Here is a 107,832-nt window from a genome sequence, read left to right on the forward strand (position 1 = left end):
TCACAAAAATACCGGTACTTTAAATACAATAGAATTTATTTAAGATAATAACATCAATGTTAATTAATGACTACTATCCTAACAAGAACCACTATATCAAAGATAAAACCACAAACACCTATCACGAATTTATAACACACATGCAATACCTGTGTGTAGGTCTATTTGTGTGTGTGTGTGTGTGTGTGTGTGTGTGTGTGTGTGTGTGTGTGTGTGTGTGTGTGTGTGTGTGTGTGTGTGTGTGTGTGTGTGTGTGTGTGTGTGTATGTGTGTTTGTGTGAGAGAGGAGGGGGAGTCAAGATGGCGTACGAAGTCACGGGGATGATGTCGTATTACTGAATTCAAGATGGCGGACTAACCGCGTGGTGTCGTGTTACTGAATTCAAGATGGCGGTCTAACCGCGTGGTGTCGTGTTACTGAATTCAAGATGGCGGTCTAACCACGTGATTTGACGTAGGATCGAATTCAAGATGGCGATATAAACTCGTGGTTTGACCAACAGGAAATGGAGAACAAAGGGATGCTTTGGTCTATCTCGTGGTTCAAAGCACCGAATGGCGTCGAGATGCGATCGCACTATCTAAGTCCCCGAACGGGTATAACACGTGAATTATGTGGATGCAGGTCGGAACGTGTGTACAGGCGGGTTTAGGAGAAAAGAGAGAGAGAAAAGGAAACATGCAAGGAATGATCAGAGGAGATCTCAAACACCGCCAGAGCCAGTTTTGCGGGGACTATACCACTCGGTACCCAAGCGGACGAACTGGGATCCGTCCAGCTGTGTACCGATCTTTTAATGGGTTACAATCTCCGCAAAATAGGTCTAACGGTAAACAGTACGGCAACGTGGCCGGAAATGCAAACGCGTCATGACGCGCTGACACGGGAACAATGCGGACACAGTGGTCCTGCGCGAGCGGCGCGTTCCGAGAAGACAAGTGAATTTGTGTTCGTGGCCTCTACAGCTGATTCGCGCGGTGGCAGCGGGGATTGAGCTGGGCCGGATAGGAGAGAATTCGTCTCGTTCTCCTTGGCGAATGTTTCTTGCCCTTCGTGGCGAATGTTTCTTGCCCTTCTGCAGGGATGAACAGCTGAGGAGCAGCTGTTGTTGTGGATCTGGGAAAAGTCTGGGGAACTCGGCCTGCGAGTGAAAGACTTTTGTCTCTTCAAAATAAAAAATAAGCTTTCAAAATAAAAACACGGTAACAGGAAGTTCACAAAAAAAAGAGAAGAATGAACTTAAGGCAAAAATCAAAATACAAACGTTTGGATGAGTGCTCCCTCTGGGTGGCTGGATCGTCTGGAGTAACCGGGAGAGGTTTCTGGTCTAATCTTCAGCGCACGGGAATAAGCAATGATTTGAAGGGGGGCTCTGTATTTATTACGTGAGAAGTGTCCGGCCTCCCTCCAGGGGGGGCCGTGGGGTCTGTTGGCTCTCAGCCAATGGAAGGTCCGAGTTTAAACCCGGGCGGCGGTTAAAAAAACATGGAGGCCCCAAGGGAATTCTGGGGGTTTTGCCTCATGGCGGATACAAAACTCTAGGCAGGCTTCTCAAACCCCATGTAGGCCTCATCATTATCCTTTGTCTGGGCCCGATCCCCAACATCAGTGTAGTTTATATTGATAAATTAAAACGGTGAAGTTAAACCAGTGAAGGTAAACCAGTGTAGTTAAACCAGTGAAGTTAAATCAGTGTAGTTTGTATTGTTAAATTAAAACGGTGAAGTTAAACCAGTGGAGGTAAACCAGTGTAGTTAAATTAGTGAAGTTAAAACAGTGAAGTTTAACCAGTGAAGTTAAACCAGTGAAGTTAAATTTGTTAAATTAAAGAGTGAAGTTAAACCAGTGAACATTAAAGTTAAACCAGTGACGTTTAAGAAGTGAAGTTAAAACAGTGAAGTTAAAGCAGTAAAGTTAAAGCAGTAAAGTTAAACCAGTGAATTTAAAACAGTGAAGTTAAACCAGTGAAGTTATAAAAGTAAAGTTAAAACTGTGAAGTTAAATCGGTGTAGTTGAAATAGGTCAATTAAAACAGTGAAGTTAAAACTGTGAACATTAAAGTTAAACCAGTGGAGTTTAAGAAGTGAAGTTAAAACAGTGAAGTTAAAGCAGTAAAGTTAAACCAGTGTAGTTTATATTGTTAAATTAAATGGTGAAGTTAAACCAGTGAAGGTAAACCAGTGCAGTTAAACCAGTGAAGTTAACACAGTGAAGTTAAAACAGTGAAGTTAAAGCAGTAAAGTTAAAACAGTGAAGTTAAAGCAGTAAAGTTAAAACAGTGAAGTTAAAACAATTAAGTTAAATCAGTGTTGTTTAAATAGTTATATTAAAACGGTGAAGTTAAAACAGTGAAGTTAAAAGTATTAAACCAGTGATGTTCAACCAGTGAAGTTAAATCAGTTAAATTAAAAGAGTGAAGTTAAACCAGTGAAATTTAAAGTTAAACCAGTGAAGTTAAAACAGTGAAGTTAAACCAGTGAAGGTAAACCAGTGTAGTTAAACCAGTGAAGTTAAACCAGTGACGTTTAAGGAGTGAAGTTAAAACAGTGAAGTTAAAGCAGTAAAGTTAAACAAGTGAATTTAAAACAGTGAAGTTAAACCAGTGAAGTTATAAAAGTAAAGTTAAAACTGTGAAGTTAAATCAGTGTAGTTGAAATAGGTAAATTAAAACAGTGAAGTTAAAACTGTGAACATTAAAGTTAAACCAGTGATGTTTAAGAAGTGAAGTTAAAGCAGTAAAGTTAAACCAGTGTAGTTTATATTGTTAAATTAAAATGGTGAAGTTAAACCAGTGAAGGTAAACCAGTGCAGTTAAACCAGTGAAGTTAAAACAGTGAAGTTAAAACAATTAAGTTAAATCAGTGTTGTTTAAATAGTTATATTAAAACGGTGAAGTTAAAACAGTGAAGTTAAAAGTATTAAACCAGTGATGTTCAACCAGTGAAGTTAAATCAGTTAAATTAAAAGAGTGAAGTTAAACCAGTGAAATTTAAAGTTAAACCAGTGAAGGTAAACCAGTGTAGTTAAACCAGTGAAGTTAAACCAGTTAAGTTTAACCAGTGAAGTTAAACCAGTGAAGTTAAATTAGTTAAATTAAAGAGTGAAGTTAAACCAGTGAACATTAAAGTTAAACCAGTGAAGTTAAATTTGTTAAATTAAAGAGTGAAGTTAAACCAGTGACGTTTAAGAAGTGAAGTTAAAACAGTGAAGTTAAAGCAGTAAAGTTAAACAAGTGAATTTAAAACTGTGAAGTTAAATCAGTGTAGTTGAAATAGGTAAATTAAAACAGTGAAGTTAAAACTGTGAACATTAAAGTTAAACCAGTGAAGTTTAAGAAGTGAAGTTAAAACAGTGAAGTTAAAGCAGTAAAGTTAAACCAGTGTAGTTTATACTATTAACTTAAAACGGTGAAGTTAAACCAGTGAAGGTAAACCAGTGAAGTTAACACAGTGAAGTTAAACCAGGGAAGTTAAACCACTGAAATTAAACCACTGAAGTTAAAACAATTAAATTAAAACAGTGTTGTTTAAATAGTTAAGTTAAACCAGTGAAGTTAAAACAGTGAAGTTCAAACAGTGAAGTTAAAGCAGTAAAGTTAAAACGGTGTAGTTAAACCAGTGAAGTTAACACAGTGAAGTTAAACCAGTGAAGTTAACACAGTGAAGTTAAATCAGTGTAGTTTATATTGTTAAATTAAAACGGTGAAGTTAAACCAGTGAAGTTTAACCAGTGAAGTTAAATTAGTTAAATTAAAGAGTGAAGTTAAACCAGTGAACATTAAAGTTAAACCAATGACGTTTAAGAAGTGAAGTTAAAACAGTGAAGTTAAAACAGTGAAGTTAAAGCAGTAAAGTTAAAACAGTGAAGTTAAAACAATTAAGTTAAATCAGTGTTGTTTAAATAGTTATATTAAAACGGTGAAGTTAAAACAGTGAAGTTAAAAGTATTAAACCAGTGATGTTCAACCAGTGAAGTTAAATCAGTTAAATTAAAAGAGTGAAGTTAAACCAGTGAAATTTAAAGTTAAACCAGTTAAGTTAAACCAGTGAAGTTAAAACAGTGAAGTTAAATTAGTGAAGTTAAACCAGTGAAGGTAAACCAGTGAAGTTAAACCAGTGAAGTTAAATTAGTTAAATTAAAGAGTGAAGTTAAACCAGTGAACATTAAAGTTAAACCAGTGAAGTTAAATTTGTTAAATTAAAGAGTGAAGTTAAACCAGTGAAGTTAAAACAGTGAAGTTAAAACAATTAAGTTAAATCAGTGTTGTTTAAATAGTTATATTAAAACGGTGAAGTTAAAACAGTGAAGTTAAAAGTATTAAACCAGTGATGTTCAACCAGTGAAGTTAAATCAGTTAAATTAAAAGAGTGAAGTTAAACCAGTGAAATTTAAAGTTAAACCAGTGAAGGTAAACCAGTGTAGTTAAACCAGTGAAGTTAAACCAGTTAAGTTTAACCAGTGAAGTTAAACCAGTGAAGTTAAATTAGTTAAATTAAAGAGTGAAGTTAAACCAGTGAACATTAAAGTTAAACCAGTGAAGTTAAATTTGTTAAATTAAAGAGTGAAGTTAAACCAGTGACGTTTAAGAAGTGAAGTTAAAACAGTGAAGTTAAAGCAGTAAAGTTAAACAAGTGAATTTAAAACTGTGAAGTTAAATCAGTGTAGTTGAAATAGGTAAATTAAAACAGTGAAGTTAAAACTGTGAACATTAAAGTTAAACCAGTGAAGTTTAAGAAGTGAAGTTAAAACAGTGAAGTTAAAGCAGTAAAGTTAAACCAGTGTAGTTTATACTATTAACTTAAAACGGTGAAGTTAAACCAGTGAAGGTAAACCAGTGAAGTTAACACAGTGAAGTTAAACCAGGGAAGTTAAACCACTGAAATTAAACCACTGAAGTTAAAACAATTAAATTAAAACAGTGTTGTTTAAATAGTTAAGTTAAACCAGTGAAGTTAAAACAGTGAAGTTCAAACAGTGAAGTTAAAGCAGTAAAGTTAAAACGGTGTAGTTAAACCAGTGAAGTTAACACAGTGAAGTTAAACCAGTGAAGTTAACACAGTGAAGTTAAATCAGTGTAGTTTATATTGTTAAATTAAAACGGTGAAGTTAAACCAGTGAAGTTTAACCAGTGAAGTTAAATTAGTTAAATTAAAGAGTGAAGTTAAACCAGTGAACATTAAAGTTAAACCAATGACGTTTAAGAAGTGAAGTTAAAACAGTGAAGTTAAAACAGTGAAGTTAAAGCAGTAAAGTTAAAACAGTGAAGTTAAAACAATTAAGTTAAATCAGTGTTGTTTAAATAGTTATATTAAAACGGTGAAGTTAAAACAGTGAAGTTAAAAGTATTAAACCAGTGATGTTCAACCAGTGAAGTTAAATCAGTTAAATTAAAAGAGTGAAGTTAAACCAGTGAAATTTAAAGTTAAACCAGTTAAGTTAAACCAGTGAAGTTAAAACAGTGAAGTTAAATTAGTGAAGTTAAACCAGTGAAGGTAAACCAGTGAAGTTAAACCAGTGAAGTTAAATTAGTTAAATTAAAGAGTGAAGTTAAACCAGTGAACATTAAAGTTAAACCAGTGAAGTTAAATTTGTTAAATTAAAGAGTGAAGTTAAACCAGTGACGTTTAAGAAGTGAAGTTAAAACAGTGAAGTTAAAGCAGTAAAGTTAAACAAGTGAATTTAAAACTGTGAAGTTAAATCAGTGTAGTTGAAATAGGTAAATTAAAACAGTGAAGTTAAAACTGTGAACATTAAAGTTAAACCAGTGAAGTTTAAGAAGTGAAGTTAAAACAGTGAAGTTAAAGCAGTAAAGTTAAACCAGTGTAGTTTATACTGTTAAATTAAAACGGTGAAGTTAAACCAGTGAAGGTAAACCAGTGAAGTTAACACAGTGAAGTTAAACCAGGGAAGTTAAACCACTGAAATTAAACCACTGAAGTTAAAACAATTAAATTAAAACAGTGTTGTTTAAATAGTTAAATTAAACCAGTGAAGTTAAAACAGTGAAGTTCAAACAGTGAAGTTAAAGCAGTAAAGTTAAAACAGTGAATTTAAAACAGTGAAGTTAAAACTGTTGAGTTAAATCAGTGTAGTTTATACTGTTAAATTAAAACGGTGTAGTTAAACCAGTGAAGTTAACACAGTGAAGTTAAACCAGTGAAGTTAAACCAGTGAAGTTAAATCAGTGTAGTTTATATTGTTAAATTAAAACGGTGAAGTTAAACCAGTGAAGTTTAACCAGTGAAGTTAAACCAGTGAAGTTAAATTAGTTAAATTAAAGAGTGAAGTTAAACCAGTGAACATTAAAGTTAAACCAGTGACGTTTAAGAAGTGAAGTTAAAACAGTGAAGTTAAAGCAGTAAAGTTAAACCAGTGAATTTAAAACAGTGAAGTTAAACCAGTGAAGTTAAAAAAGTAAAGTTAAAACTGTGAAGTTAAATCAGTGTAGTTAAAATAGGTAAATTAAAACAGTGAAATTAAAACTGTGAACATTAAAGTTAAACCAGTGAAGTTTAAGAAGTGAAGTTAAAACAGTGAAGTTAAAGCAGTAAAGTTAAACCAGTGAAGTTAAACCACTGAAAATAAAACAGTGAAATTGAATCAGAGAAGATAAAACATTGAAGTTAAAACAGTGAAGTTAAAACTGTGAAGTTAAAACTATTTAAAGAGTGAAATTAAACCAGTGTAGTTTAAATAGTGTTACGCCCAGCCTAGGAGCTACCAGAGCATAACATAAATGGCTTCCCTCTTTCCCCACACAAGTGTAACCAGTGCCACGCAGATTTTGCAGTCCAAACAAACGTGATTTATTTTTATAAATCCATTAGTAAACAAAACATCAGGAAGAGCACAGCCAAAATAACAAACAAAACAATCTATAATAGCAAACTAATTTCCCTACTTCAAAAGGAGACGAAAAGAAAATACAGGGATCTTACCTGCCTACCTAACCAAAAACAGGAGAAAAAGGGTACCAAAAACAGGCCATCCTCCAATCCCCTGCCGGACCTGAAACACAGACACAGGAAAACACAGAGCAGGGGAAACATAACCACCCCGAGGCAGGGAGGGAGAACAACACAAGACACAAACATATACATACACACAATATGACTCAGAGTCCTAATACCCCCCCACTTAAGATCAAACACTTCTTCTCCCAAGAAATGTTTGATACTTAAACCCCTACACGAGACAACACATCAGCTACGATATTATCAGTTCCTTTTATGTGGCGGATCTCAATATAAAAATCTGGCAACAACAACGACCAAGGCATAAGACGCTGATTGTTATTGCGCATACGGGACAGAAACACAAGGGGATTATGGTCTGAATATACATTAACTGGTGCTGAGCTCGAACCAACATAGATTTCAAAATGCTGTAGAGCCAAAAGCAATGTGAAGGCTTCCTTCTCAATTGTGCTATAATTCAACTGATGTTTATTGAATTTCTTTGAAAAGTAGCACACAAGGTGATCAAAGCCATGATCGTCCTCCTGTAACAGAACAGCACCTGCTCCACAAGCACTGGTATCTACCTCCATCTTAAAGGGACGAGCAAACTCAGGTGCAGCCAGCACAGGCTTGGCAGAATCAAAAAAGATGTTTACAGAAACCACGATAATAAGCACACATTCTCAAAAACCGACGGAGTTGCCCCGCGTTTCTGGCACAGGAAAATCCAGAATGGCCTGGACTTATGCTGACAGGGGGCGCACCTGTCCTTGCCCTACTTGCTTTCCTAGGTAACGTGACCACAGCTTTACCAAACTCACATTTTGCCAGATTCAAAGTCAAGGACGCACCCTCTAAACGACTGAAGATATCCCTCGCGGTTTCTAAATGTTCAGACCAAATGGAGGAATAAGCCACAATGTCGTCCAAGTACGCTTCACAGTTTTTGACAGCTGACAGAACTGTATTCATCAGCCTTTGGAAGGTGGCAGGAGCATTTCTTAACCCAAAGGGCATGACGTTATATTATAGAAAATGGTCAGGGGTGACAAAAGCTGATGCACGATGTGACAGGGGCACCTGCCAGTATCCCTACAGTAGGTCTAACTTAGTGACATACTTGGCTGACCCTACACAATCCACACAATCATTCATACGTGGGAGAGGAAATTTAGTCTGGCGTAGTAATGGCATTCAATTTGCGGTAATCATTACAGAACCGAGGAGTTTGATCAGATTTCGGGACTTAAAGTGATGGTGAGCTCCACGGGCTGGAGCTTGGCACAGCAAAACTTTTGTCAAGGAGATATTCCACCTCCTTCTGCATAACGGACCGCTTCACTGGATTCACACGATACGTGTGTTGCTTAATGGGCTTGTGGTCACCAACATCTAAGTCATGCTGCAAAACTGTAGTTTGTGTGGGCTTATCACCAAAGAGAGGTGTGTGACGACGGATGAGATGACAAATTCACTCACTTTTCGCCAGCTCAGACAAATACGACATATGACACTCTAGTCTTTCCAAAATTTTGAATTTTCTAAGCGCACACCTGGATCTGAAAAAGGCTGCCCACGCAACCCGTCCTCCCGTAAGACGGGGACACCACAGTCGCCACAGGAGAAACACGTGACACTGGAATCACAGACAACACATTGGAGTCATCACGGGCAAGATATAGTTTCAACGTATTGACATGACACACTCGGGATCTCTGAGCTACACGTCAGCTTTCCCCTCTCCTTCTGCAGTGAATGGGCCAACAAACAGCCCCTTCACCCCCAGCTTCTCAATCAAGAGCTGTTTCAGCTCCTCTTCATTTGTATTTGTCGGCACTTGCACATCAAACACATTGGCCACGAGAACTAAATCTACTTTCCTACATGTATCCAACTGTTTTAATGTGGGGTTTGTAAAGAAACTGTCCAAATCAAAATCCATAATGCTACCCAAGAAGAAATTCTGTCAATCAAAAATATGAAAAAAAAAACAACAACAAAATCAATGCCGAAAATACCTACACAGTAAATTTATCAGAATAAATCTTACTCAAATTTAACAACATTTTTACTCTAAAAAAGACAACATTTGGTCCTAGTCTAAACAGAGTAAAAGTTGCTCTTACTCCAGGGTTAATTTTTCAGAGTTGACTCTTTTTAGTGTTTATATTTAACTCTACACTGTATATGATGATAGTTTACTTAATGTAGTTTAAAAAGAAAACAACTCTCCTGCCATTTCACTCAACCTGGAGGTTTATTTCACTCAATATAGAATTGAAATGAACTAAATATGGAGTTTTACTTTACTCAATATAGAATATTGTGCATTATGTGTACAAGTTACTATAACAACTATAACATTGTGATGGCCGCACCAGCAACCACACACTGAAACTCAGTAACTTGGTGGTAACCTTGCTTTAATTTTCTTAGTTTGTTTCTCTTTGCACACGCACCCACATCACAGATAAATAACTGGACACATAGATTTTGGTTTCATACAGCATACTTGATTTATTTATTTATATCTTTTTTTCTTTGATAATTAATCAAGTTTTCTTTGAGTTATCAGTTCCTGTGGGTTGCTGCTGGAGTGGTCTGGCCAGCCATCAAATGGAGGCCCAGCTGCAGCAGACAACCTTAAATGGCTTTAAACACTAATTGGACTGCACCATGTCTCTCGTAATCATGGGGAGGGACAGTGTCCTTATTTAGATTTTTAGATGTTAATCTTTGACTACTGTTTGATATTTATGTTTAATTATTTTTCCTTAGTTTATATTATATGGCCATATACTGGTGTGTTATGTTGTGGCTGTAGTTTGTTTTCAATGTTAGTATGTTTAAGTCTATCCCCCTTTTGTGTTTTGAGTGGCTTGATCAGCATGTTCCCCTGTGTCAGTTGAGGTGCAGTTTTTTTGGTGCTGTTAACTTGTCTTTACTTGTTACCGGAGGCTAGTTTGGTTAGTTGACCTTTTACCGGCCCAAATTTGTGAAGTTTATCTTTTTGCATTTTTGTTAATGAAAACAAAATTTAAATACAATTATTTCAAAGAAACTATCTGTGGCTCTCTGATCTTCCTGCTCTGTCCCTGACATATGGTGGCAGTGGTGGGATCAGCCGGTAGAGAGCACAGACATTTTTTTTCTATCTCGTTACCCCCAGCTCCAGCTTGTGAACAATGCAACGTGGAGGACGGATTGGAAGAGGAAATCGTGTGGTGCCTAGTGAACCACAGACTGGTCAAGACGAGCAAGTCTATGGCACAGACACTGGAGCCTCTGGAGGGGTCACAGACTCTGAGATTGAAGATGTCAGAGAACCAACTCTGGCAGACCTGGCAGGTGTTTTTCGTGCCCACATGGACCAGCAAGAGGTCCGTGATGCTCGACTGAAGGAGGAGTCTGCACGCCAGGAGCAGCGGTTTAAGGCACTACAACATCAGTTCCAACTCCTGCAGATGGAAGTACAGGTTCGTATTCCCCCGGCCCCAGAGCTCATTCCATCTGAGCCAGACACCCAAGGCCTGGAAATCAGAAGGATCAGAAGAATCTGATCCTCAGGCCCAAGCAGTCCTGTCACATGAGGGTCCTCCAGCCAGTCCCTCATCAGGTCGGTTTCGGTTAGAAAAAGAGCCCAGATTAGAAAAGCCTACAGACAGGGATTCCGCTCCGCAGAGGTTGAACCTGGCGAAACACCCAAGGAGCTGTATGTGAGACTGAAGGAGCTGTATGGGAAGTGGATCCAACCAGCTGGTAAAACTATTAAAGATGTTGGTGAAATTATTATCTTGGAGCAGTGTTTGGGTATGTTATCCCCTGAGCTTCAGGTATGGGTCAGGGAACGTAATCCTTCAACAGCTGCAGAGACTGTTTCACTGGCCGATGTGTTTGTGGCTGCCCGGCTCAAAAGGACAACCATGGAGCTACACCACCTGGAAGGCTACAAAAGACAGCCGCAGGCCCACATCCTCTCAATACCACCAGGGAGCAATACCAGATGTGGGTAAGGCTCCCATGAGGGAGAATCAGTCAGCAATTACAGCAACAAAGCAGGTTAGCAAAGTTCCTATTTGTTACCTATGCGGACAGGAAGGTCACATAAAACCCATGTGCCCAAATAACCCCCCCAAGCTCACTCAAATGTGTGTTTTACCTCGTAAAACGGACCTTAATCATAACAATGACCGATCCATGAAGTTTGCAACTGTCAAAATTAATGGGAAAGCACTAACAGCCCTAATTGATAGTTGCAGTGATCAGACCCTGGTGTGCAGGCAGTTTGTACCATCTAATGTTATCTGTACTCTTGAAAGCGTCCCATGGGGATGAGAAGCCTTATCCAACTGCTGACATTTATATTGAAGTTCAAGGACAACCCTACCTTTTAAACATTGGAGTTGCAGATTATCTCCCTTTCCCAGTGGTGCTGGGTAGTGACCTGCCAATCTTGTTTGATTTGCTACACCAACCTCAAAGTTGTAATGTTACAGTGACCAGAGGCCAAGCCAAGCTAGTAGATGAGCCCTCTGGAACCCTCAGTGCCCTGCCTTTTTATGATGCTGACCTAGACATCCAGCCTGAGAAGCCCAGAGAGTCACGCAAGCAAAGAAGGCAGGACAAATTTCAACTCACAGTTGTAACACCATCAGATCAGGTAGCTCCAGATTTGCCACCGGGTTTCAAGGAGCCTTCCAACATAGCCCATATGCAGCGAGATGACCCCAGCTTGGTCACAGTGTGGCAGAATACTAAGAACAGTCCTGGAGAGGAGTATTTCCTGCGAAAGGGTATCCTCTACCATCACCATGGACCAGCCAAGCAGCTAGTGATTCCTAAGCCAGCCCGGCTCGCATTAGAACACTTTTACTGGCCTGGTTTGAAGACAGATGTTGTCCAGCTTTGTAGGACTTGCCCTCAGTGCCAGAAGACATCTGGAAAACGACCCTTGAGAGCTCCGCTTCAGCCTTTCCCTATTATTGGTATTCCCCGTTGTGCATATGATACATTAAGCGTGACACCATGAAATGGTGTGCCTTTGGGCATTCAATAAATTTGGTTATCAGAAAAAATATTGAATATTAATGTTAAAAATATGAATATTAAATAATAACTTTAATTGATTAAAGTTACCTCGGGCACCACCCTTCAAAGGACGGGAAAAGATAGCCAATTTATTGATTAACTCTCATGAAAGTACTAACTACAAATTCGGAACTCTGATTAACAATTAAATTAATAACTATAACCAAAATTACCATATAGATAGTTAGCAAAGTTGAAGGATATAGAGCTTTTGACAGTGTAGCGGTTGGCAAAATTCACACTTATGCAACATTAATGAAGAAATTTGTTGAAGAAAAACATTTACTATGAAGATAATAAAAGTATAAAAACACAAACTACTAAAAGTGTACTTACTAAATACAGATGTGTATTTGAGTGTGCTTTCAAAATGGCAGCTGGCCACTATAAAGAAAACGGACCCCCTGGTGTTTACACCATGTGGCTGAGATCACATGTGTGTGTTAAGTTTGGGGAGATGTGTGTGTGTGTGTGTGTGTGTGTTGGTGCCAGGTTAGAGAAAGTAGCTAGTTGCATGCAAAGAAAGACTGTGAAGAGCATAACATAACTAACATTAACTTTCAAATGACTTATAACCAAAGTATCACAGCAACACAAATCAAACTTATAAACATCACACGAAATCAAATAAACAGTCTTTGCTTAGCCTAGTATAACTATTAAGCCCAGTTGTGTTACCCGTCCATGAAAAGGGAAAAACCGTTGATGTGCTGTTTGAAGTCCAGTGAAGTCGTCTTGCTGGTTTGTGGCTCCTGTTTTTGTGGTTCTGCTGTGTGATGCAGCTCTTGTGCTGAAGTTCTTAGGCAGGCTCTCGCGTCGCTGCCTTTGGAAGGTTTTAGCAGTCTGCTCCAGGCAGGCCTGCTTGAAGGTTGGTAGACATTGGGTAGGGAGGAAGTTTCCCTGGCTGGAGAGCTGGAAAGCTACACCTCTCCTCCATGGAGAGTTGAGTAGAAAGAGTTGAGTCGAAAGAAGTCGAAAGAGAGAAAAGACAGGGGGTACTGGGCTTATATTGGCCTGGTAACTTCATGGGTCATGGGGCCCAGAGTGACAAATAGTGGTTGTAAGTTGTGTCCAGGACGTGTTTTAACACCTCGGTGTGAAGTTGAAGCACCCTGGGAGACTGAGTTCTGGAGGCTCTGTTTTGTCTCCAGAACAAAGAAACATGTGGTCAGGGTTTGACTACACATGTAGGCCAAACTGTAGTTCATAAATACCAGGTCCCAACATCCCTTTGAACGTGTCGTGGATATTTATCTCAAGATTTTAAATAATGAGTTTCTCAGACCGGAGTTGTCTTAGAGCTTTAATTATTAGCTCTGCGGAGGGTTACACAGTCAGCAACATGGCTCAGAGTGCAACCACGAGTAGATAAAAGGAGGGTTTTATACAATGTGATAAACAGGAAACAAGACAGAAAGCAGACAGGAAATGTCTGCTGTCTGGCATCATTGCTACAGAAAAAGGAATAAAACCCAGCACACAGTTGCACAGATAAAGGTCCACAGGAGGTGACATTACCAAGTAAGCGCATGAACTTTGAGGTTGAATCAGCAAAGTGCAGAGAAAACAGACAAAACAGCAGTAAGACATTCATCACAGTTGTAAGACATTGATCAGTGGAATTTTCCATTACAAACGACTTGGTATGGATGTTGTTGGTCCACTTGAAAGGAGCAAGACTGGAAACCGCTTCATGCTGGTGATCACAGACTATGCTACCAAATATCCTGAGGTATTTCCCCTAAAATCTGTTAAAGCCACGACTGTGGCATTGTCCCTAGTTCTTCTCCAGAGTTGGTTTCCCCTGTGAGATTTGAACTGATCAGGGCACTCACTTCATGTCCACACTATTGAAACAGCTCTACCAACTGCTTGGTATCAAGAGTGTGCGAACAACCCCTTACCATCCACAGATGGATGGATTGATGGAGCGGTTCAACCAGACCTTTAAAAAAATGCTACGTAAGTTTGTCAATGACACAGGTTCGGATTGGGATCAATGGCTACCCTACCTCCTTTTTGCATACAGGGAAGTACCCCAGGCTTCTAATGGGTTTTCCCCATGCTATGATAAGACAGCACGGCAGACGACCTTTATCGCGGGTCAGAAGGTTCTAGTCATGTTGCCAACCAGTGACAGCAAGCTTCTGGCAAAATGGAAAGGACCATTTGAGGTAGAGAAACAACGTGGACCCTCCACCTACCAGGTTGCAGCCCCAGGGCAAACACAGTCCAGCAAGGTGCTCCATGTGAACCTCCTCAAGGAGTGGGGGCTGAAAAGCCAGAGAAGAAGGCAGAGGTCATGCTGATAAGGGCTGTGAAAGAGGAAGAAGATGTGGATGATCAATACCTCCCCTCGCCAGCCCTCACTGAACTTGATCTTAGCCATCAGTCAGCTGATCAACAAAACAAGGTGAAATCTTTATGTAATCCTCGTATATTTCAGAAAACCCAGGTCGCACGGACATGGTTGAACATGTAATTGTGTTAAAAGATGAAGCTCCAGTGAAACGTATGAGTTACAGGATTTCAGAGCGTCCCTGAAAAGGGAAGTGGAACTGATGCTGTCTCTGGAGATTATCGAGCACTCATAAAGTGAGTGGTGCCACCCAGTAGTTTTGGTCCCAAAGAAGGATGGCACATTAATGTTTTGTATTGATTTCAGATACCTTAATTCTGTGTCAAAGTTTGATTCATACCCAGCACAATGTATTGATGACATGATTGAGCACCTGGGCAAAGCAAAATGCCTGACTACCATTGACCTGTGCAAGGGCTACTGGTAAGTGCCTCTTTCTTCGACGTCCAGGGAGCGGACTGCCTTTCGGACTCCTTGGGGGCTTTTCCAGTTTACAGTCTTGCCTTTTGGGCTTCATGGTGCCCCTGCAACTTTTCAAAGGCTCATGGATCAGGTACTGAGTGTATGTGATGGCTATACCTGGGCCTACCTCGATGATATTGTCATCTACAGTGCTGGGAGGAGCATCTCCAGCATCTGAAAAAAAGTTCTGGAGTGCCTCCAAATAGCAGGCCTGACCATTAACCCTGCAAAGTGTGTTTTTGCCAAACCTAAGACTGAATATTTGGGTTTCATCATTGGGAATGGGGTGATCAAACCACAGGTCCACAAGATTCACACCCTCGAGTCCTGTCCCCTGCCTCAGACCAGGAAGCAGTTGAGATCCTTCCTGGGGATGGCCGGCTTTTATCACAGGTTCATTCCCAATTTTTCAGCCAGAGCTGCTCCACTCACAGATATGACTGGATCAAGGTATCCCAACCAGGTCCAGTGGACAGAGGAGGAAGAAGCAGCATTCCGGGACAATCAGCGGTCTGTGGGTAAGAACCCATTTCTCTACAGTCCTGATTTTGAGAAGCATTTTTTCCTTCAAACCGATGCTTCTGAGAGGGGCCTTGGAGCTGTCCTTCTGCAAGGACCACCAGAGGACCACCAGTTGCTTTCATCAGCTGCAAGCTGTTCCCAAGGGAGGTACGTTACTCTACATTGGAGAAAGAAGCCCTGGCGGTGAAGTGGGCCCTTGACTCATTCAAGTACTATCTCCTGGGGAGGGAGTTCACTCTGCAGACTGATCACAAGTCTCTCCAGTGGTTGCAGAGGATGAGGGATACCAACAGCCACATCACACGATGGTACCTGGCCATGCAACCCCTCCGCTTCAGAGTCCATCACATCCCTGGCAGAGTCAATATGACGGCAGACTACCTCTCTTGTTGTCACAGCGATATTTCTGAAGGGGGGGGAGTATGTGATGGCCGCACCAGCAACCACACACTGAAAAAAGATGAAAATTGCAATACATCAAAACTCTGATGTTTTATTTTTAAAGCAGATACTTTAGGAAAAATACAATTCTGGCCTCAAAGAAACATGTTTTGCCTCTGTTCTTTCTTTGGTAGTAGATGTAAATGTAGAAGCCAACATTGCAATCAAATACATCTGGATTTTAAAAAAATACCATTTTACTGTTTTTAATTCAAAGGAGTGGGACAATACATAAACATGAATCATCACAACTGTATGACATCTGTATATCAAATGCTTTGTAACAGAAAAGCTCTTTGACATCAACTACATGAGGTCCGTCTGATGTACACACAACTTTAAAGACATGAAAATGCTCATCATGACATATTGTTTGAAGTGCAAACGTAACCAACAGTAATCTCTCATCTTTAACAACAACAAGATGGATTTTGTGAAAAACTGGCACCTCACACTGGACTTTAAAGGGGACATATCATGAAAATTCCACTTTGTTAGTGCTTCTACACGTAGACATAATCTGGCATGTCTACCAACCCCAAAACTCTGGAAAAAAAACACTTGCGCGTTTTGTTATGGTTCCTCTAAGTCAGAAACGTCATGCTTGAGTGACTGGAATGAGCTTCCTGTGTATTGTGTCGTCACAATACACTGGAAGTCTCCCTACATGGCCTTGGCCCACCCCCCACCTCATCCCCCTATATCGTTTAAAATCATGGGGGGAGAGGAGGGAGGGGGGAGCTGGCTCATTAGCATTTAAAGGAACAGGCACTCAAAACAGGTCACTCTGTGGAGGGCTGTTTTAGACAGGGTAAAAAGGGTGCTGTTTTAAATGATCCTTGTGGTATTTTGACCAAAGTATGTTACAGACATTTCATTAAGACCCCAAGGAACCATATCAACTTGTGGTAAAATGGGCATACAATGTCCCCTTTAAGACAGACAACTAAGCCTGGACGATACATATTTACATGGGGTTTTACCCATCTAACATTTGAAACCTTGGTGTCAATTGGTACCTGAAGAGTCTCAGCTATCTCACAGCCCCTGTTAATCAAATTTAAAGATAACATTTTACCTGGACCAATCATCACTCTGTTGGGGTCAAATGTCTGTCAATAGCAAATACCAGTGTTGATCATTTGGACAAACTAAGTCTCCAAAGATAAGTGGTAGATTGCAAAGTAAACACCAGGATTGGATCGCATTTAAGTCATTTGAGTCCTCTCCCAACTTCAGGGCAGGTGGTTTGTTGTTTTGCTCCATGTAACCATATGTGGAGGTGAGGGGGCTGGGAGAGCACCATTCACCTGCACCACAGAGGATCAATCAGCACAGGTGAGAGCTGTTAGCTGAATGGTCCTCACGCCTAAAAGGCAGCGTGTGACCTGCCTCGAGACACTCCCGGACAGAGGACTGACAGGACTCAGTACTTGCACGGACTCTCAGCGACACTGAGCTGGAGCGCTCAGGGAAGTTTAAGTTTGCGGTTTGAATTTATGTTGTTGTTATTAATAAAGTATGCTTAAAAGCAACAGTGGTGTCTCTGGCTGTGTGTGGGAGAGCCCCATGGCATGGTCAACTGCCACACTGGCGCCCAACGTGGGGCTCCACGCAGCCAGAGACGCGGACCGGCAGGCGGAGTTGGCGCTGGTACGGATGGTGGAGGACCTGGCAGCCGCGTACCAGAAGGAGAGAGCGGAGACCAGACGGGAGCTGGAGGCGCTCCTGAGGCGGGTGGAGAGGGAGACGACGCTGATGGAGCGTCAGCTGGCCCGGTCGGGACCCGCTCCTGCTCCAGCCTGCCACACCGCGCTGAAGGAGACTGTGAGCTCGGCCCCGATTTCGCGTCCGCGTGCAGCGCTGGAGGTGACGGCGACCGGGGCTCCGATTCCGCGTCCCCGCACAGCTCCGGAGAACCCGGCGGCCGGTGTGTCGCCGCTTCCGCGCCCCCGCGCAGCGCTGGGGCTGGTGGAGGGCGCGGCTCTGGTGGAGGGTGCGTCGGCTGTGACGTCGACGGTTGCTCCGGTCTCCACGCCTGGTCCTGAGGGTCAATCAGCACAGGTGAGAGCTGTTAGCTGATTGGTCCTCACGCTTAAAAGGCAGCGTGTGAGCTGCCTCGAGACACTCCCGGACAGAGAGGACTGACAGGACTCAGTACTCGCACGGACTCTCAGCGACACTGAGCTACTGAGCTGGAGAGCTCAGGGAAGTTTAAGTTTGCGGTTTGAATTTATGTTATTAATAAAGTATGTTTAAAAAGCAACAGTGGTGTCTCTGGCTGTGTGTGGGAGAGCCCCATGGCATGGTCAACTGCCTGACCATAGTTAAAGCTCTTATATCTCCTGTCTATTTCCTTTGATGTTGTATACTTATCTATCAAATGCAGTATCAGCAGTTTAATTTTATACTGTGCCACTCCCTCCAAGATATCATGCAAAATATCGACAGAGAAATTTTCAAATGTATTGAAGTACTGCAGGGGATTTAGAATACAAGTGTGTTTAACAACCATCACATATGGAAGAGGAGGATTTGTTTCCATTTTTTGGCAGTGTTCTGCATGTAGTGCTTGAGTTCGCATAATGTTCGGTGAATCTTCATTAAATTGGGTCTGAAAGTCCTCTTTTTCAGCGAGACAAAAGCGGCAACAATATCTGGCACTGAATGATTCTACAAATCCAAATAAACAATGACGACCAAGGTTGTCTCCTGTTACTTGGACTATAGTTCCAAACACTGGCTGATCATATAAGGGGAACCCAATTCCGTCTATGTATTTTTATATCCTGCACAAGTGGATCAAGTATTTTTGAAAAGCCATACGTTTGGATGTCTTGGGCATGAAATAAAGCGACCAAATGAATATTAAGTAAACTTGAGTTGTACTTTGGAGAAAAATTACGCAAGGTGAAATAGATTGCTCCTAACTTAGGTTTTGATCCCAGAGGATTTGCAGTTTCTAAATCATCATAGAAAAGCTGAATTTTAAATGCATGCTTGTGTTTTGAAAACAGAGGATGGCACTTTAAAAGATCTCCATCACACAAATCATAAAGATTTTTTTTAAATTTTTTTTTTAGAATTAGTCTGCATCATCTCGTATATTAGGATGTATGTAAATAAACTAATGTTTTCAAAATTGGAATGTAAACAAATTTATCAGTAACAACAACCTGATCATATGCTCCAGTAGTCCGATTGCGCAGAGTCTCAAATCTTGTACCAAGAAGTACTTCCTCTGGGTCTACCCTTCCCTACTTCTTTGTAAAATACTGCCTTTTACTATTCAGAATTTAATTCACCAAAAGGATTTTCTGTTTTTCAAAACACTGATCAATATTATCAATGTCACTTTTGAAAGGCTCCTGTAAAGTTAGACAACTTTTCACAGATTCTTTTGCGCAATTATGGATATCAACAATCTCTTCAATGGAAATTATCAAAGAGTTAATGGTTGTTTCGCAAACACCTGCCACTTTAAGGTCAGCTATTGTTGCCGCGCAGAGGGGTATTGTTCTGAACCATGCCAAGCAAAGATTGGCATGATCCGCCAATCGGGAGGGAGAGGAAGGAATGACGGCAGGAGCTGTTGGTTGAAGACAGGCCACACTACCATCCGTGGGAGCCAATCCTGCACCGGAGGCCGCACAGCCTACTTAGATTAAACAGCAATACATATCTCAAGGCAGCCGTAACACCCCTCCCCTTAAAATACAAACCCAAAGGTATTGTGACCCAAATGCCAATAATAATTACAATCTGGACAGTAATCAGCCATGACATTCTTTGAGCCTCTTTTATGGCGGATTGTGAGGTTGTACTCCTGCACAATCAGCGCCCACCGCATGAGACGCTGGTTGTGATTATACATTCGGGACAGAAAAACGAGTGGGTTGTGATCAGTGAGAACGACAACTGGTGACGAACTAGAACCGATATTGACCTTGAAGTGTTGGAGTGCTAACAACAAAGCAAGGGTCTCTTTCTCAATAGTGGAGTAGGATAGCTAATGTTTAAGGAACTCGCGAGAGAAATAACAAACCGGATGATCAACCCGCTAACATCCTCCAGGATGGACAGGTTGGGAGCAGCAAGCACAGGAGCGTGGCTCAGGAGAGATTTCACACTCTCAAAGGCATGTTGACACTCAGGAGTCGACAAGAAATTAACTTTCGCACTGATTAATCTAGTCAGTGGGTGGACTACAGTTGAAAAGTTTCGACAAAAACTCCTGTAATAACCAGCCATGCCTAAGAACCTGTGCAGGGGTCTTCTAGTGGACGGGACATGAAACTCGGTTATACTGATTATTTTAGCCTCAACTGGGCGGACTTGGCCTTGGCCCACCTGTCTCCCCAAATAGGTGGCATTTCCGAACTCGCATTTCGCCAGGTTCAATGTTAGCTATGCATCAGCGAGACAAGTGAACACCTGGTCAAGGATCTGCATGTGTTCCTCCCATGTGACGGTATACACAATCAGATCATCTAAGTAAGCATTACAATTTGTCATACCTACTAGAACAATATTAATAAGTCGCTGGACTTGGCTGGCGCGTTTCAAGTGCCAAAAGCCATGACTGTGTATTGTAAATGATAGGGGGTGACCAAGGCAGAGACTCTGGAGGCGCGGCCTGTCAGTGGTACCTGCCAGTAACCTGCATTTACCTTACGATAATCTGTTATAAATCGGGGGGAACCGTCCGATTTAGTTTCTAAAAGACAGGTTTTTTCAGATCTCGCATGAAAATCGTAGAAATGTAACGTTTTTATCGTTGCTATGGTGGTTTCTATGGACTCTGCCATGCCGTAAACCACGTTGTAGCATGCTGTTTGAGTCATCCTCCATGCGTTATGTCGTTCAGTGAGCGTGAATGTTATTTACGTTAGTTGATATTACTAATTGATGATAGATTACACCTCTAATTCCACGGATCTAAGAATTCCCCGCAACTATATTCATACAGAGGTGGGCCCGATTGCACATGCGTGAGCGGATCTGTCGTCTGACTCATCTAACTCTCCGATCCATTTAACACAAAGCTACGTCATAAACATGGACCGCTTGGAAGATGACGATGTTATATTCCTTCTGACAGGTAAGTAGTTTATATATTTTTGTTGTTAAATATTGTAACGATCTGGGTTTACAGTCCGAGTGCTGAGACAGCGAATGTGGAGTCTGTCGATACAGACAATGGAGTGCTATTCATTTGCTAATGTTCTATTGTTTTTGCCGCAGGCTACGGCCCACGGTAGCCTGTGTTACCTGGGATGTGAATAAATGGTTGGTGAGACCAGTTGAAGACGCTTAGCTCATCATTGAGAGGCGCTGCAATATAAATATAAACATAAACAGATAATGTAATGGTAAAAGAAAACTAACAGAAAGCACGAACCAGCCCATAAAATAGTTTTACACGATACAGTGTAGGGCCTGCACGGTGAAAGGCCCTGAGAGCTTCCCTATTTTCGGAGTGGAATATAGTATAAATATATAATATAGTTTGATTTCGTTTTCTCAAATTAAGGATGGTTTTTGATTGAACTTTGATTTATGAATGCTTTAGATTAACAAGGGATGTATTTGTCTACCATTAGTCCACAATATCAGATCCATTTGGTTTAATTTGTAGTATGCAATATGACAATAATGTTTTCAAAACAAGATGTTAGAGCGTTGCGCTACATTTTGAGTAAAAATTGGTATCTTCTGTTCTTTAATCAAGGAAGATCCAAGTGAAGCTACAGGACTTTCAGCAACGTCAAAAACTGGGACCGAACAGTGTGTTTGGCTTGATGAGGACCAGGAAGGGCAACCTCTCCCAAAAAAAGAAGAACTGGAGAGAAACAGAAGCAGGGTTTAGGCCACTACCATTATCCACATACATCGAGGATGATGAGGGAGAGAAATTCTCCTACCATTAAAGAGGTACTTTTAAGTTACACACCACAAACGCCATTTTATATAATATACTAAATAGAAATTTTAATTAAATCCCCAAAGTACGCTGGGTGAAATATAAGTTAATATCACACTGAAAGAATACCTCCGCTGATTAACGTTGATGTTACTGGAATTTAGTACATACAATTATTTTTCCCTTGCTTCCTAGAATGGTGTTTTCTTTTACCAATCATGCTTCCCTGCTTTGATTGTTCAACTGGGAAAACAACTTATTCCACAGGAAGGCAAGTAATTTTGATTGGAATGAATCGAAATGTTTTTTGAAAAAAAAATGTATGCAGTAATGTCATTTAAGATTGCTTGTGTTACGGGTCCCAGGATTGGTACCACAGCAACAAAGTATGTCTGTAAATTACAGCATGAATGCAGCAGCAATGAAGACACGGAGCATTCAGTTCATCATCCAGACTGCATCTTATTAAAATTCAACAGCTGCATTTTAAAGTGCATAAAACATACATTCAATTATCCTCTCCTTTGTAATGGAATGTGTTCTCAGTGTTACTCACACTTCTGGTGTACATCTTATGTCTCCTTAATTCAAACAACATCTTAATACACATTATCACTCATATATAAGTGAACAGGGCTACTATAATCACAGTGCAGGTTACAGTGATACTTAACTGTAGTGACATCCGAAATGAATTCTGGACATGCACACTTAATCATAACACAGCTTTCACTCAGGAAGAAATACAAACATTTTCAATATAAACCTATTGAACATTAGCTTATAACTGGTCTTCATAAGGCACAATAAGAATACATGACTTTATTACAACATACGTGCGTTTCGGAGCTGAAACACACACTGTGTAAAGTAAACATACTATAGCGACCTGCCTGCAAGACTACGCGCAGGTAAAATAAACACCTATACTATTTATTTATTAGAAAAATATTTTTTAAAAAGACAAGTATAAACTATTGTCTTGACAATTAACTTTACATAATCAGGTCATTTACACTAATCAGCTTACTGTGTGCATGTTAACATATTTAATGCATATGGTATTTATAGCTCGCTGTGTCTCATTGCCCTTCTTCCTTGTCAAGTTTTGAATTCCATTCAATGCTAAAACTGTAAACAGTATATATACAGTATATTGTAATCTTACTATTATTTTTATTTGTTTAATTTAAAAGACTATCTTGCTGTTTCTTTAGCTTACTGTTAACTTTGTATTTTTCGAATGTAGTCACATTTGTTTTGTATGTACATTAAAAACCTTTCAAACCCAAACGCCTTGTGTGATTGTGTGAACTGCTGAAACCATTTGCTGATGGAATTGTTTGCTGAATTTTATATATAAATTATATGATTTATTTAGCCCTTGCCATATACAGTATGTCTATCATCTCTATACAGTTATACAAAATAAAAAAGTAAAAATTCAAGTAAGCAGTAAGCAGATTTGCGCTTGTCAACCGTGTTTTAATTCATTGCTATTACAGAGCACATGGAGATTAACAGTATGTATGACATTCACGCTCACTGAACGACATAACGCATTGAGGATGATTCAAACAGCACACTACGACGTGGTTTACGGCATGGCAGCGTCCACAGCAACCACCATAGCAATGATAAAAAGGTTACATTTCTACAATTTTCTGGCGAGATCTGAAAAAATATTCGGGACAACTAATAAAATATAGATCATAAGCATCAACTGGCTGAAGATTGTGGAAGCAAAGAGCACATTTCTTGCTAGAAATGGTGTCAGAATGTATTTTAATGCCCAAACTATGTTACAAAATTAAATTTTTATGGAATGTCCGCCATGTTTTCGTTTTCGCAGATGGGAATTTGAGAGTTACGTGACGTGGGCACAGGGCAATGGGCAGACAAAAATGTAGGCATCTCACAATTTGAGAGGCATAATTGTGAAATTACTACGTTTTGCCTTGCGGACCAACGTAGCTATTAGACGTTTTGAGATGAGACTGGGTTGTCCTGGGCCAGCATGGTCATTTTGTCCAAATTTTCCCTCATCTGGAGGACACAAGACACAACATTTACAGGCTCTTTGTCAACTTTGCCACCCTCCCACATTTCCTTCAGGGGGGTGAGGGGTCCTCTCACCTCAAGCAATTCAAATGGCGAAAAGCCTGTGGACGCGTGTGGAACTTCCCTATAAGCAAAAAGGAGATAGGGGAGCCACTGATCCCACTCTGAGCCAGTTTCATTGAAAAAATTTCGCAAACTCTGCTTCAATGTCTGATTAAACCTTTCTGTGAGTCTGTCAGTTTGTGGGTGATAGGTAGTGGTCCTCAGTCTCCTGATGCCTAGCAGTTGATACACAACCTTAAGCAGTTTTGACATAAAGTTTGAACCTTGATCTGTCAATATTTCCTGTGGAAAACCCATTATTGCAAAGAATTGAATCAGGCAAATGCAACAGTCTTGGCTTTGACTGACTTCAAAGGGAACACTTCTGGTTATTTTGTTGCATAATCTGTGATAACCAGCATGAATCGGTTACCTAATTTGCTCTTCTCCACCGGCCCCACGATGTCCATGCCTAGGCGGTCAAAAAATGGTGTGCAGGAACTTCTCTTGCTTACGCTGCCTGCGAGATTTGCGCTTTTTAGCTGGCTGTGCATTGATCTCAGCATTATAAAACGGTAAAGCACTCAGAGTTGGTTCCCCCTCACCTGGCTGCTTTGCCTGGGCACGGGTCAGAGCAATATTTCAGCTGTGGGATTGTAACGGGTCCATTAATACTGGCAGGTCATGACCTAGGATCAGAGAAAATGGTAAATTGTCAACGACACCAACATTCAACAGGTAGGTTTTTCCTTTCACCTTGATGAAGACATCCCACGGGGGGCTATGGTTTCTCATCTCCATGGACACAGATGATGGGAATGGTGTCTGAGGTGCAGATGGACTGTGATAAAACATACCTGCGTTGCACAAGGGTCTGGGTACTTCCCGTATCAATCAGTGCCTTGAGAGTCTGACCATTAACCTCCACAGATGTCTCTTTTAAAGGCTTCATATGTTCTGCTGACTCAAATTTGCCCCTGGGCACAAAGCACATATGAGAGAGTTTAACTGGGTTCTGGGGGCACATCGGCTTGATGTGACCATCTTGTCCACACAGATAACACATAGGGGTTCTACCAGAGGCTTTTGAAACATTTTGGGTTGATTTTTCCCTTGCTGTATACCTACCCGGACTTGCTGGTCTTGAGTCATGTTGGACTGAGACTGGATTCTGAACGTCCCTTTCCCATCCTTTGTATGCCCATGAGAGTTTTTTGCCCCGAGCAGCCACAAATGCATCAGCCAGGGAGGCAGCCTCCGCTGTGGTTTCAGGTTCACGCTCCTTAATCCAAACCTGGAGTTCTGGGGACAACATTCGAAAATACTGTTCAAGTACAATAATTTCATTAATTTCTTCAACATTTTTACCTTTACCACAAGTTGATATGGTTCCTTGGGGTCTTAATGAAATGTCTGTAACATACTTTGGTCAAAATACCACAAGGATCATTTAAAACAGCACCCTTTTTACCCTGTATAAAACAGCCCTCCACAGAGTGACCTGTTTTGAGTGCCTGTTCCTTTAAATGCTAATGAGCCAGCTCCCCCCTCCCTCCTCTCCCCCCATGATTTTAAACGATATAGGGGGATGAGGTGGGGGGTGGGCCAAGGTCATGTAGGGAGACTTCCAGTGCCTTGTTACGACACAAAACCCAGGAAGCTCAATCGAGTCGCTCAAGCATGACGTTTCTGACTTAGAGGAACCATAACAAAACGCGCGAGTGTTTTTTTCCCAGAGTTTTTGGGTTGGTAGACATGCCAAATACCCACATTAACGTGTAGAAGCACTAACAAAGTGGAATTTGCATGCTATGTCCCCTTTAAATCTGATAAGAACATTTTCAATATCATCTTCATCACTCAGCTTTTGCAGCTTTGGTTCTTTGAAATAATGAGAATGATCACGAAAAGAGCCATTTGGTTGTGGGTGGGGTGCAGCCTTCGAGGATGAGCCATCTATGTCCGCATAGAACCTCTCTGGTGGTGCAGACCTCGCTCTGAGGGGGTTGTGGGTTTGACCACAACTCAATTTAAGCTTTCAGTCACAGACTATCCCAGGTTTGTTTGTGTTTGACATAATTTTTGGTTACGGCCAACATACATCATAATAAAAAAAAAAAACAGACAAGTTTAGTTAGGTTTAGTTAGTGTTTATTGGTTTAGTTTTGAATTAATTAATCTGTTTCTTTGTTACTCACCTTTCCCACCAGGTGTTGCAGGATCAAAAGGAGGTAGTGGCTGAAATCGTCCTGTATTTATACCTTCAGTGACATCAGCAGTCTAAATATATCTTAATACTCTTTAGGAGTGTCACAAATTTTGTCTTTTCACACATATATTGATCTAATTATTTACAAAGGGTGCCTTTTTAGGAACTCTGGCCCCTGCCCCTCTGACATCCTCTGCATATCCCTGCTGTTGACCTTGTAGTGACACCAGACAAACCTTTACCAGCTTCTTTTGTATTGATTCATTAGCAGGCAAAGCTAGACTTGATTATTGTAATTCCTTATTATCAGGCTCCAGCAATAAGTCGTTAAAGACTCTGCAGCTTGTCCAAAATGCTGCAGCACGTGTCCTGACAAGAACCAGGAAAAGAGACCACATTTCTCCTGTATTAGCCTCACTACACTGGCTTCAGGTTAAATCTAGAATAGAGTTTAAAAGTCTACTCCTCACCTTCAAGGCCCTTAATAATATGGCACCATTATACCTTAAAGAGCTGATAGTACCTTATCAACCCACTAGAGCACTGCGCTCCCAGAATTCAGGTTTACTTGTCGTCCCTAAAGTCTCTAAAAGTAGAGTAGGAGTCAAAGCTTTCAGCTATCAAGCTCCTCTCCTGTGGAATCATCTCCCACTTTCAGTTCAGGAGGCAGACACCCTCTGTATGTTTAAGAGCAGGCTTAAAACCTTCCTTTACGATAAAGCGTATAGTTAGAGCCGGTCCAGGCTTGTCTTGGACAATAAGTCCCTATGCCTTATCGTTCACAGAACCAGGGCCGCGACTGCGGCCAGATCGTGGTTAATAAGGATGGATCGCGTATCAGAGATCGTGATCGTAATGGCGGATCCTGTATCGTGTTGGCATCTGATAGTGGTGCTGGACCACGATCGAGGTGGCAGCTGATGGTGGATCCTGATGGCAGCAGTGGAGAATGACTGTGGACTATAGTGGCATCCGATCGTGATGGTGGATCCTGATCGTGGTGGCTGCTGACCATGGACTATGATTACAACAAGACTGCTTGATATATAATATTTCTCCTCAGATACTCGACCATTACTGACAATAATCCATCAATTCATTTACCTTCCATTATGCTACAAAGTGTTTATTCTAATCAATGCTGCAAATACCTTTGCGTTTCTGATGTTCTCCTTTACACGTGGCATCTATTGCACTTCTGTCCGTCCTGGGAGAGGGATCCCTCACATGTGGCTCTCTCTGAGGTTTCTGCGTTCTTTTTACCTTGTTAAACGTTTTTTTTTCCTTCTTACTCTTGTTGAGGGTTAAGGGCAGAGGGTGTCACACCTTGTTAAAGCCCTATGAGACAAATTGTGATTTGTAAATATGGGCTATACAAATACAATTTGATTGATTGAAAGCTATATACAACCAAACATTAATGTTTTATTTATATTGAGTATCACCAAATCATAACAGAAGATATATCAGACCACTTTTCATGTATAGTTTATGTGATGGAGTGGAAGGTAAGAGAACACAGCACAATGCAGATTCAAGATGACAGTGTATGTCTCCATTTAGTTAGATAATCCCTCTCAGATATTGACTTTAAAAAACAATCTAACAGTGATGGAATATGACAGTTACACAACTGTTCCTGGTGTCTCTCTCTCTTCTCTCCCCACTTTTCCACCCACTTCTCTTCTCTCCTTCATTTTTCTCCACTTACCCCAACTGATCGAGACAGATGGCCATTGCATTGAGTCATTGAGCATTTATAAAATCATCAACATTTGGTACAGTAGAGAGAAAAACACTATAGAACATTTTGGTCTTGACTTCACATAAATTAAGTATGTGGACAAAAATAAAAATGTATAAATAGGTGAGGGTTTGTGTGTTTCCCACAGTCTCAACGTCCAGAGTTCAATCCCTATATTTACAAAGTCTGTTTAAGTCTCCACCACGAGCCCAAGACATTTCAGTTAAATCCAGTTGAAACAAGGAAACCGCAGATCTTCATAAACCAACAACTCAGGAAAATTTACAGAAAAAGAAGTGCTGTGTGTCAGTCAATACAACAGTGTTTCTACATACAATATGTAGAGGGCACTCACGGTACTGCCGATGGTCAAGACAGTCAGTCAGTCGGTATACGCCAAGGCCGGCAGTGGAAACACCATCGGGAATAAACAATCCACAGGATTATCTCCTGACTCCGATTTCCAAGACGAGGTGTCTGCTCCAGAGCGGTGCCAACACATTAGACACATTAGAACAGCTTTTGTAAAGGTTAAACAGATGGTCCTCTTAGACTCTCCTCTTAGACTCTCCTCTTAGACTCTCCGTTATTGAATGATTGTTGTTATGACTGTGGAAAACATGAATGAATTGTGGTTGTCATTACAGGTATAATGTGCAATATTTGCTAACTTTAAATATGATGATAATTTTGTGATAATTGAATGTGTTATAGTGTTAATTGTGACATGAAAGATAGGTTTTCCTAAATTAGTAACATAATGAGAGATCAACAGGCTGCACCTGCAGCTGTGGCAGCTTGTGGGGTTGGGCAGGTCTCAGTTTCCATGGACTTTTGGACCACAATTCCAGTCTCGGTTTGAAAATGGTTACAGCCCTAATATATGAGAGGCCTCATGAGAGATAATTCATACTTGGTCTCACACACAGTATTATAATCTCACACACGTACTAGTATACTCTTACACAATCACTACTGTACTCTGTTACATTTACCATCATACTCTCTTTTATTTACTTTCATACTCTCATATACACAACATGTAAGAGATATAAATAGTATATGTTGTGATGGGAGTTTTCTGGACGTTTTTCTGGAAGCTGATGAGAGGAGAACTCAGACAGCAGCTGATGTCTTATGCAGAAGAGTTTAATGTAGACTTGATGCATCAAGTCTAGCAGAAGAGTTTAATGTAGACTTGATGCATCAATGAGATGAGAAGGTGGAACAATATACAAATGCTAACAGGGTAACATTAGCAATTATCACCCCCAAGTCTAAAGATGTCCCACACAACATCCCAATTTATCTCCCTTAACTTTCGTCAGCCATTCCAACAGCACATCCACGAAAGGCTAGAATTGCTGTCACCTTCTATGTTACATGTAGGTGTTAGCATCCTATTGGACAGTTAAGCCTAAGGCATGCATACCTAAATTACATTGTCCTTACGTCTTGCCACTGGTTTAATAGACAAAGAGTTGGAGGTGATGCCTCTCTGTCTGGGGCATCTTAATTAGATATGAAAGTCCTTCAACGTAGACACTACAATGTACTGCTGGTTGGCCCTTTATCAATGTAAGTGATGCAAAAATTATGTTGTCATCCAGTCTCGTGGATTACTGCAAAAAAGGGTAGCAGCGGGGCTACATGAGAAAGAGACAACTTTAGAGAGATGCCATGTCATCAAGCACACGTTGGCTTGTAGAATAGGGGAACAGGACATTGTCCATGTATGTTTACCAAGAATTACCTCCTTTGTGGTTAGGGCACATGGTTAGTTTCCCTTACCATGTTTTAAACACACCTCATTTTATTAGTAGAAATACCATGGCTATCTCCCTGTCGTTTGAACAAAGTCATCCTTAAAAGTGTTGCTGCTTGATTTAAATGCTGCTTGTAGCTCCAATTTAGCTTGCAGTGCTCTGAGTGGGTGAATGAGAATTTGGGGAATGAGAATTTAAACTGTCTTCCTGTTTTCGATCATACTAACTTCCTTTTGTTATACTCTCTCACATAGTGGTGTGCGTGTGAGTATGTTGGTGCATGTTAGAGAGTAGTGTGTGTGAGAGAGTATGAGTGTGTACGTAAGAGAGTATAGTAGTGTGTGTGAGAGAGAGTGTTGTGTCAGAGTATTGTGATGGAAATCTGGAAATACAAGAGGCTGGAAACACCAAATTTGTATTTGTGTATGTAGGGGCTTTCTGCAGAAAGGATCAACACAGAGAGTCACAGGGATCTCAGAGTGAAGATGCAGGACAGTCAAATACAAGGATCTTATATAGGAGAACTAAGGCTGTCTCTCTGAACAAGTTCAGACTGGTTCTGTAGGTGCAGTTTGAGAGAGGAATCATAACACATAAATCTGATTTACATATGTTTCCTTTGGAGATAGAGCAGACATAAATTCAGTTCTTTGGAGAGTAAATAAGTGATAAAAAAGGTCATAAAGGTTTCAGGTCATAAAAGTATTTAGACATGTTATATAGGTTTCAGGTCACAAACAGTTCAGGTCATAAAAGTCTTTAGACAGGGCTGCAACAACTTACTTTTCAATTACAAAATAGGTTTCAACCACACTTAGTTAATTTTTCCACTACAGTATACTGGTGTGTGTGTGTGTGACCAAATATCAAATATGTCTCATAGGGCCTCTCATACTCATAAAGGTTGAAGACCTTTAAAATTATATAGAAACCCAACAGTTCCCACAAAGAGCAAGCACCTTGGCAATTGTGGAGAGACAAATCTCTTTGTGTGTGCACGTGTGTGTGTGTGTGTGTGTGTGTGTGTGTGTGTGTGTGTGTGTGTGTGTGTGTGTGTGTGTGTGTGTGTGTGTGTGTGTGTGTGTAATACAATGGTGCATTTATTTCATTTCTGGAAATCTTATCATTTTAGAAAACTAAGTTGTTTATCTCTCAAGCAAATGCAACTGTTGCATGTAAACTTTACCAACAGCATAGTGGATGAGGCTAAAAACGCCACCTGACAAATCCAGCTCTGACTAACCTGATGAGCTTAAAGTCTTACATTTCAAAGCCTGTGTGTGTGTAAGTGTGCTTGTAAGCCTGTGACCATCTGTGTGTGCTAAAGAAGAGAGTTTTATCCTCTCAACTCGTCACCACTGCCCTGGTAGGCAGTCAGTCCACTCAACAAGTTGCAGGTGTCTTCGCTGCACTGTTTGACCACTAAGGTTTGAGGAGAAGGCATAAAATGATCGAAGAAATATATGGATACAAACACATGAATGCTCTACCACCAACAGAAAGTTTTTGTTTGAGGATTCTAGAGGACCTTGTCTAACCAACTACAGAGAATACTTATGGACTTTTGGAGGGTTTTTTTGTGTCACATTTAAATTCAAAAATGGGCTGTTCTCCATCCAAAGGGAAGTTATTTTCAAAGCCAGAAGGACCTGGACTTCAAAAAGCTCTACTAGTTGAACCCTCAAAGGACAGTGTGAATTCTAGACCTGCAGAGGAGGTGAACTCATGTTTGAGGACCAAAGAGGAAGATAATGAACTTCCACTACCCACTGAAGAACATTCTACAAAAAATACAGCAGGGTGTCAGTTGGCCTCTGACACATCTGTCCAAAATATACTGGACACTAAAGAAGCAGAGGTGAATGTGACTCACCAAGAGGTAGAACAAAAAGACAAGAGCAAAGGGAAGAAAAATAAAGGTAATAGCAGAACTACTGAAAAGCAGAGGATGCCCTCTATTCTCCAGAAAAAGATGGATTTCCCCCCACCCATGGTGAGGGCTCACCAAGCAGCATATGCCTTCCTGAACCAAAATATCTCCAAATATGAGACCCTGTTAGGCCTGCTGGACCAGGCTGCCCAGACACAGTTGTCTCTCCAGCCCATGATATCTGCTGTGATGTTGCGATTTGAGGAGATCAACCAGGCACTAGAGGAGATGGCTGAGGAGGGGGAATTGATGTGGAAGGAACATGGGGACTACATGGCCATGCCTTCTGGGATGATGACCCCCCCTGTTATGTCAGTTAAACCTGGCACTGATGCAGCCAACTCTCCTGATCCACCTCCAAATCTATTACAACAACTGCTCCATCATTCAACCGAGAAAATTAGGCTTGTGGGGGGCTCAGTCCAGGCAATGGGTGATACCACACTGGACCAGGCAGTGGAATATTTTTCTTCTATTTCTAAACTGATGGTTGAGAAGCTCCAGGCCAAGCAGGACGCAGAACAAAGGTTGACTCATGTGTTGGCACAAGTAGAGGTAGCTGCCATGGGGAAGTCTCACCCTGAGGACTCCACACTGCACAGTGAGGACAGCGGCATTGGGGGAGAGAATGAGAGTCTGCTAGGGTTTGATAGGCACCACAGCTTCCATGGAAGTATATCTAGCCAAGTAGCCCGAAATAAAGATGGTGATAGGCTAAAAAGGAAGAGGTCAAACTCATCACCTTCAAATCTCAGTCAACCACTTCTCTACATGCATGCAAAAAACATGCAGGATAGACAGCCAGCAGTTACACAACCAATGACTGCTATCTCTTTAAACAAGTCTGAACACTCCACCATATGTGTCAACATAATGATGGAGCTACAAAAGAGCCAGAAAGACTTGGATCAGCGAATGAAAAAGATGGCTATAATTGAAGGAAAGAAAGTGTTGGTTGGGCCTCCCTATAATCTGTACAGAGCTGGACTGAGACGACATTCATTAAGCGCATCAGCGGGTGCAGAAAAGGGAAGAATAATTAAATCACCTTGTTGCTTACCAATGTTAGCACCCCAACCTCCGAAGCACCATTCTGTCAGAAGGCTAATAAATACCTTTAGCCAAGGGGCTGATGGGAAACCAGGGCAGAGCCTTGCAAATGTTCCATCTCATATCAGGAGGAACAGAAAACCTGGCATTGTTCTGTTAACTGACACAGTAAAGAGTAACGACAGGTGTTTAGTCATCAATGGCAACAATAACAACAACAGCTGGCCTGATGACAGGGATGATTTGGATGTGGACAACCTACCACCTCCGCCCCCAGAGGTTCTGCTGGACAACTCCTTCCAGAGTACTGAAAGCATACCAAGTAATGTGGAAGGGTTGCTGGCAGACTTGGTTCAGAGTCCCCCAATGATAAACCAAAAGACTGGAGTCTCCCAGCGCTTGAAGGCGTCTGTGCACAATGTGGAAGTACTGCCAAACCGAGACAATTTGAGGCACAAATTGACCAGTGTCTTGCCTGCCCATCCTGTCAAGAAGGATGCTATTATATCAGCTCAAGATGAAGAGCAGCAACCAGAAAATGATCTTGAAGCGGCAATGGAGAACGCTAACTGGTTCTATGAACAATCCTGCAAGATCAAACACCTGTTCAATGCAGCAGAATCTCCTGACAAGATAAATATTGTAGAACTGAGAAGTCAAGGACCTCCACCCCATCAAGCCACAATGGGCCAGAGGTGTGAAAGCAAAGAATATTGTGAGGGTGAGATTTTCTCTTGTAGCCTGCCTGTGACCGCACCACCTGTCTCTAGAGTCCGCCTACCACCATATTGTCCCTCTGTCCACCACAGATTTCCAAGCCCTCCTGTGTTTAGACCTCTAACCACCTCTAAGCCCTCTTCTCGCCCAAGTTCTCCAAGAACTGTGACACGTGCCAACGACAGCAACACTAAAAAGATCATTCCATCTGTATCCTTCAATGATGCTCGTTTGGTCTTCTGTCAAAGTGAGTCACAAAACTCTCAGACATGCTTGTCATTGGAAAGTTCTGTGCCTCCCATACCTTGGGGAGAGGTCTCCCGTGGCAGGATACCCACACGAGAGAAAGACAACTCTACCCGCCGCACCCAATCAGAGCAGAGGCCTAATTTGACTTCTCATTCAAATTTTTCCGAAGATGGTAGTTCAGCCCCTGCTCAGGAAAACGGGAGTGAGCCTGATTCTACAAAATATAGGTAATGCTGTGGTTATAGTTATTTCTCTTTTCAAAAAGTACCACCTATCCTTACTTTTTCTAAGTATGACTGAATATGTATTAATACAATCAATAAATCAATATTAATTGTTAAAAAAATACTTTTTAAGTCTTTATTTGAACAAAGAGAGAGTTATTAATGTGGTGTACATAATTTTAGGTCTTTTAGTGTCTAAATTGTTGTCCCAATTTACTCCGAATTGTTAATTGGAAACAAAATAAGGATCAGATAATTGTGGTACAGGCATTATTGGTATATTTGAATTACCTAGTAAGGTTAGTTTATCAATGGGGGGTCATTTACTTTAAATTCACACATGCTCCTGACTCAAAACAGATTACAGCATACAATTGGTTTATCTGTCTGATGCCCAATAACAAAAGTCATACTAAATTGCAACAGTAGCTTGTCTTTTTCTTCAAGATTAGACTAAATGCATCTTGTCATAGTATTTTTTTTTTTAAATCACCTGACTAATCTTTTCAACTTATGTTGAAACTATATTAAGCACCAACAGGGTAAGACAAGATATACATAGCTTTCCAGTAATGTTTTATTGTAAGCAAGCCCTGGCTACTAATATTGTCTGAAACTGAGAGTATCTAGCAGTTCTCCTCTGGAAAAGTGGATGCACTCACTGGCATGTAGGAAAAAAATGAAAACAAATTCTATTTATATACATCCACTTTTGTTCATACTTGGAACAAGGGAAGGATTTTTTTCATCATATATACTGTGCACTTAACTGGACAGCAGAGTAGACTTGGGACCTGAGGTGAGACATCTACTTGGACACACACAAGAACAAACAAAAGCAATAATTGTTTTTTTTCCAGTCATATGTTGATGCATTTATATGTAAGTCTAGTATGTCCTTATACCTCATGCATATAAATGTATATTCAATATACTTGTATGTTTAAAGACTAAAGTGAATAGGTAACAGGTAGAAAATAGTAAAAAGGTTGGCTAGTTAGAAGATCCAATAAAAATTACCAGGAACTGACCAACAGCACCTAACCCAAATAATGTGCAGCAGAAAAGAGAAAATAAAATAAATGTTTTAAGATGGGGTAGAGGCAATGCTGGATTACTCACTGTTTAAAGCAGGCAACTTCCCTGTACGAGACCCAAGAGTCCCTTGTTTACTATGTGGCATTTGTCAGCATAGAATGCACATTTTCTTTAACACCAAAGTTCAATATAAACTAAGGCATTACAACGTATTTCATTTCCATTAAGCTGGAAAATGAACTTTCAAGAGACAGATTTAAAAAAACAACAGCCAAAATCAGTGCAGAAGAAATCAAGAGTTTTGTTCCTTATCGTTGGTCAGGTTTCATCCTTACAGCATCTTTCATAGGACCCTCACTGTCTTACTGACTTCACAAAACAACTTGTTATGCAGACGTATTGTTGAAACAGCCCAAATTAAGATAAACCTGATGACATTAGTTCAAAATCATATTTTGGTGAGTATTTTCTCTGTATTTTCATGTTTTAGGGAGATGCCCTTCGTGAAAATCTGTTTTATTGTATTTTGTGCTTACTTGGTACGTATTTTTACATAAACCTAGATAAAGCTGTCTCTCCGTACAGAGGTCAAGAGTCTGCTTTATCTCAGGTTAATATTTCAATTTTAAAATCTAAGATTTATATTCTTGTAAATTTGTACTATTGGAGAGATAAAGTGTGACTTATCACTTTTTGTCAGTTCTTATTTAAGTGTTTACACTGCAGTTAAAGCTTTTTCAAACTGTTTTCCTTTTACTCAAATCTAGAGTGGTCAGTTTTATGTTACCTCCTGCCAATTGAGAAACCACGTGGCCTAATCCAGCTTAGATGAAACCTCCTACCCCACTCTCCTCCTCTAAAGTTAGATGAGCTCTTAAACCTGCTAGTCCACATAATCTAATAAACACTTAAAACTCCTTTTCCCCTCCTTTCTTGCTCACCTATAGGCTGATGACGGGAAATGATGCCCAGTTGGACCTAAGTGTGCTGTGACAACAGCCTAGAGCCCCGCTGTGATTGGCCAGGGTTTCTAAAGAGAAATATCATGTGGGAAGAGAATGGAGAAGGGGATTATGGATGAGCGGGGTAGTCAAATTTAGCCACTGTCTCCTTTCCTTCTTTTCATAATAAAATAGGTTTGTTCCAACTTTGGTTTAAGATTTTTACGATATTGTATTAATTAAAGCAGTATATAAGGGAAGGAGCATTATTCTTTGATTGATTAGCAGGATTTCTTTGTGTCCTTTTTTAGAAGCATATCTAGTCTATATTGAATGTTAGATCTCTACATTTGATTAGTTTGAAGTTAAAGATACACAAACAAATTCTGCTCTAGCATCCCATTGCAACCCCAAATGTATTTTTTAAATAACATACCTGTCATATGTACTTCTTCATATCTGTGTAATCACATTTTCTACTTTTATTTTGTTCTGATACGAGTGAATATCTGTCCAAAGCCAGTCTTATCATTTTCTTGTTCTTTTTATTTATTTATTGGGGGTGGGGTGGGGGGTTGATTCTGTTCTAACAAAATGATAAAACAGTAGCTGAGAACACTTCTAGTGATGGATTTCTAACAAAACGCAGGAATGGCTTACCTAACAGCTGAGGACTGAGAAAGCTGTTATCTGGTGAATATAAATCAGGAAATTAAGTTTCTAGACAGTAAAGCTACCTTTCTGGATAGCTCAGTTCTTGACACATTAGAGTCCTTGGTCAAAGTAGTAATTGTAATAAAGATGATTTAAAAATCGTTTTTTGGCTACTAAGTGAATGTGTGTGTGTGTGTGTTTGTGAATGTCAATTGTACTGTAAAGTGTTTAGAGTTTTTCTTGGATTTTACCAAATAGTTGTATAGATTATGTAATGTGTCTATATGTTGTGCTTAAGCAGGGGCAGATATTTATAGTATATAGTATGTATATATATATATATATACACTTTGCTGGTGCTGGCAATAGGGTCCTTGTGATGTGCTGGGCCCTTGTCACCTGGCTCTCTGACTGGATATGATCCTTCCACCCCTCCTGAACAGTCTGTCTCCTAGAGGAGAAATAATGTGTTTTCCATACTCATAACTACACAGTTCAATACAACAACAAGACTAATGTCTTTACTTTTCACAAGTCTAAATACGAGAGGGCTTTTACATCATCATTACTCAGAGACAAAAACGAACAAACTTACGTGAGAGTCTGTGCCTCTGTCTGACTGTCCCTTCCTGTCTGTGCCCAGCTCCTCTCTCTGAGTTGCCTTTGCCTGATGACACATTTGTGAAACATTTCCATAAGCACTTTATCACTTTCTTATATCAATTTGCATTTGATATTGATGGGGTTCTTTAACTTTGTTGTTGTTTTGGTGCAGTGAAAAAGGATTGTATATATTTTCTTACTGGAAGTAAAGTTTTTTACTGGAGTAGTAGAGAAGAAACATTATGAACATTATGAAGCCTTCCAGACACTGAACATATATAACAGCGTTTGTTGTAATTTGCACCATGGCAGCAATTTTATATGCAGTAAGAAAAGATAATGCACTTAGAACCTATGTGTTTTGGGTAAGTTAATCTTAAATATTATAGAAATATTACACCATTATCCTCTACAAAAGATCACATGTTTTTAAATGAAAACATACATATGTATATACACAGTATATATACACATCTGGTATTTATAACAAAGCAAACAGTTTCCTGTCTTACATGTGTTGTAGAAGAGGCAGCTGCACGTACCAAGGTGGCCCAGGTTAGATTCAAGATTGTGAGTTAAAACAAACATAGTCCCATACTCCATACTCCCCTGTCCCCCCCAGGTAATCTGCTCTGAAGGTACATTGCTTCAACTGGAGCACAGAAAAATGGGGAAGAGGGGAGAGGTGGGTAGAGAAGAGGGGAGAGAAGAGAGAGAGAGGGAGAGGGAGGGGAGAGAGGCCATATTTATAACTTAAAACGGCCATATTTAAGCTCAGTCAGACTGGTTGTAATAATGACAATAATAATAACAACGGTATTTAGAGATATAATGATATCATTAATGGTAGCAGCATGTGTGAATAATATTAACAATATTTGTAATAGTTGAATAGAGAGAGAGAGAGAGAGAGAGAGAGAGAGAGAGAGAGAGAGAGAGAGAGAAGGAGAGAGCACAAAAAAAAAAACATATACTCCAGGAGGGCTGAATGTGCAAATGATAATATCTGAGTAGGAGCCTCCTACTAACTATAAGTTTAATCAAAAGTGAACATTTTACATTCAATCTTAAATGTAGAGATGGTATCTCAGGTGTCAAAATAATGAAGACCTCATGTTTGGAGCAGCCTATTTTGTGCCATTCTTTAGGATGTGGAGGAGAGAGACTGGATAACAACATCCTAAATTCTTTAATGAGATGTGATGATCATATCAATAAAACACCTCCAGTTCAGCTTCCTCTGATGAGATGACAGTACAACAGAACTTTGTGTGGGATTCTTTATATTCTCAGGTTCAGTTTCTTTCCATTTACTTTAATTTCTGCTGTTTTTAGAGGTGGTAGTAAAATTTTTAAAACATAATTTGAAAACTATTAAATTAGAATTAGGTGATGTATCAATTTCTGCTGTTAACACTTCAAAAGATAATATTAGATATACAAACTCTTAAGGGTTTACTTAAGCTCTGACACAGTTTATGTGATTGAATAGTTTATGTTTAACACATACCCAACATGATTTAACTGTACTGAATACATTTTCCATTGACTACAGAAGACTTGCCTGGTTTTTGCACATTTTACTTATAATTAATTAAACATGACATTTTGGTGAATTAATGTTTTGCGGTCGTCTCTTTACCATAAGAGTTAAGTCTAAAGCCTGGGTGGAGGAACAGAAGCTGCTCTTACAGTCAAAATGTTTAACAGTGTGTAGTTTGACTGTAATGACAGTGGTGGAGGTCAGAGGCAAACAGTCCAGGAGACATTATTCATCACAATCCATGTAGCAGCTCACATCTGTTCTAAAATCTCTTCATGTTCTGCAGATTAAAACACAGTGTTAAAAAATGTATTTAGACAACACTATTTAACGTAAGCGTACACTCTAACTTCAGCAACTCTTTACTCCTCTGAAATATGTGGACATGTGTACCACTGGCTTTTCAGATTACTTAAACATTACGAACTTTACTTTGTATGATGGAAACTAACTGTGTTTACTAGCTGTTCTCAGCACAGTCGGGAGCTTTGTGTAGTCAGTAGTCGGTGTAGGTAGGCGTGTTTATAGTCCTGGGTTTCAGAGGTCTGACCCTCCTCTTTAGATCATCCTTTTTCTCCAAAACCTCCCTACCACATTAAGTGGAAGTTAATGTGTTGAGTTCAGTTCACTCCATGTGTTGTGGGTGGCGCGTGATCAAAGTCAGTGTTCATGAGGTCCAACAACATCTGACAAAAACCTGACCTACAAAAGGTCATGAGGAATAGTAATACATAAATAGTTCAAGCTTTGTTGTACAAAATTAGTAGTACAAGTAGTTCAAAATCTAATTAAGATAAGTAAAGATTATTATTCAAACTAGGGTGCAGCACTGTGCAGGGCGGAGCACTTGTGAACTCTGGGCGTGATGCAGCCGTGGGGCAACGAGCGGACAGGGACCGGACGAAACGGATCTGTGTTGCGTGCGTTTTGCGCGCCGCAGGAAGGATAAATGCGTAACTTTCTTGGTCAGTCATGTGCCGCTGGATCACCCCCACTAATCATGCAATATGGTCCATGCCATCAAGTGTAACCCACACGGTTAATATATGAAAGTTGTCATACGATGCTTATTTGCTGTTACCAGTAGGTATCACTATAACTAAATAAAGACTAATAGATTTGTTCAGGTCAGGGCTCTGATGAAGCGTGACAAATTTTGGCCGATTGGACAATGTACAGTGGAGTTACAATAACTTCCTTTTCATGCCAAATCAGTAGGTGGCGCTATGACCCTGAGTAATTTTGACAAATGGATCTTTTCAGGCTGGGATTATACTGTAGGTGGGAATTTTGGTGCTGATTGGACAATGCACAGTACAGTTATGATAACTTTGTCTCCTTTGGCAAAGGATCTACCTTCACCGCACCTCAATGTTTACATAGTTTGAGGAAAAGTCACAATTCTAACCATGAAGTATCATGTATATTGTAAACCAGCCAGGAGCAGTGCATCAAATTATAAAACACTTACTGTCGCCAGCATGTGGCGCTATGACGATGAGTAAATATCGACATATGGATCTGATCAGACTAGGACTTTGATCGTGTGAGAGGAGTTTAGGGCTGATTGGACAAAGCACAGAGGAGTTATAACAAATGCCTCTTTTTTTGGCAAATCATCAAAATTTGATGCCACGCCACAGTCACAGTGTGACGAACAGTTAAACTTTGACTTAGTTTTAATCTCCATGGAGTTAAGAGGACACACTTACTGAATTTAAAGTTGATCGGATTAAAGCTCTAAGAGGAGTTCGTCAAAATACAAAATGTAATTCAAAATGGCTGACTTCAATCAATCAATCATCAATCAAATTTTATTTGTATAGCCCATATTCACAAATCACAATTTGTCTCATAGGGCTTTAACAAGGTGTGACATCCTCTGCCCTTAACCCTCAACAAGAGTAAGGAAAAACTACTTAAAAACCCTTTTAACAGGGAAAAAAGAACGTAGAAACCTCAGAGAGAGCCACATGTGAGGATCCCTCTCCCAGGACGGACAGAAGTGCAATGGATGTCAAGTGTAAAGGAGAACATCAAGATAAAGGTTTTAGCAGCATTGATTAGGGTAAACATTTTGAAGTATAACTGAAGGTCAGTGAATTGGTGGATTAATGTCATTAATGGTCAAGTGTCTGAGGAGAAATACTATGTATCGAGCAGCCTGTTTGATCTTGTTCCTAATGACATGACACATGTCCCTACAGATTTTTGTGCATGTCGTGGGAAACATGGTGCTGGGGCTGCTCTTTAGGGGGCGTTTTTGAGCCCTTTTGCCACGCCCATTCCTTAAAACCGTATTAATGTCTTCGGGGGGGTCTGTTGTTACACACATGAAGTTTAAAGGGGACATAGCATGCAAATTCCACTTTGTTAGTGCTTCTACAGGTTAATGTGGGTATCTGGCATGTCTACCAACCCAAAAACTCTGGGGAAAAAACACTTGCGCGTTTTGTTATAGTTCCTCTAAGTCAGAAACGTCATGCTTGAGCGACTCGATTGCGCTTCCTGGGTATTGTGTCGTAACAATACACTGGAAGTCTCCCTACATGGTCTTGGCCCACCCCCTGTCCCGTCCCGTCCCGCCCCCACACTCGTTACTCCGGGTTTACACGGAGGCTGCGAGGCAGCGCAGCGCCGTTCCCAAGCACGCAGCCGGGCTGTTCACACGGGACGAGCATTTCTCCGCTGGTCAGCCCGCGATTCACTCACATGTGGCATTTGTCTGGATCGTTGGGACTGGGAGGCTGCAGCAGCTGCTCGGGAGCGACCCGCGCTCTCCCGTGCGTGAGCTGGAATTTGTGTCAGCGCCACACAGCCAACAGTGTGGAGGACTTCCGCAGTGTTCAGCGCTACTGTAACCCCGAACCCCGACATTCAACGGGTACAACAACAAGCGGAGAAAGCAGAATCGCGGGCTGACCTTATATGTACAGTCTATGGGGCTGACCAGCGCGGAGAAATGCTCGTCCCGTGTGAACAGCCAGGCGGCTGCGCGCGAGAACGGCGCTGCGCTGCTCCGCAGCGGTCTTCCACACTGCCAGCTGTGTGGAAGACTTCCGCAGTGTTCAGCTCTACTGTATGCCGGGTTACAGTAGTTCCGCCGGTTACAGTAGTTCCGCCGGCAGTAGTTCCGCCGGGTTACAGTAGTCGCCGGGACACGGACGCGGAAGTGCCGCTGCGAGGCAGCGCAGCGCCGTTCTCCAGCGCGCAGCCGCCTGGCTGTTCACACGGGACGTGCATTTCTCCGCGCTGGTCAGCCCCATAGACTGTACATATAAGGTCAGCCCGCGATTCTGCTTTCTCCGCTTGTTGTTGTACCCGTTGAATGTCGGGGTTCGGGGGTAAATGATGGTCTTCATAGCCCCCCCTTCTTTCTCTCTCTGTCTGTCTGCTTGTGTGCTTGTAGTGGATGGGCAGAGGGGGACATTTAATTATGTGATTGGGAAAATTAAAACTCCAGGACAACAAGGGAATACAAAGTATGGGATGCATATTTGATAATTTATATCATATAAAATATGTAATTTATATCGTTTAAAATCATGGGGGGAGAGGGGGGAGGGGGGAGCTGGCTCATTAGCATTTAAAGGAACAGGCAGTCAAAACAGGTCGCTCTGTGGAGGGCTGTTTTATACAGGGTAAAAAGGGTGCTGTTTTAAATGATCCTTGTGGTATTTTGACCAAAGTATGTTACAGACATTTCATTAAGACCCCAAGGAACCATATCAACTTGTGGTAAAATGGGCATGCTATGTCCCCTTTAAGGGAGATTGAACAATGTGCATTGAAGTTACAGCAATTTACGCCACGAACACGATGTTTGATGAAAACACACAGTTCTCAAACTGTTTCATCATCAATGTCTTGAGGTCCTTCTCACAAAGTTTGACATGGTTGTGGTCAATGGACGAGAAGAAGTATATTAAAGTGTAAGATGTGCAAAAAACAAGACACTTCCTGTTGTCACCAGACGGCACTGTGATCATAAGTCAATATTTCAGTGTAGATGTCGTCAGGCCAGGACTCTTGTCATACATGTGAAGTTTGGAGAAGATTGGACCATGTATGTCCGAGATACAACAACATTGTGTTTTCATGGGGAGTCATACAAATTTGACGCCACGCCACTGGTCATACCGTGTGAGGAAAACTCACAATTTGAGTTAGATTTAATCTCCAGCTTGTTAAGATGACACTCACTGATTTTGAAGTTGATCTGATCAAAGCTCTAGGAGGAGTTTGTTAAAATGTGTCAAACGGCCACTAAATTCAAAGTGGCCGACTTCCTGTTGCCTTTATCATACAGAGAGAGAGAGAGAGAGAGAGAGAGAGAGAGTGAGTTCAGGTAAGCCCTGTACCAACCCTAACTATAAGTTTAATCAAAAAGGAACATTTTACATTCAATCTTAAATGTAGAGATGGAGTCTGCCTCCCAAACCCAGAGTAGGAGCTGGTTCTACAGGACAGGAGCCTGGTAGCTGAAGGCTCTACCTCCCATTCTACTCTTACAGATTCTTGGAACCACAAGAGAGCCTGAATTTTGGGAACGAAGTGATGGACAATATGGTGTTATGAGCTCTTTGATATATAAAGCGGCTTGACTGTTAAGTGCTTTATATGCGAGGAGCAGGATCTTGAATTCTATTCTGAATTTGACATGAAGCCAATGCAAGGACAGGAGTAATATGATATCTCCTTCTAGTTCCTGTCAGCACTCGTGCTGCAGCATTTTGTACCAGCTAGAAGCTTTTCAAAGACTTACTATGACATCCTGATAATAAAGAATTACAGTAATCCAGTCTATAGGTAACAAATGCAAGGACGACTTTCTCAGCATCCTTCTGAGACAGGATGTTCCTAATTTTCATAATATTGCGCAGGTGGAAGAAAGCTGTCCTAGAGACATGTTTTATATGTGGGTCAAATGACATGTCCTGGAGCTAGGGGCCAAACTAACACCATCCAAGTTTATCTGAGATGTTTAGGGCCAATTACAACAAACTCAGTTTTTTCTGAATTTAAAAGTAGGAAGTGTTGGGTCATCCATGCCTTAATGCTCTTGAGACATTCCTGAAGTTGAACTAAGTGAACTAAGTGACACCTGGGTGTCGTCTGCGTAACAATGGAAGTGTATGTGGTGCTTTCTGATGATGTTGCCTAAAGGGAGCATATATAAGGTGAAGAGTATCGGTCCATGGACAGAACCATGTGGAACTCCACGACTAACTTTTGTGCATGGAGGAGTCATTGCTAACATTAACAAATTTAAATCGATCTGATAAATATGATTTAAACCAGCTTAATGTTGTTCCTTTAATCCCAACATGTTGTTCCAGTCTCTGTAACAGAATCTTGTGGTCTATGGTGTCAAATGCTGCACTAAGATTCAACAGGATGAGTATAGAGACAAGTCCATTATCTGATGCCATGAAAAGGTCATTAGTAACTTTTCATAGTGCTGTTTCTGTTCTGTGATGGATTCTAAATCCTGACTGAAAGTCTTTCAACAAACCATTACTATTTAAGTAATCACATAGCTGGTTAGCAACAGCTTTTTCAAGGATTTGGGAAATGAAGGGCAGGTTTATTATGGGTCTATACATAGCTAAAACCTCTGGATCAAGAGTGGGCTTTTTAAGCAGAGGTTTAATTACCGCTACCTTAAAAGCTTGTGGTACGTAGCCGGTTGACAAAGACATATTAATCTGATTTAATATGGAACTGTCAACAAGACAATAGACAAGTCGTTGGTTTAGAAGATGAAACTAGTGAGGTCAGTTCAGGAAGATCAATTGAAGAAAAGTGGTCCAAATATAGATCTGGTGCCAAAGGTGGTTCTATGGTTTCTAAGGAGGCTGAGGATTTTCTTCCTTGATGGTTATAATTTTATTTGTGAAGAAGTTCATGAAATCATTGCTTCTCAGATTTAGAGGAATAGATGGATCAGTAGATCTATGACTCTCTGTCAGTCTGGCTACAGTGCTGAAGAGGAACCTGGGGTTGTTCTTATTTTATTTCTATTAATAATGAATAATAGGAGGTTTGAGTGCTTTCTTGTAATTTATCAATGAGTTAGGCATAGCAGAAATGTACGCATGTGTTGGCATGGATGTCAACCATGAGGGGTTTGAGGGTTGGCAAGTTTGAGCAGAACTATATACTAAATATATTTAAATATAATTTAAAAGCTCTCATATATGATTGTTTTTTGCTACCAATAAATCAGTTAAAATCAGCTACAGTTGTGGAATTTCATGGCACTATATTGTTGAAATTGACCGATGAATTATAAACCAATAAACAATTTAACGAAAGCCAAAACTGTTATATTTCAATATGAACATTCTCATATACTCTATTGTCAACTAAGTAATCTATCTCAACTGTTATAGTTGAAGAATTTATGACAATAAATGATGAGGATGAAAGGGCATACATTTTTATGGTTATTTAATACATTTGGTAAATGCATTAGTAAATTAAATTATTGTTGTCTAATAAAGCCTATTTTTATTTAAATAAATGGAGTTTTAATATATTGTGCTTTAAGTTAAAAGGGTGTGTGTTTACATTTTCTAGAACAGCCGGGCACAGCCTAGTGATTAATTGCTGACGCACTGTTTGTGAATGAGGCCCAGTGTGAGGTCCCTAACCAGTAGCACAAGGTATTCAACATCTTTTCCTGTTTATAACTAAAATTAAAAGGTTACAAATGTAACTGGTACCTTTTGATCTTCAAACAAATTGATTATTTCTTCCGAGACACCACAACCTCACAAGAAATTGACAATATCTGTCAGTTGTTCTGCCATCATGGACCTGTAGAGTACTGTAAGGGTTTTGTATTCTGTATTCTTTATGAAGAGTGTTTTCTGTTTTGTCATTACCTCGTGTTTCTTGATTTCCTTGTGTTTATGTTTGTCTGAGTTGTTTCGGTGTCCCTGTGTTCGGTTTCCTGTTTTATTTTGTAGTCTCTGTTCATAGTGTGTTTTCTCTCGTCACTTCTTGTTTTATTTTGTTGTCTGGGTTCTTGTGTCTAGTGTCTAGTTTTACTTCCTGTCTGTGATTGTCTGCACCAGTCCTCATGTGTTTCACCTGTGTCCAATTGCCCCTGCCTTCCCTGTGTGTGGATATAAGTCTCTGTGCTCCCCTTTGTCCTTGTCGGATCGTCGTCATTATGTCCTGTCCTGATCTCCTGTGTTTCTGTATCCTGTGTCTCCTGAGCTCCCGTCCTCTTCTCCTGTGTAAGCCTCCTGTGTTTTCTCCCGTGTGCTTTTGTTTTTTTCAGTTTGACTTTTGAGATTCCTGCGTTTATTCTTATTTTTTCTGTTGGACATTTCCATTAAAAATACTCTTTTGTTTAAACTCTGCATCCTGGGTCCATCTGCCTCACCTACCCTGACAGAACGATCCGACCAAGAATATAGACCCAGCAGAGATTCGTTTTTTTTGCAAACAAGTTTTTTCTTTGGATGCCCTGGTTTACAAGCTTTGTTCACCGGGCAACCAGCACCAAGCTGAGACCCTGAAATAAATCTCAGTTCTTCAGGCATGGCTGGAGGACCGACCTTGGGTGAGCCATTTTGTCCCGCACCTTCTGGTGGTGCAGGACAAGCTAGAGGACTTCCTCAACCCTCCAGTCCCATCCACTGACCCGTACCTGGGAAGCTGTTGGGCTTATGGAGGACCCCGTAGCCTCCAAAAGGTTTCTGCTGGGGGTGGCAGACGTCGGAGAGGGGGCGTCCACAGCAGGAATCCCTCTCCTCTACAGCCTGTTCACAGGCACCAGCCTCCAGTCCCATCCACTGATCCGTACCTGGGGGGCTGTTGGGCTTATGGAGGACCCCGCAGCCTCCAAAAGGTTTCTGCTGTGGGTGGCGGACGTTGGAGAGGGGGCGTCCACAGCGGGAGCCTCTCTCCTCTGAAGCAGGCTCACAGGCACCAGCCCCCAGTCCTGGCTGGGTCCCAGTCTCCTCCTGTCCGCTCCAATTCCGGCGTCGGGGGTCCCGGCTCTCATCACTCCCATTCCTGTGCCGCGCCGGAGGGTCCCGGCTGACGTCACTCCAGTTCCGGCGTCGGGGGTCCTCGCAGTGTCTACTCCAGTCCCTGTTCTGTGCCGGAGGGTCCCGGCAGACGCCACTCCAGTTCCGGCGTCGGGGGTCCCGGCAGACGCCACTCCAGTTCCGGCGTCGGGGTCTCGGTAGAAGTCACCTGTTCCGGCATTGGGGGTCCCGTCAGCGGCTACTCCGGTTCCTGCCCCACGTCCGGGGCTGAGGTCTACGCTCCTTGATGTTTCTGGACAGCTGCAGAAGCGGCTATCTCCTGAGTCCCCGTGCTGCGTCCCTGACTGGCCTCCGGGCCGTCCGCCTGAGTCCCAGTGCCTCGTCCCTGATCGGCCACAGTGCCGTCCCCCCAAGCCTCTGTACTCTGTCCCTGATCGGCCACGGTGCCGTCCGCCCGAGCCTTTGTTCTCTGCCCCTGACCGGCCTCCGCGCCGCCCGCCCGAGACTCTGTACTCTGTCCCTGATCGGCCACGGTGCCGTCCTCCCGAGCCTCTGTTCTCTGTCCCTGACCGGCCTCCGCGCCGCCCGCGCCCCTGTGCTCTGTCCAGGATTCCCTCCTCCGGATCCCCCCTCCTCCCTCCCGTCTCTGTTTTCGCTTTTTGGCCGTCTAGAATCCGGCTCTTGAGGGGGGGTGGGGGTTCTGTAAGGGTTTTGTATTCTTTAAGAGTGTTTTCTGTTTTGTCATTACCTTGTGTTTCTTGACTTCCTTGTGTTTGTTTGTCTGAGTTGTTTCTGTGTCCCTGTGTTCTGTTTCCTGTTTTATTTTGTAGTCTGGGTTCTTGTGTCTAGTGTCTAGTTTTACTTCCTGTCTGTGATTGTCTGCACCAGTCGGATCGTCATTATGTCCTGTCCTGATCTCCTGTGTTTGTCTCCCGAGCTCCCGTCTTCTCCTGTGTAAGCCTCCTGTGTTTTCTCCCGTGTGCTTTTGTTTTTTCAGTTTGACTTTTGAGATTATTTTTTCTGTTTGACATTTCCATTAAAAATACTTTTTTTTTTTTTTAAATATAATTTCTTTGATTTCATGCTTTCCACCATGGGGTTTGCTTACAATCTTTAACCAACAAAATGATATGATAGTACCATGGCATCATGAGTCAAGCTAAATTAAACATTTAAGTTGAGTTTTTATAAAAAGATTAAATGATGGATTGTAGATCACATATTGTGGAGCAATATGGGCTATACAAATAAAATTTGATTGATTAACTTTATGGTCTATAATCTGATAGGGTGTGACCCTCTCGTCCTGGTCTTGGCATCACATTAATAGTTGCTTGGTACATTGTTTGAGGGAGAGCATGATGTCTACATGCATTGTTGATTACATTTAAAAAATAACTAATTAAAATTTTTAATTTAGAAAGGGCATTGGGTTAAAGTTCATTGTTATGCCAGATTTATATACATTTTCATAATATGCTGCAAGTTTCTGATACATTTTTTTCATTGTCTGTTTCCTTCAATGTAACTGTCTTTTTTACAACTTTTGACTGAGGTATTCAATTGTTTATCAGTTGTATTTGCTGAAATATAGGATATTTTGTTTGTATTGTGCTTAAAGTCTTGAACTTTTTTAGGAAGAGATTGTCATATTACAATTTTTAATTCATGCAATTTTTCTAGGTCATTCTCGGCATTGGTTTGTTTATGAATTTCTCTGAGACAACTGATTGATTTTTCTACTCTGTCAATCTCTTTATCTAGCTTCTTTTTCACTGAAAATGACACCATGACCAGAATTGGATTATGACAATAAATGATGAGGATGAAAGGGCATACATTTTTTAAAAAAAGCCCACGATTAAAGACCCACCAGCTCACGTTTCAAACAGATTCTCTCCACTCAACGATGCACCCGTTGAGAAGCAAACTCTGGTCATTGGTGACTCGGTTCTGAGAAACGTGAGGTTAGCGACACCAGCGACCATAGTCAATTGCATTCCAGGGGCCAGAGCCGGCGACACCGAATCCAAACTGAAGCTGCTGGCTAAAACTAAACGTAAATACAGCAAGATCGTAATTCACGTCGGCAGCAACGACTCCCGGCTTCGCATGTCGGAGGTCACTAAAGTTAATGTGGAGTCAGTGTGTGCTTTTGCAAAAACGATGTCGGACACTGTAGTTTTCTCTGGACCTCTTCCTAAAACAACAGGTGATGACATGTTTAGGCGCATGTTCTCTTTTAACCGCTGGCTGTCGAGGTGGTGTCCTGTAAACGGTGTGGGCTTTGTAAATAATTGGCAAACTTTTTGGAGGAAACCTGGTCTTGTTAGGGGAGACGGCGTCCATCCCACTTGGGATGGGGCATCTCTCTTATCAAGGAATATTACCCAGTCTATTAAATGACAACCCAGGGTTGGGACCAGGACGCAGAGCTGCAGTGCTACACACTTCTCTGCGCTCCATCTGGATCAGTCACACAACCACAACCCCATAGATTGTGTCTGTCCACCGTCCCATTACATTATTTAATTCAAACAATAACAGAGGGAGAATTCCACACAAAAATCTAATACAAATTAACACAACCGCTGCAACAACTCAGGAAACAAAGACTTTTAAATGTGGTCTTTTAAACATAAGATCATTATCATCAAAGGGTATTTTAGTTAATGAAATAGTGTCAGCTCATAAAATAGATTTATTGTCCCTCACTGAGACGTGGCTGCATCCTGATGAATATGTCAGTCTAAATGAATCTACCCCCAGTCATGTAAATACACACGTTCCCAGAGAATTTCCCTACAACTCATTTGAATGTCTTGTTCTTAGTCTTCCACGCCAATCCAAGAAACACCAACAGCCAATCATATTTGCTGTAGTTTACCGTGCCCCTGGGGCTTATTCTGAATTTTTAACAGAATTCCCTGAGTTCTTATCAAACCTAGTCCTAAAGACCGATAAAATTATTATTGTTGGTGACTTTAATATTCATGTTGACAATAATAAAGATAGCCTTAGCATAGCATTTATTTCGATATTAGACTCAATTGGTTTCAGTCAGTGTGTACACCAACCTACTCATTGTTGTAACCACACACTTGACCTTATATTATCATACGGTGTCAAAATTGAACATCTAACGGTACTTCCGCGCAATCCAATTCTAGCAGACCATAATTTAATAACCTTCAATTTTTCACTATCAGAATATATGCCACTAATAATAAACTAATTTTCTAGATGTAATCGGAAATAATTCCGATTACATTTAAACCCGTACTATCCGTCGATATAAACAACAAATTCATTAAAAACCCTAGCTCCACTGAGATTGACCATCTCGTCGATAGCTCTGTAGACTCATTACGATTAACATTAGACTCAATAGCGCCTCTAAAAAAGAAACATATAAAACATAGTAAATTAGCTCCGTGGTATAATTCCAAGACACATGAGTTAAAACAAGTATCAAGAAAACTAGAAAGGAAGTGGCGCTCCAGCAACCGTGTTGAATATCTCCTAGTCTGGAAGAATAGTGTTAAAGCATATAAGAAGGCCCTCCACAAAGCAAGAGCTGCCTACTATTCAAAACTAATAGAAGAGAATAAAAACAACCCCAGGTTTCTCTTCAGCACTGTAGCCAGGCTGACTGAGAGTCACACCTCCACCGAACCCAGTATTCCTCGATCCCTAAATAGCAATATCTTTATGAATTTCTTTAATGATAAAATTCTAACTATTAGAAATCAAATCAAACATCTCCTGCCCTCAATTGGCACTAATACCCCATCAAGCACAGAAATCTCAGAAACGGCTGAGAATCCTACCGATTATTTAGACAGCTTCTCTCTGATCACCCTCGATCAGCTGACCAAAATAATCTCATGTTCTAAACCAACAACTTGTATCTTAGATCCCATTCCTACAAAATTACTTAAAGAAATTCTGCCCCTAATTGATAGTTCGTTACTGAACACAATACATCTGTCATTATCATCAGGATATGTACCACAGTCTTTTAAAATAGCTGTAATCAAACTCCTTCTCAAAAAAACCACCCTAGACCCAGAGGTTTTAGCCAACTACAGACCGATATCCAACCTCCCCTTCCTGTCTAAAATCCTAGAAAAAGTTGTAGCCAATCAGCTGTGTGAGTTTCTCCAGGAAAATAATATATATGAAGACTTTCAGTCAGGGTTTAGAGCGAATCATAGTACAGAGACAGCCTTGGCAAAAGTCACTAATGACCTTCTAATAGCTTCAGATCAGGGGTTTGTGTCTGTCCTCGTTCTGTTAGATCTTAGTGCAGCATTTGACACAATTGACCATAACATTTTATTACAGAGACTAGAACAGTTAATTAGCATTAAAGGAACCGCCCTAAACTGGTTTAAATCCTATGTTTCTGATCGCTCCCAATTCGTGCAAATTAATGATGAGTCATCTGTGCGCACCAAAGTTAACCATGGTGTTCCACAGGGCTCTGTGCTCGGCCCAATTTTATTCTCATTATATATGCTTCCACTCGGAAACATTATCAGGACACACTCTGTAAATTTCCACTGCTATGCGGATGACACCCAGTTATACTTGTCAATAAAACCTGAACAAAGTAATCAAATAACTAAACTCCAAGCATGTCTCAAGGACATAAAAACCTGGATGACCCGCAATTTTCTCTTATTAAACTCAGATAAGACAGAGGTTCTAATACTTGGCCCTAAACACCTTAAAGATACATTATCTAATGATATAGCTGCGCTAGACGACATTGCCCTTGCTTCCAATGAAACAGTCAGGAACTTGGGAGTGATCTTCCATCCTGATTTGTCCTTTAATTCTCACTTAAAACAAATTTCTAGGACCGCCTTTTTCCACTTGCGTAATATCTCCAAAATCAGACATGTCCTTTCTCAAAAGGATGCAGAAAAACTAGTCCATGCCTTTATTACATCCAGACTGGATTATTGTAATTCCTTATTATCAGACTCCAGCAGTAAGTCGTTAAAGACTCTGCAGCTTGTCCAAAATGCCGCATCACGTGTCCTGACAAGAACCAAGAAAAGAGAGCACATTTCTCCAGTATTAGCTTCGCTACACTGGCTTCCAGTTAAATCTAGAATAGAATTTAAAATTCTCCTCCTCACCTTCAAGGCCCTTAATAATATGGCACCATTATATCTTAAAGAGCTGTTAGTACCTTATCAACCCACTAGAGCACTGCGCTCCCAGAATTCAGGCTTACTTGTCGTCCCTAAAGTCTCTAAAAGTAGAGTAGGAGCCAGAGCTTTCAGCTATCAAGCTCCTCTCCTGTGGAATCATCTCCCACTTTCAGTTCGGGAGGCAGACACCATCTGTACGTTTAAGAGTAGGCTTAAAACCTTCCTTTTTGATAAAGCTTATAGTTAGAGCTGGTCCAGGCTTGTCTTAGACCCGCTCTTAGTTATGCTGCTATAGGTCTAGAAGGTCGGGGGATACATGACACACGGAGCTTCTCTTTCCAGCTTCTCCTTCCTCTTCTCAATCGTTATCACATCAAAGTAATTCATATCCCATCACTACATGTTACTGACTTGACTTCTTCCCCAGAGTCCCTTTGCCTTATCGTTCGCAGATCCAGGGCCGCAGCTGTGGCCACATCATGGATTAGGATCTATGGATCACGTATCAGAGATCGTAATGGTGGATCCAGTATGGCGGATTCTGCATCGTGCTGGCTGATCGTGATAATAAAGGCAGATCCTTTATCGTGTTGGCATCTGATAGTGGTGGTGGACCACGACCGAGGTGGCAGCTGATGATGGATCCTAATGGCGGCAGTGGACAATGACTGTGGACTATAGTGGCATCCGATCTTGATGGTGGATCATGATCTTGCTGGCTGCTGACCATAGACTATGATTGCTGCAGGACTGCTCGATACATAGTATTTCTCCTCAGACACTTGACCATTAATGACATTAATCCACCAATTCACTGACCTTCAGTTATGCTTCAAAATGTTTAACCATTATCAATGCTGCTAAAACCTTTATCTTGATGTTCTCCTTTACACTTGACATCTATTGCACTTCTGTCCGTCCTGGGAGAGGGATCTCTCACATGTGGCTCTCTCTGAGGTTTCTACCTTCTTTTTACCCTGTTAAAAGGGTTTTTAGTAGTTTTTCCTTACTCTTGTTGAGGGTTAAGGGCAGAGGATGTCACACTATGTTAAAGCCCGATGAGACAAATTGTGATTTGTGAATATGGGCTATACAAATAAAATTTGATTGATTGATTGATTGATACATTTTTAGGGTTATTTAAAACATTTGGTCAATGCATTAGTAAATTAAATTATTGTTGTCTAATATTTAATGCATTATATCAAAGAGTGAGATTACATTACATTTCCTTTAGCTGATGCTTTTATCCAAAGCGACTGCATTCAACCATGAGGGTACAACCCAGAGTAAGTACAATTTTCTTAAAAAAAGCCAAACTACAAGTGCTACATGTAAGTGCCATATAATTGCAACTAAACTGACATTTATTTATTTATTTTTTCTTTAACCAAGGTGTAGTCAGAAGATGTGTTTATCAATCACAGTTTATAAGACATAGGGACTCAGCTGAAGATGTCAAGTCAGTAACATGTATTGATGAGATATTAATTTCTTTGATTTGATAAGGAGGGAGAAGAGGAAGGAGAAGCTGGGAAGAGAAGCTCCTTGTGTGCGACATTCTAGACCTATAGCAGCATAACTAAGACCAGGTCCAAGACAAGCCTGGACCAGCTCTAACTAAGCTTTATCGTAAAGGAAGGTTTTAAGTCTACTCTTAAACGTACAGAGGGTGTCTGCCTCCCGAACTGAAAGTGGGAGAGGATTCCACAGGAGAGGAGCTTGATAGCTGAAAGCTCTGGCTCCTACTCTACTTTTAGAGACTTTAAGGATGACAAGTAAGCCTGAATTCTGGGAGCGCAGTGCTCTAGTGGGTTGATATGGTACTATCAGCTCTTTAAAGGGGACATAGCATGCCCATTTTACCACAAGTTGATATGGTTCCTTGGGGTCTTAATGAAATGTCTGTAACATACTTTGGTCAAAATACCACAAGGATCATTTAAAACAGCACCCTTTTTACCCTGTCTAAAACAGCCCTCCACAGTGACCTGTTTTGAGTGCCTGTTCCTTTAAATGCTAATGAGCCAGCTCCCCCCTCCCCCCCATGATTTTAAACGATATAAATTACATATTTTATATGATATAAATTATCAAATATGCATCCCATACTTTGTATTCCCCTTCTGTTGTCCTGGAGTTTTAATTTTCCCAATCACATAATTAAATGTCCCCCTCTGCCCATCCACTACAAGCACACAAGCAGACAGACAGAGAGAGAAAGAGAGGGGTGGGGGGGGGCTATGAAGACCATCATTTACCCCCGAACCCCGACATTCAATGGGTATAACAACAAGCGGAGAAAGCAGAATCGCGGGCTGACCTTATATATTCAGTCTATGGGGCTGACCAGTGAGGAGAAATGCGCGTCCCTGCTGCGCTGCCTCGCAGCCTCGCTGCGTCCGGTGTAAACCCGGCGTAACGAGTGGGGGGGCTCTGTGTGTTTGTGCCAGTGTTACAGTAGTGCTGAACACTGCGGAAGTCTTCCACACTGCTGGCTGTGTGGCGTTGACACAAATTCCAGCTCACGCATGGGAGAGCGAGCGGTCGCGCCCGAGCAACTGCTGCAGCCTCCCAGTCCCAACGCAGTCAGACAAATGCCACATGTGAGTGAAGCGGGCTGACCAGCGGAGAAATGCGCGTCCCGTGTGAACAGCCAGGCGGCTGCGCGCTTGGGAACGGCGCTGTGCTGCCTCGCTGCGTCCGGTGTAAACCCGGCGTAACGAGTGTGGGGGGGGCGGGGGGGATGAGGTGGGGGGTGGGCCAAGGCCATGTAGGGAGACTTCCAGTGTATTGTTACGACACAATACACAGGAAGCTCATTCGAGTCACTCAAGCATGACGTTTCTGACTTAGAGGAACCATAACAAAATGGGCGAGTGTTTTTTCCCCAGAGTTTTTGGGTTGGTAGACATGCCAGATAGCCACATTAACCTGTAGAAGCACTAACAAAGTGGAATTTGCATGCTATGTCCCCTTTAAGGTATAATGGTGCCATATTATTAAGGGCCTTGAAGGTGAGGAGGAGAATTTTTAATTATATTCTAGATTTAACCAGAAGCCAGTGTAGTGTAGTGGAAAAATAACTAAGTATAGTGGAAAATGACTAAGTGTGGTTATTTTAAAGTTGAAGAGTAACTTTTTGCATACCTGTCTAAGACTCCATGACCTGAAATGTTTATGACCTGAAACCTGTATGACCTTTTTATATACCTGTATGACCTTTCCATTACTTATTGACTGTCCAAACAACCCAATGGAAATGTATGCAAATCAGTTTCCTGTGTATTAATTCCTGTCTCAAACTGCACCTACAGAACCAGTCTGAACTGGTTCAGGCAAACAGCTTTAGTTCTCCTATATAAGATCCTTGCATTTGACTGTTCTCCATCTTCACTCTGAGATCCTTGTGACTCTCTGTGTTGATCCTTTCTGCAGAAAGCCTCTATTAAATACACAAAGACAAATTTGGTGTTCCAGCCTCTTGTATTTCCAGATTTCCATCACAGTAGTGAAGCTAATACAGGAGAAATGAGGTCTCTTTTCCCGGGTCTTGTCAGGACATGTGCTGCAGCATTTTGGACAAGCTGCAGAGTCTTTAACAACAAGAAGGGGAGGTTAGATATCAGTCTGTAGTTGGCTAAAGTCTCTGGGTCCAGGGTGGGTTTTTTGAGAAGGGGTTTGATTACAGCTAGTTTAAAGGACTGTGGTACATATCCTGATGATAATGAGAGATTGATTGTGTTCAGTAACGTACTATCAATCAAGTATTTTTGTAGGAATGGGATCTAAGATACAAGTTGTGGGTTTAGAAGATGAGATTATAGTCGCAAACTTTAGTCTGCAGCGGAAGATGTGTAGACTTTCTGCTGTCCTGATGTCAATTGGGAGCTCATTCCAACATTTGGGAGCAAGGACAGCAAACAGTCATTATTTTGTTGAGTGGCTAGCTCGCAGTGAGGGAGCAGCAAGCCGATTGGCAGATACAGAGCAGAGTGGACGGGCTGGGGTGAAAGGTTTGACAATGTCCTGGATGTAGACTGGACCCGATCCGTTCACAGCACAGTATGCAAGTACTACTGTCTTGAAACGGATGCATGCAGCCACTGGTAACCAGTGAAGGGAGCGGAGGAGCGGAGTAGTGTGAGTGAACTTAGGTAGGTTGATTCTGGATGAGCTTCAGAGGTCAGATAGCACTAGCAGGTAAACCTGCCAAGAGGGAGTTGCAGTAGTCTAGTCGTGAGATGACCCTAGCCTTGACCAGAACCTGTGCCGCCTTCTGAGTGAGAAGGGGACGTATTCTCCTGATTAAGCTGGGGGCAGGAGACTCGCATGGCCTAACTGCCTACATCCAATTGTGTATCCTAACGGAGTAAACACTCCGTGAATTAGATACTGTTTAGCCATTTATTGGTCCAACAACTATACTCCTGTTCACACACTGGCTGGCTCCAACACCTTGCAGGGCAGCAAAAGTAAACTCTTTTAGAAAATAAAACATATTTCATTGCAGAAGAAAATAATGATACAAAGGAGTATGTGAAACTATATAAAACATATGTTGCCAAAATAAAGATTACTGTGCAATTAAATTAACTACAGAGACCTCAACAACTGCCGGACCAATACACGGCTAACTAGCCAAAATCAAGGACAATATTCAAGGGCTAAACAGAGTGCTCACCACTAAAAACAACAGTGAATTGTAGCTTAACATCTTAATAAACATAATATACAACCAGGTTAACAAAATGGGTGGTTTAAGTTTGAATATGTTATAATGTTGAGAGCCGTCATGAACCCTGCTAACCCTGCAGGGAAGCAAAAGTAAACTGAGATACGTGGCATTGTGCACAAGACAAATCTCAGAGCTACAGTGTCCCAGCAAGGACAAACAGTGCAAATGGCTAGATTCTCTAGAGGGTAAACAGCTCAACTGTTTATGGCCCTGGCCGTATTGTGTTTTATTTCTATGTTTTTGTGTGTCTGTATTTTGGGGTGAGTGTGTGTTCCTTTCAGGAGAAGACCTTTGTAGTGCCACCGGCAGGTCCCCTCCTGATTGGCTGGATGGGCTGATTCTTGCTGGGAGCTGTGCTCTGCTGATTGGCCCCTCCGCAACAGGCTGCAGGTTAAAGCATCCAGGTTTCCCAGTCATCAGGAGGACAGCGACTTGACAGCAGTGGCCTCGGTTCTGTCCTCGTCTTTTGGTTTATGTGTTTATTTCAATAGGGTTATCCAGCAGTTTACTTTGAAGGGAGAGATTCCTTTGTTCGTTGTTTTGGGCCTGGGTTCACCCTGAGTAATACTTGTTTCAGTTTACCTACACTTTTCACTTTTGTGTGAGTAATAAATTATCTTGTTATTGGATTATTAGTGTGTTCATTCTGGTTTTAGGGACAGGGAAGAGAACCAGTTTTTGTATACTTTTATGCTGCACTCCTACCCTAGACGGGAGCATAAAAGCAACAGTGCTACCCAGTGGTGCATAAAGGCTACTACCTTACATCCACCCTATCTTTAATTGATGGCATCCCAGCCATCATAACAGACAAGATAAAACTAAGACCAGTGACAAAGAAACGTGAGATGAAAGAAGGACCACGTGGTATAGAAAAATGTATGCGTTTAGCTGTTATGTAGGTGAGTGCATTTTTGCTTTAAATATGTCCCACAGCTTGGGCATAAGCCTGTGACAGACAGTCATGTAGAGTCTAGACATACTCGCTGTATCCACATGGCTGGTCATCATGGGGGAGCGTGTGTGTGTGTGTGTAGGTGCCAGGTTAGAGAAAGTAGCTTGCATGCAAAGAAAGACTGTGAAGAGCATAACATAACTATCATTAACTTTCAAATAACTTGTAACCAAAATATCACAGCAACACAAATCAAACTTATAAACATCACACGGAATCGAATAAACAGTCTTTGCTTAGCCTAGTATAATTATTAAGCCCAGTTGTGTTACCTGTCCATGGAAAGGGAAAAAAAGGTTGGTCTCCAGAACAAAGAAAAGCATGTGGTCAAGGCTTTGACTATACATGTAGGCCGAACTGTAGTTCACAAATATCAGGTCCCAACAATCCTCATCTACACAGGAAGGGGTCAAGGTCAGAGTTACTCCCAAGTGCCTTGGAGACAGTACATTTCTTCTGCTGGGTGAGGTGAGAGGTGGTAACTACGAATGCCTCACCTTATGGCTGGGGGGCAGTATGGCAGAAGGGGTCATTCCAAGGAGTTTGGAGCCCTTAGTGGAGAGGGCAGCACACCAATGTCATAGAACTCTGTACTGTCTACTTGCCTTCAGCTCTGGGCATGGCTATTGAGAGGGATAAGCTGTGAGCCCTCAGTTTGTTCAACCATCAATGAGGATCGTTTGTGGAAACGGTTGGGCTGTATTTTCTTCATGGTTCAGAGATGGTTCCATTACCTCCAGATTCTATTTGGCTGCCTGTGAAGTCAATATCGTTAGGGTCACGTGTTTGTTTTGGTGCCTCTGTGGAAAAAAAGCGGTATGTTCTAATCTTCTGTCTGGGTCTGACAAGCATGTGCACATGGTACACAGGGCTGTTCGGTGGGTGTTAAGCAATGAGGTAATGTATCCCCTTTGTTGATTGATAATTTTATGACATTATAAATTTGTGTTAGTACCATTCATACACTAACCTTGCCATAACTTGTTTCGTCTGACCTTGTTGGTGGTCCGAGACAACCGCAGACTTTGAGAATAGTTTCTTGAAAAAGCCTATTTCTTCCTAATTGTCTCTTTTGCTGTTGCAGGGAAAGGAGCTTCAATGCTTCCCAACATATCTCCTTTAACATAGGAAACATCAGAAAATGCCTATTGTTGTGCCATAATGCATCAAACGTGATACCATAAAATGGTGTGCCTTTCGGCATTCAATAAATTTGGTTATCAAGATAAAAATATTAAATATTAATATTTTATTATTAATATTAAATAATAACTTTAATTGATTAAAGTTACCTCGGGGCACCACCCTTCAAAGGAAGTGAAAAGATAGCCAATTTATTGATTAAGTCTCATAAAGGTTCTAACTACAAATTTGGAACTCTGATTAACAATTAAATTAATAACTATAACCAAAATTACCATATAGATAGTTAGCTAAGTTGAAAGATATGGGGTTCTTGACAGTGTAGAGGTTGGCGAAATTCACTTATGCAACATTAATGGAAAAACATTTGTGAAAGAAAAACATTTATTATGAATATAATAAAGTATAAAAACACAAATTACTAACGGTCTAATTGCTAAACAAAGATAGGTATGTGTGTATACATGTGTGTGTGTCTGTGTGAGTCAGCGTGCTTTCAAGATGGTGGCTGGCCAAAGAGATAACACCCTTCCCCCACCTATTGGAATGTTTACGACCTGTAGAGATAATGAGGTGAAGAGTTATGCGTGTGTCTGTGTGTGTGCCAAATTAGAGGAAGTTACTAGATTGGATGCAACGAAAGACTGTGAAGAGCATAACAGACTAACATTACTTTCTCAATAACTTGTACCCAAAATATCACAACACCACAAATCAAACTTATAAACCTCACACAGAATCGAATAAACAGTCTTGCTTAGCCTAGTATAATTATTAAGCCCAGTTGTGTTACCAGTCCGTGGAAAGGGGAAAACGGAAGTTGCTGTGCAGTTCGCAGTTTTGTGTCGTCTTGCTGGTTTCGGTTGAGTTCAGTTCAGTTGCTGAAGTTTGCCAGCAGGACATCGAGTCGCTGCTAGGACGTTGGTAGAGCTTGGAGGGCGAGGAGGTTTCCTTGGTGAGATGAGCTGGAAGCTGCACCTTTGTGCTCCTCTCGAAGAGTTGGATGGGAAGAGAAGATGTGAGCTGGAGAAGAGGCTCCACCGCCTTCCCTCCTGTGGAAGGATTGTAGGAAGAGGCAGAAGAGGCTCAACAGCCTTCTCTCCTTAGAGGGGTTTTAGCAAGAGAGAGATCGAGCAAGAAGCTGGAGAACTTAGCTTATATTGGCCCGGTGACCTCACAGGTCATGGGGTCCAGAGTGACCAATGGGAGTTGAAACCTGTGTCCCTGGGGGGGGTTTCCACCCCTCTGTGTGAAGTTGATGCCCTCTGGGACATTGAGTTCCTTGCTCTGGTTTTTAATGGCCCCTGGGAGACGGAGTCCTGGAGGGACATGCTGCTTCCGGCTTTGATGGCACATGTAGGCCGAAGTGTGGTTTCACACAAAACCATGGCCCAACACTATCCACAATTTGTTTTGGCAGCAACATTTAAAGCAACGCAACCTTGTTGCGTCATCTGGTCACACCCACTTAATATAAAAAACGTAGCGGCTGTTTTATTAACATGACATGATCCAGAGCTGATGTGAATCCTCACATGATTGTCTGAGCACCTGATTTCTTCTATCTCATCTGTCCAGTGAAAAAAAAAACGATTGAACTTATAGTTCACAACATCATCACCAGTCCTTTTTGTTTTTTCATTTTCAATTAAATCTGTTAGATTTCCTGTGAGTAGGTAATGATTAAATATCTTCTCTATATAAACTGACATCTTATCTCAGGACGTGTCATTCTGTTTTGGACAGGAAACAATTTTAACTGTCAGTGCACAGGCTACAGCACATAGTATGGTACAGTCTGTGCAAAAAGTTTTCTTTTCTTTATTTAAAAGATGAGTGTAAGTGGAGTCAGACTTTCTTGCCACATGGTTCTCCTTTCCTAAAACCTTACTGCTCCTCCTTCACAAGGAAAGATGTAGTGGTGGTTAGGAAAGTAGATTACATAACTCCAAATGCACCCCAAGTCTATATGCTAAGATGACCTACCCACTAACGAGATAAGTATTTTCCTAAATGTTTGCAGTATTCCTTTGAGAAAGATTCAACATTTATTAGCAGTAGTGTATGTGGTATTTTAACTGGTGAGGTATACAAGTCTGTACATGAATAAATGCTGGGCTCAATGAATTGGTAAACCTGCAAAATTACCAACAAAATACAAAGATAAAAAGGTTACTGGTTCAGCTCATTTGTTTAAAACAACTTATCCATTCAGTTTGCATGCAAAAGTGTTAACTGAACTAAATGGTAAATGATGGAAAACAAGTCAAATGGTTAAAAAAAGTCCAGTTTAATAATAAGACTGTTTGTGGCAGTGGGTGGTTTCAAGATATATACACATACACATAACATCTTTGAAATCACAAAGTATGCACAACAACACAATCAAGTCTGGAAGTCCCACAGGGATAATTAGGAGACCTAAAGCTGATATCGGCTTTTCATTATCAGCAAAACATTTTTTAACAATCTATAAATAAAACATGCTATACACATTTTTATAAAAAAAAAGACTAATTGTACAGATATAACTGTGTCATGTTAAACAGCTGCTTTTTATCTGGACATGTAAAATAACGTTTCATGTGTAGGGCTCCAGTTTGCAGCAGATTGTACTCAATCAATTCCTGAGATTCTGCTTTTAAGAACAAAAGTTAGACTATTTTTTTTAATACCACTGTGGTCTGCATGGTCTGTAGCTGTTTCAACAGAAGGTCTGAAACACTTGAAAATGCAGCATCTATAATAATTTTAACCTTACTAAGTGATTTCAAATTCTGATGGTTACTGAACCTGACACAGATGTCACTGGTGTTAATACCAGCTGTTTTTCTCCATGCTTGTAGCACATCAGCCTTCCTCTTGAGGCCATGTTGAGATTTATTTGACTGTTCCAGAAATTTTAAGAACGACATTTCAAATCCCATAGGTTTAAAGGAGGCCAGTGGAGCGCTCTGTTCAGCCATTTCCTCTTGCAGTACTGCAGGGCAAGATGAGTCTGATTCATCGCCCTCGCTGTAAACTATGTTGATCTTTGTCGTACGTGGTATTTTCTTGCGCTTCACTATTTTTTCGATTAGTTTTCGTGGACGCCCTCGTTTGCGTTTGATCACCACAGAACCATCAGAACTTTCCTCATTAGATAATTTGCTCTCTAACAATTCAGTAGGGATTTCTGCAGTGGTCCTTTTGCGTAGGACAGGCTTTGAATATCCATATTCTCCTCCCTTTAGTCCAGCATCTGCTGTCAGCTCATTGTCTGACATATCAGAGGTGTTGTCAGATTTTGAGTCGTCACTCCTGATGGACCGGTATTTCTGCCGGGGGAACTTTTTGCAGAATATAAAGTGACTCCTTTGTTGTTCCAGGTACTTCTCTGAGAGCCCATGCCCCATGTAATGTTTCAATATACCCCGCTCTGATTTCATGACTGACTCACAACCTTTGATCATACAAGGATATTGTAGAGGGAATTTCTTAGTGCATATTGCAGATGCCTCCAATTTAGATTTCAAGGAGGGTTTTCCATACTTTGTCCAGTGATTGGCTTTTGACTTGCCAACTCTCCTTATGTCACTTCCCTTCTGTAGGATCTTTTTATTGCTCTCAATATTTTCCTTTCCATTACTTGTCTTTGTAATTTGGTGATGCAATGTTTTTGAGTTCTGTTTCATTCCATCCTCTTTAATCAGTTGATTTTTTAGTTTAGGCTGGTACAAGTCCTGGTGCTTTTTCATGACATGTCTGAGAAGGTTTGACTTTGTTGCATATGAACGGTCGCAGCCTTCAATTTCACACTTGAACGAGCCATTTAATTGTTCAGGTTTGGCTAACTTTATATCTTTGTGCTTTTCTTTGACATGCCCAACATACTTCCAGAAAGCAGTGAAGGATGCTGTGCATCCTTGATGGCCACAAGTAAACTTGCCAAGCTTGATGCTAGAAAATAGATTACCAACCTTATCAAGACTGAATTCATGCAGCTGAAGGTAGTGCTGCAAAAGGTTGGGAACCTCTTGGAAAACTCTAGAGCAGTCTTTGACTTGGCATCTGAATTCACAAATTTGGACGATCTCTGCCTCTAGATCCTCCTCATCATGTTCCATTATTTCATGAAGTCCCTCTCCTGGGTCCTGCTCCTTGTTCACCTCCAATGCTGACAAAGCAGACTGATGAACAGCTCTGTAGTGGAGGATGAGATTATGCTGGATAGTGAAGGCTGCCAAACAGTGTTGATGAACGCAGCGATATGGTCTGTATGAACTCATGGCATCATTTGAGTTTGACTTGTTCTCTTTTGACTTCTTGGTAATATCTATGCTTGGCTTCACTATTGGCTGCCTGTTGATAGATAGTTTGTTTAAAGGCTGAGGTCCTGTGAAGGTCTGGGCCAGTACTTGTGGATTTGGATATTGGTTGTGCATAGGGGCTGTTTGTAAGGGATGAATGACTGTGGAACGGTTGTCATTTTGAAATTTCTGTTTAGTTATGTCCATGTTAATATGTGGCAAACATGCATGTGATGAAGAATAACATTTTGCTACATCTTGGGGCGAGCACAGTTGGGCCCTGTTCACCAATGCTGGATCAGTAACCACTTTGGTTTGAGCCAAAGGGGCCTGGTTGGTATTAACAGGACACTTTTGAATAGCAGCAGATGCACATGCTTTGTCCTGCCTGCGCTTCATATCTAGATCTGCAATTTCTTTAGCTGATAGGTTGTGAGCTGAATGATAGTGAGAGCGAAGGTTTGAGTTACGAGTGAATGTTTTACTGCACCTTTGGCATTTGAAGGGAGCATATAGGCCATATCTTTTTTTCACCAAATTCACCATCTCAAGTGTGTAGTTGTGAATTTTGGAAAGGTGTTTCCATAGCGATTCACTTGACATTGAAGTAAATGCGCAGGTTTCATTCTCACACGTAAACGGTTTAACATAGGGGGACGATGTCAAGCTATCGGACCATGGGACCATTGCAAGTTCTGTCTGGCTGTTGACAGTATTGGTATTTTGCTTCATGGAAGATGACATCTGATCAGATATTTCTTTGACCAAATTCAGCCTTTCAAATGCACTTTGAATTTCTGTCATCCATAGTTGCTGGCTGGCAGATAACTTCTTGGGTTCCTGATCTGTATCATTTTCAGCAATTCCCGTGGGGCTCAAAACCTCCTGTGGCAGCGTGGAGGTCTCTCTGAAATAAGTAAAGCTGTGCATGTTTAGTTGTATTTTGCCAGAGGGTTCTGGGATGATTACAGACTTTTCTTGAATTACATGTCCTGTGTCACTCTTTGCATTAGAAGGAATCTGATCAAGTACAGAGTCATTGAAAGGGCTACACATTTGACCAAAAGACATGAGATTCTTTGTATCGGCATTGGGATCAGTATTGTCTGAAAGACATGAGCTGTTTCTACGTTGAAAGTCACCGGCCAGAATCTGCTCCCGTAGTCTCTTTTTAATATTTTTCTCTGTTGTCTTCCTTTGTGTCTCACACTGCTTGCCACTAAGCTGACTATTAGGTAACTCTGTTTGCATTATTGGGTTTGAATCTGTATCTAGTGACTGAATGGTTGTCCCAGAGTAATAGACTTCACTGTGGGTTGGCCCAGCAGTTACGTAGTTTGTGGGAACACTGCCAGAATCAGCACGGTTTTCTGTGAGGATTGGAGAAAGAAGTGGGTCAGGGAATTCACTTCCACCAAATGTATCAATGGTTGGCTGAGGATAATGAGCTGTACTATACGAGTTGACCTCCTGCCTCTCCTCTCTCTTTAGCTGGACATTTTCTGTATGCAGTATGACTGAGTTTTCTGGCAATTGCTCATTGGCTCCAAAGCTAACACAAGGGTTTTGAAACAATGGCTGAGGAGTAGGTGTGTGAACAAAAAGATCAGCCATTTTTGATTCAGTCATGATTTGTTTGAGAATGTCATCATTTGACTTACCATTCCCACATGCTGTCAAATTATCTTGTCGATAACTGGTAGTAGGGTAATCTTTTGTGGCAATTGTAACTGACTGATGAGGCTTTTCTTGATACAGAGCAGCCTGATTATAAGAAAACTGTGGCTGAGCGGTGCTAACTGTTTGCTCTGAATTAAGGAGGTCAAGAAATGATGTGGGCATATCTGTGTTCAGCTGCCCCTCTTCGTACGGTTTGCAGATTGTACGCTTTGACAAGTGGCCTCCAAGGGATTTGGGACTATTAAATTGTCTAAAACACCTGCAACAAACAAATTTTCCATCCTTCATAATGGCAGGCCATTTGGTTCTTTTGTTTCTTCTGGCTCGTTTTTGACTTTCAGTGATGACCATACCATTTTGAGGTTGGTTGCTAATGCTTTTCTGGCTTGCAGAGTGTGGAGAGAGAAAATTGGACTGTGCATTATTTTGCATCGATTTATTTGCTGCCTTGGAACCTGAGAATAAACTGCTTTGCACCTTTGATGTATATGCTGGAAGACTGTCTTCCACTTTCAGTGACACTTCATTTGCAGCATCTAAGCACGAGGGGAAAACAGACTGGGACCCATTTTTCATAAGTGGTGACTGCAGGAACTCAACTGGTCTGTTAATGGTTGATCCCATCATTGAGGAAGTTGGCAGAGCCACACTGCTAGAATTTACCTGCAAATTAGATAGATAAACCTGGGAAGAGCCACTACTTTGAATTTGTTCACTTCCAAGGACTGAGTGCCAGTTTTGACTACCTAAAACTTTGGACTGCATTGTTATTGGACTTGTATCACTTTCTAATTGAGATAGAACAATAGGATTTAACACATTTTCCATCAGGAGTGAAGCATTCTGGCTGGGGGCAGATGAAGAATGGGAATGCGGAGTAGTATACTTTGTGCCCAGGTCAGTATATGGAGGTGATTGGATAACATTCTGCCTCTGAACTCCATGAACTAGTGCTTGGTTGCTGTCCTGACTGGGAAGTGAGGTGACAGAACTCAGATGTCTAACAGATGATGTGTTTGGTGCTGAAGGGTGGGTTAACTTGATTTTAGTTCGAGCGACTTTCCATTGCTCATAGAAATCAGGGTGAACCGTTTTCATGTGCTTGGTAACACTTCTGTATGAGCTGTAGTGCCTTGTACACATTTCAAATGCACATTGAAATCGTTCCCTCTCTCCTGGAGCAGGACCTGTGGTAGTTGAAGATGACACAGAGTTCACTGGTCTTTTCTCATCAAGTGGTTGGGGCAGTGATACTGATAACAGGCTGCTGCTGCACATTTGATGTTGCTGTCCTGGCAATGGTAAGCTGCAGTCAGAGTTGCAACTTACCAATTCATTATTGACATTACCAGGGAACATTTGTGGTTGGTCCTGTAAATCATGTGTATTACAGCTAAGTGGCACATTACCCAAATTATGTTCAAATACATGTATGGGTTGATTCTGCTGAGGTGGTGTAATATAATCAAAATAATGACCACCTGAACCTTCTCTGTGTCCAATAGGATCCAAAATGTGGGAATTCAAAGGCTCAATCACAGTATGGTGTAGACTCTGTGTCTGACAGCTTGAAAAACCCCTCTGTCTTTGGGAAACCACTCTGTGCTCTTCTAGGGTTTCCACAGGTGCTTGTGAAGATTTCAGCAAACTTTCAATTGACACTGGCAGCATTCCATGATCTGGATTAACTGCATTTTCAGTGTTCCAGTTCTCTTGGGAATTATCTTGTAATTGTGCAGTGTGATTTGAAAGCATTTGTTCAATGAGTGAAGGGCCAGTCTGCATATTTTGTGAAGTCTGTTCAGAAGCTGTATTGTCCTCTTCAGTGTCATGCTCATCTTGGTGCAAATCCAGCTGCTTTTGTGAATGGAATACCATCGCACAGTCCACAACTTTACAAGTGAAAGTATTATAATGCTGTGCCTCATGGTCATACAGTCTGAAGGCCTCATTGAAAATCTTTCCACAATTGGGAAACATGCATCTAGCCTTGAAAACAGAATGTGTTTTCCTGTGGATAAGGAGCTCAGTGTTAGACAAGAAACTTGCCTTGCAGTTCAACTGTATACAGATATAAGGCTTCACACCACAGTGGACCTGTAAATGATCGTTAAGATGTGTGACATTAACAAAGTGGCGGCGGCAGTACTGGCAAATAACCTTTTTCCTTTGCAATTCAAGGAAAGTCTTTGCTTCCTCGTTGTCCCCATGGGCTTTTACATGTGCAATGAGATTTTTGAAAAATTTAAAATTCCTTCTGCATTTTCCAATAGGGCATACATTTTCTTCACTTCTCTCTGTGCTACATCTGTCCACTCTGGCCTGAACATTATCAACAAACCCCCCATTTTGCCCAAGGGAGGCACCTTTATCATAGATTGCATTTTCTGTCTTGGCCTTTAAATCTGCAAAAACAGGAGAGGCCATTTTAAGATTAGAAGATTTCTTGTTTGTTTTTAGTGCAGTTAGCCTTTCCTTGCTCGACTGTTTAACATGTGATGTTACATGGGGAATCAATAAATCTTTTGAGGAAAAGGTTTGAGCACATATAGGGCAGCTGTATACTCCACTGCTCAGATGAGTCTGTGCATGGCGTACGATCCTGTGGCCAAGAAACTCTTTGTCACAAAGCACACAATACTGCATATATGCCTGCCAGTTTCTGAACCTAGCTGAAATGAAACCCTTCTCCCTCATTTTCTTCATTTCTCTGTTCTTCTCTCTCTTGTCTGTGACATCTTTTAGTTCATAAGTGCCACTAACTAAATGGTCTGGCATATTCTTAGACAACTCCTGACTGAAAAAATCTTCTTCTGGGCTCTCTGTATCATTCAGCAGGTCAATTGACGACACAATTGAAGCTTCTTCACCCATTAATGCAAGACAATGACGCTTCAGTGCTTTCCAGTCCCAGAACTCCGGGTCAAAAGGCCACTGGGTTTTAAAAACCAGTAGGAGTTCGCAGCGTAGTGAGTTGGGAATGGGCATATATTCCTCCTCTAGTTTTTGATCTGGTTCATTGTAAAGAGTCTCAACAGCGTAATATGAATCCACTGTGGGCTCCAGGAGGAACTCTGTCAGCTGACAGGCTCGCTTGACTTCTAGGTCAGTAGGAAGCAAACAGGAAATTGTTTTACACACTGTGGCCTTGGTGTTTCCATCATCTGATTCCATTTGTAGAGCCCTTATGCACATTTCAATGCATACTGGGAGTCCAATGCTGTCAATCTATAGAAAAAAGGAGAAAGATTTAAGTCAAGACAACTATTCAGAAACACTTTTAAGACTTTCATCATTGTTAAAGCAATTTTATATTTGACAAGAAAAACAATATAAATTGTAAAGGATTATATACCTTGTTCAGCAAAGCAAAATTTCCAGCAACAACTTAAATAACATTTAGCTGTTTATTGATGTTAATTCCTCAAATCAATAGCATCAAAGTTTTGAAGCAAGGTCACCCTACTGCAAATAGCATGGATTAATCAACAGCTGTCTGTGGCTGCTGTTGACTGAAAGCCTCATTTATGCATTGTGCATTTAGTATAATGCAAAAGGGACTTTAAAAGTCTTCAGATTGCACTACAGTCCACACTACATGACTTTCTGTCATGTGATTGGGAGTCTGTCACCAGACTACATTTGATCACGAAAACACACAAGTAGTAACACAGTGAATCAGAATGCTCCCTCTGGTCTTGTGTTCTGCTAAAGTGGTGCATTACAATCAAAATAACAACCACCTGAACCTCCTCTGTGTCCAATAGGATCAGAAAGGTGGGAATCCCTAGGCTGAATCCCAGAATGATGTAGAGTCGGTGTCTGACTGAGAAACCACTCCATGCTGTCCTATGGTTTCCTCAGGTGCTTGTGAAGATTTCAGCAAACTCTCAATTGACACTGGCAGCGTTCCATGATCTAGATTGACTGCATTTTCAGTGTTCCAGTTTTTAATGGGAATTCTCTTGTAATTCGTTGGTGTGATTTGAAAGCATTTGTTCAAATAGTTAAGGGCCAGCCTGCATATTTTGTTAAGGCTGGTCACTAAACTACATTTGATCACCAAAACACACACAAAGTGAGAGGTTGAGTCCGGCTGATCCCCCTGGGCTTCCGTGTCATTCTACTCACAGACTAACACATTACGCTAGAAAAGGGGTTCCCAAACTTTTCAGCCTGCGACCCCAAAAATAACTTTGATTAATTAATACAACACAAAAGAACAACAGCCTTACAGCCATGATATTATTTTATAGTACTTTAAGAAATAGAATATAACCAAAATAGGGGGAATCTCCCTACACACACACCAATACAGTTTTCCCAAGATAGTCCCTCTTCTTTTAGTTTTATAAAAATGTCCTCATCCGTGCACGTCCACTCCAGCGCGGAGCAAAACAGCATTACGTTTTCCATCAAAACTGTATCTGACGAAAACAAGCAGCTGGGCAGAGTTTAATACATCTGTGGATTCATCTAACTGTAAAGCATATTTCCCTTTCTTAACTCTATCAACCAGCTGGCACTTTATGACCTGGGCCATGTCGGTGATGCGCCAGGCAATAGTCCCGTTAGACAGCGGCACTGATTCCAGCTCACGGGCTAATTTATCCCCATGCATGGCCCGATTTATAGCTACAGCAGCGGGTTTAATTAATGTTTCGCCGATTGAGTGTGGCTTTTTTGCCTGTGCAATTAAATATTCCACCTCATATGATGCCCTTTGAGCTTCGGCTGGGATGTCTGTTTGTTTAGTATAAGTACTTTCTTTTAGCCTTGCAACTCTCGCTCCTTCCGCTAATCCGTGTCGTAATAACCTCAAGGGTCAACAAAGAAAAAGGAAAAAACTGATGGAAATGTTTTTATTTGCATGGTTTTATTCTAATTTCAACTCATATTTCTGTATATATTTATACAATAATGGGTTCAATATTCAATTTTAAATTATTTTAAAATTTTATATTTTTTTTTGGACGGCATCTCGCGACAGCCCCTCTGTGTCTCGCGACCCCCCGGGGTCATAGTATACATAGTATAGAGCGTCTTTGGCCACATTTTATACCTCGGTGGCGTCGACAGCCAGTGGCTGGAGGCATTTTGCTATCGGGTTGTCCGTCCCATTCTCGTGAATGAGACATCTCAAGAACACCTTGAGGAAATGTCTTCAAGTTTGGTAGAAACATTAACTTAGACTCTGGTGGTCAAAGGTGAAAAGGTCAAATGACCACACATTGTTGTGACCGTTATATATCAGGAATGACGAATGGGATTTTTATTACGTTTGGACTTAAGGATGACCTGATTAGATTTTGCTGATCAGGTCAAGTTTTCTTGTCACGGTAATACGGAACGCCTTATGCGTTTTTGCTGTTAATAGTGAGTGTTTGGGTTAATTAGGACTTTTTACAACTTTAATTAATTTACATAAAATTTTCACTGTGTGGTTTATACTTGATGGAGTGGACCGTAATGCGTGATTAGTGGCCGTGGTTTGGTGTTGCATGACAAACACAGGTAGTGAAGCATTTAGCCTTCCCGCGATGCACAAAACGCACGCAACATGGAGCCGTTTCGCTTAGTCCCCGTTGACCCTACCCCGCGGCCGCATCTGTTCCCGAGTTCGCAAGTGCTCGGGCCTGCACAGTGCTTCGCAGCACTAGTTTTACACTGAAATTGAGCTCAAAAATAGATTTTGTTGTACAACAGAGCCAGTTTTAGGATAAAAGTGATTTGAATCATGAGAAATATTATTTGTTTAGCCCATATTCACAAATCACAATTTGTCTCCTAGGGCTTTATACCTGTCTATAGGTTACGTTTCAGTAAACGACGGTATGGTGAGCCAACATATGGGTCCTTGAGAAGGATCATACAGACAATCCACTGAGGATGTTTCTTCTTCATTTCACGCTGCGGTCGGATGGAGAACAATATTAACATCGATTTGGCCCCAATGATCGATCCACTGAATTGACACTTAAAGAGTGGACTCATGGACATTAAAGGGCCCATATTTTACACCTTTCTGGGATGTAATTTGAGGTATTGCCTCTTGAGCCCCTCCTCTGATTGGCTGACTGCACTTTGAGTGACACGCGACCAGGCCTATCACCGGTCTCATTCTGGCGCATTTACGATCTCTGGCTGTAACAGAATTTCAACACCAACACGGCACGTCAGAAGAAAGAAAGCGTAACCGCTGGTCTCGAACAGTAACTTTCTTAGGAGGAATGTGCATGGACACATTCTCTTCCTTGCATCCCTCCACGCTGCAGTGTTTCTTCAGTGTTGTTTGTTGTGGTGAGCCTGTAGTAGCTAACAAGCTGCTAGCTCAGCAAAATGTCTGCTTGGTGTCGCGTTCGGTGTGGAGGGGTGGTGGGTTCAGAGGCTGGACTGGTACCGGCTGGGTCGGTGGGGCTGAGAGACGAGGGAGGAAGTACGAAACGAGACGTTTGGATAACTTATTTCTTAGAATGGACTGAGTGAAATAGTCCGCGGAGTGACTGTTTTCATACTTTGAGGGTACCTACTGACCCCCCTCAAGTAATTACGGATAGTAAAAGCCCAGAAAATGTATTTTACACAATATGGGCCCTTTAAAGGGTTAATTTCAATAAAAAAAAATTCCTAATCTTTCTGATACTGGTCCACACTATCTTCTTTGTCATTTCTTTAAAGTGTAACCAGGGTTACACACACGATTATTATTGCTTGTTTTCCCCGTTTAAAGATATGTTGCTGTGTAAAAAAATCTGTTGGCACCTCACTGCTACAGTGAGGTGCCAACGTCATCACCAGCTTGTCCTATGCATTGATTGGCTGAAGTTGTCGCCACCACGTCTAGATATTTAGCCCGCTAGAAATCTAGTCACAGTCTGTAACATGTCGGCAAGCCCACTCTAGTCTAGACGATTCCATTACGATATAGCAGTCAATGATTCGATTCACAACGATGCATCGATTCATCTCGATGCATTTCAATGTATCACAGCCACAATTTTCTATATCACTGCATTTGGCTGCTTTTTCATCAATTAATACAATCAGTCAGACAAACATGAACTCCATTTTATGAGGAAAGTGCTTTAAAAAGTACTATAGACTGTTGCTGTTATCACAATTTTGCCGTAATTTAAAAAAATATGGTTTTCAATTTAAAAAAAATCAGACAACAATTAGTCTATGACAGCGGTCAGTGCTCTCCAATCTGATTTGACATAAATTCAGTTTAGACTTGTGTGCTGCACCTAAGGCTTAAAAGGACAACCTCTGATTATAGCCTGTACTGCATCAAGGTGGCTCCGCCTGGCCCCCCTTAGCAGCGCCACTGCACTAAGGCACATTACTCCGCTGGTCAACAAGTGACTCTCCTACTCTGGTTTTCTAATCATCGCACTTAGAACTGATCCATATAAAAACCTGCTGTATTCATGTTTATGGATAAACGGGGCGTCGCTTCTTCTGCAACAATGAAGTTAAAACACAGCGGTGTGTGGTAATCTGCTGAAAAAACTTCTCTTCTGTTGTCAGGAGTGTGTCCCCGCTCGTCTCTGGCCCTCTTCACACACGAACTGATAATCACATGTATGTAATTATTAATCGATGTCGGATCATGACTCCGGATCGTCCCTCTGACTTCAACACTGATGTCGTGACTTTGTGCGTCACATTACATTACATGTCTCATAAACTCTAGAGCGACTCAAAAAAACACAGTGGTTGTGAATCCTATATACACATGATAATAGAAAGGTAAAAGGTTAAACGTTATGTTTTATACAGGACCCACACTTTGATAATTCCATCACAGTTGACTGTTTACTGACCTCTGATTGGATGACCTTGATGAGGAACAGGATGTGGTACACAGTTTTAGAAAGTAGGGATATCTGGCGGCATTTGTCAAGGAAAGCCTGCTCTGATGGCTCCAATCGCTTCAGCAGCTTGCTCCAAAACAGAGTCAGCTCCCTAGCGTGAAGAAGGAGAATTCACAGCCCAATTATTGTCCCATCATTAACAAGAGGCATGCTCGGAGAGCTCTTACCTCTGCCAAAGCTAATCCCCTTCCTATCATGTTAAGGAGTGAACAAAATCCTGGATCTGCCCAATTCTGCTTACTGGTGTAATTCTTCATCAATTCCTGATCAATTCTCTGTGTGTAAAATAATATATGCCCTACACAGTTTTAAATATGGAGGTAAATTATATAATGTATGGATTCTGGGACTAATGCCACATTTTTAGGGTTTGGTCTGAAAAGGAGTTATCTTTTTTCTCCCTCCACGAAACAAGGAAAATGGGGGGCTTTCTTACCAAGCACAGTATGTATCTCCTTGAAGAAGCTGTCGGTTGAGGAAGGCGGAGCATAAACTGAAGGCAGCCACCTCATCGCCGTCTGACTCCAAGTTGCAGATCATTTCCAAGGCATCACGACAGTCCTCCTTTGAAAGCTGTAACAGATTGATGCCATGTATACATTGAGTTTCATGCATTACGCACTCAGTCACACACACGCACTCAGACACACACGCACGCACACGCACACGCACACACACACACTTTAAGATATAGGACGAGATGGTGAATATCCCTTGTACATTTGAAGGTCTTCTGCACAATTTAAGTAACCAACTACCAGTAGATAGTTAGCAAGTGTTAGTTGCCGTCAGGGGATGTTAGAGACATACAGTAACCTTGGTTGTGTACCTTAGCGTCATCAAGTGTTTTGGCCTTGTAGATCAGACATATTACCAGATTACCTCTATGCCTTTTTTAATTAAACGCTGTACCATTTTAGAACATACAACAAGATGGAGAATATCCAATGTATGTTCTACCGCACTCATTAATCCCTACCACCAGTTGATGTTAGCGGATGTTAGGGACATATCTTCAATTGTGTACCGTCATCAGGTGTTTCTGTCTTTTAATCACAAGGCAGGCCTTCTAAGGCAGGCCCACCACAGATTTGTGTATACTTACCTCTTCCATGAGCTGATCCTGTTCAGGGCTGGAACAGAGGCAGACAAGGTACATCTGCTTGAAAGGCCCCTTCCCTTGGAAAACAGAACATTCAGAGCACGTCTTTGCTAGCCGTGCAGCCTCTCCCAACTGCTTCTCCTTCATCAGCTGCTTCACTCTCATCTCCAACAGGACCTGCCCCTCCTGCACCAGGAACTCCTCAACTGAAAAAAAATAGATGGATGGATAGATGTAGATACTTTTTGATCGCCAGGGAAATTTAGGAAATATAATTATAGATTATAATTTCGTTCTGACAAAATTGTGTTTTAATGTTTTTAAATGTGCAACTCTGGCTAAATGTAAACAAATACTGGAAGTGACACACAGTCTTCTTCCTAGCAGCAACTACAGACCTGTTGATAAATAATATTTTCGCTCAATCAAACATAGAAATTAATACCAGCATTTCACAGGTTTTTCCAACAGGATATGGAGTAGCCAACAAGTAGGAAAAGGTAGTCAGCTAGGGGGTTCGGGGACATGCCCTTTGGAGAAATATTTTGGCCACACAATTTCAAATTTGGTGCATTTGGGACATTCCAATGGCACTATTCTTTTATACACACCAAAATAAATTTTCTTTGTGATTGTGAACATGCATTGAGTTATTCAAATGAAAAATCAGGAATTAGGAAACTAGGAATAAACATTCACTTTGTTTTACACAAAACAGGGGAAAATAACAAGATCTCCTAATGGAGACAAAGATGTAATGGAGACAAAATTGCAAAGCATAGTGTACAATGTTCAGGACATACATGAACATGGCACGTCTGCATTGCTGTGTACATCCATCTCTGGCTGGAGAGGAAAGGAATGGCTGGAACTAGGTACAACATACTGCATACCGAGAATGTGCTGAAAAACTTCCAATAGAATGTATATTTCCTACTGACTGGACTGACCATACGCCACATGTCAGTAACTTATAACTGTGTCTGAAACTCTCAAATAGCCATGAGGTACCCCTATCAAATGGAAGAGGGCCATTATGCCACCAAATTCAAAGTTGGTCTGAAACGCATGTGTCAAAATTCTTTTAGGAGTGTGAACGCAAATCTGTCCTGGGCCACATATGAAGGACTTCCTAGTCAGCAGATGTCCTCTGACCCGCTGCAGTTTCACTATGAATTGAACGTATTTTTTCTCATCTCATTGATTTGATTGTGACCACCGCCACAATATCAACACTGATCACCATATAATGATTGATACTTTCCATAAATTGTTAAAATCTTTCTTCACAGCGGAGCAGCACGAGATTCAAACTCATCTCTCCATGTCTTTCTACCACTGTTGCTCTCTTTCTCACATACACACACCTTCATGAACAGATATGACATACGTGTTTGGTTGTATCGAGCAGGACGGTGAGATCCGACCTAAGACGCTTGTGGTGCCACATGTTAATACCAGGTGTGTAGACAATTTAAGTCTCCTTCAACATTAAGATGACCCTTCGGAGAGCTGATAAGATAATCAGCTAAGATGCGTTCGGTGGATAAACATTTACAAATGTGATGTTCTGATTCTGTGAAAGTAAATTTAATACTATATATCTCCCCTCATGGTCTGAATGTACATTGGACAGTTTAATTGCAATATTTTTCAAAGTTAAAATGCTTACACCTCCATTATTCTGGTTAGCTGTAGAGGAGAAATGGGTCTCTTCTAACATAGTAATATGACATTTAAGCGATTTGAGATATGTCTGAATTTTGTATGTTTAATAGGTTCCTGGATGCCATTTACATTCAAAGTCACAAGCCTGACACGATTTAACCGTGAATCCATCTAGGGTGTAAAAGAGATTGTTCAGGCCCCAAGCTTTCATTAACCCACAAACGGGGATGGAGGGTGATTAAAAAAAACATCAGAAAAAGTCACAATAAAACAATTGTCAAAAGACCTGTCCGGCAATAAGGCCAGACAAAGACGTGCAGTTGTTGGAGCAACTTAAGTTCATCTGCACACCCTAGTAAAAGAAAAACAAGGCGCATAAGAAAAAAGTCTCACTTAAAATTGTCTGCTAATATCTCCTAGAGGCCCACTAGCTATGTGTGCGCTGGAGAAAAAATCCTCAGGTTGGGAGGAGCAGTGGGAGCAATACAGAGGTCTCTGAAAGTGATTTTTGATTTAATGTGGAAATATCACCTATTACACCTCAAACAAGACAATGTAATCATTCCTCTGCCTCCAACTAAGGACGACCTGGAAAAAAAAAAGACCTCAAATAACGTACATTGCCACTGTTTCAAAATGAAATAAATACTGTTAGCCACTGGAAATGCTATTTTCACAGTTGCACTCCATATGCTAACTGCTTAGGAACCAGACTGCAGCTAACCAAAGGAAGATGACAAAATAATGAAAGGGCAAACCCCACATTGACATCAGTGTGCCAGTGTAGAGACCACTAGAAGTTGCCTCTGGACTGCGGCGACCACACACTGGTACGTAACGTCCTCCAAGCGGGAAGCTGCCAGTCAATTTCACCAGTGGTACAGAGGTACTGTACAATTATTGTCACAACAGATTCTGATGATTTAACATTTATCTTATCTAAAGTTAATGCTAATGTCTATGGTGGCTAATTCCAACTTGTTGAGATCAGTAGTGCACCATGACAATGCATGAATGAGGGGGCTGGACCTTCTGAAGAAACAGTGAGGGGAGGGGTGTACTTGTTTTCAAACATCATCATTCCCTAAAATGAATAGCTCCATCTTTAATTGTTAATATTTTCACAAATTAAAGCCTTATTCTCTTAATAAAAAAAACAATCAATCAAAAAATTATTCTGACATATCAGTCTTTTCATATATACTCATTATATCCCAAATACCAGCTTACAGCTCTATAGTACGCAAAACTAGGGTTATGTAGATCATACTCTTAATGTCAAGATTTATAATATTTTGGGACCCGCTTCCTCAGGTCTTTTGCTGCATTATCTCTGGTAAAACCAAAGGTCGCAGTCCGGACGATAATACGCAGAGTGATCTGGTCAAGCGGTAGGATTGGGGAATGGTCTGAGGGCAGGGTGCGCTCCATCAATATCTGGGGGTCTCTGGTCCAGCAGTATCTGTTGTAGCAGGTTTGACAAAGGTGAATAATATGGGGTGCCAATCAGAGTCAAGTCTGAGAAAATTGAAAGATAAACCTTTTGTAAAACCATATAAAATAAGGAGCAAATAACCCTTTATATTTAATTGAAAACTGCTCCGGTTGCGCTGTGAGATGGCTGCACTGACAAGAGCTCCGAGCCAGTTCAGCATACTTTTGTTCTTTAACTTTTTCGCCCTGGCTCTTTTTGCACACACATTGCTCTCACACATTCACTATGGCCGTTAATCAATTTTGGAGTTACGCTCGTCAGCCAGTTCGGACTTTAAACCGTGTTTTGACACCGCGCACGACAACTCCCTTGAGTCTTTTGTTTACTTGCGGGACGAAGGAGGAAAACAGAGGGGGAAGCGTGTCGGGACCCGACAGAGGAACAACAAACGACTGGAGAACAAGCTGGACGACCTGCACATGGATTAAACACCAGCGGGACATTAGAAGCTGCTGTGTTCTGTCGTTTACAGAGACCTGTCTGGAGCCCAGCTTACCCGACTATGCCATCACTCCGGGGTGTGCTTCATGGTTAACTCTTTGAGGGCCACGGATGTCAGTGTTTGAACAACGCACTGCTCTACCGTTCTGGAGCTGCTAATTATTAAAGTTCGACCCTTCTATCTACCCAAAGAGTTTAGCTCAGTCATCCTAACAGCTGTTTACATCCCTCTTCAAGTGGACACATTTTTAGCCCTGGAGGAGCTGTATGGGATGGACTGGAGAACTCACCCTGAGGCCATTTTCATTACTTTGGGAGATTTTAACAGGGCCAACATGAAGCTAGTTCTCCCTAAATACTATCAACACATCGCCCTCCCACCAGGGGACAACAAACACTGGACTACTGCTTCACCCCAATCAGAGAGTGTTATAAACCTATCCCCCTCCCTGCTTTTGGCAAAGCAGAGCACTGCTCCATTCTTCTGCTGCCCGCATATAAACAGAAACTTAAACATGAAAAAACGGTTTCCAGGGTCATCCACAAATGGAACAAAGAGGCTGATGAGACTCTGCAGGACTGTTTTGAGACAACTGACTGGCAGATGTTTGAGGGTGCAGCTGGTGGAAATATCAGCGAATACTAGGACTAATGGGTGCATCAACAATATTGTTTCAAAAACTACCGTCCACATCTTCCCCAACCAAAAACCATGTGACCCATGGTTTTTGGTCAGGAAATCTGTGCTAAACTCAAAGCACGGACCACTGCTTTCATTTCAGAAGACCCTGAAGCCTACAAAGCAGCCAGATACGACCTACGCAAGTGTCAAAAAGGACTACAGAGACAGAGTGGATGTGGTCTTGATTACGCTGCATCACGGACTACAAAGGGAGGACCAGGCTCATAGCTGTGCGCTAATAAAGTAGCAGAGGTGTTTACCAACATCTTCAACCTCTCCCTGAGTCCGTCCGTATTCCCCACCCCCTTCAATGCATCCATCATTCTTCCGGTCCCCAAGAAGCCAGTGGCCTTATGCTTAAATGACTGTCACACTGACATCAGTCATCATGAAGTGCCAGTCAAAATCCACATCTGCTCCTCCCTTCCGGACACCTTGGACCCTATTCAGTTTGCCTACAAACCAAACAGGTCCACAGACGACACCATCTCCTTGGCAACCCACACAGCCTTCACTCACATGGGGAAAGGGAATACATATGAGAGAATGCTCTTTGTTGGTTACAGTTCAGCGTTCAACACCATTATTCCCTAAAAAAACATCTCGAAGCTCAATGATCTTGGCCTGGAAAACTCTATTTGGGTGGGTTCGGAGGCTGGAGTGGTACCAGCCTCGGTGGGGCTGTGTGATTCCAAGATTACATCATACGGAGAGGAAGTAGAAAACGTAACGTTTCAATAACATATTTCTTAGTGAAAAAGTCCACGGAGTGACTGTTTTCATACTTTGAGGGTACCTACTGACTGAAAAGCAAACTCTGGTCATTGGCGACTCGAAACCCCACTTGAGAAACGTGAGGTTAGCGACACAAGCGACCATAGTCAATTGCATGCAAACGGCCAGAGCAGGCGACATCGCATCAAAACTGAAGCTGCTGGCTAAAGCTAAAAGTAAATATAGTAAGATCGTAATTCACATTGGCAGGAACGACTCCCGGCTTCGTATGTCGGAGGTCAGGCTTTAAACCCAAAATGACAACCCAGAGTTGGGATCAGGACGCGGAGCTGCAGTCCTACACACTTCTCTGCGCTCCCTTTGGATCAGTCACACGACCACAACTCCATAGAGACTGTGTCTGTCCCCTGTCCCATTAAATTATTTAAATCAAACATTAACAGCGAAAGAATTCCACACAAAAAACTAATAAAAATGAACACATCATCTGCAACACCACAACAAACAAAGACAATTAAATGTGGACTCTTAAACATAAGATCACTGTTGTCAAAGGCTATTTTAGTAAATGAACTAGTCTCAGATCACAATATTGATTTATTGTCCCTCACTGAGACCTGGCTGCATCCTGAAGAATATCTCAGCCTAAATGAATCTACTCACATATAAATACACACACTGCCCGAGACTCTGGCCGAGGAGGTGGAGTTGCTGCTATTTTTAACTCCAGTCTATCGATTAATCCTAAACCTAAACTAAGCTACAACTCATTTGAAAGTCTTTACCTTATCCACACCCTTCCAAAAAAATCACAACAGCCAATCATATTTGCTGTAGTTTACCGTGCTCCTGGGGCCTTTTCAGAATTTTTAACGGACTTCCAGAGTTTTTAATCAAACCTAGTCCTAAAAACAGATACAATTATTATTGTCGACATTAATATTCATGTTGACAATAATAATGAGAGCCTTAGCCAATTACATTTAACTCCGTAATATCGGTCGATATAACCAACAAATTCTTTAAAATCCCTAGCTCCACTGAGATTGGCCATCTTGTTGATAGCTCTCTAAGCTTATTACAATTAACATTAGACTCCATAGCACCTCTAAAAAAATAAGCTTGTAACACATAGTAAATTAGCTCCCTGGTACAATTCCAACAAACATGAAATTAAAACAAGCGTCAAGAAAACTAGAAAGGAAGTGGCGCTCCAACAACTGTGTTGAAAATCACCTGGGGTCTCAATTATCACCGTTGCGTACGCACAAAACGGGGCCTGAAACGTGCGTATGCCACTTCTCACGCAAACGTTGGGATTTATAAAAACAAACATGACGGGAAAATTTGCGTATTTCCACGCAAACTCTGACCCATGTGTACGAACGTTTTGGAGACGGGAAAGTGGCGATGCAGACGCGAGGTGGTGAACTGAAGCCAGATTATTGATCCAATTCATCATTTACATTAAAACCAACAGCTTAGTTTTGCTCACGCGACATTTCTGTTCCACACAAACCTTTTAATTAAAAAATATATAAAACAACTTACAGCAAATTACATTTAGATTCCATTAACAGCGGAGTTACGGAGCCGAGTCATTAATAGGTTTTAATAATATCTTCTAACACTGTGCGTGTATCATCAAATCACTGCAGTGAACGGGACGGTTCCATCAGGCGCACAGAGGCACAGCGCGCACAGGAGATCACTTACAAGAAATGAAGAAGCTTTCCAAATAATATCCCAGAGTGGAGGTTAGGATCCACTGATGTGAGGGAATCGGTCCAATGCTCTAAATAAATAAATACTGCCGTGACACTGGTGCGGGGTTCTGCGTGATGTGTGCATGCGAATGGAAGGATGAGGAAGAATAGAGGGTTCAGCGATGCCTGATCAGCTGATATAGATTCTATTGATCTGTGATCTTTTTTTAAACTTCAGGCTCCGTTCTATCGTCTTCACTCTCACACGTATTATCCACAGCAGCAGCAGAGTATCAGTGTATTTTCTTTATTAGTGACATCACTGCTGTCCCATAAAATCGCTCTTCACCTCCACCTTGATGTCAGTGTCAGAAAGTTTTGCTTCCTCTTCTCATCGCTTGATGCCGTCAGGACTCACGGTGGAAACCCATTGGTCAGCAGCATAATTTAATATTCATGCTGTGCTTTGCATTGACCATTTATGGTTGAAAGTGGGCATGTGGAGGGCGGATTTGGAGGCAGATCCACGTACGAACGTTTCCAGGTGGACTGTGATTTATAAAGCGAACATTGCGTTCAGGTGTGCGTGCGCACGGTTTTATAAATCGGAATTTCCTTTGGCGTACGCCATTTCCGGCTTTTGGGCGTACGTACACTTTTAGTATGAATCCTACGCACTGTTTGATAAATGAGACCCCTGGCCTGGAAAGATAGTGTTAGAGCATATAAGAAGGCCCTACTCCACATTAATAGAAGAAAATAAAAACAACCCCAGGTTTCTTTTCAGCACTGTAGCCAGGCTGACAGAGAGTCACATCTCCACCGAACCCAGTATTCCTCAATCCCTGAATAGCAATATCTTTATGACCTTCTTTAATGATAAAATTCTAACTATTAGAAATGAAATCAACCATCTCCTGCCCTCAGTTGGCACTAATACTCCATCAAGCACAGACATCTCAGGAACAGCTGAGAATCTTACCAATTATTTAGACAGCTTCTCTCTGATCTCCCTTGATCAGCTGACCACAATAATCTCATCATCTTAACCCACAACTTGTATCTGTTATACATGTTTCCACTGGGAAACATAATAACAAATTTCCACTTCTATGCGGATGACCCCAGTTATACATATCAATAAAACCGGAACAGTGTAATCCAGGAGTCTTCAACTAAAATTGAATGAGGTCCAGAAATCAACCCTCCTCCCCTTCTGGGGTCCGAATAATAACAACGTACAAATACGGGACCATGCTTTTTACCAGACTAACTAAGTTTAATTAACATTTTTATTGCACAAAGTTGATTTTGTAACAATCAAAATCATTCTAAGACAAACTGGCAAAAATACAATGCCTTTGCTGGACAAATAAGAAACAAGGTGCAATAAACATTTTGTCTTGGAATTTGCATAGGCCTACATTTATTTTATCCATACAGATGTTACCTCCTCTGGTGTGTGTTGTAAGTGCTGTGATACCTAAGATGTCCTCACAGAAGTTTCCTCTCTACCTCTCTTTAACTGAACTGCAATGATGTCCCTGCCTGTGACTGTGACACTTGACAAATAACAGTAACTGTACATTTTCCACAATCCCTCCAGCTTATAGTATTTTTTATTCTGCTTATAGTTTTATTAAATTTTTTAAATGAAATTTTTGTTTCCTGTTTTTATATTTTCTATATTTATAATAGCACAAACACACCACAGCAAATTCCGTGTATGTGTAAACTTGCTTGGCAATAAAACCCGATATGATTGTGATTCTGCGGGGTAAAATATGACATATACCAAAAGCTAGGCATTGTCACTAATATCAGTCGGTTCATCAACTGCTAAAGCTATGGAAGTTGCACTTTTTATAGCCGCAATGAGCTGTGACTGAACATCCTGTCCTAATATTTCCGTTTGTCTTGTGGCTGAAAGGGGGATTTGTCTTTCTTTTCCCATCGAGAAGTGTTTCGGACACAGCATTCATGCACTCTTTAACGATGCTCCCACCTGTAAAGGGCTTTTTATGTTGCCCCAAAATCCACCGTATTCTGAGCGAACACTCATATCTCCGCTATTGTGTGGAGAGGGAATGAGAGAGGACCTGCTTAGACCGCTCATACTGGGCTTTGAGCTCATTTATGTTCCAGTTCCTTACCTCGGACTGTTGCGGGTAGGAGTCTTCAAAGTGTCTGTGTTTAGTTTCGTAATGGCGTTTTAAATTGCCACTTTTGACAACCGCAACAGACTGAGCATATGAGACACACCAGTCTCGTTGAGCTCACTGCAGGAAGAATAACCGCATACTTTTCTGTCCACTCTGCTCGGAAGACTCGGGTTTCAACATCAACTTTCCTGATTTCGCTTACATATACGAGTGTCTCCATCTGCGTGCTTCTCTCTACTTAGCAACCTACATCCTTTGTCGTGTTGTCATCTGATCGTGGATAGTGGTGGTAGACCATTATCGCGTGGGCAGCTGATGATGGATCCGGATTGCAGCAGTGGATCATGACGATGGACTCTGGACTATGGTGGCATCCGATCGTGATGGTGGATCCTGATAATGGTGGCTGCTGATTGTGGACTATAAATACAAGCTGAGACAGCTGTGATTGTCCCCAATCTATAAAATTTAACAGAATTATTTTTGTATGCTTGTGTTTGCACTGAGATGGTTCGGTTCTGTCGGGTCAATCTGTATAATACTGGATTCAGTTCAGCACAAAGATCCAAGATCACAGATCTATAGAATCTGTATCAGTTGATGAGTCATCATGGGGAAAAAAAACCTTTGTGATAGCTGAACCCTAGTTTCCTCCTCATCCTTCCATTCACGTGCATCCATCGCGCATTACGCACAAATGTCACCACAGAATCTATATATTTAGAGTCGGCAACCAGCGGCTCTTCAGCCGTCTGCAGCGGCTCCCTGTACAGTGTTGTGCATGTCGCGCATATTTTGCGCGAACGGTTAACTTAACGAATCAGTTTTCATATGCTGAACGTGAGTGAGGGTCACGATTAACGTGAGTGAACGTCACGTTCACTTTTTAAATCATCATCGTATCAGGCCAGCATGAAATACCAGGAGCGGGCGAATGTGTGTGTGTGTGTGTGTGTGTGTGTGTGTGTGTGTGTGTGTGTGCGCTCCCAGACAGTGCACACACAAACAGGCCCTGCTCCCGCCCCCAGCCCCCGCTCACAAAGATACACACAGTGAGATCATAGCTCGTTCACGTACTTACCGGCTGCTTCTTATCTGTGGAAACACAGAGTTTCTCTGGTCACAGCTGCTCAGAGATCAGCGCTGCAGCTTCTAGATCAGAGCAGAAGCTGCAGTTGGTTTGTACCGAGCTTCAGTTTCTGTGTGTGCCTCCAGTCTGACCTCCAGTCTGACCAGCCTTAATATTTCGTCAACTAAAATATATCTTTATAAGCTATTAGGCTGTAGCTATATCTTTTTATTTATTTCTAAGTGGACTACTTCTTATTTTATACATTTCCCACAAATATGGGGAGGACTCTAATAGGCCTGCATAGTTCTGTGTTTAATTTATTTTAAAGTAGGCCTTCACATTGCCAGTGTATTTTGTTCTCCTCTTAAGAGTTTGGTGTATTCCTTTGTTGTAACAGTTAAAAATAGCAATAAAATGTCAACAGTTTTCTTTATTGTCATTCTATAATTTCATAAATGCAACAAACTAGAGTTTTAATATATATAGTATAACTATATATAAAACTTTATAAGCTGTGTTATCAAATATGTTTTGCGGCTCCAGACAAATTTTATTTGGGGGAAGAGGGGGCAAAACGGCTCTTTTGATAGTAAAGGTTGCCTACCCCTGATTTAGAGCAATCGGACCAATTACTTCACACATCAGTGGACTGTAACCTCCATTCTGGGATATTAGTTAGAAATAGAAGTTTGAAAGTGAATAGTTTCTCTTTATTTTTTGTGAGTGATCTCCATTGCGCTCTGTGCGCCCTGATGGCACAGACATGTACCCTGCAGCGATGTTACACACATTTGTCCTTGATGATACTGTTAGAAGATATTAAAAACTATAAATGACTCAGCTCTGTAACTCCGCTGTTTAATGGTATCTGAACGCAATTTGCTCTAAGTTGTTTAATAACTTTTTGAATTGAAAGTTCGTATGCAACAGTTATGTCGCGCGAGCACAAATAATGCTAGTTATAATTTTTTGTTAGTTTTAATGTTAATGAAGTGGATCAATAATCTGGTTTCAGTTCACCACCTCACTTGTGCATCGTCATTTTCCAATCTCCAAATGTCAAGTACACATGGTTCAGAGTTTGCCTTGAAGTGCACAAATATACATTTGTGTGAGAAGTGGCATACGCAAGTTTAAGGCCTTGTTTTGTGCGTACGCAACAGTTATAAATGAGGCCCCAGATTCTTATTTCCTCCCTTTAGGATCTGGGTGTCTCAGACTCTGCTCTCTCCTTGCTTTCATCATACCTCAAAGATCCTACCTCTGCCTGTCTGACATATCTCAGTGGATGTCAGCACACCACCTGAAAATTAACCTCAACAAGACCAAACTACTTTTCCTTGCAGGGAAAGACTCTCCCACCCATGACCTCTTGGAACCTGGGTGTGACACTCCACAGTCAACTCTCCCTAACTGCAAACATTGCTGCAACAACACGCTTGTGTAGATACATGCTGCACAACATCAGTAGTATACGTCCCCCTTCTCACTCAGAAGGCTCCACAGGTTCTGGTCCAGGCCCCCTGTCATCTCATGCCTAGACTACTGCAACTCCCTCCTGGCTGCCTGCTAGTGCTTACCGACCCCCACACTCATCCAGAATGCAGAAGCTCGACTGGTCTTTAACCTACCTAAGTTCACTCACACTACTCTGCTCCCTTCACTGGTTACCAGTGGCTGCCTCATCCGTTTCAAGACACTTGTAATTGCGTATCTTGCTGTGAACGGATCGGGCCCAGTCCACATCCAGGACCTGGTTAAACCTAACACCCCAGATCGTCCACTCCGCTCTGCATCTGCCAATCAGCTTGCTGCTCCCTCACTGCGAGCTAGCCACTCAACAAAATCACAACTGTTTGCTGTTCTGGCTCCTAAATGGTGGAACGAGCTCCCCATTGACATCAGGACAGCAGAAAGTCTCCTCATTGTCTGCCGCAGACTAAAGACATATCTCTTCCGACTCCACCGTGGTAAAGAAGATGATGTCTAATAAACCTACGTCAACTCTAGTGTTTATATTTAAAAAAGTATTAATAAAAAAAAAAGCTATATATATATATATATATATAGCTAGCTCTGGAAAAATTAAGAGACCACTTCAAAAGGATCAGTTTCTCTGGTTTTGCTATTTATTGGTATGTGTTACCTATGAAACATGAAAATGTTTGTTTTATTCTATAAATTACTGACAACATTTCTCCCAAATAAAAATATTGTCATTTAGAGCATTTATTTGCAGAAAATGACAACTGGTCAAAATAACACACACACACACACACACACACACACACACACACACACACACACACACACACACACACACACACACACACACACACACACACACACACACACACACACACACACACACACACACACACACACACACACACACACGTTTAGTTGCACTTACATGTAACACTTGTAGTTTGGCTTTGTTGGGACCTAGTATGTGTGAACAATAGTTGGGCCTACATTTGTAGCCAAATTCAGTTGTCACATGTCTTCTTTGTTCTGGACACAAAGGAGAGCTTCCAGAACTCAGTTCTCCAGGGTTCTCCATCTGATTGGCCAAATACTTTGACATGCAGAGCGTGAATGCGTGCTGCATGGAACACCATTCATCGCAGTTTTGCCATCTTTTGCAAGTATCGCGTATGAAACTAAAGCCAGACTCAACCAAAAAAACACAACACGCAATATGCCAGTCCTGTAGCCTGCATCTAAAATGTAGCCTCATGGTGACTGTGGCAACTTTGATGCCGTTTGTATTTTTCAGAAAGCTGTTTTAGGTCTCACTAAACAGCAAACAGGGGAATCAAGAGCAGCAGAAGCCCCGGGTGTAAACTCGTCATCACTTGCTGCTGAATCTGTAAATCAGGTTGGTCCGGATTAAGCTCCTTTATCCTATTTTTATCTTGTGAAAGATTGTTTTTGTGTCTTCCCGCAGATTATCACACAACTTTCAGCTGATGCTTTTATCCAAAGTGACTTACAATAAGTGCATTCAACCACGAGGGTACAAACCTAGAACAACAAGAATCATGAAAGTAAAATTTGCTTCAAAAAAGCCAAACGCAGTGTTCCTTTAAACTTAATTGTTACAGCAGAAGCAAAACATAAATATTAATTATCAGGGATTTATAAAGACCAGCTCTACATGCGGGTGATTAGAAGAGAGCAATAAGGGGTGGGGATAAAAAACAGTGCAGGAACTCACCTTGTTTTGTCGGTAGATTTCCGTTGGACAGAAGGCTTTGCAGGACATCATTTGTCCAAACACCATCATACTGGCCAAAAGCACACAGCAGGGACAGCTGAGCGAGTCCATTCTCCTGCAGCTTACTGTGAGCAAACTATGGATACCAGGAAAATTCCATTATTTAAAGTCACATGGTTTTGCGACAGTCTGATTTTTGAGGCTATTTAGTCAGACTTAGGTAGACTGTGTATTGCCAAAGAAAAGTAAGTGCAAGTAATTAGTTAAATTAAAGGTTGTGAACCATGGATATGATAGTTCGAAGTTTGATTTCCTTAGCTTTGCACAGGTTCTGGACAATCTAAGACATTTCAACTCCATACACTTTCATACACAAAGGAAATTATTGGGTGGAGTGATGCCTAGTTTTTTAGGGCCATGTCTTTCCCAAAATAAGAATCTAAATCTTTACCTTCACAGATGACTTGAATTTTGTCCATAAACCATCTGGGATGCTCTCCTTCAATGACAACAATAGTTCCACAAAACTCCTGAAGAACAGACATAAAATAAACAAAATTGATACTGGTTCTGCACTTCAAATTTGAAAACATACAATGATAGGAAATATGTACTGTAACTTCTATTTCAGGGTTTCATTCAGCATAATAATAATTTGACCCCATATATTGTATGAAGTTTAACATTTCTAAATAGTACTTACAGTGACAGCCTCTCAACCACAAGAGGAACATTTTCACACTGCAGGGAGAGGTACGGAGAGGCCTGGGCATAACTCAATAAAGCGACGATGTACACTTCCACCAGTGGTAGAGGCTCTTCTTCTATCTTCCAACGACCTGCGTACTCCAGCAGCATCTACCGAGAGGTAAGAACATTTACTTCAAAATTAACATTCAAAGAGTGTTGTCCTGAGTCAGTGATAGAGGAGGCTGGCTGGCCATGATGAGGTTACACCACCCATTGGACTTTCTGCCTGCCTGTCAGGAATTACATGTCTCTCACAGGAACATGCACAGCTGAAGCTGCAACTACCAGTATCATAAGTTAACCACAATGTTGTCACAGAGCTCCAGAGTGTGACCATTTTGGTCGTACATAAAAGGTGTATTATTCATGTGCCAAAAGGCACAGTGAAACATTTTGGGTGCACCTGAATTATGTGCTGATGCATCTAAATGGAAAAGTTAGGCACACCGGTGCAACCTATGTAAGTTAGTCTGGAGCACTGTCAGCAGCCCAACAGGAGAGACACAGTGCAGACTCAAGACTCAATCATTTTATACGCCCATCTGCAATCCAGCCATATACTGTTTTTACCAAGTCCTGTTTGAATTCACCTTTTTTGGAAATATAATTAATCTTAGATTTTAAAAAAGGGGTTTTATATCTTAACTTTCAGGGCTATAAAATTGGGTTAATTAATCAGATATTCTTTTGGAACCAAGTGTCCCGTCTTTTACAGTGTTGCATTAGGGTAGTTTGGGTAGGGTTCCTTTATTATGTTGCTTGGCTAGTGTTTTTGTGTCCGCCTACAGTAAGTAGCCTTTCAGAGTTACTCAACCTTAAGGCTAGTTCACACATGATTTTCAAACGGATCTGACGCATTGCACACAAATCTAATTTCCAACCTGCCGGAAATCTGGTCAGAGTCATTGACAACTCCAGCTACTCAGGGGGCAGTACAATTTGAAAGTGGTCAAGGGACATCCATACATAGTTTAGGAACCAATTGGGGCTTTCTCTTAAGCTGCATTAATTAGAGGAGTGCATCTTCACTAGCCTCACGATTCAGCAGTCAATGATTCGATTCACAAAGTTTTCAATGTATCCCATCCACAATTTTCTATATTGCTGCACGTTGGTGCTTTTTCATCAGTTAATACAATCAGTTTAAAAGTGCTTTAAAAAGTATTATAGACTAACTGTTATAACAACTGTGCTGTAATTTACAAAATAAGGTTTTAAATTCAAAAATCTGACTACAACAGTAAGTAAATGACAGTGGTCACTGCTCGCCACACTAATTTGACATCCATTCAGTTTAGACTTGTGTGCTGCACCTAAAGCTTAAAAGGACAAACTCTGATTATACCCTATGCGGCTGGTCTTCTATAGCTGTATCCAAACATAACTTGACTTTCAGCTGTGTTTACCAGAGAGATCATCACTGCGCCAGAATGAGTGATAGGCCTGGTCGCGTGTCACTCAAAGTGCAGTCAGCCAATCAGAGGAGGGGCTCATAAATAATTAATGAGGCAGGCAAAACAGCCTTTTCTGTCTGCAGCACCAGAGAGAGGCAAAACAGTGGACATAGAAATACACATTGCAGCAGTTTTTTCGACTTTAAAACCACTGATATATCATCTTAGGGGTACCAATACTTCAAATTAAATCCCAGAAAGGTGTAAAATATGGGCCGTTTAATCGATGATGTTGTTGTCACTTTAACCCCGATGTCCTGGCTGTCTCGTATAGCAAGTTTAAACATGTCTCACAAACTAAATCAAACAAACACAAAGTAATTGTCAGTCCTGCACGTGTCCTGATAACATGTGATAAGTAATCGTGTTCATTGTTAAAGTGTACGCAGGTCAGCGGTAGAGTGAGGAGGAAGCAGACTCTGAAAGAGACTCAGACACGTACAGGACGACCAGACTTTTAATGTGCATCTGTCCTGGTCTTGAAGCAGCAGTAGTTATAATTATTCAGTGGTGGAAAACCCGCCGAAACAATGAATGTAGCAGAAAGCATGAATGGATCATGTTCAGTCACTGCATCCATGCAGAGTGGTTCACCTCTATGCAAGAGCCCACACATTAGCAAGCCCAGGGCAGAGTGGGCACTGCCCGTCCACTGCGCCACCAAGCCCGGGGAAGACACCCAGGTAGCCATGCATAGCTCCAAAGTAATTTACTGCGCCTCTCTGTGACTCTCGTTCTGTGCACTGCCAACAGAAACGAGTGCGCCCCACCATCTCCTCCGGTTCTCCACACATTGACTGCTAGGGGTGTAAGGGTACACAAAAATCACGGTTCGGTACGTACCTCAGTTTTGAAATAATGATCTATTAAGGTGCAGCATGTAGATAATTAATTCTACTTAAACTACACCGTTAATGTATTGTATGATTATCATTATTTAATGTATGTATTTTTTTTTTTTTTCCAAAAATTTACTTCCACATACTTTGCAAAGAGAGGTGACCCCCTCCCCACTAAGAATGTGTTCACTGTGGAGAATACGCTCAAGCTAGGGACAGAGGTTTATAAGCGTGTGTTTGGACAGCCCTTATTTCCAATGTCAGTGGGACATCACTCAAGTGACTCCGTTGTAAACAAGTACTACCAGCAACATATTCGATACCAGTTGCGCAATGTGGGCTTTTGTTCGATCCACTTGTCTTTGTCCGTCGTCATTATATTGACTGTGAAACTGAAGTGTTCACACATTGTGGCCTTTACTCATAAAGAAATGAGTCGATCATTATGTGGTTATCAGTGGTGATATTGATGCGTCATATCAAACATATCAACATTTAGTGGTTTGAGTTTGAGGAGCAGACTAGTTTGTTTACAGCACGCTCGCAGTGGAACTTCCAAAAGGGGACCCGCCTTACAAGAGCATTGATGTGTCAAAATAATAAAAAATAAATACATCACTATCGATTGTATTATTTATTAAATGATTTGTTTGTCATTATGTTTTGGGATGGGGGGTGCCGGCCTACCTCTGATGCTAAAAAAATCCAAGAGGAATGCTAAACAAATATCGTACAGTTAACACTGTACCGTGATGATTTGGCTGATACCCCTAGGTCAAAGGTAGGCAACCTTTACTATCAAAAGAGCCATTTAGCCCCCTCTTCCCCCAAATAAAATTTGTCTGGAGCCGCAAAACATAGTTGATAAGACAGCTTATATATATATATATATATATATATATATAAATAAATATAAAAACTATAGTTTGTTGCATTTATGAAATTATAGAACGACAATAAAGAATACTGTTGACATCTTATTGCTATTTTTACCTGTTACAACAAAGGAAAACACCAAATGCTTATGAAGAGGAACAAAATACACTGGCAATGTGAAGCCCTACTTTGAAATAAATTAAACACAGAACTATGCAGGCCTACTTGAGTCCTCCCCATATTTGTGGGAAACGTATAAAATAAGTAGCCCACTTTGAAATAAATAAAAACATATAGCTGCAGTCTAATAGCTTAAAAAGATATATTTTTGTTGATGAAATATTAAAACAAAAAGTGAGAGCAGGTCAGACTGGAGGCGCGCACACACACACACACACACACACACACACACACACACACACACACACACGCGCACGCACGCACCAGTAGCCAGTCAGATTTACCTTAAGCCTCAACGTACCCTCAGGTTCAGCTTTTAATGTTATTGCGGTTAAAAAACATAAACACCTCACAATAATATGAATTGATATTTAGAATCACCCCAAGGTTGGAGTTTATTAGTATCTGTGTGACTAACGTATTTTTAGCTCCCTTCTGGGTTTGGATGGGGCCGAAGACGAGGCTTAGAAAAGGCAATCAGACCGAGAAAGAACCGAATAAACTTTCAAACGACGCTGCACCTGACGAGAAGCACATGGCTGCAAAGCCAACACCTGTGAATCTCCATGCAGCCGTGCCTCAGCCTACACCAATGATCATATTAGCTGCTATAGAAAATCAAGGTATGGAGATGAGGAAGTTGATAGAAGATACCAGACACTCCATTACTACCCGCTTGGACTCCCTTGAAAACTCCCTTACTCTCGTGCAAAAGGAACAATCAGCCATTGCGGAGAAAGTAGAGGGGCTGACCAGCACAGTAACAGAGCAGGACACCTGCCTGGAAACCATAGAGAGGGCCTGCCAGGACCTACAGGCTACAAACAGTGTTCTCCTGCTGGAAGGTGAACGATTTAGAGGGCTGCTCCAGATGGTTGAATTTGAAGTTTGTGGGAGTCGCAGAATGCGTGGAGAAGGGACATCCTACGGCCTTTGTGTCTGAACTGATCATAAAACTTTTCGGCCAGACTGCGTACTCCAGGGTGGTGAAAGTGGACAGAGCCCACCGTATTCCAAAACCCAGACTGACCTCAGAGGGAGAACAACCAAGGACAATTATTGCAAAAATACACCGCGACCAGGACAGGGAGCTGATATTGCGATTAAGTCGGGAGAGAGCACCCTTGTATTATGATGGTGCTGAGGTGCACATCTTTCAGGATTATACATCAGAGTTCCGTAGGCTAAATGGTAGTGTTGTAAATCACGCACTCCTCCCTACTCACTGTATTAGGAGTTCCATGAAGAGGTCTATATAGTGGGAAAAACCTTTTGGACACAACTCAGAGCATTTTCTCTGTGTCGGTAAGTACGTTATTATTGTCACACAATTGAAACGTGCCATATAAATGTCAATCTGTAAAAGGTATATGGAGCATATTATTCCAATAAATACAATATTTGGTGAATACTACAACTTTCAGTCTCCTTCAACATAGCCTTTTCAATTTGCTGCTACTTTCTTTAGCATCACATCTGGGGATTTGTTATCATTTCTTGTTATTCAGACATGACAATTTTTTGTTTTCAAACAGTGCTGTCCTCTTTTCTGTCTTTCCGTTTTTTTCTCATTCAGGGAGAGCGCAGTGCATGATGGTCGGTTAGAGACCATCAGTCGTACACAGATTTTCCAAATGAGTTGTGAAAGGCAATGAGTCCATGTAGGATATTAAAAAACATTCGGGCAACACTACAAAATGGGGAACTAACTAAACAGTGGACTATATGATGAGACGTGAGTGATTTCGGACACAGAGACAAATCCTTCCCGTTCTCCCATGTCGTCCAATCAACTTCACTACATTTAACACAAAGTTTAACGCAAAATTAAAATGTCAAGCTTTTGAATATACCTACATTTGTGGAATTAGCTACAACTAAAAACTTATAGGCGGTAACCCGGGGGCTACGTTACAATCGGAGACAACTTTGTAAAACCAAGTCTCACGAGAAAACGCACGTAGCCACAGGAGCTAACATTGTGCTACCTGCAAGATGATACAGCTTGGTGGTGCTGGCTAACTTGTAACTGTAAATTGCCACCACCTGGGGGAAACTGTCGTCTGTCTGATACTGCAAGTCTAGCAGAACCATTCAATGAGCGATAACTATAATGGTAACTTAACTGTTTAACGAGGTAACATTTGGGTTTAACTGGACCCTAAAAACACTACCATGCGCTAGCGTGTTCCAGAAGCTAGCTGTATAAGCTAGCCATGTCAACGGTCAGATCACTCTAAATTTCTGAGTTAAACCGATTAATTTTCGTCGTAATGACTGGGCCTTTTTTTATTACTAGTTTAAGGCAACAACAAGGTCGAATCCACTGAAACATAGCTTGGCACTAACTCAAACATCCACTGGATTCTCCAGAACGAAATGAAATTACGAGTGCAAAATGGCTAGCTTGTTGGTTTAAGACTTGAAGGGGAAACTCACCCGACAAAACTCTTGGCAATACTCAGAAGATGACTGGATCGGAGACTCGCCTCGTTCTGTAACTACGACTTCCTGAAGCTCTTGCAACCGTTGTCTGAGTTCCCATAACGTTCCATTGATACCGTTCTTGGGACTACGGTCCTGTTCGGCCTCCTCGTCCGCCATCTTCACACTCAGCTCTAGCGCGTACCACTACCGCGTCGCTACGTAACAGCTTAAAATACGTACATAGTGATGCAAACGTCTACCACTGGGGAAACATCCTCCCGCAGAGCCGGATAGCCCTCATTGTTCCAGACGTACGCATGCGCGAATCCCCCAGCCACCGTTTCAGACATACGCACACAAATTGCTTAGCAACCGACACTGCCCATGGCACCGTGCGTTCAGGCTGGAACTGGAGAACTGCGCAGGCGGGCTGGGCGCTTTCTCATGGGCTTGGTGGACTGCAGTAAAAGTGAGCTGTCATGTGTGAATGTAGCCGCCCCTTGGATTTTTGTTGCGCGTCTACTTATGCCTTGTACGGTAAAGCGGTATAGATGGTTGGAGCGACCAAAAAGTACGAAAACATAACTATCTTTTAGTCTCTCATTTGATATATACTTATCTTCATAAATTTTCATGGCTTTTTACTGCAGAACAACTGAGTAAATTTAAAGGGCAAGTCTGTGAAAATGGCCCAATGTATACATAATGTAACCATATTTGGAAGCTGATTAAAATTATTCCTTGAGAGTTTATGAGTAATTCCCAGTGGATTCTTGTTCGTGGTGTCTCTGACTATGCAATTTCTGGATTAGAATTGAGAATTTTCACACACTCATTCCACTTCAAAATGATTCAAGATTCAAGAGTTTATTGTCATATGCACAACAATTACATTTAGCAATGAAATGCTTGGGTCACAGGCTCTCTTCTAGCAATGCTCAGAATATTACAAGCAAAACAAATATTGAATAAAATAAATAAAAAATAGAATATCAAAAAATGTAAAATAAAAATTATATATATATATATATATATATATATATATACACATCTAAAATATATATATACACCTAAAGAAAAAACAATAGTGCAAATATGCTAAGGTGCAGAGTTAGTGGAATTATTGCAGATTGGAGGAGTTTAAAAGTCTTATGGCCTGGGGGATGAAACTGTCTCTGAGCCTGGTGGTGCAGGCCGATGGTCTCCTTGATAGTAGACAACCTCTGAGTTTTACTGACATATCAGGAAAGACTGATCTCAATATTCAAAATTAAGCTCCTTTACGCTGTAAAAAGGCTTTTTTTAAAAACAATTATTTATTTGTAAATGAATATCATTTAAGTGTCTTACCTCCATGTTGTTTGATGTAATCTCAAAAAAGCATTTCCAAATACACCTACAAGGATATGAGGTGGAGTGTGTCAGCTTTAGATTTGTCAAATTTGATTGCACTAGTTGAACTTGTTACCCACATTAATGGTCTGCAAGAGGAGCTACAGAGACAGAGTGGAATAAATAAAATGCAAAAGAAACAATGGGGAAAAATTAAACCACTTGTTTGTCACTGTAGATATTCAGTTTTTTAATCACACTTCAAAAATTGCATTTCACACTGCCCTTTGTTTCTTTATCACAGTAAATAATAAAATAAATCCTTAAAAAACAAAATAACAAAATACATACAAATATACACTAATAAATAGAGCTAAAACTACAATCGTTTGCAGTTGTCACATTGAATCTATAAAATGACAATCTGGAAATCTCAAATATGATTTTCAGAGTGTTCTCTCACATTTAAGTGTAAATTGACAATTTTTCCCAATAAGAACTGTTGAGATTGTATGGACACCGCAGGGAGGCCACAGACCCAGTGGCAGATAGAGTTGCATTTTAAAAGCAGAGACTTAAAGGGAACCAATCTAAATCAAGATGGTCATTTTTGTCCTTGAAGTTGATGTGTTGTAAGCAGGAAAAATGGGCAAACGTAAGGATGTGATGGTTAGACGACTGGGTTAGAGCATCTCCAAAACTGCAGCTCTTGTGGGGTGTTGGTCTAAAGTGGTAAGTACCTATCAAAAGTGGTCCGAGGATGGAAAACTAGGAAACCGGCGACAGGCTCACTGATGCACGTGGGGAGTGAAGGCTGGTCCGTGAGGTCTGATCCAACAGAAGAGCTACTGTAGCTCATATTGCTGAAAAAGTTAATGCTGGTTCCGATAGAAAGGTGTCAGAACACATACATTGCAGTTTGTCCCATATGGGGGTGCGTAGCCGCAGACCGGTCAGGTTAGGAAGGTGGTCATAATGTTATGGATGATCAGTGTAAATACTAAGATTATATGTTTTCAATTTATGTTGAATTTTCAACTTAAATTTCTGCTTCCACAACACCTGAAAATGCTACTATAAATGCTACATGAGTTTTAAGGCAATGGAACTAAAATGGCATTCAGTTTAATCCTACCCCATTTTCCAACTTGAAAAACCTAAAAGCAGCTTGTTTTGTGACACTGTCATTGTTATTCAAAAAAAGCATCAATCAAAACAATTAAAAAAGAAAAAGAAATTAAAATACTCACCCAATTTCTCAATGGAGGCCCTGATCCAGGAGGTTTTGCCAGAGCACAATAATTGGCCAAATCAAACACTAAAATATAAGCACAAACTATATTAAATTAGAAACACCAACATGTGACATTTATTCTTAAATGCAGTAGTGTATATACTAACACCTCCACCCCTTGTTTTGTAAGTAAGTATAAGTACAAATAAGTTCTAGAGGCAGCATTTTTACATTATGTGGTAAACATAGTTCTTAAAATAGTCCATTGTGTGCTGTAACAATAACAGTCCTTTTAAACTGTATCAGGATTTAACCGGATGTCCTTATACATCCAATTTGTGTTGATTTGTCTTTGCCCTGCAATTTTGTCATTATAGTTCTGTGTGGTTGCTCGGTGCAGATACCATTAAGCTTGTCTGACATGCCTGTATCCATTTACTGGTTTCTCCTATTCCACACTGCCTCACTGCTCCCCAGCTAATCATCCAATACACCTAACCATTGTGTAATTACAGCCTCTTTGGACATGTATTACACCTCTGTCTTGTGGTCCTAGACTTCCCTGTGGAACTTTTTTATGCACTTCTGTAGGATATTAAGATCTGTGCCGATGGACAGTATTTCACATTGATAAAAAAGATGGCCTTTAAGAAGCTATCTTTAACTTACTTGTTAATTACAATACCTGACAACCTCAATACACACGAGTGACATTGACATAAATTGTTAAAGTGACTTGGCAAAAGGCATATTGACAGATTGAATCAGACTGTAGTGTTATTTTTACCTGGAAAGAATTTCTGGAGCTTTATTCACCTTTGTTGTCACCCAGACCTATGGAGTATCATAGCCCATAACTAAAGTTTGTAGGCTATCCTTAATCAAAAGCTACATTGTAAAAGCACTGAGTGTATATCTTCAGAGGAGATTTTATGACTGCTGTGAACCCTCCCTTTGCTCTACAGTTACTATCAAAATCGAAATGTAACGTTTTTATCGTTGCTATGGTGGTTGCTATGGACGCTGCCATGCCGTAAACCACGTCGTAGCGTGCTGTTTGAATCATCCTCCATGCGTTATGTCGTTAAGTGAGCGTGAATGTTATTCACGTTATTTGATATTACTAATTGATGATAGATTACACCTCTAATTCCACGGATCTAAGAATTCCCCGCAACTACATTCATACAGAGGTGGGCGAATGCGCATGCGTGAGCGGATCTGTCGTCTTGGACGGCTTAGTATGGCGAGTGCACATCTCAGTTTTTTACAGTATATATGCCTATTGTGTTTTTGATAAATTTGATATGGACTGATGATGATGAACATTAAGAATATTTTTCGTATATCATTAATTACTTTTTTATCTTTACTTTTTCTTATAATTTTGTATTTGTATTTCTGCTATGTAAAGAGTTGTTTTTACATACTGTTAATATTCATGTGCTCTGTAATAGCAATGAATAAAAAATGAAAACTCCCAGCATACGGTTGACATCACGGTTGAGAAGCGCAAATCTGCTGTGCACAGATTTATTTTGTATAACTGTATAGAGATGATAGACATACTGTATATGGCAAGGGCTAAATAAATTATATAATTTATATATAAAATTCAGCAAACAATTCCATCAGCAAATGGTTTCAGCAGTTCACACAATCACACAAGGCGTTGGGGTTTGAAGGGTTTGAAGGGTTGTATGTATGGGTACCATACATACAAAACAAATGTGACTACATTCCAAAAATACAAAGTTAACAGTAAGCTAAAGAAACAGCAAGATAGTCTTTTAAATTAAACAAATAAAAATAATAGTAATATTACAATAATATTATTAATATATACTGTATATATATACAGTATATATATACTATACTAGAGGACAATGTAAAAACAATAATACATCTTGTTTATATAGAACTTTACTTCGAAGTGCAAGTACTTCATTGAGGGAAACCTAATAAAAACAATATAAATATAAGTTTAAAAAAAATGTAACTAACTAAATGACTTACATTTCTGGGTGTGATTTGAGGTTTTGACTTCAAGGAAGACGATTTTAGACTTTTTCTGAAATATGCAGGCCTACATACCTCAACACCATCCACTGTTCATACCTGGACTATATCTTAACTCCAGGTGGTGGGACAGCCTCACATTTGGATGTAAACCAATTTTAGAACATATTTGCTTATACTGGCGATCTTTTAAATTAATGTCCCAGAAATAGCAATTTCTGATAAAACACCTGCCTTATTCATTGTAGTATTAATGTGGTTGAATAAGTCAGGCTGCCGCTTACCAGCTACTGATTGAAAGTGAAACATTTATTGCTATACTCTGTGTTCATTTCTTTGATGTTAAGACTGTTTCTCATACGACCTTTGTCAGATTGCATTGTGAAACAGCTGCGTCACCAAATTTTTGTGTAAACAAGAGTGGACTCTGACTAATGACTGGATGTATTTAGCATTGATACACAAGCTTGATGTTACATGATGTTACACATCTTAAACAATATGATATGGGCGCCACTTAGACAACCAGAGCTGTGTGCTTTGCTGTGACTATAAATGACTGAAACCTCAGATAAAGGAGAAAGTTATTTTCTGACTTCAGTAGCTGAGGTACTCTCTACAGAATGTAATGGGCCCATTATACTTCAAATCCATTTGATCCTTTTGTGTGTTTATTTTGCTTATAGCAGGGCATAAATGTTCATAAATGGTTAATCCAGTATCATATATATATATATATATATATATATATATATATATATATATATATATATATATAGCACAAAAAAACTCCTCATTGGAACCTTGTGCAGGATCCACGAGATAAACAGTCTGGTTGACTGCATTTATGTACTAAAAGTTAGAAGATTAATTCAATTAACTAAATATTTAATAGACCTTTAAAGTAATACCAAAAATCTACAGGGTTATATAGTAAGTTCACATACTTACCAAAAGATTCCAGTGTACATTTGCAATATTTACAAAGGAAACAATGCCCTGGAAGTTGTCAAAGTTCACCTGTGAAAGAATAAAAACATTTTTTTTTAGTTTCAGTATGAATCGTAATTAAGTATTTTTTACATATTTACAGTGATATAAAATTATGCATTTCACTATTCAAAAATAATACACAACAATTCTTGCCTTTATTACATTTGTAATACCTAAATACCTATTGTAATATTACTTCTTTGGTCAAGGATATTGTGTAAAGTATTTTAGGATAAAGTGGGAACCTTGTTTCTTAATAAATTGTTTATTGACATTAATTCTTACCTTCTTTCTTGACCTTTCCATGTCAGCATACTCAAGCAGAAGAGCATCATGCATTTTTTGGTAAATTTGGACAAAGTCGTCCAGTCTTGAGAGTCGTCTCCTTGTAACTTTATTGCCCTCAGGTCCCACTGACTCTTTTCCATGATGCCCTGTGTATATATATATATTTATATATATAGAAAATCATATCATATATATCATATATATTGAAGACATAGAAATAATGGAATGCTAGGTTTTACCTGTGTCTTTGACTGCCTGACCTCATTGTGGCACTGACTGAACTGCTGGTATGCTGGTGCTGTCCCATGACGTCCTAGATCACATAAAGGCCATTAGGACATTTAATATTTAGAGGTCACTGTTAGCATGAGATAATTGACATTTAGCTTCCTTAACTCACAGCAATAGTTTACAACTTTTATTTAAACTAACCTAGCATCAGTCCAGACCACAAGGTGGCATGTGGGAGGAAATGCTTTGCCAAACATGGAATGAAAATTGGTGCATAGTACATGTTCACTTCACCAGTGAGATCAAGTGGTGCCCTATCTATAGTACCTTGGAAGTGTCATATCAAGGGTGTGGTTCCCACATCCAGCTATAAGAGAAAACATTCACATTTGACACAGTCAATCAAAAACTTTTAGGATACTATTTCATGGAATACCACATCCACCACAGTGTATTTAATATCAACAATACATTTAAAAAATTTACTTTTAGAGAAATATTTGATCATAAGTACAATGTTCAAAGTCGTACATATTAGTAGACATCCATTTATGCATTCTATTTGACACTCCAATTCACGGACATATACTCGAGGCTGTCTTTTGTTGTGACACAGAATATGTCCTGGACAGGTCTGCATTTGATGAGATAACCTTACTGGTATGTAGACTCTGTCTGTTTAAAATTGGTACCACATCGCACTAAGGTCTATGTCTTTTTTATCACCCAGCATTTATACCTGTCAGCTTTATCAGGTTATTGTCAATGGGTTGCACTCAGAAGAACCTCATCCAAGTCTTTAAGACTTGAACTACACGCAAGTAGCCCAAATATGTGCATTGCCAGCTTGTAGTGTTTTGGATTCCTAGAAACACAGTATAAATAAAAAAAGTTATTATCATCAGTAATTTCTGTTATAAATGTATTATTCCTTATTTATAAAACAATAACACATACTGTTTTTTGCAGAGATCCTTGGCATTCTTCATGATGTGACTGAGACGTCGATGAAGAATGGGCAGGTCCATCTTGTCAGTGGGATGTTGTCCAGTGACAATTCTATAGTACTTCTGCAAAAGATCTTCCAGACTTGACTTGCAAAATGTCATTGCAAGCGATTGCAGAAGTACCATAGAGCGATCACAAACAATCATCACAGTCCTTTTGTTTGATTTCCCCCCGTACATCCTGACAAGATCGGTCTGAAAAGCTTGCAGGAAGTAGATCACGGATGCTGTGGTGTGGTCACATGTGACATATGATGCAACAGGAAGAGGTGACGCCCCCTTGAATGGGTTTCTCACCACTAACTTATACACATAGTATGGATGACTTTGTGAAGTTTCTTTGCGGATCACACTTCCTGTTGCATCAAAGTAGACAATGTCATCCCTACATCTTTTGTAAAAGATTGAGTGTCTTCTTGGACCATAGCATCACTCCTTCGGCATGCATGAGGACCTTCTGCAAACCTGATTGTCTGTCTGTTGTTGTTCCTCAATTGTTTTTTGGAGACTTAAAATCTCATTTGAATGAGGTCTATGCAGCTGTTTTTGGGTTGATGATATTGTTTTCAAAACATCTTTTGTTGGGGCTTCAGCCCTGCAACCAGATTCAATGACCCTTTCCGATATTGTCAGCATTGACTCTAGATAGACACTCCGGGGCAGTTTAGTTTTAAGAACCTCTCCAGCAGACCTGCGTGCAGCAGCACGCACTGGCCTTCTTTTGAGCTCCCTAACGTTGTGAAAAACATCTCCCCAGGAGAAAACAACAGTTGCCTTCAGGGTGCTTTCGTCGTTCAGTTCCACATTCACAGCAACTGGGCAATCCTCGAAACGACAGTGGCCTTTGCACTTGAAAATTGATGCCTCAGTCTTTGACAGCAGGGTTTTCACAGAGTGTCTTTTGAAGCCAAAGCTGCAGTATGGATGAATTGTCCTGAGTCCTCTGGCAATTACATTTGTCCACTGCAGTCCTTGGAAAAGTCTGCCCTTCTGACTTTTCCTCAACCCTTGCCATTCGTTTCTGTCAATAAAAAAGAAACAGGGCTGCTGTGGCAAACAACATAGAAATAATCTCTCCTCTGTCTCTCTGCTGTCTGTGGAGTGACCTGGTGAGTCAGCGCAGTCCAGTTCCTTGTCACTACCCTGTAACATGGGAAAAATAGGAAAAAATATCATAGCATCATTGAGCGAATTCTAGATGTTTTTGCTCAAAAGAACAGAGAAGGTCAGTCTGACAAAATTAAAGGCATGAGCATGATCAACGAGTAGGTTAAAGACGAGCAAAGACGAGCAAAGTCACCTTATCTAGTTTGATTCAGTTTAAAGAAGTAATGAAACCATTTGGAAACTTATTTGATTGTCACAAAGCCTACAGCATTTCAAAATTTGCACTCAAACTTAGACACTGTGTTCCACGTTCATTGGATGTGAAGGAAACTGAGGATATTTCAAATAACTTTAATCATGATTGCTAAAAGATATGTTGAGTTGTGAGCAAATATGTGTGAAGCTTCCACTTTCACTGATCAATATGACGATATTGACTAATCCTAATAATATTGATTGGCACAAGTGATTGTGCAATTACCAGATTCGGACTTAAGATATGTACTGAGATTACTGATTAGATGGGATAAATTAGATAAATGATCAGCCAACTTCCTGATATGCCCTGCCCCATAGTGATGTTTCTTTGAGGACCATTGTTTTCAACTGCTGTTGTTTATATATAATGGAAATGTGTTCAAAAATGGGGGTAAATGTATCAGAGCAGACTTTAACAATCCAATGATCTTTTTGGTAGATCACATAGAGATGAACTTGAGTTTGAAAAGTCAAGTAAATTGGACTTACTTGTGAATGGCTTGGGTTTATTAAATTTGAGTTTCTAGACCTCGATTGCAGTGCTACCATGAAGTCATTTGAACTCATATTTCCTAGAAAGCATATGGACATTATTTGCAGTTGCTTGACAGATTTTCCTGTTTTTATGGGTCGAGTGGTGTCGATTGGCTCTCGTGACGACTCTGGCTTGTGTGAGAAAACTCCGACTGTGCATAATTAGCTGTGATGCGCTGTACACCATGTGAGTCTGCTCTGTTTCAGTGGTGCCTAAACATGGGTCACTACGAGAAGAGTGAGTGCACAGTGTGCGTTTGGAGGCTGGCTGTAGACTGCCCATCCAATCAGTAGTTAGACATGGTAATAGTATTTTGTGTGCTTTCTTTCATTGGCTAAACATTTTGCCCTTGAATTCATTGACTGTATGGGCAAGACACCCGTGTGCCTGGGCTTATACCCGGACTGTCACTATGTAAGGTTAACATGTTGGTTACAAAAACACATGCAATTATACCTTTGTACATGTGGACTGTAGCGCTCACCTATGTCACCAATGATGTCACATTAGTGGGAATGTCATTATCAATGTCTTTCTCCACCACTTCCTGGAAAGACAGATGGGGTGGGATCATTATTTAAAAGACTACAAGGAAGTGCATCGAAACACATTCGAAAGTTGAATGAAAAATTACAGTTTCATCATCTTAAGGTTCTTATCTCTCAATCAATTTAAGTGCATATCAATCATACACCAATTGCAAAATAGACCTGCTAACATGATTCAGTTTGCATGTTACAAAGTTCTCTGTAAAACATTACTGGATAGACCTATTTTATAAAAAGTACCGCCAAACACAACAGTAAAAACTTTACCCTTTTTACTTTCGATGAAATGTAACAATACTTACCAAAGAGGATGTTTCCTCTCCAGTGGGTCTCTCCTCTACACTGCCATCCATCACTTGGGTATTTCCTGAAGTGCTCTATAGAATGTAATACAAAATAATTGTATAAAAAAATTACATATATTACACATCACAGTTCAACATTCTATTAATAAATTAAAAAGTGTTGCATTCACTTGGGCCCAAAAATATATGTTTTATTAGTAGGAGTAAAAATTAAAGAAGAATTACCTTCTGGTCATCCAATACTGCCTTAAGGAGCTTTACGCGATTAACAAGTGTATTGGAAACCTCAAAAACCTTGCAGACATTTTACCAAAAACCAGCTGGACTGTGCACACTGTAGTCCTTCCAGGCTTTTATTCAGTCGTCGTGCCTTTGAAATTAAATAAAGCAATAAGCATTTGTATGAACAAATATTTTGAAGCACTAATGGATGTTGTATCAGTGAAATATAAACAATTTACAAACATATTGACTGTTAATGCTATAGTATTATTAAAAGTAAGATCAAAAGTAAATACTAGTTTTATTGTGTGCATGTATTGTGCTTAAACACTTGCCTTTCCAAAGGTGGCAAAAGTGCAGAATCTGAAAACAAAATAAATAAGTAAACAATAAATACTTAATAAAAACAGGAGAGAAAAAATTATGATGCATTGAGCATGTTTAGGACTGTAGCTCATATATTATTCTAAGAGATATATTACACAAACAAATCAAAGACACAAAATCATATAAGTATGACAAACAGGAATGAACCTGAATCTCCAGAAAGGACATCCTCAAAATGTATTTACATGTACCAAAATAACTACAAGGTTGAAAATCTTAGACAGCATGTCAAATCTACCAGACAATAATCACCAGTCCAGCCATTTCACTCACAATCACAAGACAAGAAACAGGGTGAATCATTCTAAAGCAATGTATGAATCTAGACTATGGAAGCGTCATCCGAATCCACAGGTAGCATTTGGAAAACTAATCGCCTACTTATTTTATTTTCAATTTATCCGACATTACTTTTGCGCCGCACCTGAGGAGCAAGAGCTACCATGTACAACGTCAGTATATCATCTGATGGCGTCCACCATTAGCCTATAGCTATAGGTAGTGGACGCTGGTAAATGTATGGCTACAAACAGAAACTTCGGAGTGAAATAGCCACATTGTTTTCCACTGTCGACTCGGCTCTCCCTTCACATAAACTTTTTCTGTCACAGGGAGTTATTTTTGAAAAGACACAGCTGATTGGATTCTTACCTGTCCTTTGCAGTTGGCCTACTCATCCTTTGAGAAGGATAGTAGCCTACTTGCTCAACAATTACTTGAAACGTTTAAAGGTAATTGTCTAGATGCATATACTGTATTAATCAGTCAATATCCAAGCCTACTGTTGTTTTCGCAATTATCCGCCACATGAGTCCTCACCACTAATCACTCAGGGTCAGCGGACTGTCGCGATAAGTGATTGATTTAGCCAATCACATTCTGTAAAAGACTATCACCTGCAAAATTGGGCCGTTCCACTACTCTATTTTTTTTAGATCAAGCGTTTATCAAATTTGTGCAGGGGAAAGCTACACCAAGGTGCTGAAACATGACAAAGTCACGCTAACTGTATATCAGTGCAAGCCCAGGAGAAATGTCACGATCCTGAGCACGAAGTATGAGCATATGACCATCTCCACGGAAAACAATAGGAAGCCAGGAACAGTGACATACTACAATAAAACAAAGGTTGGGGTTGACGTGCTTGACCAAATGGCTGGCCATTACTTCGTGAAAGGTTATTATTATTATTATTATTATTATTATTATTATTATTATTGTTATTATTATTTAATTCAAAGGTGCTTTATTGGCATGAACATTTTCAAAAGCATAAAAAATTATTATTCTATAATCTCTCTCCCTCAAGGTGGCACCCGTAGATGGCCCGTTGTAGTATTCTATAACATGCTGGATTTTTCTGCCATCAATACATACTTACATCAATACTGTATCAGAGCTGCATGCGTGACAACGGCCCTAGAAGGGACTTCATGCTTCAGCTGGCCCAAGAGCTGTGCGCAGAGTGTATGGCACCGCTCATGTCCCTGCCCCTTGCTGGTACAGAGAAGCGGAGGAGAATGACCTGCATGGTGAAGGCACATTGCTGTTACATCCAGCCCTGCGTACTAGTTAAGTTGGCCTGATGTTTATCGTTTATTCTTCTGTTCTGGGTTGTGATTGGTTACTCATCTCTCCTCTCGTTTCAGACTCCTCACTCCCTGCCTTGTGTGTGTGCTCCACCTTGTTGATTGTCTGCTCCTCCCCGATTGTTTGCACCTGTTCCTCATCACCTAGTGTATTTAGTCTGTGTGTTCCTGTGTCGCGTTGCCAGTTCGTCTTTGTTTCCCCGTGTCTCAATCGTCCCAGCGATTTCCATGTTAATTAAGTCTCTAGTGATTCCGACCCCGGTCTGTGTAATCGACTCCGCTTTTGCTTCCTCCCTGTCGGTACCTCTGCCTGTTCAACTTTTGTCTACCCGTGTATCGAACCTGGACTGGATCTTCACCGAACCCTGCTACCGCCTGACCCTCATTGAAATTGTGTGTTTGTTATTGGACTGCCTCACCTGTGTATCGAACCTGGACTGGATCTCCTTCGACTTCTGCTGCTGCCCGACACTTATTGGAATATTGTGTTTGTTACTGGACTGCCACTCCGTGTACCGTAACCATACAGTAAAAGTTATTCTTGATCATCTCTGTCTCCGAGTCGAGCATTTGAGTCCAACACCTCTCAGTACATTACACATTGCTAACAAAACGCCACCCAAATATGCAAATATTTTCTTTTACGGGCCTTCAAAGCGAAAATAGTCCCATTTTTCGATTTTTGTTTTTCACTTCAAGAGCACTGAACAACACAAGGATAAACACAAATTAAAAAAGTAGAAATTAGCTATCAGCTGGGCATGTGAGCGGTCCTCTGACTTCATGATCAGTATTGTGTTTAACATATAAACTAACCATTAGCCTCCTGTGCCACTTTTGGTGTCAAAGAACTTGATCAAGTTACCTCCATGTGTGCTGAGCCTAAGGATGAGACTGATGAGATATATACACATACACTGTGTTACATGTACCAGACAAGAACATTGAAACCGCTGATATGCTGTCCAGAGCACCAGGGTTGTAGCTGGCATGTGGAGACAAAGATTAATCTGTATGCACATCAAGTGACGTGTCTTCCAGCCACAGAGTGAAAGCTAAAATAAAGAGCACTAAGAATCTAAGAAAATCTTTCTTCTTGAATCGAGTATAGTCAGAGACACCACGGACAGGAATCCAATGGAAATTACTCATAATCTCTCTTGGATTTGTTTTAATGAGCATCCAAATATGGTTTCATTATGTATAAATTGGTTAATTTTCACAGACTTGCCCTTTAAATTTCTGAGTCATTCTGCAGTAAAAATACATGAAAATGTATCTGAGTATAGTCAGAGACACCACGAACAAGAATCCATTGGAAATTACTCATAACCTTTTTTAATGTGCATCCAAATATTTGTAAAGACTTGCCCTTTAAATTGCAGTAAAATCCGTAATCAAATGAGAGACTATAACTAAAACATAGTTGTGTTTTTGTCATTTTTGGCCGCTCCAACCATCAATACCGCTTTACCGTATCAGGCACAAGTAGACTAATTGAAAAATTCAAGGGGCGGCCTGCTTCACACTTGGTGGTGCTGTGGCCAGGCTATGCGCACTATGGCTGGGCCAGTTGAGCTGTCCAGGGTCCTTGGTTCCCTGCCTCGGAATTAAATGCAGACGTATTTTTACCAACATTGATAATTAAAATATATTTCTTCTGTTTATTTTATTAAATGAGATTCCCCTCTCAAATGCTTATGTGTGTGCGTGTGTTGCTGTGCAATATACACTGTCTGCAAAGTGTTGTGACATTTCTTTGGATATGTGAGTGTGTCTATTTGAACAGTTAGGGTTTTCTTACAAATAAAAAATTATATTTATAAAAAAAAATATTTACCCAAATATTTATTTATTTATTTGGCTGGGGGAACCACAGAGCAATTATGCCTAGGGCACTCGAATTGCTAGCACCAGCCCTGCATATGGTGCTTCTATATGCAGCACTTTCACTATCACACATCATTTATACACTGCCGGCACAGCCTTCAGGGGTAATTTGGAGTTAAGTAGCTTGTCCAAGGACCCTTTGGCACACAGAATGGGACATACAGGGATTGAACCTGATGTGGAAAATCTGCTGATCAATGTTCAGCTCATCAGTGAAGAAAGTGTTCAGGAGCACTCTGATGTCTTATGCTGAAATAATTATTGAAGCTTGGCCAAGGAGAAAATCAGAATCTATCAATACAACAACTGTGCATGATGTCCTCTCATATTCTCAAATCTGATCTCCTGTGGTCACACTTTAAACCCCTAGAGATCATTTGGTCTATTGGTTTTCTAGTTTCTAAACAAGTAAATGTATTTTCTAGTTCTGGAGACAGTATTGCCTGCTTATGCAGTGTCATATCTGTGGTGTCTACGGAGTGAAGCCTTTGACCTTGGCCATGCTCAAACATGAAAGAAAACTGCACTATGTCTCAAGGACAGGAGACAGTGTCTCTAAAAATTCCATAACAGAACCGTTGATCCTCTGGTCAGAGGACGCCCATTGTGCATGTGAGTTGATTTTGTGTTAGGAACTTTGTGTTATCTTCATTTGCCTTCCTTTTATTTTCTTTGTGGATTCCTACCACACCATAAGTA

General features: G+C 40.9%; 3 protein-coding genes and 1 long non-coding RNA gene across 5 annotated transcripts; 1 reads left to right on the forward strand and 3 right to left on the reverse strand.

The window, feature by feature from the left end:
• The first annotated feature begins 30,920 nt into the window (after positions 1-30,920).
• Positions 30,921-36,542, forward strand: LOC118099047. The gene is made up of 2 exons (XM_035143299.1): positions 30,921-33,750; positions 35,733-36,542. The coding sequence occupies exons 1-2, from the start codon at positions 31,178-31,180 to the stop codon at positions 35,776-35,778; spliced, it is 2,619 nt and encodes an 872-aa protein (XP_034999190.1). The 5' UTR covers positions 30,921-31,177; the 3' UTR covers positions 35,779-36,542.
• Positions 36,543-36,674: 132 nt separating this feature from the next.
• LOC124851207 (keratin, type I cytoskeletal 9-like) lies at positions 36,675-58,011 on the reverse strand. The gene is made up of 4 exons (XM_047338181.1): positions 57,996-58,011; positions 46,190-47,232; positions 36,976-37,047; positions 36,675-36,831 (listed from the first exon to the last, which is right to left on the reverse strand). The coding sequence occupies exons 1-2, from the start codon at positions 58,009-58,011 to the stop codon at positions 46,295-46,297; spliced, it is 954 nt and encodes a 317-aa protein (XP_047194137.1). The 3' UTR covers positions 36,675-36,831; positions 36,976-37,047; positions 46,190-46,294.
• A 2,793-nt stretch (positions 58,012-60,804) lies between these two features.
• On the reverse strand, positions 60,805-93,586 carry znf292b (zinc finger protein 292b). 2 transcript variants are annotated; one of them, XM_035143297.2, is made up of 8 exons: positions 93,201-93,577; positions 87,366-87,520; positions 87,114-87,192; positions 86,663-86,798; positions 73,485-73,687; positions 72,816-72,952; positions 72,329-72,470; positions 60,805-67,730 (listed from the first exon to the last, which is right to left on the reverse strand). In XM_035143297.2, exons 1-8 carry the CDS (start codon positions 93,363-93,365, stop codon positions 61,188-61,190), a joined length of 7,560 nt encoding a protein of 2,519 aa, XP_034999188.1. In that variant the 5' UTR covers positions 93,366-93,577; the 3' UTR covers positions 60,805-61,187. The 2 variants fall into 2 exon arrangements, with proteins under 2 accessions (XP_034999188.1, XP_047193928.1); XM_047337972.1 differs by lacking the exons at positions 60,805-67,730; positions 72,329-72,470 and having other exon boundaries at positions 72,822-73,687; positions 93,201-93,586.
• Positions 93,587-94,298: 712 nt separating this feature from the next.
• Positions 94,299-100,522, reverse strand: LOC118099127. Its single transcript, XR_004694244.1, has 7 exons — positions 100,243-100,522; positions 100,025-100,150; positions 99,613-99,652; positions 99,294-99,367; positions 99,052-99,200; positions 98,725-98,793; positions 94,299-95,838 (listed from the first exon to the last, which is right to left on the reverse strand). It is a non-coding gene; the product is annotated as an uncharacterized LOC118099127 (long non-coding RNA).
• Positions 100,523-107,832: the final 7,310 nt, after the last annotated feature.

The sequence above is a fragment of the Hippoglossus stenolepis genome, chromosome 20 (assembly GCF_022539355.2).
Source record: "Hippoglossus stenolepis isolate QCI-W04-F060 chromosome 20, HSTE1.2, whole genome shotgun sequence".
In the NCBI taxonomy this organism is placed as follows: Eukaryota; Metazoa; Chordata; class Actinopteri; order Pleuronectiformes; family Pleuronectidae; genus Hippoglossus; species Hippoglossus stenolepis.

Bases quoted from the DNA above. Each gene is read 5' to 3' on its own strand.
- LOC118099047 (XM_035143299.1), top strand. From the start codon at position 31,178: ATGGGCTGTTCTCCATCCAAAGGGAAGTTATTTTCAAAGCCAGAAGGA. The intron at 33,751-35,732 runs GTAATGCTGTGG...GCTCACCTATAG, and splicing joins CCTGATTCTACAAAATATAG to GCTGATGACGGGAAATGATG.
- znf292b (XM_035143297.2), bottom strand. From the start codon at position 93,365: ATGGCGGACGAGGAGGCCGAACAGGACCGTAGTCCCAAGAACGGTATC. The intron at 86,799-87,113 runs GTAAAGATTTAG...TGGTATCCATAG, and splicing joins AATTCAAGTCATCTGTGAAG to TTTGCTCACAGTAAGCTGCA. The intron at 72,953-73,484 runs GTAAGTATACAC...AATCTGTTACAG, and splicing joins AGGATCAGCTCATGGAAGAG to CTTTCAAAGGAGGACTGTCG.